The sequence below is a fragment of the Melitaea cinxia genome, chromosome 10 (genome assembly GCF_905220565.1).
Source record: "Melitaea cinxia chromosome 10, ilMelCinx1.1, whole genome shotgun sequence".
Taxonomy (NCBI): domain Eukaryota; kingdom Metazoa; phylum Arthropoda; class Insecta; order Lepidoptera; family Nymphalidae; genus Melitaea; species Melitaea cinxia.
The window spans coordinates 6,003,978-6,148,156 of NC_059403.1; the positions used below are offsets into that span (position 1 = coordinate 6,003,978).

Here is a 144,179-nt window from a genome sequence, read left to right on the forward strand (position 1 = left end):
ATTTATCATAGTTTTTATCTCTTCAGCGTCAGGGTACATTGATTCCCCACCTCCTGATTTCGCTGAGATTGATGTTGAACTTGATGCCCTTTTAGCCTTACTTAACCTTCTTTGTTTCTTCTGTTCCAAGATTAGCCATTCAGGATCTCTCATTACAGCACCACAAACACAAACATTAAGTACTGTGCCAGCTAATAATAATAAAGTTCCACGCCATCCATATTCGTCTAATAAGTAAGTCGTCAAAGGTGAATAAGCAAATGTGCCGAACCCAACTCCACATGAACCTAAACCAACAGCTAAGTTTCGCCTTTTTTCAAACCAATATGCTATAGACACGACAGCTGTTACATACAGCAGACCCATTCCTAATCCAGCAATTAGTCCATATGTAATATACAAGACCTCTACTGTATTACTGTATGATGCAGCAACAAACCCTATAGTTGATACTATTCCACCTACAATTGTCATTGTTTTACATCCATATCTATCAACAAGTGCACTCATTATGGGCCCAGCTATTAAAGGAACTGATATAAAAAGACTTCCAATTAAAGAAGTTTTAGCTTCACTTTCTTCGAAATAGTCAACAAACTTAATTTGTAATAATCCGTAAGAGAAAGCAAGTCCATCCGCTACAGTTGCTATTAAAAACGATGCAGCGACCACCACCCATCCCCATCCTCCATCTGGAATCTGAGGGCCACTTTCTGCTGGCTTACTAGAACAAATACTGTCGTCATCTCCTATTCCCAAGAATTTCACTCTTTCATTCGTTGACTTTGCGTCCTCTTCACTCTTGTCATCCTTGCGATACGCTACAGTCAGAATGTTATCTTTGATGCCATTCCCTTCCGTTTTCATTGAATTGATCATATTGAGGTCGTTTTTAGACTTGTCCATATCTCTTATATAATTTTTGTCATCATTTACTGAATCAATGTATTTGATGTCATTATTTCTGATGAGTAATGGAGACGTATTCTCCTCCTCTTCAGACGGTACTTTAGGTTCATATTTGATAGATTTATCTTTACCTGGGATACCATTTGTGAAGTGTGCGTGCGTGTCCATTAGTATCGGAAACGCTCTTAAGTACGAATCTAAGTACGTACTCAGTCACTACTTTCTCTTTCTGTAGCTTTTCTACTGAAACAGAAAGGTGCTATTTGGATTCGAAGTCCAAACGGCAATCGTCTACGGCGAGGAGACGATTAGTTCTCTGGACCAATTTCTTAATCTTGGATCTCTAGCCGAATAGCGACAGGAGATTTTGGATATACAAAGAGTGAGAGCGCAAGGATTGTAACTTGTGGAGTTCATCAAGGACCGGCTAGTCCTCGATTTCACACTTTTAAAAAATACACTTTTAAAATTATATATTTTTGGATAAGAAGTTGATGTCCCCCTTCTTGACATGTAGATTAAAGTTTTGCTTTGTACGACATTTCAAAAAATCCAGGTAATCGGTAATCTGAAACAAAATATACAGATATGTATTAATATTAATAAGTTAAAAGAATTGATTCTAGTAGAAACGCATATCATTAATTACATTACATATGGATCACTTTCATTAAATACATGAGTGTGTATATTACTTAGGCCTAGACTATTAAGAATTGGAAAAATACAAAAACAAAAATGTACTACTATACGAGGTTATGTTTGTCTGTATTTATTCAATTTTGCAAATATAAACAAGCTTGTTGAGATTTTTCAAGTTATTGTCTTAAATTTAAATTAAATTAAATTAAAAATTAGATTCATTTTATGACAAATTGATTTACTTATCTCTTTAACGGATTAAATTTAATTATTTAAAAAGAATATACGAGTGTGCTAGAAGATTTAGATTTAAAAGGATAGATAGCAATGAGTATAGATAGAGTTCAATAATTTCACAATAAACAAGTGCACCTCTTTTCTCTCTAAAACGTTAAAAAATCATGTCAAAAATAAGTATGTACCTGCTAAACGCTTATATGGATGATTCGTGAGTATTTTCGTAGACGTAGACTTCGTTTAAAACTTTTGCTATGAGAGAATTCTTATGTAATTTTTAAAATACTTTTTATATTAGAAAGCTTGTTTATCAAGGTTCATTGAACCGAAGTTTTAAATAAAAAAAATGGATTAGGAAAATCTTATACTATTAAACGAGCAATTCTTGTATATATATATATATCTATATAATCTGAATCTCGGAAACGGCTCCAACGATTTTCATGAAATTTAGTATGCAGGGAATTTCGGGGGAGATAAATAAATCTAGCTAGGATTCATTTTTAGAAAATATCGTTTTATCCCTGTTTTTAGGCAATGAAAAAATGGCTACAATATCGTTAGAATAAGAAGGTAAATTTCGCATATGTCAATAAAGTTGTAGTAGCTCAGGGGAAATCGACCGATTGCGCTCGGTCGAAAAGATCATGGTTCGAAACCTCAAGTTTTCCAGATCGATTATCGTTTTTTTTTCTTTTTTCTTCTAAAAAAATAAAATCGAAATATATTATTCATATTTTATCAATATGTAATTCGTATTTAAATATGATTTTCAAAAAACACGATTTAATAAAAATACCGAGCTAAGCTCGGTCACCCAGGTCCTATTATATTTATTTGTTATCGTGGAACTTTACAATTAAATACACACAATAGTCACGATTTAACAAATTATGAAATCGCAACGTTAATTAGCGAACATTGAGGTTTGTTGCATCGATGTGACCAATCCAACCTCAAGCAAACTCAGCGCTAAGCATTATCTGTTTTTATAAATATTTTTATTCGACCTCGTTCAGGACCACTCAAGCTCATGTACTTATAATATTGCCGTCTACATCTTTGTCTGCAATTAGATGATTATGAATGTTCCATTTTCTCCAGTTAAAATAAAGCCTATGTCACTCTGTAATAATTTGCAACTTCCGGGTAAAACAATTTTTAGAATAGGTCTAGCGGTTATCAAACAAACAATAAAATATTCCTCGTTATAATATTAATATAATTAAGAGTGTAAACAATGGGTATGATTGTTTAACCATTTGGGTCTGAGTTCAGAAAGACCAGTTCCTATAATCATAAAATGTATCGTTTATAAAAATCTCTATTTATTTCTATATGTTACCTTTATTCACTTCTTTATATTTAAAACTATCAGTATCGATAACACAAATATAATTTACTTATATAGACTTTTTTTAGGTGTCTATTGATTCAAATAACTTTACAATTAGTAAGAATGAACGCACTTATTGATGCAACCATATTTATAAATTATATATATATATAAATTAGGCTACACACCTTTTCAAAAATGAAAATTCAAACGTCAAAAAAATAATTATAAAATGGTGGTTTAATAAAATTCACATGAACGGTGACACAATTATATCGGTAACGATAACAGTGAGGTATACTATACCATATATATTTTATATGGCTTTTGTAGTGGGTACGTAACGTGACAATTATAATTTACCTATAATAAGTTCTGAAATTGATCTGACATAAAAATCCTCGTATTGTAGGCAGTTTTAACCGGCTAGAACCTAATAATGAGATAATAAAATAAATTACCTAGCATAAATGTGTATAGAATCTGGCTTCAGGTATGTGGAACAAAACGAGGTCGGTTTGAGTTGGTATTTATAAATAAGCTTGCGTTGCGAACCTTCTCGTAATACGATTACCGTTCAGTGACTACTAACTTGCTTAGGATATACTACTAACCGTACCTATACCTCGTTTGTACTCTTTTACTTTGTACTTTTTGGAACGAAGTTCCTTACGGCAGGCTTAACATTTGGCAGGGCGACCGAAATGTAAAAAATGTGATAATAAAACCGTAAGAAAATATATATAACGGGAGTGACATAATATCGACGTCTGTAAGACTAAAATATTACTAGTAAACTTTTTTAAAATTATTTATGTAATTTTATACTGTCGACAAAAATAAATAAAGACATGTTTTTTATTTCACTTAATAGTTTGAATTATTATTATTATTATTTTGTTTCATTTATTTTATTTTACGGTATTTGTTATTTTCTAAAATACTAAATTTCGGACAAAACAAATCAACAAAATTAAAAAAAAAATCAAGAACTAGAAATATATACTTACTATATTACTATGTATAAAATTCAACATTTTTTTTCAAACTTCGTTCCAAAAAAAATAGACAATATTTCTAGTTTTTGAATACTCCTTCCTCCTTCGTCCTTGTAATTTTTTTTTGTTTAAATTTGGCTAGTGTAAAATGACGACATGTGTTTTTACGATAGATACGGTATGTATTTTTCAGAATGTACCACCAGAGTAAATTGAACCGTATCTTATACATATAATTATATTGTAATTAATTTTCCCTTTTTATTTTATCCAGTGCAGTACAATTATCAGTGTCCGCTATTCATGTTAAAGCAAACGATGACGAGACGGTGTACATGCAGGATCGAGGTTATAAAAAAAAGAATTATTCTCTCTGTCTAATGGCAAGGAAAGAAAGAGACAAATGATTTAGTTCACAAGGTCGATGAACTTCATAGTCAAGGACACAAAACTAGATCGTAAATACGATCTACATTTACTTTGATTTAAAATATTTTTAAGGAAATTAAAATTATAAATAATCCTTTAACATTCACAGCATTTATCATATAATTTGAAATAATTTTACAGTCACAAGTCCTTTAAAAAAACCTTTAATTTTATATACCTACCTAACCTAAGTGAAAAAACAGTGCGAATTCGAATTTAGAATACCGGTTAGTTATTGACATCCGTCGTGGTAACTTTCCACTGTTTTTATAACATGAAGGACGATATGTGTGCATAGTGCAATGCACTTCGTGTTTTAAGCATACACCTATAAAAATGAATATAAATAGAAAAACACGAAAATAAAAAAGTTATTAATATGGTTAAGTAAGTAAACATATTTATATAGTGTGTAAAAAAATTATAATATTAAAAAAAAACATTTACTGTGTATATTAATATTCGTAAAATTATTATAACAGTTAAAATTGTCTAGGTCAAAACATCTTTATCACGAGAATTGTATAAACTTCAGTTTGTTTTAGTAGCGTTTATTCTGCAATCTATTGTTTTTTTTTATGAATTACTATCAATTAGGTAAGCTTGATCCACAAATTTATATTTTAGAACGTAAACAGTACCTAACCAAAGTAACACACAAAAATAGTATAAAAATTAAACCCTACTTCGATTCAACATTTCATTTTTTAATTTCAATCAGTGTTCATTAAATCTTGTTATCAAGATTTTTTTTATAACATTTTATTAAAAAAGTATGAGATTGCTTTTTATATCAATTTACTACGATAAAGCTCTTACGGCCACTATAAGTTCGTTTGTATAAAAAAAAAAGATATCTTTATTTCTGTATATAGTAATAACACAAAACATACAGTCAACTAATTTAGCCAATAATCGTCAATTGTAAAGTAGACAACGAGACGAAAAGGCACAATTAAAAATATTAAAACAAATTGAATGAAGAAGAATGAAAGAGACGGTAACACAGTTTCTGAGTATTCATAACGCCATTCATATTCTTGAATGAACTTTCACAATCATAATCATGTCAATTAAAAAAAGTTTTACATTGACACCAGTCAAGATGTGTTATTAGAACATATTCTTAACGGATAAGGAAAATAATATAAATATTGTATTTATATTAACTGTTCGTTGAATACTTGATTAAACATCAGTGTTTATATTCTGTACTTCTTGTTTTCATTTTATATAACCTTTAAAATTGTAAAGTCACGTCAATGCCGTTACGGTTACTTGAACTCTTGTTCCACTCAACAGACTATAAATAAAGTCAAACACACCACCACAACATAAACAAAAATCAAAATCAAAACATACATACCGTTTATACTAGCACTAAAACCTTTTCTTCTCAATAAAAAGCCACGAAAATTTTAAAACAGGTGGCAACTTATATTTCGAAAACGTTGATTTAAAAAAATAAACAAATCTTCAATCAGTACTAGTGCTTGACTAGTGCAATATGAACTGAGGTTGACAAACCGATGACGTCAGCGGTTAGCGTCATAGAGCCACACGTCCGAACGCAAACGACGCGCTTTACTATGTGAATTTTGAACGACTGAACAACTCACACAACTAAATTCGATCGAATTATCGAACGTTGCTTATATCCGATACCCAGCAAAACGAAAACGATGCATCGTTCTAAACAATATAATTCATAGTACACAATCAGAACGTTACATTCATACAGATTTTTGTTAGTTATTTATTGATTCAGTTTTCATTGATATTCGTTAAAACTAAATAATTATAGTATTATTTTATTTATTGGAACGAAGTTCTTTACGACAAGCTTGACATTTGGCTGGGCGACCGAACTGAAAAAAATGTGATACTAAAACCGTAAGAAAAATATAAAACGGAAGTGACGTAATATCAGTCACACGACTGTATAATATGTTTGTAAAACTAAAATATTACTAGTAAACTTTTTTAAAATTATTTATGTAATTTTATACTGTCGACAAAAATAAATAAAGCCATATGTTTTTTATTTCACGTAATAGTTTGAATTATTATTATTATTATTCATTTGTTTGATTCATTTTATTTTACGGTATTTGTCATTTTCTAAAATACTAAATTTCCTAAATACTTTTATGTACTTAATTAAAAACCAAACAACAAAAAATAAAAAAAAAATCAAGAACTAGAAAACATAGATAATTTTTTTTGAAATTGTGTTGCTTCTATACTATCCGAATGAACTTCGTTCCTACCTTGTCCCATGACACCACATAATTTTACATATATTTATTAACTGAGTTTATTATTTTATTAACTGAGGTACACAGCAGGTAATTTCCTGCTCAAAATATGGACCAGCCCGACTGGGGTAGTATACCTCGACTTTACAGACGATCACAGCTAAATAAAGTTGGTGAGTAGGCCTAGGGGGAATTGGAGATATGGTCGGCAACGCGTTTGTGATACTTCTGATTATGCAGACGTCTATAAACTACAGTAGGTAATCGCTTACCTTAAATAAGGCGAGCTATACGCTTGTTTGCCGACCTAGTTATATATTAAAAAAAAAACATAGATAAAAAAGAACACAAAACAACTATTTTTTTACATGTCCGAATTTATTCAATTTATTACTATGTTGTAAAAATAGCTATTAACAAAAATCAAAATAATGTACCTACAGAATTAGAGATGAATGTTACATAATGATTCGCGTTTATCGTTATCACTAATTCGTAAAAACTGAATAAGATACTTGATAAGTATGAGTAAAAAATAAACTATTATCATATAGCGATTATCTTTTTAACCGACTTCCAAATAAGGAGGAGGTTCTCAACTCGGTTGCATTTTTGGAACGAAGTCCCTTATAGAGCGTTGCGGAGGGTTACACTAGCCAGCAAAAAGCTTCCGTAAAGTTAAATAATAGCGTAAGATTCTTATGTATAGTCATGTATGATGGCTATACAGTGTCTAATGTATAGTCTAGTGATGAATGTTATTATTATTGCAGTTTGCTATTATTATTATTTCATTCGGTAATTATTATATATTTTTATAAATCATTGTAAATAAAATAAAGGCGTTAAGTTAATTTTCGACACCAACAATTTATACTACGCCAATTCGACTTTTCGATAAGTTTGTTTTTTGAATGCGAACTTGATAAAATGTGTTTTTATATGTAATAAAAAAAAATGTGAAATTGCAATGAATAAATTAACCATTAAAGATACCAAATTTCAAATAAGTTTCTTAATTAATATAAAAGGTATCACGTTTTTCCCTTTTATAAGCCTGTATTGTAAAGTTCACTTTTAAGAGTTAGCTTAGTATAAATTGCTGGTGTCGTTTTGTGAAGTAGTTTTATTTTTTATTTTTATCGATAAAAAAATCATAATAAAAATATGTATACCCGAATAATTATTTTCTTTATACCTCGAAGAGAACTTGAAATTAATATTTTATAATAAGGAACTTCGTTCCTATCTGGTGTGGTGTCCCACGACACCACATGGTTTTTTTAATGTAACTATGTTACCTACCACAGAACTTTTGACTGGGTGGACCGATTTGGATGATTTTTTTTTTTTATCGAAAGGTGGTTTTCACTGGCTGTACCGATTTTGATGATTATTGTTTTAATCGGAAGCTGACGCTTGTCATGTGGTTCCATTTGAAATCGATCGAGATCTGATGACCACTTTTTGAGTAATCTTTAAAAATACAAATATCTTATTTTTTAAAATACAAACATTGCTTAGTTAAATATATTTTATTATATTTAAATATAATATTATATCATTTACACATAATATTTATGTATATGATTATATCAAGTTTAATAAAACATTAAAAGTTTACCGTTTTAAAGTTTTCTGTTGCAATTTTTTTTTAATATCAGTCCTTTAATTTGCATTAAAACAAACGAACGTTATTTATCTTATAATACTCGAATTGATAAAGCAATTATGAAAACCTATGCAGGAAATTCAAGAAACATACACACATTTATTTTTGTACGTATTATGCAAATATATGAATGTGTATGCAGCTATGACTCTCAGAAACTAAGTTATTAGAAATGACGTTATAGGACATTGTTGGTGTGACTAATGGTCTATAATTACACAAAATCATTTTATGTAACTGAAAAAACACAGCAGACAAGACACTTATATCGTCAGTAGATAACTGCGGGTTCACATTTGAACTGCCAACAATAACATTTAAATTGCTAAACAGAATATGCGTAATTGTTTACGAATTTCAAAAGGATTAAGCAGAGATAAGAACATACAAAAGAATGTTAATATACAAAGGTGGTCTTATCACTCCGAAGCGATTTCTTCCAGACTATTCAGATTAAAGATAATATAAAAAAAAAATAAGGTATATTATGATGTGTCCAAAGGCATGTTTTGGAAGAAATTTTAGACGACCCATACAGTAACAAATATTACCGCAAAGAAGCCCATTTGCCCAGCCGGAGAACCTTTATATTACGTTACAGGTACAGTTCTACTGTACATTTACTTTGTTTTCTGCTGCTCTTGTGCAACAGAACGCCTATAATAGAGTTTCGAAACAATTTTCAACGAATTAAAATTCAAAAGAGAGTATTACGGAATCATATTAAGGGCCTGTTTAACCGGTTGTGGATAAAGTTGAACCTGCAAATAAGTCACGAATACAATTAAATTTCAACCTGCAAATAAGTCACGAATAGAAATTAATGGCAGGAGGTAGAAGAGGCCATGAGGACCTGTTTTTCCTCAATTGACAAACTACAACTATTAAATTCATATTTAGGATAGAAATATCTCATAAATGTACAGGAATTCGATAGAAAAAAGAATAATTTAACAAATACTGTTATTCGTTGGATACCGTCATCCATACAATAATGTTAACCAAAACCGGTGAAAAAGGCCCTAAATAGTAGATATTAATTGACTTAAAAATGATATATGATCTTCTGTGTTAGGAACTCATAAGATAGTTTATACGAGAAATATTTTTCTTATTCAACTAGGTCGGTAAACAAGCGTACGGGTCACCTGTTAGTGAGCGATTACCGTAGCTTATAGACGCCTGCAAAACCAGAAGTATCGCAAGTGCGTTGCTGACCCTACCCTCCAAAGCCCCTCATCAGCTTTGGTCATCTTACTCACCACAGGAGTGTTCCTGTGCACTAAATACGCTTCAGCCTGTAATAGCCCACTGCTGGACATAGACCTCTTTCCCCATGTATGAGGAGAACCGAGCTAAATCCACCACGCTGCTCTAATGCGGGTTGGCGGATATATTCCCTACTATGAGTAACGATCGCTATCAGGTGTATATAATAACAACCGGGACCGATGGCTTAACGTGCTCTCCGAGGCACGGTGGGGAGACTCACAAGGACTGCACAAACACTCAGACACGGCAAACATCTGTATAGTTAAACCAAATGCTTGTCATGTGCGGGGATCGAACCCGCAGCCGCCAGCACAACAGCCATAAACCAGTTCTGTTATCGTTGCGCCATAAAGTTGCTTACGGTACTCCTTACGAACAGACGACTGTGTATGTACTCGTACGACGTAAAACAGTATATATTTTGGCTCGAGAGAACGAAAGCAATCCATCAAACCAAAGACACATAAATGAAATATTTATTTCCAGATTTACGTACAAAAAATATGAGTGACATTGTATAGGCGAGTCTCCAAGGTGAAATAATTTAAATACATCGTAGTACCGTAGGAACTTAAGGTTTGTGTTACAGGTAACAGCCGACTGTTATAGCTATTTTTTGACGTGACAACGTCTAATAAATCGATGAACGCTTGTTGCATGCACGAAAAAGGGAGGCCTCATTGTCCCGTTACGCCCATTGTACGCTTACGCCGCATCTATCTCTCTTTCACTCGATAGGCCTATGCGTCCGAGGAGATGTTTTGTTATGACGTTGTCACGTTAAACTGTCGTCCACAAACCAACGTTAAAGACAACCAATTTTTTTTAATGATACATAGAAATAATAAATATTTAAATAATACAAAATATTACACCCAGACTCAAGCGGGAATCGAACCTGCAACCAGCGGAGCAGAAAGCCGGGCACTGGCAACGAAATGTGGCCTGAAACTATATTAGACGCATAAAAAATGTAGCAAGGTTTTTACATTAGTCGTCAAGGAACTAACCTTGATTCTATTAAAAGCCAAAACGTTAACTACTTCTAATAGATAGTTCTCTGAAGTACGCTATAGGTACATTTATCTTATACTATTAAACGAGCAATTCTTGTATATATATATATATATATATAGAATCTGGATCTCGGAAACGGCTCCAACGATTTTCTTAAAATTTAGTATATAGGAGGTTTCGGGGGAGATAAATCTATCTAGCTAGGATTCATTTTCAGAAAATGTCGTTTTATCCCTGTTTTTAGGGAGTGAAAAAAATATCGTTAGAATGCGAAGTTAAATTTCACATTTGTTAATTTAGTTGCAATAGCTCGGTGGGAAATCGGTCGGTCGGGATCAACCGAGAAGATCATGGTTCAAATCCCCATGTCCCTGATCAATTATTTTTTCTTTTTCTTTTTCTAATTGCACTCGTTATTTTTTATTTAAATAGGCTGTTCTTATTTTTTATTATTATATCGGTAAAATCGAAAAAATATTATTCATATTTTATCATTATTATTTTTTAATTATTTTTTTATTTTTGATTTTTTACTTTTATTTATATTTTTTATTATTGTCGCTAAAAAAAATATATTCATATTTATAAATATGTAATTCGTATTTAAATATGATTTTCAAAAAAAAACACGATTTGTTGGAGTGCCTATCAGTTTTGAGAAGCAATTACTCTCAATCTTGTAATTGTGTATTTTATATCAATTTTTTATTTATCGTTATTTTTTATTTTTATTTTGTGTTAATTCATTATTAGTGTTAAAATAATTTAGACTATCATTTGTACACTTTATAATCGTTTTATTATAATATAAAGAAAGAACATTTTTTACTACATGTTACATGGTTACAAGAAGAAAAGAACTACGGTCTGTCATAGATAACAAAAACATAGATTATTTAAATACATAGACTACAATATAAATGTACACATATACCAACAATTAGTAATTATGTTTGCAGGCAAACGAAAATAAATCGACTTCAATTACATCGACAAGTAATACAATGAAAAAATAGTCAAGAAATACGCATTACCAAAGATTACTCCAAAAGTTGTAATCAGATCTCGATGAAATATGACAACATGATAAATATCGGCTTTCGATTAAGTTAAAAATCATCAAAATCGGTACACCTAGCAAAAAGTTATGCGGATTTTCGAGAGTTTCCCTCGATTTCTCTGGTATCCCATCATCAGATCCCGGTTTCCTTATCATGGTACCACACCAGGGATATTTCCTTTCCAACAAAAAAAGAATTATCAAAATCTTTTCATAAACAACGAATTTATCCCGGAACATACATTTAAAAATATATATACATATATGTATATACTAGCTGTGCCCGCGGCTTCGCCCGCGTTGAAACCAGTTTGTCACAAAGTTGTCCCGGCAAACTTCCAGTGAAACTCTCATCAAAATCGGCTAAGCCGTTCCGTAAACCTTCCTCTTGAAGCTCTCCATTACTCCCTCCATTGGCGAAACCACATGAAAATCCGTTCAGTAGATTTTGAGGGAATCGATCACAAACACTGTTGGGGGACTTTGTTTTATAATACACTAACTGTCGCCCGTGACTACGTCCGCGTGGTTATGAAGATATGCATTACTATTAGGATGCTTAACGCAAATTATTTTTTTATTTCAGTCACTTGAAATGTTTATCACATTGAGTAACTTTTTAAAAGGCACAATTTGGTATAATCTAATAGTTATTTTTATAAAACCTCTCTATACACCACATTTTTAGTTTTATTTTCAGGCCGGAGTATAAATAATCTATCAGGCGAACTTATAGCTGCTGTATATGTTTCATACAAACTATCACGGTTTTTGAGATCTCATGATGAGTCAAATCAAATCAAATCAAAAACAGATTTATTCAAATAGGCTCCAAGAGCACTCTCGAATCGTCATTTCATTAATTTTTGAGTTCTCGTGATGAGTGAGTTAGTGACCTTTCCCTTTTATATTTCGAGATTCGATGCATTATTTGGGCACCTTCTCACCATCTATAGATCATACGTTTTAAATTTCAAGTCTCTTACTTCAAAAACATAAGACTTTCATACAAATTTCCATCCCCCGTTTTTTCCCCTTAGGGGTCGATTTTCGTAAAATCAGATCTTAGCGGATATCTACGCCCCATAAGGAACCTACTTGTTAAATTGCAAGTTTGTGGGTGTTATAGTTTCGGAGATTTTGTGATGAGTGAGTCAACCTACCCTCCCCCGTTTTAACCCGAAAAGGGAGTTGATTTCTAAATACATATTATTTGAAGATTTCGTGATGAGGTGATATATATATATATATATATATATACTATGACGAAAGAGCAATCAAGAAGAGCAATATATATATATATATATTGAGTTTCCTCCGGCCGGATTGAGTAACCTCCTCCTTTTTTGAAGTCGGTTAAAAAAGACTTCATCCAAACCGGCAGCGAATCATTTTAACTCTCTCTTCAACTACTAATCCTTCATGATTTACTAAAAATACCGAGCGGAGCTCGGTCACCCAGGTACTGTAAATAAAATATAACGGCACATACGGCCGATAAACGAAAATTTTTGGAATGACAGGTTTTTCTACAACAGCAAAAATAAACGTCTATATTGAAATTTTAAGAAAAAAGTCAATTTTCAATTTAAAAATACATATATTTCAACATTTATACAAAAAAAAATTCAAGTACAATTATTACTACAGGACTATTTTGAGTTGGTAGAATCTTTTACGTTTCGATATAAAATTAGTTCTGGGTGTGATTTTCTTTGTGAATAACATCAATAATATAACTGACAATATTATGACATGTTTTAGTGATCAGCGGTAATCAGCTATTATATTTACATTACATCGACCTTGGTACCTTTCCATAGTTTTGATATTTTGGTGGTCCTCCCTTTTTTTCACTAAAATCACCAAGATTATCATGGACAAATTCCATTTGTAAATCTAAAAAGTGGAGTTTCAAACTCATATTACATCCCAATTTTTGATACTTATCTAATAAGTTTGCCACAATATTATTATAGTCAGGTTGTGTGTGATTTCTTATAAATTAATGACTACATCTTTGAACGCCAGCTAAGCTTCTAATTCAGTGATATTCCTTATTATATCAAATTTTCCATCGGTGATTAAAAATCTAATTTGTGGTCCATCAAATATCCCTTCTTTTATTTTTGCATTAGATAATCTTGGAAATTTATGACACAGGTATTTAAAATAAAATGATTATCTTTTGCGATTTGTCCACTGCCTTAATTGTTCATCACAAATAATACACACTAACTGTGGAGTTACGGTTTTAATCGTATTTTAAAGCCAATTATCACTAAAAGAATTTTCACAAACTGTAATTTACAGATTAAGAATATATTTTATTTATTTTTTTCAGGTGCATACAACATCTCCTACAGTGGGCGCCGATTGAGGCAGTTTTCGGCGGACTACGTCGTAAAAATTGAAAAACATTAATAGAGCGAAAAAAAAAATTTTTTTAATGTAGATTCATCAAGACTACTTCAACGGTTTTAAACTTATTTCAACCTAAAAATGACTTCAGAAATCTCTCTTAGTTGCTTTAATAAAATTATAATTTGTTGTTTTCAATTTTTTTTTTAAATTAGTCTTGGATTTCTTAAGGATGTTTGAGATTTTTATTTATGAAATGCATTTCGGTATCTTCAAGGAATACTATTAGGAGAACTCAATTGTAGCTATTTCCTGTTTTAAGTGAAATCCAATCATAATTGTCATAATATAATATTCCAACTAATATATGAGTTGTAAGACTTGTTAATGTTAGTAGAATTGCTTGTGTAATGTAGCAATTATTTACATTTTTACTTGAAGATCTTGATGAAGATTTTGAAAAGATCCTCTGTATATATAATAACATACTTATATTAAATTCGTTGACTTGGGATTCCTCGGATATATGTAATATTTTTTTTTCATCTGTAGAGTTTCAGATTACTTGTCGATAATTTTAATATATTATTCGACTAGCGACCCACTCGGCTTCGCACAGGTGCTATCGTTACAGCCTATACAGTCCACTGCTGGACATAGGCCAAAAATAACGTGAACTCATGTGTGTTGCCCATAGTCACCACGCTGGGCAGGCGGGTTGGTGACCGCAGTACTGGCTTTGTCGCACCGAAGACGCTGCTGCCCGCCTTCGGCCTGTGTATTTAAAAGTCAGCAGTTGGATGGTTATCCCGCCACCGGTCGGCTTTTTAAATTCCAAGGTGGTAGTGGAACTGTGTTATCCTTTAGTCGCCTCTTACGACACCCACGGGAAGAGAGAGGGTGGCTATATTCTTTAGTACCGTAGCCACACAGTACTCAGGTACTATGCTGATACTAAATATAAAATAAATGAAAAATAAAGTAAATATATATATTACATCACATTAGAAACCTCTAAAACTATCAGTGTTCCTCTACTATATTATGCATGTATTATACACTTAAACACGTCTTCCTCTGAAATCACTCTATTTACTAAAGGAAGCCGCATCAAAATCAGTTGCGTAGTTTTAAAGATCTAAGTATACAGACAGCGGGAAGCGACTTTGTTTAATAATATGTAGTGACGACGCCAACAACATAACGATTCAAATTCGCTTTTAAAAGCCTTCTTAAACTCATTTCGTAAACTTTGATAGACTTCTTTATTGATTGATCGGTTGAGATGTAGGGTAAACCGTATAGCTATTGCCCACTTAAGGACTTCTAATGCATTGACATCAAAAAAATAGAAAAGTATTATAACAATCAACCATTTATTACTTTTTTCTTGTTACCTGATAAATTCTCCAACAGAATATTAAAAGTTTTGAGTTAAAACTTACATAACATAGAAAATAATGAAATAAACTTAAAATCTTCTAAAATGTACAGTAATTGCCCCTTTCCTATACTAATTGCCCACATCACAGCATAGTAATTGCCCAGAAACTCAAAATGATAAAATAAACTTTAAACGTAAATAAGTAATCAAAATAAAATATTAAACTTATACATTCAATAGGATAATCTTCAATATTTCAAAATAAATTGTGTTTGGCTCTAATAACTCTATCAAATAATTCTTTAGCTGATGTTGATGAATCAAAATCGCCAGAGACAGAGTCATCTACTTTAAAACAAAGATGGCATAAAAATAAATGTGAATCGGAGCTGTCGGGTATATTTTCTTTATGTTTTGGTGGAATGCAACGCACATGAAAGATCTTTGAACAAGAACTGCAAGTCAATTAATTTTTTATCACATTAAAATGACAAACTCCACAAGTAGGCCTTGGTACAATGTTACTAGGTTTTATTACAATATTATTTAAAACAGTGATCTTTTTTGATGTTGGGATTCCTCGCTTTTCCTTATTTACTATGTCTATTTCTTTTTTTAACTTTTTGGTATCAGTTCAAATTGTGGCTCAGAATGATCAACCAGTTGTTGGCTATTAGTCCCTAAAGTTGTATCTATTTCCTTAGAACTAATAGTCTCAATATTAGAATTCAGAGTAAAATTTTTATTTTTGTATTTTCCTCTGATTTTTTTATCAATATTCTTAGTATATTTATTTTCATTTTCAGTCTTTTTATTTTCTTTGATCAACTTCTTCTCTCCTTTTAATTTTAACAGATTTTCTTTTTCTTTTTGTTTTCTATGTAATACTGCTTTAAAATTTTGGGATCTAATGGCATAAGGCTGTCGTTTAGTTTGCCCTTTTCCTTTCCTTATTGGCGTTTCTGGCTAAGCTAAACATATAGGTGATGGCCCTAAGCTAGTTTTATGCCCTGGATTTTTAATGTGGTATCGGAGACTGAACCTAGGAACACCGTACTTTTTAGCAGTTTGTCTTGTATATAAATTGTTGGAAATGTCTTGTACAGCTTCGATCGCTTTCTGAAAATTATCTTTGCTATTTTTAACTTTTGGTCTCTTTGGCAAACTGTAAATGTAATAATAACCATTTAGATAATTATGCATAGCAATTGTGAAACAAGTTTAAGCAATGAGCAATTTAAACACTACTTCATGTGATGACAAGACACTTTGGTAAAAGAAATGCCCATAACAATAATTGCCCTGGGCAATAATTATAGACATTATCATATGGCAATAACTAAAATCATGGTGGGCAATCACTAAAAATATGCAGATTTACATGCAGTGATTACCCACCGTTAAAATAACCGTAAAGAATTAAATATTACCAGGTATTCTAATTTAAAACTGAGAAAATACATATAAGTTCATGATAACTATACGCCAATAGTTTAATATCAAATAAAATGCAAAAAAATGATCCTTTAAGCAAGTTATTCCTTATGAAAACTGTTAAGCTACTAACCTTTTTGAATAACACGTTCACCCGTCTCGATAAAATCCGTCATTACTGTTTTTTTTCTTTCAGTGTTGCCAGCAGTCAATTTTAAAAATACTATACACTAATCACAGAGCCATCTAGTAAATTCTAATCGAACTAGAATGATTCAAAGATAGAACACGAGAATATTTTTCTTAAAGTGGGCGATCACTGTCAGTGGGCAATCACTCTCTGGTTTACCCTACGATCTTTACAAATGATAATGTATTAACAGAGTTGCCAGTCACGTTGTGTTGAATACACTATTATACTTCTATATTTACCTACGTATAAAAAAATCACGCGTATAAGTTGGCAACCGTATCACAAAAGTGAAACCTCATTTAATACAAAAAAACGAGTCCGCTTTAGACCATACAACTTCAACAAAACATTACTATGGATAATGGATATGGCTTACTTCTGTTCCTTTAGCTTCAGAACTCCTGCGTGGTTCTAATAAATTGACTATTGTTGGTACTGTTCGCAGTAATAAGAAAGAGATACCATAAGAAATTAAAAACTCAAAAGATAAGCATGTTGGCACTTATATGTTTGATTTTGCTGCTGAGAAAGCTCTAGTGTCATTCAAACCGAAGTCTAACAAGATCGTATATCTTCTGTGCACTGCTGCTGCACGATCAACCTAATATTAATAGCGCGACAAATAAACCAGAAAAAATTAATTTCTATAATAGAACCAAAGGCGCCGTTCATACCATCGATCAAATGTGTTCAAGCAGTATTTTATAACATTTTTAATTTGACCATGGTCAACGTATATGTCATTTATGTGCCTAATATGATCAAGCTAGGTCAAAAGCCCTTAAAGCTTAGAGCTCTCATCCAAAAACTAGCTGATGGCCTTACTGAACCTTGCTACACGAACGCTATGGTACATTAACTTTGAGAAGGGATATTAAAGCAACCATAAAAGATATTTTGAAAATTGATAAAGCTGCGTCTAGTTCACATAAAATTTGAGGATTTTGACCAAATAAAAAACGCAGGATGACCAAATACTCGTGCTACACGTGTAAGAAAGTTTCGACCTGTAATGACTGTGAGTAGTTAAGATATATGTTTGTTTGCTAAAACTTAATATTATATAATAATGACTCATCCGTGTCATGTTGTTTTTTTTTTTCAGAAATATAATAAATAAAACAAATATTTGTAGTTTTATTTGTTAGTCTGTCAGTCGAATGTTTAGTGACATAGTAACAAAGAAATATATTTAGTGATCTAGGGTTAGAGAATCACGTTGAACATGTAAATACCCAAATGACGATATTTATAATATTATAATTCTGTTTGCTCGTAAACGAAAAAAAAAACGACTTTAATTACATCGACAAGTAATTTAACGTAAGTAGACAAAAAAAAATTAACAAACACACTAGTTGTCAATACGATTTTCGAGGATTTTCCTCGACATTTCTGGGATTCCATTATCAGATCCCGATTTCCTTATCATGGTACTACACTTAGGATATCTCCTTTCCAACAAAAAAAGAATTATAAAAATCGGTTCATAAACGACGAAGCTATCCCCGAACATACATACATAAAAAATAAAAATACACACTTCAGCCTATCGCAGTCCACTGCTGGACATAGGCCTCCCCAAGTTCGCGCCACACATCCCGGTCTTCCGCAATCCTCATCCAGCCTACACCGGCAATCTTACGTAGATCGTCGGTCCAACGGGCCGGAGGACGTCCCACACTACGTTTGCCAAGACGCGGTCTCCACTCTAGGACCCGTCTACTCCAACGGCCATCGGTCCTGCGACACAGATGACCAGCCCACTGCCACTTCAACTTGCTAATTCTGTGGGCTATGTCGGTTACTTTCGTTCTCTCGCGGATAGTCTCATTTCTAATCCTGTCTTTGAGAGAGACCCCAAGCATAGCCCGTTCCATTGCACGTTGAGCGACTTTAAACTTGTGGACCAGTCCCTTGGTCAGTGTCCACGTCTCGGCTCCGTATGTTAACACAGGCAGGACGCATTGCTCGAAAACTTTTGTCTTCAAGCATTGCGGAATCTTCGAAGTGAAGACTCGACGGAGTCTGCCAAACGCCGCCCAGCCCAACCGAATCCTCCTATCGGCCTCCTTCTCGAAGTTGTTGCGGCCTAGTTGGATAGTATGGCCTAGGTAAATATAATTCTGAACAACTTCGAGAAGGGTACCATCGACCGATACCGGTATCGGTATGACTTGGTTGTTAAACATAACTTTCGTCTTATCCAAGTTCATACAGAGACCGACACGTCGGGAGGACTCGTTTAGGCCGGCCAGCATTTGGCCTAACTCATCCAGCGTCTCCGCAAAGATGACAATATCGTCGGCGAAACGAAGGTGAGAGATGAATTCACCGTTGACGTTGATGCCCCGTTCCCCCCAATCCAAGGTCTTAAAAACATCCTCTAGTGCAGTGGTAAACAGTTTCGGTGATATTACATCCCCCTGTCTTACCCCGCGCCGGAGGGAAATAGGTCTTGTTCTTTTGTCATTGACATGAACGGTCATCGTCGCCGCGTCGTACATAGATTTTAGTACCTCGATATATCGCCAGTCGATATGACATCTCTGCAGAGAGTCCAGGACAGCCCAGGTCTCGACGGAGTCGAAGGCTTTCTCGTAGTCCACAAATGCCATACACAGTGGTTGATTATATTCTTCCGTCTTTTGGATAATCTGCCGAACAGTATGGATGTGGTCCACGGTGCTGTAGCCATTTCGAAACCCAGCCTGCTCTGGTGGTTGGAATTCGTCGAGTCTTCTGGCGAGACGATTCGTAACAACCCTCGAAAACAGCTTATAGACGTGGCTCAGAAGTGAGATCGGTCTGTAATTCTTTAACAGAGACTTATCGCCTCTCTTAAAGAACAGCACCACCACACTCCTGGACCACGCCTCCGGCGTGGTACCTCGGTGGATGACGGCGTTAAATAGTCTTGCCAAGGCTTTCAGGACAGGTCGCCCTGCGGCTTTAAGGAGTTCAGTGGTAACTCCGTCATCCCCCGGGGCCCTTCCGTTTTTAAGCTGCCCGAGCGCTGCACCAATCTCATCCTCTTCGAAGTCCGGGATACACTCCGAATAATGGCGCAACAATGGTGCCCGTGGATCTTCGGTGTCCCAAGTCGCAGGCTTGCGTGCGCTCGACGAGTACAGCTGTCTATAAAAATTCTCAACCTCTTCTCGGACCTGAGGGCGAGAGTAGACGGTTCTGCCATCTGCTGTTTTAAGCTTCGCAAGAAGGCTTCTCCCCAATGGTCTTTGGAAAACTTTGGACCCCCTATTCTGCTCAATCAGAGTAGCAATCTCTCTCGTATTTGAGCAGCGGAGGTCTCGGCTAAAAAAAAATAAAAATAAAGTATATATAATTATGTAAATCAAATTGAGTAAACTCCTCCTTTTTTGAAGTCGGTTAAAAAATAAACAAACCAAAAGATATATTTAAAAAATGCTGTGCAAAGTCACTATTCCACGCGAACGAAGTCGGGGGCACAGCTAGTATATAATTAAATTATGGCATATTGTTTATCACACTCCACTAGGTGACAATGGACAATGAATCTTTTATTTGAAAATTGATCGCAATTATCGTTTATGAATACTTCGAATACTTATTCTCGTAGTAATAACATGTTCTCGTCATTACAGTTGTATTCGAGTTTATGCACGTTCATGTTACAATAGATACTTGTTTACAAAACATAAATTAATAGTCAGCAACAATTTTTATGTATTGTTACGAACACACAAAGAAACTAGCGCCATCTAGCGGTAACCATCGAAACCACACAAAGACAGCGATAACATGAAATTCTCTACTCAATACTAGATGGCGTTAGAGGTACTATTGTGGAACTATATAGAAGTATAGTCTCGAAAACCGGGTACATGCGCGAACTTTCCAGAATGGTCTGGGCCTCGTCTCGGCCGATATAAATAGCCGTAGCGAGGCGAACGAGTGCAGTTCAGTTTGAGCGATCTTCGAGGCGACTTCAAGAGTGAAAACTAGTGATCAAGAGTGGTACCGGCGAAACCTACGACATTGGCTACGACTGAGGACATTGTGAGTGCTTAGTGTTTGAACTTAGTGCTTAGTGTTTGAACCTAGTGCTTTGTGTTGGACCTAGTGCTAGTGAATAAAGTCTTGAAAAGAGTCAGCAGGTCTTTCTCTCCAAATCCTTCGAACCCTAACACGTAACAACTGGTGTCGGAAGTGAGATTTGGAGATGCCATTGACTCCGAGAGAAGACTCCAAGGACTTCAAGGGCGTCAGGACAAGGGCACAACGAGCTGCGGAGGCCACACCTACTGGGGACCAAGCTCCGCCCACCATGGACCAAGCCCCGCCCACTGACCCCATCTACCATGCCCCGCCCACTGACCACGCCCCCCTGGCCCCGCCCACTCGGTCTCAGGCCCCGCCCACTCGGGCTCAGGCCCCGCCCACTCGGGCTCAGGCCCCGCCCACTCGGGCTCAGGCCCCGCCCACTCGGGCTCAGGCCCCGCCCACTCGGGCTCAGGCCCCGCCCACTCAGGCTCAGGCCCCGCCCACTTTGTCTCAAGCTCCGCCCACTGGATCCGCCTACCTTACCACGTCCACCAGCGACACCGTCGCCTCTACAGACTCTCAAGTGGCTCTTCAATTAGGAAATTTAATTAAATTAATGGAGCTGCAAAGGGCTGAAATTCGTGCTTTGCAAGAATCACAAGAGCAGCAAAGGGTTGAAATTCGTAGTGCTTTGCAAGAATCACAAGAGCAAACAAGTTTCAAATTGCAAGAATCACAAGAGCAGCAAAGGGTTGAAATTCGTAGTGCTTTGCAAGAATCACAAGAGCAAACAAATTTCAAATTGCAAGAATTACAAGAGCAACAAAAAGAGCTCCAAGAAAAAACGCTTTGGGCTGTAAAAGATGTTAGTGACGCGGTGACTAAGCTTCGAAAAGATGTCGACGTAGTGGAAGAACGAGTTACCGGGTTAGGATTGGATCTTGAAAATGTGAAAACCGGCCTCGCTGAACTACAGAAGAGAGTAGTACGCCTTGAAACCATGAGAATCGCGATGTCTAGTGGAACTACTGGAGTGGGGCAAGGTGCAAAAGTGAAAGTGCCTCCATACGACGGCACTACTTCGTGGAACGCTTATCGTCGACAATTCCAGACTGTTGCTACTGCCAACGGATGGACGGAAGAACAATGCCTGACCGCTCTCACTGTTGCGCTCAGGGGGCAAGCTTTGTCGGTTCTGGAAGCACTGCCACATACAGGAAACGGGTTCCAAGACTTGATGGAGGCACTTGAATCCCGATACGGGGAGCGACACCTGGAGCACGTATTCCGTGCCCAACTGCGTGATAGAGTCCAGCGCTCAGGAGAAGGACTACAACAATGGGCGTTGGAAATTGAGAAACTCGTCAGGAAGGCACACCCAGGAGCAGACACCAAGATGGTAGACACGAATATTGTTCAAGCATTTGTCGACGGAATCAAAGACCTGGAGGTCAGAGCTGCAGTGAGGCTTCGTCACCATACATCGTTAAAGGAAGCATTGGCGCATGCTTTGGAGGTCGAGGCTGTTCGCCATGACATACGGCATAAGATCCGCGAGGTTTCTGAGGAAGTCAAGGTAGTTAAGGCTCCTACGAAGAAAAGTTCTGGAGTCATGTGCTACAAGTGCGGTGACAGGGGCCATCTTCAGCTCAACTGTCCACAGAAGAAGACCCAGATAGCACGGATGAAAAGGATAGAGGAACAAATAGAGGAGCTGAAGAAGCAAAGGGCTTCGCCTCCTGCCCGGGATCAGGAGTGTGACTTTAAGGTGGAACACCGCAGCGGAAAGATGCATGGGAATGCCAATGCACTCTCACGAAGGCCGTGTCCGGAAGACTGCAAACATTGTGTTAAGCAAGAATCTAATGAAGTAACATTAAAGCTAACAAGAACAAGTCCTTTGGGTATCTGGGAGAGTGATGCTATGAAGGAAGCTCAAGAAAGAGATGACGACCTTCGGCACATCATCACATGGAAGAAACGGGGTGACGTAAAACCAATCTGGAGTGAGGTTGCACCCACTGGCGCTGTCACTAAGGCGTACTGGGCTCAATGGGACAGTCTGATACTTCAAAACGGAATACTCTACCGGAAATGGGAGAAGACTAACGGCAGAGAGTTCCACCTTCAGATAATTGTCCCAAGAACGAGAGTACCAGATGTTCTCCGTGAAATACATGATGGCGTATCAGGAGGTCATCTAGGTGTCAAGAGGACGTTAACAAAAGTGCGAGAACGATTCTACTGGTTGCATTGTCGAGATGATGTACAGGATTGGTGCCGCAAATGTACTACTTGCGCTGCTGTAAAAGGACCACAGACCAGGAGCCGTGGGAATCTGCAGTTGTATAACGTCGGTGCACCGTGGGAACGAATTGCAGTTGACGTAGCGGGGCCATTTCCTGTAACGGAATCGGGAAACAAGTATTTTATGGTCGTCATGGACTACTTCACCAAATGGCCCGAAGTGTTCGCCATACCAAACCAAGAAGCTACAACAGTCGCTTCTAAGTTAGTCGAAGAAGTGATATGTCGCTTTGGCGTGCCTCTAGAAATCCATTCTGATCAGGGCAGGAACTTCGAATCGCAAGTATTCCAGGAAGTGTGCAGAATTTTGGGCATGCATAAGACGAGGACCACCGCGTACCGTCCACAGTCTGATGGAATGGTTGAGAGATTTAACCAGACCCTTGAGAGGCATTTAGCGAAATTGGTAGACGACAAACAAAAAGATTGGGACAAGTATATACCGCTCTTCCTTCTGTCGTACCGAACCGCCGAGCATGAGAGCATAAAAGCTACCCCGGCGTATGTCAATTACGGTAGAGAATTACGAATACCAGTAGACCTATTGACTGGAGGGTCACCGGAGGAACCAAATACCGTACAAGACTATGTCAGCGATTTAAGGGAAAAAATGCGCTATATACACGCCTTGGTTCGGGAAAATGGTTTAGAGTCAAGTGAGAACATGAAAACCCGATACGACCGGAAATCGAACACGAGCGGCTTCAAGGAAGGGTCACTGGTGTGGCTGCATAACCCAACCCGCCGGAAAGGGAAATCGCCAAAGTTGCAGACCAAGTGGGAGGGTCCATACAAAGTGGTTACCCGACTGAATGATGTGACTTACAGGATTCAAAAGCAACCAAGAGGGACATTCAAAGTGGTACACATAGACCGTCTGGCGCGTTACCATGGCAGTAACAACGATGCTCGGGACGAGCATCTCTAAGAGGGGAGTAGTGTTACGAACACACAAAGAAACTAGCGCCATCTAGCGGTAACCATCGAAACCACACAAAGACAGCGATAACATGAAATTCTCTACTCAATACTAGATGGCGTTAGAGGTACTATTGTGGAACTATATAGAAGTATAGTCTCGAAAACCGGGTACATGCGCGAACTTTCCAGAATGGTCTGGGCCTCGTCTCGGCCGATATAAATAGCCGTAGCGAGGCGAACGAGTGCAGTTCAGTTTGAGCGATCTTCGAGGCGACTTCAAGAGTGAAAACTAGTGATCAAGAGTGGTACCGGCGAAACCTACGACATTGGCTACGACTGAGGACATTGTGAGTGCTTAGTGTTTGAACTTAGTGCTTAGTGTTTGAACCTAGTGCTTTGTGTTGGACCTAGTGCTAGTGAATAAAGTCTTGAAAAGAGTCAGCAGGTCTTTCTCTCCAAATCCTTCGAACCCTAACACGTAACAGTATAATAAATATGTAGAAACAACAGCTATTTCTAGGGGGTGGGTGACTAGGAAACAAAAATCCACCTCGTACACACACACACACACTTCAGCCTATCGCAGTCCACTGCTGGACATAGGCCTCCCCAAGTTCGCGCCACACATCCCGGTCTTCCGCAATCCTCATCCAGCCTACACCGGCAATCTTACGTAGATCGTCGGTCCAACGGGCCGGAGGACGTCCCACACTACGTTTGCCAAGACGCGGTCTCCACTCTAGGACCCGTCTACTCCAACGGCCATCGGTCCTGCGACACAGATGACCAGCCCACTGCCACTTCAACTTGCTAATTCTGTGGGCTATGTCGGTTACTTTCGTTCTCTCGCGGATAGTCTCATTTCTAATCCTGTCTTTGAGAGAGACCCCAAGCATAGCCCGTTCCATTGCACGTTGAGCGACTTTAAACTTGTGGACCAGTCCCTTGGTCAGTGTCCACGTCTCGGCTCCGTATGTTAACACAGGCAGGACGCATTGCTCGAAAACTTTTGTCTTCAAGCATTGCGGAATCTTCGAAGTGAAGACTCGACGGAGTCTGCCAAACGCCGCCCAGCCCAACCGAATCCTCCTATCGGCCTCCTTCTCGAAGTTGTTGCGGCCTAGTTGGATAGTATGGCCTAGGTAAATATAATTCTGAACAACTTCGAGAAGGGTACCATCGACCGATACCGGTATCGGTATGACTTGGTTGTTAAACATAACTTTCGTCTTATCCAAGTTCATACAGAGACCGACACGTCGGGAGGACTCGTTTAGGCCGGCCAGCATTTGGCCTAACTCATCCAGCGTCTCCGCAAAGATGACAATATCGTCGGCGAAACGAAGGTGAGAGATGAATTCACCGTTGACGTTGATGCCCCGTTCCCCCCAATCCAAGGTCTTAAAAACATCCTCTAGCGCAGTGGTAAACAGTTTCAGTGATATTACATCCCCCTGTCTTACCCCGCGCCGGAGGGAAATAGGTCTTGTTCTTTGGTCATTGACATGAACGGTCATCGTCGCCGCGTCGTACATAGATTTTAGTACCTCGATATATCGCCAGTCGATATGACATCTCTGCAGAGAGTCAAGGACAGCCCAGGTCTCGACGGAGTCGAAGGCTTTCTCGTAGTCCACAAATGCCATACACAGCGGTTGATTATATTCTTCCGTCTTTTGGATAATCTGCCGAACAGTATGGATGTGGTCCACGGTGCTGTAGCCATTTCGAAACCCAGCCTGCTCTGGTGGTTGGAATTCGTCGAGTCTTCTGGCGAGACGATTCGTAACAACCCTCGAAAACAGCTTATAGACGTGGCTCAGAAGTGAGATCGGTCTGTAATTCTTTAACAGAGACTTATCGCCTCTCTTAAAGAACAGCACCACCACACTCCTGGACCACGCCTCCGGCGTGGTACCTCGGTGGATGACGGCGTTAAATAGTCTTGCCAAGGCTTTCAGGACAGGTCGCCCTGCGGCTTTAAGGAGTTCAGTGGTAACTCTGTCATCCCCCGGGGCCCTTCCGTTTTTAAGCTGCCCGAGCGCTGCACCAATCTCATCCTCTTCGAAGTCCGGGATACACTCCGAATAATGGCGCAACAATGGTGCCCGTGGATCTTCGGTGTCCCAAGTCGCAGGCTTGCGTGCGCTCGACGAGTACAGCTGTCCATAAAAATTCTCAACCTCTTCTCGGACCTGAGGGCGAGAGCAGACGGTTCTGCCATCTGCTGTTTTAAGCTTCGCAAGAAGGCTTCTCCCCAATGGTCTTTGGAAAACTTTGGACCCCCTATTCTGCTCAATCAGAGTAGCAACCTCTCTCGTATTTGAGCAGCGGAGGTCTCGGCGAATAATTTTCCGTACCCTCTTGGAAAGAGCCCTCTGTTCTGGCGAAGCAGCCGGCAACTCGCGCCTCTGCCGCATCAGATCCAAGGCTTCGGGAGAAAGTTTGGACTGCTTCGTTGGCTTTGTTGGTGGAAAGTGCCTGCGACCCAGTGTACACACCGTCTTCACCACGTTGTCGGTTATCTCGTCCACGTCGCTAGTAGTTTCCAGCGAATCGAATCGGTTTTGGAGTTCCAACTGAAACTGCTCGGAGCCACATAGTATTTGGGGCAGCGTAGGTCGGAGAGTAGATTTCATCAAGCGGGCCCACTCCTTTCGGAGACATATATTCAGAGTGCCCCGTACTAGCCGGTGTTAAACCTGTTAACCACTGAGACATCTCTGAATATATGCCTTTTATCCGCTATGATGAAATCTATCTCGTTCCTCGTCACAGTATCGGGGCTTTGCCATGTCCACCTCCTTTGGGGCTTCTTCTCAAAAAATGAGTTCATCAAGAAGAGCCCCTCCGATTCGAGGAAGTTGACAAGCGTCTGCCCCCTGTGATTCCTGTGCCCCAATCCGTGTGGTCCGATGCTCGATCCGTCGCGGCCTTGTACTCCCACTTTAGCGTTGAAGTCTCCCATAACAACGCTGTAGAAGGTCGAAGTAGTGCCATGTATGGCCCTTGTGATATCTTCATACAAGGCTTCGACTTCATCGTCAGAGTGTGCCGAGGTCGGCGCATATACCTGTATCACTTTCAGGGAGTACCTGTCGGTGAGCTTAAGTACAAGGTACGCTACCCGGGTCGACACACTACTGACTTCCACAACGTTGTTAGTGAGAGTCTTGTGAACCAGAAAACCGACGCCACCTTGGGAAAGCCCATCACCTTCACGGAAGTAGAACAAGTGCCCGGAGTCCAGGATCATCGTGTCCTCTCCCTCTCTTCGGACTTCAGACAACCCCAGTATGCTCCACTTAATGTGACTAAGTTCTACCTCAAGTTCGGTGAGGTGATGGTCCAACCGTAGCGTGCGTCCATTATACGTAGCCAGGAATATTTTTCTATGGCAGCCTCCCGTACCCCGGTGATTCTTAGCACCCTCTACCCCACCGTTACCACGGCCGCTGCCGTAGCCGGGAATAGTGGGGCTGCCGGGAACTGAGGGCCTTATTTTTAGGTTCGAACTCATGGGGGTTTTTGCCCATAGTCACCACGCTGGGCAGACGGGTTGGTGACCGCAGGGCTGACTTTGTCGCACCGAAGACGCTGCTGCCCGTCCTCGGTCTGTGCATTTAAAAAGCCAGCAGTTGGATGGCTATCCCGCCATCGGTCGGCCTTTTAAGTTCCAAGGTGGTAGTGGAACTGTGCTATCCCTTAGTCGCCTCTTACGACACCCACGGGAAGAGATGGGGTGGCTAAATTCTTTAGTGCCGTAACCACACAGCACACCTCGTAAGATATGAATAAATGGTGAATAATAGAAACTATAGACTATGAATAATGAAGTACCGCAAACATGTTGCAGATCCTGCCCCACGACCCTTCCCAGGAGCTCTGGCCACCTTACAGCTTACGCACCACAGGAACATAACAGTACATGAAACCAGTATTTCGCTGTGATCGTCTGTAAGATTGAGGTACTTATCCAGACGAGCTGCTCCAGATTTTAATCAGTATATTTACTGCTGTGTCCTACCTCAATTAAATACCTATAGGATATTCTTTCATAAAAAAAAAAATTAAAAAAAATAAGATCGATAAAGCATTATCGTTTTAATCGTTTTAAAGCTGATAGAAATGATATCAATGGACTCATATTAGTCTCGGTCAGGCAAAGTCTTATCCGTGTCGCAGCGCATCGAATCGCATGTAGCCGTTGAATATCACGGTTTGTCCGTCATGTTGGAAGTTATTGCTTTTGGTTGCATATTAAATAATTAAGTAATCCAGCGTTTGTGGATATTCTGCGTTTTAAAATATTAAATTAACTCATAGAACTAAAATTACCTAAAAATGGGTGGAGTAGAGCAAAGGAACAATATTTTTCGCACAACTCTTATGAAACCTACTCGAGTGCAAGCTCTGCGAGCAATCTGGTAGATCTAACGCAGGAAATTCGAACCATAAATGTGGTATATAAGGAAGTCCTTAATTGTTGTAGTCATCATGTGTTTTGTCCATAGGCACTTGAGTTCACGCCATTTTTGGCGCGAGCTTGTGGAGGCCTATGTCCAGCAGTGGACTGAGATAGGCTGAAGTGATGATGATGAGTGATGAGTTACTTTTCCTCGCTCTAGTAATTACTAATATTAACATTTTCGTTTGTGTGTCATTTCTATTAGGTTTTATTGCTATTTTCGTTGAAAATAGCAATAACGAGCAATAGCCACGTACAGTTAATTGACATTTTCTAAACGCATAATAATAACCTACACTGCACAATCGCTTTTTATTATTCGCCAAGATTTGTTATCAACGCAAAACTTAGTTGATAACAAAACAGAATTTTCATTTGAGAAAAACAGATTCTTCGACCTTACAGTTTAAACGGCTTTTAAGTCCGTATTACCGGCTATCATGTAATGAGATGCTATTACGAAAGTATGTCAAACGCTTCGATTCATCCTGACGTTGAACTAAGATAATCTAGATAATGTTGGCACAAACCGACAAAAATTACGAACTTCCCTTTTTATAACACTTCAACGTTTCTTTCGTTTGAAGTAAACAAGAGTTATACTTAATTAAGATATTGTTCAACTCATTACATCCTCCTTTTTGTAGGTAATCGTTATATTTACTTACCCGTTTTGTTCACTAACGCGTTTCGGTGTTTATTGTTACTCTTTGCCATTAAAGATTCTATAAAAGATATAGCAGAATTTAAAAGAAAAAATATTAACACACATTGTAAAATATGAAAAAAATGACAAAACTAAACACTACAAACAAAACTTCAAAGAGAATAAAACTAAACTTTCAAAGATATGCTAAACTCGTTCGACTCTATAAAAATAATTTTAATGATGATATTAAGATATTAGGAGCCAGTTTCACCGGATGTGAATAAAGTTTACCCTGCTAATAAGTTACGTAATAGACTAGTTAGTGATAGACTTTAAAAGCAAGAGCCACTATAACCTATTTCCAATCAATTAATAAACGACAACTTTTTGATTCATATTTGCGTATAGCATTGTCTCATAAATATAGTTGCATTCACATTTACATGTGGTCACATTTACATTTCATCGAGATCTGAGATGAGATGAAAACTTTTTGAGTAATCTTTGATAACGCGTGTTTACTTGACTATTTTTTCGTCTACCTACGTTGTATTACTTGTCGATGTAATTGAAGTCTTTTTTTTTTTTCGTTTGCGAGCAAATACAATTATTAGTTTCTTATACGCTCAGAGACACAACTAATTGTCCACCCATATACCTAAAATGTGATTTTCTTTATGTTAACTTGGACTTTAAGTGCTAGGAATAACTTTATAATTAGCTTTTTTTGTAAACTTTATAAGAAGCTCTATCTGCAATAACCAAAACAAACACGCGCTTTTTTACATTTGTGGTTTTATTCAACAATAATGAATTTAGACAAAATTCGACATTCTGACTGCACGTTCTATAAAAAGAATAACTTTGTTTTAAAATATTATAATATCAATTATTCGATTAAAATATGCTGTGTGGCTACGGCCTCAAAGAATATAGCCACGCTCTCTCTTCCCGTGGGTGTCGTAAGAGGCGACTAAGGGATAGCATAGTTCCACTACCACCTTGGAACTTATAAAGCCGACCAATGGCGGGATAACCATCTAACTGCTGGCTGTACACAGGCCGAAGACGGGCAGCAGCGTCTTAGATGCGACAAAGCCAGCCCTGCGGTCACCAACCCGCCTGCCCAGCGCGGTGACTATGGGCAAAATACATGAGTTCGCGCCATATTTGGCGCGAACTTGTGGAGGCCTATGTCTAGCAATGGACTGCAATAGGCTGAAATGATGATGATGATTAAAATCAAGATGTTACACTGCCACAAAAATACCACTGGACGCAGCTGGAGCAACCAGGCCTGTGGCAGTTACGGACGCTGGGTTTAGCCAGTGTCGCATAGGCTTAATGTTTGGATATCCAAAAACTATATTCATTAGCATCCAGGTTTACAGACAGAGGAGTCCACATGAAGGTCACGAAAAGTCGCAGAAGATGTACATTAGAGGGAAATTATCGTTAGAACGTCTCAAACGCTCTTTGAAATCGGGTCGCTACTTCTGAGGCTCGTAACAACTTTTTTGACAAAATGTAAGTTTGAGCCTAAGAACCTTAAGAAGAAGGTTAGCAGAAAGGGACCTAAGATCATTTCGACCAGTTCGAGACTCAAAACTGATCATGGCACACAAAAAATGAGATTTAGGTATAATATGGAAGAATATTTATATTGGACATCGGAACAATGGAAGGCTCTCTTTTCTCTCTGAAGAATTAAGGATTGCTTTGCGAAGTCCTAATGGACGTCAGCGTGTGTACAGATGCCGCGGCGAAAGGTTTGCTGAATGTTTTGAGGTTGAAACAGAAAGCTACGTGGGACGGTCTATAATGGTCTGGTGAAGCATTTATTTCAACGCTCGTTCAGAGTTGTTCGACTTCGATACAGGCAGAATTAATACTTAGAAGTATGCAATAAACATTATAGTACCGAGTCAATCCAATTGTGCCATTTATCGGCGATAATTTTGTTTGAATGTACGACATCGCTTGTGCACACACCGCGACAGATGTTGTATAAAACTTTGATGAAGTCAATATTCAGCGATTACCACTTCCGTCTTGGAATTCTGACCTAAACCTTATCGAACAAGTATAGGGCAACCTTAAAAATGGATTCAAAGTTGTACAACAGCTCAAACAACCACAGAGAGCTAAAAACTGCCACTGTTAAAGAGTGGCAGAACATTCCACCAAGTGACGCTGAAGATATAATTGACCGACTACCATATCGGTTGCAGGGGTTAATTAAAAACAGATAAGAAAATACATATCATTAAATCAATAATTTACACCACCCTTTTTTTAAAATACTTTATGGATTTTTATTGTTTGTACGAAAACTGCACATTCTCATTTTATATATTTTTTTTATTAACTTTTTAAAAACTTCTAAATATTTTTATTTACTTTGGTAAAAGTTAACCCAATAAATATTAAATACATTAAATTCGCATAGAATTTTGAAGAAACTGAAAAAAGGTAGGTAGGTGTCCGGTATTTGTGCCGCTGAGTGTATTACAAATAGTTTATTATAAATAAAAATGCGAAGCAAATGCGATAAGAAGAAATAGAATTTATGTAACACCAATTAGTTATAATAAATAGTGTACGCATTATAGTTTAATTTAACAACAAATATTTTGAAACCAATTTAAAATAAGGCGTAAACTTCGTGAAATATAAAGTAATAATCTCTATAAAAACAAAGAAAGAGATCCTTTTCTCAAGTAAGGAACTCTGCCTCTACTTAAGCCTTTGACAATTAAAATGCCTTCAAAAAATCCGGCAAGACTATTTTCTAAGGATAGTTCCCATACAAAACTAGGTCGGGCCTCTAGTACTTTGTAATTATAGACAATTATAAACACAAATAGTACACGTTAATTTCTAGATAAGTAGGTATATACGAGTATTATACTTTATATTACTATCCAAACTGTGTAGATATCTTTTAATAGTATTTTAAATCCTAGCTTGCGTTTATTTTCAAGAAACCTTCATTTATCACATATCACAAGGTATTTGTGACCGAAATATAAAGACCGTGCTAGAGTCATTGACGTCATTTGGCAGATGTGTATCCAGATACTGGGTGGCTCATCAGAATTAGAAACGAAGATTGCTATCGTGGACAAAGAGTTATTAAGCAACATTTATTTTTATAATAGTTCATAACATGCGATATATGTTTAAGGTTTAAGTACAAAGAATGTGCCAATAATTCTTGTACTTCTAATAATATTGAATTGAAAGTAAAATCTCAAATAGTTCGTTTATTTTATTTTTTTATGAATATAAATACTATATGGTAAATATTTAAATAGACAAGTAATACAACGTAGGTAGACAAAAAATAGTCGAGTAAATACGCATTATTAGAGATAACTCTAACATGACACGGACCTTTCGATTAAAAAATATTCATAAAATTCGGTCAACATACTCAAAAATCCTGAAGTAACATAAGTACGTAAAAAAATCGAATTGAGAACATCCTACTTTATGGAAGTCAGTTAAAAATGGGTAAAACTCTGTAGGTTCATGTCCAAACAATACTTAAAAATAAAATGACTGTAAGCACATTCTTTCGAAATTCTTTTGACTTTCATTTCGGCTCTATATAATATATATATATATATATATATATATATATATATATATATATATATATATATATATATATATATATTAAATATACCTACATTACATATATAAAGTCATTCAATGACAAATTTAAAACAGTTTTTAAAACAATTTTTAAATTACAACAATTTAGCCTTCGCCCATTATCTATTCCATGTCTCTTAAAATATATAATTAATCGATTTTAATCAATTTACTTATTTATTTAATAGCAATTATTTATTTCTGTTATTAGCAATATAGAGTTCAATTTAAGATTTTTTTTTTTATAATCTTTAGGTATATAATATCTTTTTTATAATTTCCAAATATTATTAAATTACTTTGTACTGATGTCACCATTAAAATTTCAATGAACTTTATCGAATTTAGCACAAATTCTATTTTCAAATATTTTGTGGTATTCAGAATTATGAAAACGTGGCGAATCGGGACGTAACGACGTCATAAGTTGGCACTCGTCAACGTCTGGTTTTGTCTTGAGATACCGTCTGAGTTTCGTCTGATTATAAAAGCTAATGGCGATATTTGATTTGAAATAACCCGTGGAGTTTTAGCTGTTCCATATATTCCACAGTGACGACACTATGTTTTGAACTACGACGAAGTGTAATCGCGTCATCTTTCGACAACATTAAAACCACCTTCATACCATCCACGACCATAGACTAAGTGGAAATTTGTCATTTTTCTTTTTATACAGAACTTTACTTAAAATGTCATCCATATTGCTTTAATATCTATATGCTTATAAGGTCTATAAGTATAAAATCACTATAAGATTCACGATAAGAATATTCATTCAACTATGGTTCACTCACTCGTCATTTATCATCATCATCATCATTCCAGCCTATTGCAGTCCACTGCTGAACATAGGCCACACACCATCCACAAGTTCGCACCAACAATGGCGCAAACTCACGTATTTTGCCCGTAGTCACCACGCTAGGCAGTCGGGTTGGTGACCGCAGGGCTGGCTTAGTCACACCAGCAGTTGGATGGTTATCCCGCCATCGGTCAGTTTTTTAAGTTCCAGGGTGATAGTGGAACTCTGTTATCCCTTAGTCGCCTCTTACGACGCCCACGGGAAGAGCTTCCTCTTTTGGCTATATTCTTACTGTCGTAACCACACAGCTATGTTTACGTAGTGACATCTGATACAGGGCTTAATATTTAGTCTGCCACATATCTCAATCTTTTAATAAATAAACTAACGTAAAATTGGAAAACAATGTCATGAATCACCCACGCAGTGTCATGACTTACGAATTTTTATTCATTAAATATGTAGTGACAAACAGCTGTTATTTACTAAGCTAAATTCGTTAGTGGCAAGTGCCCAAAATTTGGAAACACTACTAACGTTTACTTAACTAACGTAATCCAGTGCCAAAATATAAAACAAATTTAGTCATCTTTCTTGCATTACTCAGAGTCGTAAACGTCATTTGTCATCTTCTTTCATGTTATGGCATTTAATTTATATGCAGTTATATACTTATATAAATATAACTTATACAATAAACTTTGGGTCTCATACCTGTTTAACTGATTAGAGGGATTTGTTAATTCAAGGCTAAAACTATTTAAAATCAAGACTCATTCCGACACGTCTGCTAGTATCCGAAATATTTAGGATCACATTATAGGATTAAAATCTCATCTTTAACACAATAAGAATACATTCTTATCTCCAAATTAATATGCAGTAAAGATAACAGATCGTGGGATATTTGATAAAATATGACGAATATAAATTTCAATGAACTCTGATACGTTTCAAAGTTTGCTAAGAAATAATTTTTAATTATCGTTTAATTTTGCTCCTATATTTACTTTAATAAAATTTTCGGAAGAAGATTATTTTCAAATTAATTCACTAACATCAGTTTGAGATATATACTTATTAAATTAAAACAGGACGACTAAAAATAAAAAAATAACAACAAAACATCACAAAGTCTCTCATAAGCGCCTTTAGTAAGGTCCTCCTTATTACAATCAATTTGCACTTAAATTTATGCCTAAAAGTAATGCACTATTATCATACGTGCTTCATATATGTAATCGTTTTATTAGTTTGGCGAAATAATTATAAAAGAAAACTTTGGTTTTTATAACATAAATGTGCTTAAATATCTATATGAGCTTAAACATATATGTAGTTAGATATTTAAGATATGATAAATTTACGCATCTCCTGACGAGAAGCTTATTTTACAAAGGTGGCAATCAAGCGTACGATCCATCACTTGATAGTAAACGAATACCGTAGCTTATTGACGCCATTAATACGTGGAGTTAACAAGCGCGTTGCAACCCTATCCTCACTCTCCCCAGCATCTTTGGCTACCTTTTGGTTACCTTACCTTACTCAACACAAGATCACATCACAACTTGAGAGCAATATCATTTAGCTGTTATCTCAATAGAAAGGACCTTAAAGTAGGAATGAAATCTAAAAATTTTATTTTGTTAATAAAGAAACTACGCCTTCAGGATATTTCATCAATAAATTCTTATGGAAAAAGCAACAACAATCGCAAACCAATAAACATTCATTTACTCACACATATATATTTATTGACAGATAACGTGCAATGCAATAGATCTATTATTAGATACACACTAGTGGATATCGTCTCTTCAATTAATCATATGTATTTGCGTCCATTATAATGGAACGAGGTTCAATTTCATTGCGTATAAAAAGTTCCATATACCTACTCTTCGAAACATTTTTCGGCTTTACTTTGACCGGCATACATTGCTGAAGCCAAGACGATATGCACTATTTAAATTTTAACGTTGGTATATCCATTAGCTATGAACTTATTAAGGTATCATGTATAGGTATACCTACATATAATGATTGGTAAACCGAGAATCTTTAAAAGTTTTCAAATAATTATTATTTTAGGCTCTTTTAATTAGCCGAATTTAAAGGGATTATACGTGATCTACTCGTATTAGACCGAGAGGTCTATTAATATGACCATGGTTAATCTCATTTTATTTGAAACTGTTAGTAAAAACTTGTTATAACTTTTGGCAGTGTATAAGTATTTTAACTTAAATACTATATAAATATAAAGAATAAATAGGATAAAACTAGAATAAAACTTAATGTAAAACTTTTTTAATCCTAGTTCTCGAAGTCTTCTGTGGCACTGGTAAAAATTAAAAAACAAATAAGCCTAGAGTGCGTATTTTTTTATCCGGTACTGTATATCTCGTGTTCCTATCTTAGGCTGTTCTGATTGTTTTCAAATTTTTGTTCGTAAATAATTACGACATAGTTGGTTAATAATTTACTACTTATTACTTTCCAACGGGGTGCAAAATTTGTGTGTCCAAAAGCCCCGACATGCCCTAAGAGTGCCCTAAGACAACACTGTCTTATATGTAAGTTTCAAGTAATCGAGTTTATTTATCAATTCTAACATTAGATTTTCTAACATATTTTGTATAAGGCGTGTCATCTGTTTCTCTTCGTCAACCGTATGCCGTAACCGTGTCAATTCAATTGAGTGGTCTCAAGTCTCAACTCAATCAGTTTGAATGGTAATCGATTCCAGAAGCTTCCATACACCCATACATACATAGTATCGAGACATCTATTAATGCGTCGTGAAAGCATCCAACTAATTAATGAAATATTTCCAATGGATATTTAGCTTCTTAAATTATGATACTTTCTAATTTTTATTATATTATTCCACGTGTATTTTTCTTTACTACTAATTCCTTATCACTTTTGATAAAATTGTAAAATATTTTTGTATCTCGTCTATACCGATAATGTGTCATAAGTTTATTGACCCGTGGCATTTACAATGGACGGCATACTGTAGTAATTTCTTTATGAATAATATATAATTTTTGATTTGATTGTTTAAGTTTATAAATATTTTATGCAAATAATAGATAACTATAGACGCCGGCCCTTATAAATCAATTCAAAGCAAGTCATTAACGATAGCCTTCAACGTAATTGATAATGCAATAGGGATTCAGTAAAGTATTATTACAATTTTTTTTATTTATAAATGATTCATTACAATGTATATTATTATTTTTTTATTATTATTTTACTACATACTATACATATTTACGTACTAGTAATTACAATAAGTTATTTAATAATTATTACAGTCAGTAAGTGTTCATAATATTTTGTAAGAAAAATATAAGTACATACGTCATTGTAGATTGCGTTGACCGCAAAATTCAGGTAATTCGTGTCCCAAATGGACACAATTATGTAAAATCAAAAGTAATTGCTTGATTTACAGTACACTAAGTGCAGCTAGTGCAGGATTTACAGTACACTAAGTGCAGCTAGTGCAGCGTATCCGTATCCAACGTTAGTTAGTAGGTAACTATACCTAAACTAACTTTAATAAATTGCAACTTCTTGAAACCAGCACTTAAAATTACTCTAAAAGTGTGCTACCAAAGTTGCAAATAACTCTATTAATTTTCTATCAGATCAGAAGTGTTGTTATATCATTGAGAGTACAACTAGACTACAATTACCTACAATGTACAATTTCTACATGTAGGTATAATTTCGTGGTTATCGGTCAAGAAACCGATGACTACAATTACGAAGAACAACTAAGACGGAGAACAGACAAACAAACTTGTTTTCGAATAAATAAAATCTATTTAAAATACGACTTCTAAAATATATATTACATTTATACAATTTCTTACAAATTAATATAGCTACTTAGATAAATATCGTTTAATTTTTTCCTGTGCCACGAATAATTATAGTAATAAATATGTATACGTACTATGTGTTTAAATATTATTTTTATTTTTATAATGTTGTCAATGTCATGTACGCTCGGCGACAATGAATACTAGGTATATTTCCTCAAGGAAATATAAGTGTTGTTTTTCTATATTATATACTTATATTTTGTTACCGTTTTTTTGTGTCATAAACAATCATTCTTATTTGATTTAAGCCGCATGTGCTCAGAGTTTTTAAATGGTTCAATTAATTAAATTTTGTCCGAATGATAATACAACAAGAAAAGCCGTGTATTCATACCTTTAAAGTTAATTAGTAAAGTATCTGTAGATTTTTGGTCAGCAAAACCATACAAACAAATGAAAACTTTACGTGTATAATCCGTATAATCATCCATATCAAGTCACATGCTACAGACATTGGTTTAACATAGTTGTTTTATTTAATTGTTAAACCTAGGTTAATTATTTACCTTTGCCTGTGATGCTTAAACAAAAGTCAATATAGACATTGTAAGTGCTAGATAAATAAATAAACTATTAAAGTCCAATCAATAAAAAAAGTCCTTAATAAAAAGTGCAAAAATCTGATTGATAAGCTATGTGGTATGCTAAAACTGCAAAACCTTTACTTATTTCTTAGTTATAATACGTTAAATAATATACAAAAAACTAACACCATCTTATGTTTTCAATACCATCTTTAATAAAATCGTTTAAAGTACACAAACACGTAAGAGTTTCGTTTTGACAAGTCTTCGCTTAGGGCATCAATTAAAAAAATGTAACAATTAATACCTATATAAATAAGTAAAAATACGTCATATGAACTTCAAGAACTTTTAATAAATATTTATATGTATATTATTCCCTGCTTATTAACACGACATATTGGAAGTTTATTGTTATGTATTAAGGAATTTATAATGACTTTAAAATGTTTAGAACTCACTGACTGAGATAGCAAATTTTTTACAGCCCTAATCACAGTTCGGTATTTCTTCATTACAACAAGCGAGAACATCATAAAATTCAAAAATACATGTGCATATAATAGAATTTTACCTTCTCGTAATAGGTACGTTAGGCGCTCGACGTATACTAGATAACACTATAACCTTGTTGATAAACTACAAATCAAGTTGTCAAGTCAATCAAATAGTTCTATTCAGAAATTAAAAAAAAAATCTCATAAAAAATTAAAATGTGACATATTTGTATTAATTTTGATTTTCATTGAAAATGGATAGTTTGGAAGAAATGACTAAATAGCTATAAGTCCTTCCATTATACTACATAATCAGCTGTAACTTTCTTTAAGCTTTGTATACAATATGTTTATGGTGTACAAGTTAAGTTTAAATGAATAAATAAAAAAATGAAGTATAAATAAACAAATAAAAAAGAAATAAATACACAGTAAGTAACAAAATAAATTTCAATGCATTTTAAAGAAATTTGTGTACGTATCTATATATGTGCATAATTTTTGTTAACTGTTCAATAAATCATTCAAATTTTGTTGACATACTGCTTACGAGATGTTGTCGTTCTATACACAAAGACACGGAGAATACCTACGTACGCAACGACCTCATTTTATTTTCTGTTTTGCACACGCACCATGAAATGAATGTAAAATAGATTTGTTTAGAGAATAACAAGTGACGAGTTGTGACTGACAGTAAATCAAAGAATATATAAATTTTAACATAGTTGAAGATTTAAGAAAATCACAACAACATCATTTAACATTTATATACGCAAACGTCATGATTTTGTTGTGTAACTCGATCGAAATTCAAATTCAACATAAATGCACAATTTCAATGGGATAAATTTCGTATGAAACAAAATGCAAAAGTAGGTAGTAGTATATATCGCGATATTTATTCATTTTATTTCAAATAAAATAACCTAATGCAGGCTTATATAAAACATAATATAATACTGCATGCTTCGGTCGGCAAATCCTTAAAGATGGTTGAAATAAAAAATATACAGGTACTTAAGATGCAAACGTATTTAAAATCCATGCATTCAACCACCTACAAACACGTATATTTTTTTTTTACATAAATTGATCAGATCATCATATCAATATTTTTAAACTTTTTGAAGCGAATGTATACCTACCCAATAAACAGTTTAATGTGTCTGGATTGTTCAAAAATGCCTTCACATCTCACATTTTTTTGCTTAACACAAAATGGGTACATACTTATACTCGTACTCGTATATGTGTGAGTTTGCGTTTATTTAAATTTGTTTTAGCGAGTCTAAAACAAATGTTTAATTAATTATCCAAGTAAATAAATGTATTATAATGCACAATTGTGCACACAATGACGTTAAATGATTCAAAAGGTTTGTCAAAAGACTTTATGAGGCACGTCACAGCATAAAACCATTGCTCAAAATTTGGAGTAGCCCAATTGGAAAAGTAACAGACCCTTAGAGAAGATCACAGTCAAATAATACTGTTCCCAAGTTGTGTTGGGTTCTTCTAGTGAGTAATGAAAGCGAAGCTCCTGTGTCGCCAGCGATGCGACGGTAAAGTCGGTTGCAGGTGTCCGGCAAGGCTACCCCAAATAACCGCTTCATAAAAGGAAATAAAAAATAACGATTGAGTTCCATTATAATAAACCACGACATTAAAGTAAACAAATATTCGTATTATTTTTAAATACACTCTTAATTATTTATTTACCTTAGTTAAGATTTTAGTCTTGTTCTTATCTAATTGTAGTGTATTTTGTAAGTGATAAGCGTGTTCCAGTATTTGTCGATTAAGTCAATATAAATTGTATTTCTAGCGAAAAAACAATTATAAAAAATTATTTATTCTTAACAGAGGTTATCGATGAAATATAATTTCCTATTTATAATATTTCTAAAGATATTAGTAGTAAGTAGTTTCATATATAAACGTGTATTACAGATCTGTTATTACGCATATTATGTAAATTACATTAGATAAGCAAGGAGGCCCTGGTGTATAATCAACCTGAAAAATACATTAACGAAAGTATTTTCAACTGATTTGAATTCACTAAATAGTAACGTCTAAAACCTTTTTATAGCACAGAAAAAATATTGTATAAAAAATTAGGCGTTTTGAAAATACCTTAACGACGGGATTGACCAAAAAAAGTGTATGTAACAAAAACGTCTGACCAGACAGAACCGTCTAAAGAAAAAAAAAACATAAACAGATAAACAACGTCTGGTACAGTTCGCTCTCGCTCTAACATCGAGACAGCTATTTCTAGAGCCAAACAAAAACTATGAGAAATGCCATCAAGATTATTTTTTTCTTTGAAATTTATCGATGAGGTTTAGCTGTTTTTGTATATTTCTAATTTCTGATTGTTGGACCAATTTGGAATTTGGGAATATCAGAATAAAAAGTAGCCAATGTGTTGGATTTCTACTGTCTGTCTGTTCTAGTCGTCTGGAACTATTGTTAAATGACAATTCACTAAGAATGTTTTAAAAACCCTACTTAAATAGACTTGATGACTATGTTATGGATTTTTTAATAAAACCATGGCTAAAATTATTCAAAAACGAGATATTATTATAGAGATATATGAACAAGACATTCGCGGTTACTGTCGAAATATCGAAAAAAACATGCTATCCCGTTTTTGTATAATTTTAGTAGGTAATAAAAATAGCCGTGTTAATTTAAAAAAACCATGGGTAATTTTAAGACTTTGCCTAATCCCTTGAGACACTGACGGGTGGACAGTGAAATCTTGTCGTTAGCTATATTGTCGTTAGTACATAATAAAGTTAATATTATAATTGAGTTATTTGAATTTACTTTATTTACGAGTACTGTAATTATATAGTAGTATATAGTAGTATAATTTGTAGTTTATTTTTTTTAATTTGTTAAGGAACACAAACAGTTGCACAGTACATTGTTCATTTTATCATTATTTTCTCTATGGTTAGGGGTTTTTTTTGTAAGAGAGGGCTATTAGTATGTAATAAGACCGCCTTTACACTTTTTTGAATTTAAAATTTTGTTGTTTTCCTTATGTAATTTCAAACGTGCAATAATGTATTGAAAATCGTGTTTACTGGCAAACTAAAAAACCGACTTCGATTACATCGACAAGTAGGTAATACAACATAGGTAGACGAAAAAATAGTTAAGTAAATACACATTATCAAAGATTACTCCAAAAGTTGTAATCAGACCTCCATGAAATTTAAATGTGACCACGTGATAAATATCGGCTTTCGATTAAATTAAAAATCATCAACATCGGTACACCCAGTAAAAGTTATGCGGATTTCGAGGGTTTCCCTTGTATTCTCTGGGATCCCATCATCAGATCCTGGTTTCCTTATCACTAAATATTTAAATATTTCACGCCATCCTATAAGACAACATTTTCAAAATTTAAAAATAATATGTATTCATTCATATTATTCTTCCCTTATTTTTAAAATGTACCTATAGGTAGTAACATATCTATGTTTAAAATTTCTTAACCGTGAACCTTGATTAATCGGCGAAATCAAACCGACTAATTTTAACATCGTTTTACGGTATGTTAAATGTTCGCAACTTTAGGAATTTGTTTGTTTACTGTTAAGAATAAAGAGTATCACGTATTGATGATGATAATATTACAATTAAATTAAGGGTCGTAGTTGTTTTTATTATTTTGATATTTTGTAAGTATTTTTTGGTAATTTTTTAAACGTCAACGTACTTTAATAACTGTGGGCATATTTTTATATTTTTTTACACTTTCATAATGTAATCTTACTTTTCCCGTAATTTTGTTTTCGTTTTGCATAGAAGTAGGTCATTAGAACTTCTTAACCTTTTTGTTGATAATTTTTCTTTTTAGTAAAAGTTAAATTACTGTATACTACGTCCTTTGATTATATACACGTCTATATAATCAAAGACTACGTCTTTATTTATAATTTTTCTTATAAGTATGCAAGAATAGTGTTTTTAAGATAGTTATTATTCAACCAATCCATGAAATAATATTCTTAGCCGTGGCCATGAAGTATTTTACATTATTATATATAACATTTTTAATACGAAACTTAGTATCCATCGTCTATCCCTGTCTATACGATAACAAGCCTCCTCCAACTGTCGCCATTTCTCTCTATCGTTAGCTAATCTTGTTGTCTATGTAATAGAAGTAATTTTTTGAAATTTTGATTTTTTTTTTTTTGAAAATTGATTGTATTTTAAGTGCGTTATGTCTGTATTAAAGCTTTAGAAAAATATGGATCTCTATAAAACTTGATGCCTTTTGATCAAATTATATACTGCTATACGAAATTATTGTCAATTCAATGTGTCATACATTCAATTCTATAAATAGAACGATATAAAGCGGAAATATATTATATAATTTTACTGGTCGCTCTTAATGTGTTTGCTGCGAGATCATGCATAATTTTATTAATCATTGATTTCTAGGCTTTTTATAAATCAATGTGCATAATGTGTACATATAAAAACCAAGATAAATGTTAGGAAGCAACCGGAGGGAAGCAAGGTTGTTGAATACTTAAAAAATATATAAATACAAATATATATTATCATATCATTTTCTTTGGTAATTAATTAACATACATACATTTTTTATATGCTAAATTCTTTTAATGAAAAACTCATGTTTAAAGTTCATTATTTTTATTTTTAAATTACCTACTTGAGCTGTAATTTCTCGGTTAGTCAAAATATAAATATACATATTTAGAGATCGGGTTCGTACGTGTAACGCTAAAGGACAAACTCGGTCTTTCCCTTTTAAAAAATTTGCTGAAATTTATTAAATTATTATTTTATTGAAATATATTAAATTTTATATAATTAGCATCCAAGTATATCTATAGTATCCAATGGCTTGCTCAGAATCTGGAGCAGCCCAAATGAAGCTTCCTTCCAGAAGTTCACATCCAAATAATAGTCCTTTTAAGTTGTTTTGCATTCTATTGATAAATATCCATTGCTTCTTGAGAGTGTTGGGGAAAATGTAGCCAGGCTCTTGCGATTGGTGTTTCAGTCTACGGCAACCTTTTATCATTAAGCGGTCCGTATGATCGTCTGTGACCATGGTGCTAAAAAAGTTAAATCGTACTTCAAGAGTGTATGTAGCTATAAATTGTAATTAAATTATAATAACGAGTACTTTTGAAACTGACGATTGAAAAATGATTTTGAATATTTCTTTTGATTGTTCCTAAAAACAGCTTTGAGCAAACGCGCTTAAACGAACGACCCCAGTTGAGTAGTTTTTTTTATACCTCTCGTTAACATTAACACACAAGTATTAGTGCCGCTTGATGGTAAACGGCACGTAAGCGGTAACCATAACGCGTTCCCTAAGGGTCTTACTAAGGCAACGCGCTTCTACTTTACCATCGCTACTAACACAGCTCAATATGTACTAGGAGCTCTGGCTACCTTATTGTCCACACACACACACACAACATTATGAATTTTATACATTTTAAATACTTATATGTAAATTTTCTTCTAACTTCTATGTGTCGTAAGATAAATCTAATATCATTTCGATATTGTTTATCAAATGTGCAAATGATTATACAATTGAAACAATAGTCTAATGATATCTAAACGTGATAATTGAGATATTTTAATACTTGTGAGTAGTATAATATAGATAAGGTAGTTTGATAAGAAATTTCTATTAAAATTATTAATTTATTTTTGGGTCATATTAATATAATAAGTACAATTAAGTGAAAAATGGATAAAAGGTACTCAAACTTAAAATAAAACATTTCAATTTATCAAATTGCGTTTCTTCTTGATGAAAGTGGTTTTGAAGATTTATGTGATTCAATATAATTATAATTATTTAAACAAACACAATTTGATGAGATAATATTATATTAAACCGTAAAATATTCCATTGAATCTGTTAGGTTTCATCTTGAACTCTTGTTGTGTTCACTTCATTTCAGCCTATCACAGTCCACTTCTGGACAGAGCCCTCCACAATCTTGCGCCGAAAACAGCATGAACTCGTGTGTGTTGCTCATAGATACCACGCTGGACAGGCAGGTTGGTGACCACAGGGCTTGTGGAGGCTTATGTCCAGTAGTAGACTGTAATAGGCTGAAATGATGATAATGATGAGGATGGCACAAAATACACTTAAAATCAGTATATAATATGTATACACTTTTCTTATAAAGAAAATAAGAAAACTCAATCCAAACATAGAGCATAACGGTGCAGAAATTGGCGGGTAAGGGGATATTTTGACCGGTTGAATCTTACAAAATTTCTATGAAGAGCGAATGAATGTTTGTTCCAATTGGTGTCTATTGTCTAATTTCCTACTAAATGTATTAAAATTCGACGTGAGGCGTATTTATTGGAACTAATAAAAATAACAGGTATTTGAAAGTAACAAATAACAACTGTTATTCTGAATTTGAAATAACTGTTATCTAAAATAACATTAAATAACAGATACATAACTAAATATCAAATACCTACTTAAACCAAATACTATTGTTATTTGTTAACGCAACTGTTATTAGCAGTCTGTTATTTCTTGAAATCTTATAACATTTCTTATCTCACTCTAGCTCAAAAGTATCGCGCCTTGCAAAATAGAGAAACACCTAGTATTTTATATTTACAGTTACACATGTTTACCTCTCAGTTGCACTACAATGCCTATACCATGCCAAAAAGAGAAGCACCTAGTATTTATTACCCCAATAATATAGTTGATAGATTCTAGGACCAAATCTCATTGAAAAATTAACTCCCAAATGTGGTCATTATTCGAATAAATTGTAAGAATTGTAGTGCCATATTGTATGAACCACTTGAAACTAAAATAAATAAATAAATATACTACCAACTAAATGTTTATATCGACTATATATTGTATGTTTGTTAAAATCGACTGTCCCTACGTATAATATCGAAATTGAAAAAAGGCACTTTACATTTTTTACGCTGAATGATTTGTTAAGTATCGATAATGAGTATAAACTCATGAAAAATGTTATTTTATGTGTATTTAAAATATACATAAAAAGTAGTTTTTTCATGCAATAAAAAATAGAAAATTTTCAGTTTAGATATTCGAAATATGTGTCACTCGTTTGAAATTATACTGTGTATCCAAACGTTGGCTCATCCCGGTTTGACATGATTGGTCAATAACCTTGTAAATCCAACTTTACGACATTAGAAATAAGAATGATATTCAGCTGTGATTATGATTGATAATGTTTAATTTTTGAAATTCCCTCTTTATTAAAATTTCATAATCGAACGAATTACAAAGCGTTTTGAATTTTGGAAGTGATAAGCGAAATTTTAAGATTATTGTATTTCTTATTTTTTAAATTAGTTTAATAGTTAGTTAGTGTTGTTAGTTAGTAATATTTAGTTAGTGTTTATATTCATTGTACCTATATATAGTTTAGATTTCGTATAAAAATAGTGTATAGTTAGTTTGTTTTCTTATTATTTGTTAGGGCTTAGGTTTGGGTGTAATTTTTTTAACTATTTAGGCATAAAAATGTCTTTCAATAAAAAAGTGAGTGAATCATCGAAACCGGTCTACCCAGTGAAAAGTTCTAAGGTAATACATAAAAAAAATACAATCGAATTGAGAACCACCTCCTTTTTTGAAAGTCGGTTGATGAAGAAATGGTAAACTTAAACAACAGGCTGTTATTTTATAACAGGTATTGATATCTGTTATTTTTCCATAATAGTAACAGTAATAACAGGTAACATGTTTCACCTGTTATAACCCACGTCTAATTAAAATACGCTAAAAATTAAATTAAAATACGCTAAAGCGTAAGCTATTTTAAGCTCTATTTTTGTCACATATGGTTTCAAAACGAGTTAGTCATCTGAGGTTGAATTCAAACCCGCGGTAAACTACGGAGACAACATTTTTACTAATAGACAGAGGTCTATTCTCAGAGTATACATTACAACTGTAATGGGTCTGGGTGGTCTAAGGGTCAATTAGTAAAAAAAACATGCTAATCCATTCAGTACTTTTTAACTTTTTCACGAACTCTATTTATACTCGTAGATAAGCGTCAGAGCGGGAGTTTGTTTTTAACCACCTTAAAAAAGGAACAGATAGAGGATAATTGAGAACCTTAGAAAGGTTCTCAATTCGACTATATTTTTTACATGTCATCATCATCATCATCATCATTATCACTTCAGCCTATCGCAGTCCACTGCTGGACATAGGCCTCCACAAGTTCGTGTCAAAAATGACGCGAACTCATGTGTGTGTGATATTTTTTATGTGTGTTACCTCATAACTTTTTACTGGGTGGACCGATTTTGATAATTCTTTTTAATCGAAAGGTCGTCCTTGCCATGTATGTGGTTCTATTTAAATTTAATCGAGATCGGATGAATACTTTTTGAGTTATCTCTAAGGAGGCGTATTTAATTACTGTTTTAACGACTGCTTACATCGTATTACTTATCAATCGAATTGAAGTCTGTTTTTTTTTCGTTTGCGAGCATACACAATTATATATATAATAATTATATTTTATATAATTGTTGTATATAATATTTCGTATCATTATTTAATTAAAGTATTTGCAAAGTAAATGCTGCTGAGTTATTAACACGTAATCGAGTCGCAATTGTTATTGCAGGTAAAGTCAACTTCCTGGTAATAAAAGGTTTACTCTTCTCATAACAAAAGATGGCGTCGAAGTTTTTACTATGCATTTATTTCTTTCAAACGATAAGCAATACGACCTGCAACTGCACCTATTATTATGGATCCCACTTATCATTACATAGTATAAAATAAAGTCGCTTTCCGATGTCTGTATGCTTAGATCTTTAAAACTACGCCACAGATTTTGATGCGGTTTTCTTTAGTAAATAGAGTGATTTCAGAGGAAAGTTTATATGTATAATACATGCATAATATAGTAGACGAACACTGATAGTTTTTGTTATCGTACAAAGCCGGGGCGGGTCGCTAGTATTATATATAAATGTTGAAAGTTTTGATTGATGTTTGTTACAATTTCACGTAAAAAATTAAAGACTTGATTACTATAAGAGTTGATACGTAGGTACCTGGGGACTAAGAATTGGTCACTTTGTATCAGGATATTTCGAAATAATTTCAGGAAATTTCGATGCATATGAAAATAAGACAAATATAACCGCGAGGCACAGCCTGCAAGTCACTTTGTTGTGTGAACGCAAGAACTGTCGAACGGATTATGATGGAATTTAATCGGTATCCAAAATAACATATATTCTATTCTTTAGTCAAAAATAACATTGGCTACCAAATTATTAGTTTGTTGTTTGATATGTCAAAATTATAAAATTTCCGAGATTTGTCGAGGCAAAATTACGCGAATTTACTTAGGTTATCAAACTGAAAGACACAAGCGATAGAATTTCAGATCATCTTCATTTTATCTCAGTCTTAGATGGTATCTACCTATTAATATAAACTTGAAAAGTTAAACATTGCACTCATAACATTCTTCCAAAACAGCTATATAATTTACATTACAATAGTTTGGCGTATATGTAAAGTACACTAAAATGAATTCGTTACGTACCTCAAAACGTCGCAATCGAAGTACACAAGAAACAGCTGATCACAAAACAAACACGTGCGTTTTACCGCACCATTCGATCAAGTCTGAAATACACTTTCCTACAGTACAATATTATGAGGCGAGACATAGACATAGCATGTCGCGCCTCTCGCCAGTGCACCGCATTTTTGCCAACGATTTCCTTCAGAGTGCACAAAATGTCTACACGGCTAGATATCCTTTCAACGAATGCGGTTATCAAGAAAGATAAAACTATTTACACTAATGAGTACACATAATTAGTCTATTCTAAAATGATAAAGTGGAATTTTACATTTAGAGATCGTATGTCAAATAATAAAAACATTTATTTTTAATTTGAATTCGAGAGCAAGAAAGTTTTTATCAGAGTTTTGATATTTCTAACCAACTTTCAAAAACTCAATTTGACTATATTTTTTAACCGACTTCAAAAAAAGGAGGAGGTTACTCAATTCCACCGTATATATATACACTAGCTGTGCCCGCGGCTTCGCCCGCGTTGAAATCAGTGTGTCACAAAGTTTTCCCGGCAAACTTCCAGTGAAACTATTATCAAAATCGGCTTAGCCGTTCCGTAAACCTTTCTCTTGAAGCCCTCTCTCCATTGGTGAAACCGCATGAAAATCCGTTCAGTAGATTTCTTTTGGGGACTTTGTTTTATAATACACTAACTGTTGCCCGCGACTACGTCCGCGTGGTTATGAAAATATGATTACTATTAAGATGTTTAACGCAAATAATTTTTTTATTTCAGTCACTTGAAATGCTTATCAAACCGCGTAACTTTTTAAAAGGCACAATATAGTATAATTTAATAGTTATTTTTATAAAACCTCTCTATACACCACATTTTTAGTTTTATTTTCAGGCTGTATATGTTTCATACAAACTATCAACCCCAATTAAACCCCCTTAGCGCTGGAATATCCTAAAATCCGTTCTTAGCGGACGTCTGCTAACTATAATCTACCTCCCTGCCAAATTTCATCTTTGTCCATCCTGGATAGATGGACCATCGAGCGGTTTTTGAGTTCTTGTGATGAGTGAGTCAGTGACCTTCCTCTTTTACATATATGTATATAGATTACGACGCATTATTTGGACACCTCCTCACTATCTAAAGAGCATACATTTTAAATATCAAGTCTCTTACTTCAAAAACATAGGACTTTCATAGAAACTATCAACCCCCATTTTACCCCTTAGGGGTCGAGTTTCGTAAAATACGCCTTATAAGGAACCTACCTGCCAAATTTCAAGTTTGTGGCTGTTATAGTTTCGGAGGTTTCGTGATGAGTAAGTCAACCTTCCATCCCCCGTTTTAACTCCAAAAGAGAGTTGATTTCTAAAGATACATTATTTAGACACCTTCTCATCATCTATAACGCATACATTTTAAATTTCAAGTCTCTTACTTCAAAAACATGGGACTTTCACACAAACTTCCAACCACCGTTTTACCCCCTTTAAGGGTCGAATTTCGTAAAATCCGTTCTTAGCGGATGTCTATGCTTTATAAGGAGCCTTTCTGCCTAATTTCAAGTCTGTAGGTGTTATAGTTTCGGAGATTTTGTGATGAGTGAGTCAACCTACCATCCCCCGTTTTAACCCCAAAAGGGAGTTGATTTCTAAAGATACATTATTTGGACACCTTCTCATCATCTATAGAGCATACATTTAAAATTTCAAGTCTCTTACTTCAAAAACATAGGACTTTCATACAAAGTTGCAACCCCCGTTTTACCCCCTTAGGAGTCGAGTTTCGTAAAATCCGTTCTTAGCGGATGTCTACGTCCTATAAGGAGCCTACCTGCCAAATTTAAAGTTTGTTAGTGTTATAGTTTCGGAGATTTCGTGATGAGTGAGTAACCTTTCGCTTTTATATATATATTATATATATATATATATATATATATATATATATATATATATATATATATATATATATACATACATATATGGTCGAATTGAGATATATATTATGTATGTTCAGGGATAACTTCGTCGTTTATGAACCGATTTCGATAATTCTTTTTTGTTAGAAAGGAGATATCTCTGTTGTGGTACCATGATAAGGAAACCAGGATCTGATGATGGGATCCCAGAGAAATCGAGAGAAACTCTCGACAATCCGCATAACTTTTTACCTGGTGTACCGATTTTGATGATTTTCAAGTTAATCGAAAGCTGATGTTTATCATGTGGCCACATTTAAATTTCATCGAGATCTGATTACAACTTTTCGAGTAATCTTTGATAATGCGTATTTACTTGACTATTTTTTCGTCTACCTACGTTGTATTACGTGCTGTGTGGCTACGGCACTAAAGAATTTAGCCACCCCCTCTCTTCCCGTGGGTGTCGTAAGAGGCGACTAAGGGATAACAAGGTTCCACAACCACCTTGGAACTTAAGAAGCCGACCGATGGCGGGATAACCATCCAACTGCTGGCTTTGAAATACACAGGCCGAAGACGGGCAGCAGCGTCTTCGGTGCGACAAAGCCAGTACTGCGGTCACCAACCCGCAAAACACATGAGTTCACGTTATTTTTGGCGTCAACTTGTGGAGGCCTATGTCCAGCAGTGGACTGTATAGGCTGTAATGATGATGATGACGTTGTATTACTTGTCGATATAATTGAAGTCGTTTTTTTTTATATTTACTTAACTACTACTACTTACTAACTACTACTAACTACTTACTACTTATATTTACTTTGCAATTTTTTGCCTACGCACGTTGTTGTATTACTTGAATGTTGCTGTAATACTGAATTGAGAGCATCTCCCTTTTTTAAAGTTGGTTAATAATTTTGATTGAAAATTATTAACCAACTTTAATATATATATATATATATATATATATATATATATATATAAAGCTGACTAATAGCTTGATTGTATGCACAGATTCTGATAAAATTAATTAGGGATTGAATTTGTTTAAAGGTCAATTCAAAACACACTAAAATAACACATGATAAGCATCGGCTTCCGATTTAATTAAAAAATATCAAAATCGGTACACCTAGTAAAAAGTTATGCGGATTTTCGAGAGTTTCCCTCGATTTCTCTGGGATCCCATCATCAGATCCTGGTTTCCTTATTATGGTACTAAACTAGGGATGTATCCTTTCCAACGAAACAAGAATTATCAAAATCGGTTCATAAACGACGGAGTTATCCCCGAACATACATAAAAAAAATATTTATACGGTCGAATTGAGTAACCTCCTCCTTTTTTTTAAGTCGGTTAACATATAGGCCAGTTTTTTTTTTTTATTTTTTTATTTATTTAAACTCATTTTACATTAAAGAAAATTACAGTAATACACTCCAAAAATCGCAGAGATTTGTCCGGAGTGTTAAGTTTGAATACAGTTCATTTAGGCAATTAAAAATAAGGTGGGTAGTTCTGCAAATTAAAGTAAGTAGGTATCTTTTAATTAGGTGTAAATGCGTACGCGGGGAAGGCGATCGAGACGCAAAACCGGTTTGTTACAAACAGTTACAGGATGTTCAGATAATACGACTTCAATTCATTTCTTAAATTTTTTGTAGTGATTCTCCTCCTAAATGCCACATCTAATCCATTCAACAAAAAAAAAGTTGCTTTAAAAAATGAATGAGGGCGGTAAATTTCCAGAGGGCGAAAATTTAACGCGGCGACAAAAATCCACGCTACCCCACTAGTCACGTGTTAGTTAAATGAGATAATTATGACCATTAAATCTAACGATAATAATAAGCGATAAAATTCCATTAAAATGAAACGTATTTTTCGTTCTTGTATATGTGTATATTCACCAATATCGTTGAGGTTTCTAGTCAAGGAAGTGGTATTCAAGCATTCCAATAGGAAAATGGTGCACCTCCTCAGTACAAATTCTAACGAACTATGTACTCGGAACTCCTCAAAAGTTATTATTCAAGATAATGATTTATATGTGAAATTTCCTACCCTTTCGGACCCTACCCTTTTTTTCCTATCCTTTGGGATACTTACCAATTTCTTTTCTTTTCTTTCTTCTTCTTTTTCTCTTTTCTTACCATTATACTTATTATGTTTATTATTTTAGTTTCCCAATATTCATTCATTGATTCAAAATAATAGTGACTTGAAGTTATTATTTTGAAAAATATATAAATTTACATTGAGTGTTATTACCATCTATCCGCATATACTTACTATATGTTCACATGTACATACACTACAAAGTACCTATTCTGAATCCTCCGCTTACCGCAACAAACTACAGGTACCAAGCAATCCAGAGCAGTTGTAAGTTCTATCATATAGCTTCTTCTTTTCAACCGACTTCCAAAAAAGGAGGAGGTTCTCAATTCGACTGTATTTTTTTTTATTTTATGTATGTTACATCAGAACTTTTGACCGGGTAGACCGATTTCGACAAATTTTGTTTTAATCGAAAGGTGGTGTGTGCCAATTGGTCCCATTTTAATTTATTTGAGATCTAACAACTACTTTTCGAGTTATATCTAATAATGCGTTTTTACTTGACGCTTTTTTCGTCGACCTACGTTGTATTATACCGCATAACTTTCTACTGGATGTACCGATTTTGATAATTATTTTTTTGTTGCAAAGAGAATATCCCTAGTTTGGTACCGTGATAAGGAAACCAGGATCTGATGATGGGATCCCAGAGAAATCAAGGGAAACTCTCGAAAATCCGTAATAACTTTTTACTGGGTGTACCGATTTTGATAATTTTTAATTTAATCGAAAGCTGATGTTTATCATGTGGTCACATATAAATTTTATCGAGATCTGATAAATACTTTTTGAGTAATCTTTGATAACGCGTAGTTGCTTGACTATTTTTTCGTCGATCTACGTTGTATTACTTGTCGATGTAATTGAAGTCGGTTTTTTTTTCGTTTGCGAGCAAACACAATTATTCTTTTAGATTAATTGCTTTCGACGATGCTAAAATAACATGAATAATGTCTCGTATAAAGTTTTAGGTGAATTAATGATTTATTAAAATAAGTACATTACAGAGATGTAGATATTAAATAAATGTTTTACCTTTTTATAAATAATTCTACAAACTTTGTGCGTATACATTTAATAATTCATTTAATTAATGTAATAATTGTTTATACTTTCACTAGTAACAATGTTAATTGACTTTTTTATCATACAATTTTATCAATTAGTATATATTTCTTATAAAGATTATATAAATAAATGTCTAATCAGTGCTTAAGATTTTGTCAATTATATATATTTTAATAGTTAGAGAAAACACAATGTTTATTAATACTAATAATATAATAAGATAATAGAACACAGGATTAACCTTATATATTTTTCAAACCACTATGGCAACTAACAACCGTACGGTTCGCCTGATGGTAGGTGGTTATCATAGTTTATGATATACATAGCTAATTTAAACGCTCGTAACACAAGGAGTATTACAAGCACGTTGCCAAATGTAAATTCTACTTATCTATCTTATAATAAATTCTTGTATACTATATCATAGTAGTCGCCCTTGCCGTTTTCGGCTACGGCGGCTTTTTTTTTATAAAACTAGCTCGGCAAACAAGCGTACGGCTCACCTGATGTTACCATCAGCGATTACCGTAGCTTATAGACACCTGCACCACCAGAAGCATCGCAAGCGCGTTGCCGACTCTACCCTCAATTGCCCCCAGGAGCTTTGATCACCTTACTCATCAACAGGAACACAACACTGCTTGGAAACAGTATTATTTAGCTGTATTCTTCTGTAAGGTCGAGGTACTATCCCAGGCGATCTGCTCCATATTTTGAGCAGGAAATTTGCTGTTGTGCCATACCTCAGTTAAACTTCCGTGCTTGGCTCATATTGGCTTATGTAGCCAACTTTAGCTGTGAAGATTTGACCACATTGTTGACAGGTTAAATTACTGTTTATATAGTTATAGTTAATGTTATTAAATTCATACCCCCTATTATCTTAAAATATATACTATACTATAGTAATTGATAAAACCAATTGTAATATTATTAGTAAATTTTGGTGTGCATAATTATTTCAAGGATTATAATATATTGTACACTACCTTAGTTATGACAAAAGGAAAACATTTTGCAATTAGACTTCATTGCTATAAAACAAACAGATATCGAATACTACATTACGAATGTTATACTTTGTCTATTTCAAGAGGCTGATAAACTTCAGCGTATGATTGGGCGCTTATTTAAACGTATCACACTTTTCTATACAATAGAATTACAGAGAAGCGCGTTTTCATTCAATTACAAATCAACGAATTCTTAATTCAATATATTGTTATTAATTATCTTCAGGTATATTAGCACCTTTATATATTGTTTATAAAAACAAATTCCGTATCCTGTGGTCGTTATGGTCTTCTTTCAACTTTAGGCCATACTGGATTCGCACTCTTCAGCAATCAAACGCTTCTGTTGATAATTTCTAACAGGTTGTATAAAGGCGATAAAGACTCCAGCCACGATTATCCAACCGCCAGCCAAATAGAAAGACAGTTCCCAGGAAAGAGTTAGGTCGTAAATGAGACCTACGAAAAATGTAAAAATAACCAGATGATTTGCCCAAGCATATATAAAACAGTTTATAAAATTGCAAACAGTTACTAACAAACGTGACATAAAACTGTTTTAAGTAACATGTAAGTATATTTGTACATTATAAATGATAAAAAATATAGCCAATGGAGACTATAACGCTACTTACCTGACAAAGGTGGTCCAATTAAATGACCTATCCCTTGAGCCAACAAAACTAATCCATAAGCAGATGTAAAATCATCCAAGGAGACCAATTTTACCAAGAGACTGGGTGTAAATGTAAAGGACGCTGCAAAAAGCAACCCGAATGCTGCGGAAACAGAGGCTAAAACCCAGTAACTAGAAGCGGCTGGAGGTATCGCAGCAACAGATACGCCACAGAGGACAAGACAGACAGCGTAAAGATTTCCAATAGAGACTTGTGGAAAATCACCTATCCAGCCCAGAGATACCTGAAAAATTAATAAATAGTAAATAAATAATTGACGAATATTTATAATCTAAATATGATCGTATTCGTAATTGAAATATGATTTCGATTTCAATACAATTCTTAAAAGATATAATTAATTAAAATTTATGTCAACATGAAAATATATGCAACAGTGCAGTTCTCAAAATGAATTTAGACAGGAAAATTCAAGAATTTGGCACAAATACATTTTCTCAAGTTTGTTTTGAGTACACATTTAACCAACGTATAAAGCTTTTGTCATATAGGAATTTATCGTCCGCAGACCATAAATACAGCAATAAAGTTGTAACGGCCATAATTTATTCCGTAAATTATGTTTACATTACTCAGTTTGGTCAATATCTTTTACTAACCGTTTAAAACTGTTCTGAAATGAGATCTCCTTTTGATTTTGTGGCTATTTAAACATGAATATTAACATGGACTAATCATTATTCTTAATAGTTATTAGTTTGATCTATAACTTTAACAAGTAGTAGCAGTAAGTAGCTCTTGAGTAGTAATAATAAGCCAACTTAGATGATAAAGATGTGTGGATTTAGTGACGCTGTACCTACTTCATGCAATATATAAACAAATATAAAAGTATAAAAACACAGCTTATACTGTTTTTTTTTTTTTAAATTAACTGCAAAGTTTTTTGCCTATTCATCTCTGCAGAATCTTTATTCCAAACCGGTGGTAATTTCACTTTTAAAATAATTAAAATTTTAATTTGTAAAATGACAATTCCACGGTATTTTTTAAGCCTAATTGAATAAAGATATTTTTGATTTTGATTTAAAACTCTAATTAATAAAAAAATGTGACAAAATACATCGTAGATAGTTCACGACTGCGTACTCGTAGTTGCAAATAAGTTCTATTTTAAAATGTTTACATTAATATCTTACCATTCCAATTGTGTTAGTTATTCCAATTAGACTTAACATGAAAGCTCCGTCGTCTTCTGAATAACCCTCATGTATCATATGTTCCGCAAGATAGAAGTAAGGTACGATAAACCAGACAAAAATAATAACAGTCCCAAAGCAGAGAAGATTAAACGTAATTTTTTTGAAGAGCGATATATTGAACATATCACTGCAGCAACTGACGCATTCTGTGTACCATTCCTGTAAATAAAATTTAAATGTATTAAAAAAATATTCACAATAGATAGTAAATGTAGACAGTAGATATATCAGACTTTTGTAAACATAGTGTTTAGTTAGTAAATTTTTATACGTATGTTGTTACTTCTGATACTTAAGTTCATAAATATGAACAACATATCGATGCAGCATTTCCCTTGCTTTTTCGTAACCTAATCCAACTATTTTATTTGCTGTAAGTCTTATAAACATTAAAAATTATTTACTTTAGTATTTAAATAATAAATACATATATATAATTAGATAAACTAATCTATACGCCTAGAAAAAGTAATTTTTAAAGGTCTAATTACCACTTCGTGTTCATTTACTGTTATCATTGAGTTCTTAAAGATATCAGGACATGAGGACGCCTTCAATTTATAACCTTTAATATTGAGCATAGCGTTTCTATGGCTAATGGAATTCAAGGGCACTTTGAGATCTTTTAAATAATGGTGATTTATTGATAGTTGTTTTTTTAACCACTCTCGTTTACTTTCCCTGCTATCTTGTTTTAACAAAGGCCTATTTTCTTTATTTTCAGATACATATTTTCTTATTTGACCAACTTTTGGGTGTCTTAGTTGAGAGTTTTCTACTAGATTATCATTCTGATAATCTATTTTTTCAGATCGTGCCCTTTGCATTACATCTTGTGTAAATTTAACTATTTGGTGTCTGTTATGCCCAACAATTTCATTGCTTTCATAACTTTCGAAAGATTCCATAGCCATCAGAGACATCTGAAAAAAAAAAAGATTTTAATGTACGTTCTTCTTTCCTTAATAAAATGAAATAATTATGGATATCTACTCTTCTTAAATAATGTAAATTAATGTTTTATTAACCTTTTTAGTATTCAGGTAGGTTGGTATATTGTCTAATGATACAGATTTTGATTTTTTATGCTGCGTGCTCGATAAAATCAATTTTTCATGTCGAAGTATATTTGCAACTTCATCTTTTATTACTTTTTCAGGAGAAAAACCCTTGTCGATCAACCGCTTCATACTTTTTCCGTGGGTTGAAATGTCTGTATCATAACCATTTGCAATAGAAACAGAACTTGAATTTCTTGATTTTATTTCTTCTTTACTTCTGTCGTCATCTTTACCATTTCTATGCTTTTTCTGTTCTAATATCCACCATTCTGGATCGCGCATAACGGCCCCACATACACATAAGTTCAATAATGTTCCCGAAAGAAGCAGAATTGTACCTCGCCATCCATACTCATCAATAAAATACTGCGTCATTGGAGCGTATATAAATGTACCTACACCTGTCCCACAAGCTCCTAAGCCTACGGCCAGATTTCTTTTCTTATCGAACCAATAAGCAATCGAAACTACCGCAGTGACATACACGAGTCCAAGGCCTAATCCTGCTATGACACCAAAAGTTATCATCATCATTTCTAGCGTAGTTGAAATCGAAGCCAGTACAAAACCTAGAGATGAAATAATACCTCCTAACATTGTCATACTCCGACAACCATATCGATCTACTAGAGCACTCATCACTGGTCCTGATAGTAGTGGAACAGCAATAAAAAGACTGCCTATCCAAGCGGTTGTTGATTTACTTTCTTTAAATTCATCCAAAAACTCTATGTATAAAAGCCCAAATGAAAAGCTGATTCCATCGGCAATCATTGATATTATGAACGATGAACTCACTACGATCCAGCCCCAACCACCATCGGGTATAATTACTTTTTTATCATCAGTTGTTATAAGCTTTTCATCTTTGATTTTAATTTTATCTACTTCCACTAATTCAAATGGATACTTATTCAATGAATTATCATGATAAAAACCATTTACATTTTTAATGTTTTTAACACATTTTATTCCATCAAAATCTTCTTCATTTTGCACACTTTTACACATTTTTTTGTCGTTAATTTGTGGTCCAAGTTCCTTATTACTGATTTCAATTTCTGGGCTAGAGAATGTAGTTGTACTGACACTGGTTGAATCACCGTCACCTCTGATGATTCCTGAAGTAGTATCAGTTAGTAACGATACACGAACTGCATCTTGCTCTCCAACTCTCTCGCGTAGCGCTCTATTTCTTAAAACTACAGTGGGGCTATCTTTCTCTGATTCCATTTTATTAAATTATACACTATTCGCACTGTTCAATTGGAATATATGGAATAATACTGGATATTATATATTTTTGAGTAATTAGCTTCTTAACCTTGGATCTCTGGCCAAGTATCGGCAAGATTGTCTCGCTGCACTGTTTAATTTGAGAGTGTTCGGTTTATTTTGCTCCAAAATCATTAATAAGCGTATGAAAAGCCAGGTATTATAACAAAGATAGCCCATATAAAACTATTCGTAGCAGTGACGCAACTGCGTCACAGATTCGTCCTATTTATTGTCACGTGACCCGTAGTTCTAGCATCTGAAACAAACAGAAACATTAAAGAATTTTGTACATCATCATCATTATAAGTAAGTGTTTTTGGTCGTCCTAGTATGAAAACAGTACTTATAATACAAATCAGAATGACTTAAAAAAATTTGCAATCTTTTATGTATATAAGAAAACTTATTTAGGAGTATGTACAATAGTATACGAGTATACATACTTTACTAAGCTTTAGGATTACTCAATTAAGTACAATACTACATATTTTATGCATGAATCTTAACGCTATAAAATTAATTTAATCGCTAGTTGCCTATCTTAATTCATTCCCGTCACAGAATTGTAATCCAAATCTTAATTTAACGAAGCATTTGACATAGCTTTTTTGTAAAATATTACGGGAACAGATCCAATTGTGTTTTCAACCATCCATGAACCCGTTAAAATGTAGGTACACTCGAAATTTGAAATTTGAACCATTTGGTTTGAACCGTTTAAAAGGAGCACTTAGGTGACGACACACGTACAGAAGAATTATATACAGTCGACTCTCGTTAATTCAAACCTGCGATAATTAGAACCTCTATAATTCAAAGTCATCACGAGTTCCCTACAAAATATCTTTATATTTCGAACTAAATCTATACATTTTTATATACTTGGTAATTCGAACGAAAAAACCATTGCTACGTAACAAAACGTTGCGTTAATTCGAACTCATCGGCGTCAAACACATGACAATTCAAAGTTACAGAGAGAAAAAAACAGAAAGCTTGTAAGTAGGTACATTTCGAGACAAGTTCAAATTTATAAATGCATGTATCATCGTACACGAGTCTTTTTTTATTATAATTAGTTTGACACACACTTCCGCACGAATTGGTTTGTTTAGTTAAGTTTCAGTTACTGTTACTTTTTTGTTGTATACAGATTATAAGTTTGTGTAAGTTATGAGTCCTAAAAAGTATAAATCCTAGACAATTGCTGAAAAGAAGAAGTTAATCGAAAAAGTAGAGAGAGGTGAGAAGAAATGTGACTTTTGTCATTGTTAAAGGATAGCAGTTAATTTTGTATGTAATAATTGATCAACACTTAATCATTCGAAGTTTTATTTCGACTGTCCCTACGTACAGTATCGAAACTGAAAATTTTCCATTTTTTTTGTTGCATGAAAAAAGTACTTTTTATGTATATTTTCAAATAAAAAAGAGAAGAAAATGCTATTAAATACACATAAAATCACATTTTTCATGAGCTTTATACTCAATATCAATACTTAACAAATCATTCAGCGCAAAAAATGTAAAGTACCTTTTTTCAATTTCGATATTATACCTACGTAGGGCCAGTCGATTTATTTTCTCTCAAAAATTTCGAACCATTTGATATTTCGAACACTCGATAATTCGTAATATTTTTCGAGTCCCCTGAGTTTCGGATTGACGAGCGTCGACTGTATATTAAAATAATACTATGGTAACCGAGGAAATGAACACCAAAAACTTCGACATCAAATGCAATACTTCATCTTTTTCTCATTATTTACTTACGTTACAAAAGCAACTTCTGGCAAAATCCTATCCATATTAAAGTTGTTCGTACTAATTTTTTAGTTTTCAGTTTTATGAAACGGTTTTCATTTATGTAGCTTTCATTCTAACCGCATATAAAAATGTTGATGGAACGTACGTATGAAAACGTTAGGAAAATGTCTATTTAATTAAGTAGGTATCCAGTGGGAAGCTGATTATATCTAAAACTATATTAATGTTGGCCATTCACTGGATCAAATTGATTTAATTATTTACTGATAAGAATTTATAAAGAAACGACGTATGCAATATAAATTAACTTAATTAGGTACAAAAAAAAAAATCTTTTTAGGAATCTTCTTAATCTTTTAAGAAATATATACAATACTTAATCCTTTTAACGCATAACCTTTTCAATAAATGATATTAATGCAGTGTATTAACACGCAATAATATCTATTAGTAGGTTAACATTATCTATTAACAAGCCTGTATCTTTAATTAAATAAAAATATAACACAAATTAAAAAATAACTTACTTGCAAATAACACAAGACTGAAGAATCAAATATAGCAGCAACTCTGAATCAGATCACTACGCAAAAGCGCGTCTCAAAAGGAAAGACATGAAATTCAGACTGGTTGCTATATACCTAACGGCGCCTCTTTCGATCGATATGGGGTGGTCTATGACGTAGACCCCATATCCCCCTGTTTATGAACAAATACCTCCATGGGGATATAGCTGTGAGCTTAGGTTTCGAACGTAATGCGTTTATATTATAGCACACTTATTTCGTAATGATGTTATGAAAATTGTTGACACTGTGGCTAAGTTGTTAATGACACACTTATACATAATATTATATAAATCGTGTTTTAGTTTACTATCAGATGGAAAACCTCTGTATTACATTAACTTACCATTTGCTATGTATATATAAGTGGCTAAAATGAATCACAAAAACACACACAGCAAACACAGAAGCGTTCACATTCACATGCACACAAACACAGTTAACACATTTTATCATTGTAACACATGTATCATTCATCTCTGTTTTGACCTCATTTTCTCACAGCTATTTTATTATTGGTTTATAATTTTTTTTCTTACTGTTTTTTTTTGTTTATATTTGTTTCATGTCGGCTACGACAGGTACAAACGCTTGTGAGGCGAGCGTTAATAACTGCGAGTTATATACTAACGTAGGTAGTTATTATCATTATTATTGACTCTTTTAGAACAGACACAATTTTCTTACCTAGATACTTATTTAATTTTTATACGGAATTGTTCATACATACATATAATATGTAGACCACGACTGTATAACTTTTAATTCTATAGTTACCTATTATACATGTATTAAAAGGCTTCGGTAATATAAGGTTATCGTACCTTTGAATGCAATTTATAGAATAAGAAATAAAATACTAAATTACCAACCTCTGCAACCACTTGCATATGTTCATTTATGTTCCTTTTTTCTGTTTTACTTTTGTGCATCGTAACGTTATATCATCATTTAACATTTTCAACTTTCTTCGAGAAACAGGCTTTAAAATCGGATCATTAAGTATAGATATTAGCATGTTTAATCCATCAAACATAGGTACTATATTAGTATATATTATAGTAAACAATTAAAGTGAAAGATATTTATACGATATAGGTACCTATGTCTTAAAACTAACCCAATATCCCGACCTCAATTCTTAAATAAATAATAATTTCGTAATCAAATTGTCGTCAATTATTATTTGTTTAATTTTTTTTTTTTTTTTCAATATAGGTACATTTTTAAATATTTCAACTAAAATGAATGTAACTATTAAAAATTCTTACTCTATGTACCTAATATTTAGCAGTATTAAAGATACAAATGTATATATTATACATATGTATACATTATACAATACGTCATGTTAAACACACACTAAGAAGGATTTATTATTAGAAAATACTCTTAACTGTTCTACCTTGTATGTTATTACACATTTTTCCTTGCCTAGTTAGTTTACTAGATGGTCGAACAAAATAAAAATAAAAATTACAGTTTTCACTTTGATAGTCTTCTTCTAATTTTTTTTTATTCTACAAACAATATACAAAAAAAAACAATTTGGTGCAAGAAACCCAATTGGATGCAGTCGCCCGAAAGTTATGAGCGTAAACACATCTTATACCTACCTACTTACAATATATTATATGCAACATTTTAATTAAGATAGCGAAAATGATATGATCATTTCTGGCCACGTCTACTTTAGGATATATTAAAAGTACCAAGGCCCTATTATTCTAAGCAGCCATAAATAATTATACAGATTGAGTTTAGAGGTCAAGGTTTCAATATTGAATTAACGTAAGACTTACATAATTATCTGTGCGATTTTTATGATACTTACAATTTTATATTTATAAATTTTAATGTTTTTTCTTTTCTTTTTTTTGATCGATATATTAGATAATTATAGGTCGGTATATATGATATAATATATAGTTACCTATTCAATAAGTTTTTGTTTTATCAGTGTTATATAAATTATAACGATTGTTTGATATCTACGATTTTTTATTTTTGTGTTACCCACACATTAGGAATTCTAAACATTTTTGAATATCATATCAAAAATTGACCGCTCCAGCGGGGTTCGAACCCGCGTTTCCGACTGACCGTTGTTGAGATTGTTTGATAGTTTGATTCAGCCAGTAATAGTCCCACAGCATAGGCTTTTTCTAAATATAGGTGAAGAGTCAAAGCTTAGTCCACCATGCTGCTACACAGTGGTTTAGTAAACATATTTTCTATTATGAGTAACGATCGCTATTATGGATTTATAATAATTATAATAGCAACTGGAACCGACAGCTTTACGTGCTCTCTGAGGCACGGCGACTAGAGCCACGAGGAAAAACGCCCAAACCTTCCGGTCTGGTCAAGTAGAAATATCTACTCCGAGCGGAAATTAAATCCGCAATCGCTATTGTTTAGATACCTTCACGAACTTCAACACCAGAATGCTAACCGTTCTATAGTCAAATTATTTATAGCCTTTAGCCTATGAAAACAAGTCATACCTACCTATTGGATGAAGAAATTTCTACATAAATTGCAGTAAAGTGTATTTCAATTGAATTAGAAAATTTAATCAAGAGTATACGTTAGGGGCTATGTATGGGTAAGTGATTATGGACTATGTAAAAAGTAAGATGGCTGTATGTTTAAAAACATTTAATTCTTCTCAAACATGTTGTTCTTAAACATTTTATTTTTCTCAAACATGTAGATTGGTGTTGCAAAAGTATTCTACTTTAGTTGCTTCGCTACCTGATTATACGAAAATACACTTTAAATAAGTATAAATATACAAAAATAATATTTATTTTCTTGACGCCTGTATAATTTTAGTAGCTATTATTCAAGTATCTAAAAGACGCCTGCTAAATTTATTAGCAATATATTGAATAAAGTTTTTGAAAATAAAGTAAGGCGGATCCTTTATATCTTTGTTAAATTACAATAACAAATACACACTACGATGTCATTTCTCAGTTACCTACCATAAAAATAACCCATTAGAGGTCGCCGTACTCAATATGTGTGCTATGTGGCTACGGCATTGAAGAATATAGCCACCTTCTCTCTTCCCGTGGGTGTCGTAAGAGGCACTAAGAGATAACAGTTCCACTACCACCTTGGAACCTATGAGGCCGATCGATGGCGGGATAACCATCCAACTGCTGGCTTTGAAATACACAGGCCGAAGACGGGCAGCAGCGTCTTAGTAGCGACAAAACCAGCCCTGCAGTCACCAGCAGTCAGCGTGGTGATTATGGGCAACACACATGAGTTCGCGCCATTATTGGCGCGAACTTTTGGAGGCCTATGTCCAGCAGTGGACTGCAATAGGCTGAAATGATGATGATGATGATGATGTACTCAATCTGTACAACCAAATACAAGAGAATAAATTAAAGAGCTCGAAAAATTTACGTAGGTTCTTTTATTATCTCACTTCTTCATAGTATTAAATATTATGCGGCTAGAAACTCTTTTTGATAAAAAAAATATGATTAGAAATTATGTCCCCAAAACATCGTTAAGGTGAGTAAATGATTTTAGATTTTCTAAAGTAAGTAATTATTGAATGATTTATTTTGTTTGTTCATAAATTGCATTTCGAGATAAAAGCCGGAGCGGGATGCTAGTGTTAGGTTTAAGATTTTTGTGCAGTAAATAAATAAAAAAATAAAACTTTTTTAGAACGAAGTTCCTTACGGCAGGCTTGACTTGGCTGGGCGACCGAACTGAAAAAAATGTGATACTAAAACCGTAAGATGAATATATAACGGAGGTGACGTAATATCAGTCACACGACTGTATAATATGACGTTTGTAAAACTAAAATATTACTAGTAAACTTTTTTAAATTTGTTATGTAATTTTATACTGTCGACAAAAATAAATAAAGACATACCTATGTTTTTTATTTCACTTAATAGTTTGAATTATTAATATTATTATTTTGTTTGATTTATTTTATTTTACGGTATTTGTTATTTTCTAAAATACTAAATTTCTTAAATACTTTTATGCACTTAAGCCAATCAACAAAATTTAAAAAAAATCAAAACCTAGAAAATATATATATAATTCAATATTTTCAAATTGTGTTGCTTCTATACTATCCGAAGGAACTTCGTTCCTACCTGGTGTCCCATAACGACACCACATAATTTTTTTTATATAATATTTATCTCTTTGTACACCATAACTATATATAAGCTATTTATGTATATGTATATATTATAAACTAGCTGCCCGGAGAGAATTCGTTCTGTTAAAAGTTAATAGTAAAAAATTGATATATATATATTTTTTAGTATTAAAACCTTCCGTGGGCCTTAAGGAAAACACAAAAAATAAATTAGCCGAATTGGTCGAGCCATTCTCGAGGTATGCGCATTTTTATTTATTATAGATGATTTATTGTAGTGTTGTAAATGTTCTTACGATCATAACCTTTTTACTTGATTTGTTTTGTCCTATGGGAAATCACTTATAAACTGAACTCTGACATTGACCTTTGTAGTTGAGTATGAGGAATGCAAAAAATAAACATCCTAGTAAGTTTCCAGTAAGTACCTAGGTACTTTATTTTGGTATAGTTTATTATATAAACTCAACATCAAAACAAAGTCACTTTTAAATTTTACAGACTAGGTACTTAATTAATCATTCTTTAACTATATCATCCTATATATATATATATATATGTGTGTGTGTGTGTGTGTGTGTGTGTGTGTGTGTGTGTGTGTGTGTATCAATGCTCAAGTCAAAGGATACACAGCATGTCAGAATACAAAGCTGCCATTCTCCACTAACAAAATAATGAGATTGCTGAAAGAATCTTGTGCCAAAATTGCCAAAGAAGACTGTAAAAGTGGTAGAAAAAACTCGAAAAACAATAAAGGAAGATCGTAGGAGACAGACGACAATATTGATAATGTAATTGGAGATGAAATAATTATATTATTTACAGGTGACGATAGCTCAACTGACGATTTAGGCTCATCATCCGATGAAATTGATTCGACAATTGATTTAATAACTTCGTTTTTCTTGATTTTTTTGTGAATGAGTAAATGTTGTACTGTGTGGCTACGGTACTAAAGAATATAGCCACCCCCTCTCTTCCCGTGGGTGTCGTAAGAGGCGACTAAGGGATAACACAGTTCCGCTACCACCTTGGAACTTAAAAAGCCGACCGGTGGCGGGATAACCATCCAACTGCTAGCTTTGAAATACACAGGGCGAAGACGGGCAGCAGCGTCTTCGGTGCGACAAAGCCAGCTCTGCGGTCACTAACCCGCCTGCCTAGCGTGGTGACTGACTATGGGCAAAACACATGAGTTCGCGCTATTTTTGGCGCGAACTTGTGGAGGCCTATGTCCAGCAGTGGACTGTATAGGCTGTAATGATGAATAAGTGTTATTGTAAGTAAAAAAATTAATGCAACAACTTTTGTCACGGGAGGACCATGTCCAGAATCTTATATACCGCGATAAAATCCGAAAAAGTTTTTTTATTATAATGTGTGAAATTTGCGTAACCATTAGAAAACAATGTAAATAATTGAAAGAAGACAAATATTGACCTTTCGTACTGTTGATTGGTAATCTCAGATTATACATACTCTTTTGATGTCAACTCTGATCTGTTTGGTTTTAAATGTATTATGTTTGAATTACTTTAAATTTGGAATGTTATTTTATTTGTTTAGATTGAATTGTGTCATATTTTATGATTCTGTGAAAATCGCTTTAAGAAGTAACATGTCTAGTTATCTGACATAACTTTTGTATTTTTATATAAATTTTATAATGGATACGTTTAATCAAAAATAAATTCAAAACGTTTGAGTTAAAATAAATAGTTTACTAATCAGTCTTTAAGTGTCCTTTTGGTTTGAAAGTGATCCCATTAGCCAGATCTATCATTCAAGACGTACTACTGTATCATTTCAAATTACCTACAATATTATATTATTTCAATGCACTTTGCATTATACAATCAAATCGCTCTAATACTTACACAAACTTGAATCGATTTGTCGTAAGTATCGAGTACCTACCGAGTCGTAGGGTTACTTCGGTATTTATATCACGATGACAAATGTCAAAATGGGCCTATTAAATTTTGATGATTAAAATTTTTATTTTACTTCTGGAAAATTAATAAATTAATAAATTGATGAATGTTACAAATTACAACTATCCGAAACTTCTATTTACAAATATATAGGACAATAAATGTCTATGAAAACTGCTACTACAAATAATAAAATTATTTTTGAAATGTTTTAGAAAATAGAATTTAAATTTACGTTGACTAGCCATTAACTAGCTGTTTTTGTTAGAAATAAAAATCATTTTTTACATTGGGAAAGTTAAAAATTGTTGACATTCAACTTGCATTCGACTATTAGTTTCAAGTTATTTCCTACGCATAAAGTTAATTTTAAAACACTTCTATCAAAAAATTGATAAATATTTGATTTAATACACATATTAGTACATCATAATTTTTAAATTTTACACATTTTTAACTATTTACACATTTTTAATTTTATAACATTTTTAAGACAAATCACAACTTTTTAGGTCTGTGCCATTATGGTATTACTCTGTGGTATATCAAGCAACACTGACACGTTCTTTTTCCTTGTGGAGTTGTTAGAGGCACGTGCGTACGTTGCGCCGAAATCTCTAAAATAATTCAAAAATGAGTGAAGGAACGGCGACTATTCGCACTCGCAAATTTATGACCAACAGGTAAATATTCATACATTAAACTTCTGGAAGAAACGTGTTGTGATTTGCAATATGAGACCTATATGTCTGTGACAGGTTATGTCTGATGACTTTTGTGATATTTCTAGGTTGTTGGCGCGCAAGCAGATGGTTTGCGATGTCCTCCATCCAGGCAAACCGACTGTTAGCAAAACAGAAATCCGTGAAAAGCTCGCGAAAATGTACAAGGTGACACCCGATGTCGTGTTTGTCTTCGGCTTTAAAACAAACTTCGGAGGTGGTAAATCTACCGGTTTCGCCTTAATTTATGACACCTTGGACTTGGCCAAGAAATTTGAGCCTAAACACAGACTGACTCGCCACGGACTCTATGAAAAGAAGAGGCCAACATGCAAACAGCGTAAGGAACGTAAAAACAGAATGAAGAAGGTGCGTGGTACCAAGAAATCCAAGGTGGGAGCCAGCGCCAAGAAGTAATCTGTTTATATTTGTAAGTAAATAAAGATAAAAACTTCATTTTTGTGTTTGTATTTACATACTTCCTAATTTACTTAAAAACTAAGCTCAACTGATTCAATAAGGTTATGAGATATCGACTTCAGCTGTCAATTTTTTTGAGACACGTTTTTGGTATTTTACATCACAATATTACCACTTTACCATTCACAATTTAGGAAATAATTATTTACAGATAGTTAATGTCACATTATTAATAAGTGATATTTTACACAAAATACAGCTAGTTTCCGCTATCTATTTGCTTACAATGGTGTTTTTGTTATCTTTTATAATTTATAAGACATAGTGCACAGTCGATAATCTTGATTGTATTTAACTTATAATTGTGTTTATTGTTCAATTTTAAAATTGCCAGTAAATAAACTTAGTTTTTACTAAAAATATTTTTTTAGCTTAAGCATATCATTTGGTTCAAGAATATATTTCACGAAGTACACAAATTTTATAACAGAACAAATTATTTTTGAAGAGTTTCTCTGGAGTTTATAACCAATACTTCTCTACAGAATTTACATTCCAAATCATTGGTAATTCCCTACTATGAGTAATTATAGCTATCATGTGCATATAACAACTGGGACCGATGGCTTAATGTGCTCTCCAGACCAACAAGAACTGCACAAACACCCAGACCACGGCAAACATCTGTATGGCCAATATAAATGTTTGTCATGTGCAGGGATCGAACCCGCAACACTACAAACCAGTGCTCTGACCATTGCGTCAAGTTTAATATTGACTATTATTAATTAATTAAAAGAAATAATTTTTATTTGTTGTTAACCTATGTATAAATTAAATAACAATCACCCGCATTAGGTTACACTTTTAGTAAGATACTACAACTAAATATATAATACATTCTTATGAATACTTGTGTAAAATTTAACTACTTTATGCTATTTGTGAAATTGTACATGAAGTTTGGTTAGAGCCATAATGTTTACAAAACTTACGAATAATTTACTTATTATTCATAATAAGATTATCTTATAGGTAATTATAATAATTACCTATCAGATACTTTGAACGTTTGTGTTGGGCAAGAAACAAGATAAAACCAAACTATTATTGGTTATGATTCAGCCTGTAACATCTATGCTAGGCACAGGCAACTTTCTTCATGTGGAAGTATAATCGGAGTTGGAAAGAGGTAGAGGGCGGAGGGTTGGTGTTGATATACTTCTCAAATTGAGCAACCTCCTTTTTTGAAGTCGATTATTAATTAAATAATAATAAATTGTACTAATCTTTTTACCGAAAGAAAGGAGAAATTTCTCATTCGACTGTATTTTTTTGTGTTACAACATAATTTTTTACAGGGTTCACCGATGGTAATGATTCTTTTTCTAATCATATGATGATAATTGTTTTGTTGTCTTCCTAAGTTGTTTTATTTGTCGATGTAATTGAAGTTAGTTTTTTATCGTTTGCAAGCAAACACAATGGTGTTTAAGGCTTGTATTTTGTTGATGGCGAGTCATAATTTTTACACACACAATTTTTATTCGCATTCAACAGTCATATTTTGTGGTATTGAAATCAAGGAGATTAAATTTGCTTTCTTAATATTCTCAACAACAGAACCAGTATCCCTAAAATTTTTGTTAATTTTTCTTATGTAGTTCCTATAGGAAATATTTTTCTTTGTCAGGTTTGGATCTAATTTACAATTTGTTATTTTGCAAGGGACACATTACAAATCAACTATGGTTTTTTTAAACGCTATTTTTTAATTTTGTACGTCTTAAGGTTGACTGGTAGATGTAGACTGGTAGATGTGGTTGACTGGTGTACTTTAAGCTGTGTAATCATATAAAAAGTTTTATTCAAAGAGTTTAAATTACTTTTATTTAGTTTACATATAAAATATTTACATTTCACAAACCGAAATTGTCTTTATAAAGTTTATAAGTATTAGGGCAATGTAATTTTGCTAATTTTGTATAAGGTGAGCCTTTCATCACTTTATAATCTTTGGTATCCTGTCCCCAAAGGTAGTAAGTATACGCTTTTTGGTTTACTAATTCTCCTCGTGTAAACAAATCTCGAGCTTTTTGTTTTTCTACAGGATAGAAGAACTGTGCGCCGTACACATCGAAACCTGAAAAAGTTAATTTTGATACTTATTTAGTAACAGTAGCTTCGAAATGGTTTTTCGTAAGGGAAAACAAGTTCGTGAGGCGCCCTTATAGATTTTCCCGCCGTGCCTTGGAGAGCACGTAAAGTTGTCGCGATCCCGAATGTTATTACACACATCGTTAACGATTAAGTCGGCAAACAAGCGTAAAACCCACATGGTGATAAGCGGTTACCGTAGCTCGTAGACACTTACAACACTGGAAGGATCAGAAGCGTGTTGCCGACCCTATCCCTGACTCCCCAGGAGCTCTGGCTTACTTACCAAAGAACCACAACACTACTTGAAAGCAGTATTTGTGGCTGTGATTTTCTGTATGGCACTTTTTTATGTGAAGGTACTTTCTCGTCGTACAGTCGGGTTGCTCCAGATTTTGAGCAGGTACATCCTGCTGTGCACTACCTTAATATATTGTTAAAAATGAAGACACGCATCAGACTGTATGAGTGTTACACAGTGTGGTGCATTTATCATGATATCGTATCGTAAATAGTAACGATTATTCAAAGCTGGGAATATATATCCCTACTCGCAGTAAAGGAGGTTGGGTGACGGTCGGACTCTTTCATGGAAAAAGTGTCCTATGGCTAGCAGAAGGACGTCACAAGTTGAATCAATCAACAATATAAAGTAGTAAGTAGCTACTCAGATAACTAATTTAGTAACTACTGTTATACTAATTAGGTAGGTATTTCATGTAGCGTTAATAATAATTAATGATGGTGAGATTATTAATAAGTAGATAGGTACCTACTAAATGTGTTTTTAATAACCTTGAATAAACAAAAGTACCTGGGGGACCGATCTTAGCTCGGTATTTTTAGTAAATCCTGTTTTTTGGAAATCATATTTAAATACGAATTGCATATTTATAAAATATAAATAATATTTTTCGATTTTACTGATATAATAATAAAAAATATAAACTGGTTATTTAAATAAAAAATCACGAGTACAAATAGAAAAAAAAATGTCTTCAGACGGGTTTGAACCGTGGTCTTGTCAGTCGCTTTCGACCGCCCGCTGCCCCACCTGAGCTATTACAACTTTATTGACAATTGCGAAATTTTCATACCTTCGTATTCTAACGGATATTGTAGTAATTTTTTCATTGCCTAAAATCTGGGATAAAACGACATTTTCTAAAAATCAATTCTAGCTAGATGGATTTATCGCCCCTAAAACCTAAATACTTACTAAATTTCATGAAAATCGTTGGAGCCGTTTCCGAGATTTAGATTATATATCGCTTGCTTCAGCCTGTTACTTATATCCCACTACTGGGCATAGGCCTCTTTTCCCATGTAGGAGAAGGATCAGAGCTTAATCCACCACGCTGCTCCAATGCGGGTTGGCGGATATATTCCCTACTATGAGTAGCGATTGCTATCAGGTGTACATGATAACAACCGGGACCGACGGCTTAACGTGCTCTCCGAGGCACGGTGGGGAGACCCACAAGGACTGCACAAACACCCAGACCACGGCGAACACCTGTATGGCCAATACAAATGTTTGTCATGTGCGGGGATCGAACCCGCAACCGCCGACGCAACAGGTACAATCCATGGCTGTAACTGTTGGCGCATATATATATACACAAGAATTGCTCGTTTAAAGATATTAGATATGAAAACGCCAGTGTTACTAAATATATTCGACCACGACGCCATTGTTATACCTAACCATGCTCAGCATCTTTACGTTACGGATAATATTTAATCTCTTAGGTAATAATTATGAAAATATTTTATAAAATTTGTGGTAACACTGTAAACGTTACCATTACAAATTGCAGATGACATCATGCTGACATCGTACGTAGAACACAACTTTTGTAATATTCCTTTCATTATTCTTTCGTTGTTGCAGAAATTGTAGTTTTTAAAATTTGTTTCTATAGTCCTAAAAAAAATTAAAAAATAAAGTTAATAAGTATATGGAATATACGAGTCTTATCCGCGTCCAGAAATATAAGCACAATACACACGCATATTGGACCGAACCCGCGTCTGCTAACGTACTTTCTTGTCACTGTCACCACAGCGATAGTGCACCGTGAAAGTAAAAGCAACAAATTCAAAGTTGAACTTACGGGCTCATGAAAATAATATTGTAATGTCTCTAATCTACCTGACAACAGATTCGGCGACGGACCTTCCAACCGTGTCTTTAGAAAAACCAAAAATCCTTTCAGATATTTCCTCGTAGTTTTCTCGAGTCACCCAATTCCTCGCTAACGACCCTAAAGGCCTTACTACGATCATATCCAAGTCTATATATATTCCGCTCCATTTAGCTAATATTAAATACTTTATAACGTCCACAGTTCGTTGAGCAATCCAACAGTTTTTAAAAATATCACTAGCTATTAATTTCTCTAAAGGAGTTCCTTTTGAGATTTCTTCGATGGGAGCATTCCAGAACTTTATGTTTTTGTATTTCTTAAATTGTGTTTGCTTTTCCATAGTTTTCAAAGACATGCCAGATGATATATAGTTGATCTGCCAGTTAGGGTTCGATTTGGCCGCTGATTCAATAGCACAAGATTTTCTCGAAGTAAAATTGTAAGCACACGAATCTATAAAAAATATTGACCTCGTTGGTAAAGTATCATTTACCTTTAACAATGGTAAAGAGTAATTGTTGGTGACTTGGTGACATGATGCGATAGGAGGCCGTGGCGCCAATCGTATCTTTAATAATATTAGTGTCAAAATCATTAACGCCGTAAAAATTACAATCTTATGTCGAGTTCTTTTGAATTCTCTCTTTATTTTTATAAATTTATTCATTTTAGAACGATTTATAAATAATTAAGTGTAACGAGTCATACTATTTAACTATGAAACTTTCAATGTATAACTGCGTATAAGTACGTACTACGTAGCACTATGTTTTCAAAATACTTAGAAAATCACACTTAAGAGCTATTTTCGCGTATCGAAATGATATTTTTATTGACATTTTTATGAAAAATCAGATACTGTTTAACGAAATATCGGAGCGTCGACAGTGTAACAGGTTGTGTATATCTATCATATTGAGATATTCGATTTGGTACAAAATATTAAAGCCTGCGGAAATCAACAGTTGGTTCGAATAATATTTAACTTATTATTCGTAGAATTGCATTTGAATGCATTGTAAATGTAGTTTATTTCAAAAGAAAACAATAATCCATGTAGGTAACAAAATTACAATCCTAATTGCATTTAAGATTGGAAATAATAATTCAAATGTAATATTTATGTATACCTATTTATAGGTCAAAGTGCTACATACGTAATTAAATATCTATTAATCAATGCTTAAGTATGTAATGTATATTGTAAATCTATGTAAAAATAGAACTGGTTTTTATTTTATATTGACAGTTATGTAAAAAAGTCAATAGTTGAGTGTAAGGCGTTTTATATTTTCTATGTATTTACTTCGTAATTTTAATGATTTCGGATTTTCATTTTAAACATTCTAAACTATGAAGCTCGATTATCGAACATAATTAATTAAATAACGAATTTGGTTCAATATAGGTATCGTAAATACAATATCTAATTCCGTATTGCAATAAAAATGAACACTTGAGTATTGTATAACAAGAATATCCTTATTGCTACCTTGAGAATATTTTACATTGATTGGCTAATTCCATTAGAACGCAAGATGAAAAAAAATCACAAATATCTCATCACTTGGACCAAACAAAGCAGCTAGGACGCATGCGCGGTATTAACAAGCACAGAATATTGATGTTCTATCACAAAATGTACAAAAGACTGATGCATGTTTACAATAATTATTGTATGAATGAATTTAGAATTAATGGCTTTCACCCAAATAATTATTGTATACCACTATGATTGACGCCGGTTGAGTGACGTTTCATTGAAACTGGATATATTTTAAACATAGATGTTTTACGTGTGATAAAAAAAAGAGACAGTATGCTATTGTCTTTGTTGCACATAACACCCATCTATAGTCATGCCTCTGGCGGCCATAAATCAAAAATAAAAGCGCAATCATTAAGCCGACGTACTGCCATCCACTGCTGTTGCAAGACCTGTGCAAAAGACCGTGTATGTCTACGTCTCTAATCTCACAAGTCACACTACCTTACCACAGGAATACCTTTACATACCTTTATTTAAGTACTCTTTGCACAGGAACATAACACTTATAGACATTTACACTTATTGAGACCAGTATTATCCCCCCTCAATAGCAATTGATTTTACGAGCATTTCCGAATTTAAATATTGTAATTCTCTTTAAAAAAAAGCAAATGTTTTTGATGTAAACTTTATCACAAAATATGTGTATATAACTCTGTTGAATTTATGAAAATATTTACTTCTGTTCTGGTTTCTTTGCTTCAGAAAGCAAATTTCGGACCCGTTTATTTTCAGACACTTGATCGTTACTCATCATAGGAAGTTATTCACCAACCCGCAGAGAAACTGCGTGACAGCGTAATCTATATGCCTTCTGGCTATTTTAATTCAATTTATAAAATTTGTTCGTGTATTCTAATGATAAGTACACACGAAGTACATCAAACTTATGACACGATTTTACTTAGTATTAAATAATAAAAAAAATGGTGCATAAATAAAATACTTCACATAACGTTGCATAACTTTATTTGTTGTTATTTTAAACTTATTCACAAATCACAATAAATATATAACTTAAAATTTCTTTCACTCAATCATTTGTAAGTATGCATATGGAACTAAACCATCAAACTTTTTATGCAACAAAATAATTGTTTTTATTTTATTTGTTATTTATAAAAAGAATAATTTTCTCAACAACTATGGTCACATCTGCATACTTGTTATTTACTGTTAGAAATAGGAAATAATATTAAATTACTAAATTTTTTACTTGCCGTTTTATTTCCAATATCCGTTTTTCGCGTTCGATTATTATAAATATTATTACAATATATTTTATCGTATTTATTGAAGACTATATATTTTTGTACTACATTGTTGACATATATTTATAATAATTAAATATTTTTAAATGCGTGAGATACAATTATGAACTTAAAGATAATAAACATTGTGTCGTTTACATTAATATTAACATAAGAGCAAATTTAAGTGTTTATTATGTTTCTATTTTAATTTTTGTAAATGTGTATTTAATTTTTAAAAACGTACTTAATTATTTTTATTTTTTATTTTAATAGTTCAGGCTACTGCTACAGTCCAGTAGTATTGTATAAGTATCTCTACAACTGTAACAAATATCTAATAAAATTAATCGGATAAAATCACTAAGTACCTACCATAAAACTGTCTTAAATATACATAAATATTAATGCACCATATTTTTAAACACTAATTTATTTGGAATATAGTGAACTAACCTACAAATAAATTACAGTACAAAATTTTAAACCAATTTAATAAAATACTGATTAATACTTTTTTTTGTTATTTATATTTTAATGTTGGCAGCATTCGTGTTAATGCAATAATAATTTCATATAACCTGACTGGAAATCAAATCTAAAATTATTACACATTTTTTGTAATATTTTACTTATCAATCGAATAAGAAAGGAATTATTTTTATTTTATGGTTTAAATAATTTTAACAATATTTTTCAAGAAACACAAAAGCAGAAACTTAGTAAAGTATAAAAAAAATTTACAAGACAACATTTCAATTATACCTTTTTTTACATTGCGTTAGATTTTGAACGCTTTTTTGGTTTTATTTTCGAGTGACAGACTATATCAAAAATAACCTTTATATTCGCTGTTTAAATTGACTCTTAGTCTCCATTTTTTAACTAACCGACACAACAACGAAGCTGCATAATCATTTACAGCGCTACCTACCATATGCAAAATAAAAAGTTATCCTTAACCATAATTGAATCCGTTATAGACCTCTTGGATATCGCGGCGGAGCTACGGCAACGCCATCGGTCGGTAATCGGCGGCAACTCGAGCTCGTTTTTCTCATACAAGTGAACATATGATTCGCATAAAAGCCACTGCACGCTTTAGACGATTGTTTATTTCAACACAATAAAAAAGGAGAAAAAAGTTTTTAAGGGATATTATGAACCAAACTATATAATATATAATAACTATAAGTGTGGATTTCAGAATCTTTATGCAGACTTTTTTTTTATTTTATTTTATTTTACTTTATTTTGGAAACAAACGGTATTACATAAATATACAGGAATACACAACACAATAGTATCACTTAACCAAAAATAGTTTTCGATATTAAGATTTTCGCGGAGAATCTATGTCGAAAGATAAGTAAATACACGAACCATTAAATATTCTTTTATGTAATCCATTATATGTAATTTGTACCACGTATTTATTCATTGATTGTAAGATTATCGGATTAATAATAACAGGATATTGAATTAATTAAAAATTGTGGGACACAAACTATATTATACTCATAAAATTAATTAATAGTTGAATAATAAAAAATCATCTAAACGAATATATTTTCAGCAACTTTTCAACCATACATGCAAAATAGAATTGGAAAATGTATATGTATTTTTTTATCAAGGTAAATACACGTATATATATATATATATATATATATATATATATATATATATATATATATATATATATATATATATATATATATATAATTTAAATAAAGAAAGCGTAAAAAGAGAAGCAGCTGTTATCCACTCTGCTCTTTTTTTAATTTCCCAATTCCGTCTCGGAAACGAACAAAAAGTCGATTCACGATTCCGAGATTGAGAATTTTTAGAACCCACAGCACAACAGTACCTCGTACCACCCATTTTTTTCTTTTTTCTTTTTTTGAGCACCTTTTAACGTTTTCAACTGATTGAATAACGTAAACAACCATACAGCTGCACTTGCACTCAAACGCCCGTGTGTTGCCTGAATTTGCCACAACGCCGCGCCACTAGCGTTATCCAAGAGGCCTATAATACTTTGGTCTAAATAAGACATGTTACGACGCTTATTTATACTCCGTCGAGCCGACAGTCAGGCTTAGAGCGCGTTTCTTGTATTTTTTACTACGTATTTATTTTTCTTATTTTCACAATTCTTAAAATTCTAATATCAATAATTCATATCCATATCTATAACATCCCTAAAAGTATTACATTAAAATTATATTTAGAATTCAATCAACTGGTTTATAATTTTATTAATATCTAATCATTACTAAGGCAGAACTTACGTTCAATTATATTCATTTTGTTTTACTGGACTCAGAACTAAGTTGTCTACCCTACTTTATAGAAAAGCTACGTACAACAGCTTTATAAAAAATTGTGAACATATAATACAGGTGGATACATGAAAATACAACATACTATTTGTACGCTACATACAAAAAAATCAGTCAAATGGAAGAGTCGTCAAAGTTTAGTTGTAAACAATTTTCTGTCTAACTTACTGCTTCTATTGGACTGACTATTTGTCTATACATTAAAATAGTATGTTGTAGTTGAATTTATTTTTAGTTACATAAATATAAAAGTAGTACTTTTTTACCACTAGATTAAAAAAATGACCAAAAAGTTTCGGTCCAGACGTTATTTCGCATTAAATGAACACATTACATTAACATTTTGTTGGTGTAAGTAAACACTCAAATTTTTTCACAATGTGTTGGAAGAGAATGAAACAATCATTTTTTTAACGCTTCTTACACGTCACAGACTATTCATTTTAATTAAGCTTTTGATACAAATACATTAGGAAACTATATGACTATTTTTACGTACTCTCGGAAATTACATAACTATTTTAAAAATATAACGTACTTAAAAGTATGATATTGGCATGGCGATGTGTATTAACAAGAATTATTGCAACCAAAATCTTTATAACTACGTAATAATATTCCTTAACTAATTAAGGGTTTTAAAAAATCGTATGTGTTGAGCAGCCGTTTGGTGACTGTTAGCCATTATGTATATCTGAAGGAAAACTGCAATATACTTATTTTTTTAATAGCCAATATTTTTTAAATAATGTTTTCTTGCAGTTTATTTGTGAATCACCATTTTGACATTTGATAGTCAAAGTATACGCTACTCTACTTCTCTATGATAGTACAAAAATAATTTATCTACGATAAACATATAGATTATAAGTCTTTTTAAAAGACTATTAGTTTTTTTATTTTATATTTTTAATTGTGTTGCAAATTTTAATCTACTTACCAGGATATCACTTTATATTTTATTTTTATTATCAGATATTTGACAAAAGACAATATTGCTCATTACTTTTAATTCCTTTATTTGTAAATTATCTTTCTATTGTAAATTATTTATAGTTTCGTTGTTGAAATAAACGCTTTACATTCCATTAATTCTATTTATTTTCTTATAAAATTATCGATTATCGATTTTCTTTGCGTTAGTACTAACATTATAGTTTATTCGCGTTAAGAAAATAATGACTCTGTCATTTAGCATTCTTACGACCCTTTACCAAAGAAATCGTAGTTAATTAGAACGTCTGTCTGAAGGACTTAATTCAACTATTTAATATGAATACTGCATTGTCGCTTACTTTTATCTAATTAGTCAATAAGCGTGGCTAAGCTGAGTCACTACTTTCCTAAAGCTAATACTATATTGAGTTAAGAACTAAATATAGTATTAGCTTTACCAATATGATTGTACTTTACCAACGTGATACCCATATAACATACGGCTTCGAATGAAGTAATATTGCTATTAAAACAAAAGTAAAGTAAATTGAGTAGGCTTTTACTATTTATTTATTATCAAATTTGTGTATGTTATTACGTAGCGATAAAGTTAACTAGTCGCTATGAAAGCGTGTGTGTGTGAGCGTCAACTCACGGGACGAGTGCTATTGTTCCTCGTGTCTGTTCCGAGTGGGTGAATGCGCACGCGCTGGTTCCTCATTATCTTTCTTTTGAACGAATCTGTGACCAAATGAAAATTTTATAATATAATCATAGGTAATATATGCATGACCCTTGTGAATCAAAATTTCATGGTTTTACTTATGTAGCGGAATATTCAGAGTACAATGACAACAAACAGACAAACATAATCGATATTCTCTCATAAAAACACTTTATGAGGGTGAAAGAAACGACCAGTGATCAGTGCGATCTGATAGATACAATGTTACAGAAAATAGGTAGGTTCCAAGAAAACCAGATTAGTCAAAATATTGTATACCTATTTTTATTCTAGTAGGCTTCAAAAGAACTTTTGGGTCTTCATTTTATATCGTTATTATTCAATAAATCACCTGTAAGTTCGGATATGGAGGTAGTAACAGTAGATGTCGGTGATCTGGAGCGAGACGGAGGCGGTACTGTAGACGGCGTGGTAGTCTGTAGTGAGATAGAGAAAGTACCTGTAGATGTCGTCGGTGGTCTGGAGCGTGCCGTGCGTGAGCAGCAGGCGGCGGCCGGCGGGCGGCGCGGGCGGCGCCCACCACGACACCACGCGCCCCACCACCGGCACGCGCCGCAGCAGCCCCTCCTGCCACGCCTCGCGCGCCAGCTCCTCCTGCGCCGCGCTGATGCCTGCGTACGCACACACACAGATACAGACATAAACACACATAATTATACATACACGTGCAGGAATTGGTACGCATTTACCATAACACACACATATATATGTACACACACGTATACATACAGAGTCTGTATATATACTTTATTACAGAAATGTGTAGGAGTGGCATATTATGTGTATTGTTGGCGTGTGTACCTATTCATATGTATCCACGCATGTATACATACGAATAGGTACGTGTGTATAACTACACACTCGCTTACAATATAACGCAGTTAACGATAAGTTAGTAACAGTAGATTACTAACAGTACTTGTTTACATGTATCGTTATAGTGGTTGTTAAAACACCTCAAGTGTAGTAGTGCATGTGGCATGTACTTGTCTACTAAGCCGACGTTGTCTACTAAGTTTGTGGGTTTGATTCCCGCTCAGGATGGATATTTGTATTTGTACAAATATTTGTTTCCGGTTTAGATGTATGTCCTTGTGGTTTCTTCACCATGCCTCGGAGAATACGTTAAGTTGCCGATCACTATTGTTACCATACAAACCTGATAGCGATCGTTAGTTACTCATAGTAGGGAATATATCCACTAACCCGCAGTGGAGTAGCATGGTAGATTAAGCTCCTATCCTTCTCCTACATGGAGAAAGAGGCCTATGTCCAGCAGTGGGATGTTACAGACTGAACCGTGAAAAATACAGATGAGAGAGACCATGGAATTCGTGCTTTTAGATAGACGTATTGTGCTAGATCTTTAGTTTATAAATATTAATAATTATGTTTTTATGCACAACTCTGACGTTAGAAGTCGGTTTTTTAATTTATTTTTAGGCATATTTTTTTCTGACAAGTCAGCGGTGCTGTCATAATTAGTTGTGGCGCTAATGGTCAAATATTGAATATACACTCATGACAATGTAATGTGTCGCTGTGTAAACCTTTCTTTAAAACTTCGGTCATATCGGTGAGTTGTTTCGAATTCTCCTCGACGTCTTTACCCGCGGACAACACCAAGTCTAGCAGCTCATCTACATCTGTGTCAGGTGTCACCATACCGAACCTTTAACAAAATAAATATGCTTTGATTTTACATTACATAATTCTTTATATTTTAGACTACGTTAATTACGATTATGATATTTTAAAAAACGAAGAGAATTTTCATCGAGGTATGTGCTATAGCAGACAATATTCTGCTCAAAATCTGGAGCAATTCGTCTGGGGTAGTACCTCAAACCCTACAAAAGATCATGTCTTGCAGCAAAATGATCACTTACGAACCTGACACAAACCATCCCGTCCTCCCCGTCGCCGCAGGAGAAGGCGCCGTCCGTGGCTCTCAGAGTCTCGACCAGCTGTCGGTTCAGGGAATTGAGTTCCTCGGGGGGAGCCTGGTCCCACCCGGGGGGCACGTAGCGCACGCCGCCTAGACCTGGAGAACATTCGTAATTATAAACCTTAACATTGTTTTATTTTTATACATATATTTGATTGTAATATCTAATATATAAAATTCTCGTGTCGCGGTGTTTGTAGTTAAACTCCTCCGAAACGGCTTGACCGATTCTCATGAAATTTTGTGTGCATATTGGGTAGGTCTGAGAATCAAACAACATCTATTTTTCATCCCCCTAAATGTTAAGGGTAGTCCACCCCAACTTTTTTTTTTATTTTTAGATAAATTATTTATTTTTTATTTTATTATGATTGACGTTGAAAAATACATACAACCCTAAATTTTCACCCTTCTACCACTAACCCCTATTATTAAATAGCGTTTAGCAGCAAGACAACGTTTGCCGAGTCAGCTAGTATTGTATATATATTTTTAGAGAAGGTGGTTAAATCGGCTATGGTATTCTACTACGGGTTAGCGTAAATATGTCTCAGTATTTATGTCGAAATATACAGGATTGCGAAATTTAATTTTAAACATAAATTAACAATGTGTGCCATGTACGCGTCTAAACACCAGCAGTTTGCGGGTTCAGTTCCCGCTTGGCATGGATATGGATTTGTACAAATATTAGTTTACGGTCGGATTTTCTGTACTGTAGGTTCTCCCCACCGTGCCTCAGAGATCACGTCAAGCGGACTAGGTCATTATCATAGACACCTGACAGCTATCGTCACTCATAGTATATATCCACCAATCCCCAGTGGAGCAGCGTGGTGGGTTAGGCTAAAGAGGCCAGCTGCGCGTCCAGCGCCGCGCACGTACTCACCGGCCCAGCCGGGCACGCGCACGAGGCGCAGCGACGCGTGCTGCGCCACGCGGCGGCGGAAGGGCTCACGCAGCGCCACGGTGGCGCGCAGCACGGCCAGCTGCGCGTCCAGCGCCGCGCCCCACGCGTCCACCGCGCCCTCCGGCGCGCCCTCCAGCGGGCAGAACCGCAGCACCACGCCGTGCGCCTCGGTCTCGCACACCTCTATGCTTATCTAGTATAAACAACATGCTGTTAGAAACGTTATAGAGCTGCGTAATCGTAGCTGATTAAACAAATAAAATAAATTAAATATCTTATAGCGTACACACAAGGTCGTCTGTTCTCATGGTACGTAACATACACACGTACAAAACGTAATGCTTGTGTAACAGGCGTTTGTTATAGTTTTTTTTTTTTGATAAATGTACATATAAATAATATACATAAAAATATATAAATACAAATATCACACCCAGACTTAGGCGGGAATCGAACCCGCAACCTTCGGAACAGAAAGCAAACAAAATTGTATTATAATATGAACAAGTTTTGAATAATTTAGATGTAGTTGTATTTTTATCTAATTGAGCCGACTTAACCGCACACGATATTTTTTTGTTTATAATTTTATTTACCTACTTGAAAATCCGTTAAAACTCTAAATTCCCTATTTGGAACTACTTGAAATGAACTGATTCCGTTACTATGTTCAAAAGTATTAGATTATACATACTCATTCCCTCTCACACATATTCATTTCCAGATACCAAATTTCATGTGCGAACTTCTTTACTTATAAAATACTAGCTGGTACCTGCGACTTCGTCCGCGCAGGATTAGTAAGTACTTCGAGAAGCTTATTATCTTTGTACGATTTTTATTTTTGTGTTACCCACACATTAGGAAATTCTTAACATTTTTTAATATCATATCGAAAATCGACCGTTCCAGCGGACATTGAACCTACATCTCTGACTGACCGTGTCGGTGCTCTAGCCAATTAAGCTATGGAACGCTGTACTCGCTAGATCGAAATTTTTGATATGATGATTTTATATTCGGTCTAAGCGACCGTGGCTTATTATCTTCTCCATATATATCTTTATACTAAAATTTATCAAAATTGGTTCTGCGACATAAAAATATATTTGTTACTACCAAATGTGCATTAGAAAAATATTATCAATTTTTATTGTATTTATGGTTCAATGTTTTTGTGATAATGGCTTATTCATAAAAGATAAATATATGCTGTCGCGGACTTTTTTGTAGAACTAATTAAGATAAACATTTCTCTTATACATTATATGTGTGTAAACTCTACAGTTTTTGCAGCACACGCCACAATAGCTCGCAGATGGCTGATTTTTTTCCGATTTACTTGCCAATTATATTTATATTTTGGACAATTCACACACTATCTTTAAAAATTATAACCTATTTATTATTCTAATGTTAAAGCTATATTATTGTAAGCTTTCATTAAAATCCATTCGGTAGTTTTTGCGTAAAAGAGGAACAAGCATCCATACATCCATACATCTATAAATCCATACATCTATACATCCATACATACAAACTTTAGCGTTTATAATATTAGTAGGATTGTACATTGAAAAGAACTTTTACATACATCATAGAAAAATAAAACGGAATGATAAAAATATGTAACAATAGAAACATGAAATACTAGCTGACCCGGCGAACTTCGTATCGCCTAACAGTCGATTCTTTAATTTTATTAATTTTTTTTTATTTTTTTAGAATTTTCTCTCCGTAAGAACCATCCTCGTACTTCAAGGAATATTTAAAAAAAAGAATTAGCGAAATCGGTCCAACCGTTCTCGAGTTTTGCGCTTAGCAACACATTCAGCGACTCATTTTTATATTATAGATACTGCTTCATAAAACAGCCATATTATATGAATAAGTTATGTTATAAGTGAATTATTTACTAAGGATACATAACGATTTCTACTCCATTTCAACTATAGTACTAAATGGCATGTGATTTATCTTGCCTTAAAACAGACTACATTTTATCTTAAATTTTCGCGTTACAAATAGCGTGCTTTTAGAGAAAAAAATGCATCTCACCATGTCAGCTTCCCTTTGTAAGACTTGTCCTAACCATGAATTCAGCTTATCGTAATACGGCGGCGGTTTCTCTACGTCCGGTGGAGCGAATTGAAATGCCACGCACGCAGATGCTTGACTGATGGCTTCCTGAAATTGTGATTTAAAAAAAAAAGCCGTTCTTGTACAGTTGTGCAAGACGTGTCCTTAACCCCGACAGTCTTGAGTTAGACTCAGTACATCACAAATATTTGCATTAATACAAATAATGATTTTTATTTAGAGAGCATGTAAAGCTGTTTGTCTTTGTTTATCATAGATTACCCAATAGCGATGTTTACTCATCATCATCATCATCATTACAGATACAGTTCACTGCTGGACATAGGCCTCCACAAGTTCGTGCCAAAAATGGCGCGAACTCATGTGTGTTGCCCAGTCACCACGCTGGGCAGGCGGGTTTGTGACCGCAGGGCTGGCTTTGTCGCACCGAAGACGCTGCTGCCCGTCTTCGGCCTGTGTATTTCAAAGCCAGCAGTTGGATGGTTATCCCGCCATCGGTCGGCTTTTTAAGTTCCAAGGTGGTAGTGGAACTGTGTTATCCCTTAGTTGCCTCTTACGACATCTACGCGAAGAGAGGAGGTGGCTATATTCTTTGATGCCATTGCCACACGGCACTTGGATTGGCAAATTGAATGTCTCGAATTTTTTTTAAATAGTAAGTAGGTAAAATTATCATAACTAATCTAGGTACTACTTTATACATAAAAATCTTTCGATGTCCCTTTTTCGACTGTATCAAATATTTTTTTAACTCTTGTGTTATATAATACTTACCACTAAATCTACATTGGGCGGTTCATCTCCTCCCGGTCTGTCACTCTGATAAAAAAAGATGTACATAGTTTAACAGAGGCATTTATAATATTTTCATTCATAAACATTTTACAAATATGAACTTGAGTACTTTATTGAAATAAAAATCGATTTATGTTTATTTTTTATGCTATTTAAGAAATGTAGGTCGAGTTTACTGTATTCTATAGGTGTAAAAGTTATGACTTCATCTCTATGAGATTATTGGCATCTATACTGTTTTCCAATGTTTAGGCAAATTTCACTTATTTTAATGAAACAGCTTTTTCGGATTTTATTGCGGTTTATTAAGTTTTTTAATTGCCCGTTTTGGATACTTTACAGCACCCATGGTCACCGCCTTCTATACTATTATAATATTATAAAGAGGAAAGATTCGTATTTTTGAATGTTTGTAGAACCCGAGAACTATTGGACCAGCTTTAAAATTCTTTCATCAGATGAACGATACGTTAAAACTGAGTAACATAGGAATCAGTTTAAAAAGAGAAAAACGGAACAGACAAGTCGAGTCTCGCGTGATTAATGGACGAATCTTCAGTCCCAATCGTTTAGCGCCCCAGGATCAATCATGAAAGATACTCTCACCAGACGATTACGGTCGTTTCTAACTAGAGTCAACAGTTTAGGGCTCCGAATAGCGGTAATCACGTGACAATTGGACGAATCTTCAGTCCCAATAGTTTAGCGCCCCGGGATAAAGGATCAATCATGAAAGATACTCTCACCAGCCGATTATTGTCGTTTCTAACTAGAGTCAACAATATAGGGCTCCGAATAGCGGTAAAGCATTATTCACAAGCACAATCACCAGACATTCGGGTCAGTTCTGATAAGTGGCAACAGTTTAGCGCCCCCGGATAGGTCAATTACGAAAGAGGAACTATAGTAACGCTCACACACTTCAGCCTATCGCAGTCCACTGCTGGACATAGGTCTCCCCAAGTTCGTGCCACACATCCCGGTCTTCCGCAATCCTCATCCAGCCTACACCGGCAATCTTACGTAGATCGTCGGTCCAACCGGCCGGAGGACGTCCCACACTGCGTTTGCCAAGACGCGGTCTCCATTCTAGGACCCGTCTACTCCAACGGCCATCGGTTTGCGACACAGATGACCAGCCCACTGCCACTTCAACTTGCTAATTCTATGGGCTATGTCGGTTACTTTCGTTCTCTCGCGGATAGTCTCATTTCTAATCCTGTCTTTGAGAGAGACCCAAGCATAGCCCGTTCCATTGCACGTTGAACGACTTTAAACTTGTGGACCAGTCATAGTAATCATAGTAACGCTCATCATTACAGCCTATACAGTCCACTGCTGGACATAGGCCTCCACAAGTTTACGCCAAAAATAACGTGAGCTCATGTGTTTTGCCCATAGTCACCACGCTGGGCAGGCGGGTTGGTGACCACAGTACTGGATTTGTCGCACCGAAGACGCTGCTGCCCGTCTTCGGCCTGTGTATTTCAAAGCCAGCAGTTGGATGGTTATCCCGCCATCGGTCGGCTTCTTAAGTTCCAAGGTGGTTGTGGAACCTTGTTATCCCTCAGTCGCCTCTTACGACACCCACGGGAAGAGAGGGGGTGGCTATATTCTTTAGTACCGTAGCCACACAGTAACGCTCACCAGTAGATAAAGCGTCATTCGCGAGCGCACTCACCAGCAGCTTGAGGTCGGTGCTGGCGACGAGCGCGCGCGCGGCCCTTGCGGCGCGGAAGGCGCGGTCGAGGCGGCGCGCCAGCCGCGCCACGCCCGCCGCGCGCGCGCACGTCCACAGCGGCAGCGCCGCCAGCCGCGCCGCGCCCGCCGTCAGCCCCGCCAGCGCCGCCAGCGCGCCCTCCCGGCTGCCCGTCTGCGGGCAACGGCGCTCGCATTAGAGCTTACTGGACACGACACAGGCGACTAGAGTCAGCGATCCAGGGGAACGAAGCGGGATAGGGGTCTTTGTTTTTCGATGACATGGGAGCCGAGGGACTCTACATGGTGTTTACGTTTGCAATATTATTATTTCTAAATATATTAAATATAATATATACCAATGTTTAGGTAAGCACAGGGGGAGGGGGGAGGGTAGAGCAGATTTTCGCTGACATGGAGGGGAGAGAGGTTAAAAATTACTGAAAACTTACTTAAATGATTCCTTAGAGACACTAGAGATTTATCAAATACGTATAATGTATATTATATGTATGAACAGTCAAACGCAAGAATTGTCATCATATGCCCAAAGTTTAAATAGTCGTTAACTTTTCTTGTAATTTTCCAATTTTACGCGCAATTTTCTTAAATGGCCATTTTGTAAGAACATTCTACAAAGTATAAAAAAACTTTTTTTAAAAGATGAAGGAAATCAGTAAAGTCATTCTCAAGTCATAGTGTGACCAAGAAAAATAGAGATCCATTTTTATATGAATATAATAGTATAGATTGTCTTCAACTTGAGGTGAACTGGTGAAACAAATTATTTCAATTAATTTAATTACTCCTTAAAAAACGGTATAAGGCTCGCGATATGAAAGCAATATGGGAAGTGAAATCGTGTAAAGCATAAAAACAAAAACTTCGATTAATCAAGAAATACACTAACAGTCATTAAACTTACCGCACTGACGCCTTTTGAGTGTTCGTTACTTGTAATTGGTTCTGGTATTTTGTAGAATGTCTGTAATAGGCTTTAAGAAAATCTATCTCTCGCTTACAAAGTTTATTAACTTCATTTTACTGATTTGAACTGGATACAGGCGTCATTATTATATTAAAATCCTGAGATTCTCGAATATATTAAATTGCATAAATAAAAATACTTTGAAGACACCGTTATTATAACTATCGTCAGATATCATGTGGACGAATTGGGGTAATCGAGCAAAAAAACTACATCGGAACTGCCATAATCTTCATTCTAACGATTTTTACAAATTTCTTCTCAATCCTTTGTCTTGTCAAATGGCCATCATACCCGAATTGCCCGACAGTGCTGCCAACTTCAGGTTGCCGCAACAAACTTCGTTCTTCGTCCGTATTAATGACTCTCTCCGACATAAGTATATATTATAAATTCCATTTTGTTTAATAGTTTAATTTTTTAACCAAATTTATAATTTTTTAAAGGATACAACAGTTGGTAAACCAGGAACACCGAACCAGGGTCCAGGTGTTAATGTTAGTGAATCCGCTATACTGTATGTCTGAAACGATAAACATGGAAGTTTTAGCACAATTATTTTATTGGTTATTTATTTTTGCTTGCTTATTTTGTTTTGTTACCTATATCAAAATATAGAAAAACGCCAACATATCCAATTGGATTAGTTACATACCCATAAATAAAAAATTGGAAAGTTACATACTAGCTTTATAGAATACTAGCTGTGCCCGCGGCTTCGCCCGCGTAGAAATCAGTGTGTCACAAAGTTTTCCCGGCATACTTCCAGTGAAACTATTATCGAAATCGGCTTAGCCGTTCCGTAAACCTTTCTCTCCAAGCCCTCTCTCCATTGGTGAAATCGCATGAAAATCCGTTCAGTAGATTTTGAAGGAATCTTTCACATATACTTTTAGGGACTTTGTTTTATAATACACTAACTGTCGCCTGCGACTACGTCCGCGTGGTTATGAAGATATGCATTACTATTAAGATGTTTAACGCAAATTATTTTTTTATTTCGGTCACTTGAAATGCTTATCAAACTGACTAACTTTTTAAAAGGCACAATTTAGTATAATTTAATAGTTATTTTTATAAAACCTCTCTATACACCACATTTTTAGTTTTATTTTCAGGCTGTATATGTTTCATACAAACTATCAACCCTAATTAAACCCTCTTAACGGTGGACGTCAACTAACTATAATCTACCTCCCTGCCTCATCTTTGTCCATCATGGATGGATGGACCATCCAGCGGTTATTAAGTTCTCGTGATGAGTGAGTCAGTGACCTTTCTCTTTTATATATATAGATTACGATGCATTATTTGGACGCCTTCTCATCATCTATAGAGCATTCATTTTAAATTTCAAGTCTTTTACTTCTAAAACATAGGACTTTCATACAAACTTCCAACCCCCCGTTTTACACCCTTAGGGATCGAGTTTCGTAAAATCCGTTCTTAACGGATGTCTACGCCCTATAAGGAGCTTTCTGCCAAATTTCAAGTTTGTAGGTGTTATAGTTTCAGAGATTTCGTGATCAGTGAGTCAACCTACCATCCCCCGTTTTAACCCCAAAAAGGGGTTGATTTCTAAAGATACATTATTTGGACGCCTTTTCATCATCTATAGAGCATACATTTTAAATTTCAGGTCTCTTACTTCAAAAACATAGGACTTTCATACAAACTTCCAACCCCCGTTTTACCCCCTTAGGGGTCGGTTTTCGTAAAATTCGTTCTTAGCGGATGTTTACGCCCTATAAGGAGCTTTCCTGCCAAATTTCAAGTTTGTAGGTGTTATAGTTTCGGAGATTTCGTGATCAGTGAGTCAACGTACCATCCCCCGTTTCAACCCCAAAAAGGGGTTGATTTCTAAAGATACATTATTTGGACACTTTCTCACCATCTATAGAGCATACATTTTAAGTTTCAGGTCTCTTACTTCAAAAACATAGGACTTCCATACAAACTTCCTACCCCCGTTTTACCCCCTTAGGGGTCGAGTTTTGTAAAATCCGTTCTTAGCGGATGTCTACGTCCTATAAGGAGCCTACCTGCCAAATTTCAAGTTTGTAGGTGTTATAGTTTCAGAGATTTCGTGATGAGTGAGTGACCTTTCGCTTTTATATATATTATTATAGATGACAGCTAAATAATACTGTCTGTAGGTAGTGTTATTTGCTTTAGGTGAGTGAAGTGGTCAGCGCTCCTTAGGAGTGTCAGGGGGTAGAATCGGCAACGCGCTTGCCACTGATGTTCCAGGCGTCTGTAGACTACGGTAACCGTTTAGCATCAGTGGGTCTACCATGAGTTTCCAGAGACGATACACGTTAGCGAGTGTAGTAGAAAATTTGTATGGCAAGTTGAGCAGCGCCTCTACCGGATACTATCATTACTATATTTGGTACCATAAGTTTTCTCAGGACAGTTAAGTTAACTACATTCGTAAATGTCATTCTAGAGCGCCGATATTTTCATACAAATAGCTACCATGAGTAACATATTTGACAGATGTCACCCTGTTTAACGTTACTATTATAGTTGCGTCACTCACTTGAAAAAATCGTGCGAGAAGTTTATAATTACTAAGTTACATACTATTTATTTGCGTTATGTTTAGTAGAACGTATATTGCCACGGAAATGTTAGAAGCAGCTACATTAGCAGACGAAAGACGACAGCAAAATGCCTTCCAAAGTGAAATGCATCCCCGTTCGTAAAACACGATTTACGTGAATAAAATTATGATCGCGATTTACGTGAATAAAGAAAGAGATAAAAAACCATAACACTTAAATGTACACTTGCTTTTCCATATAATCCACCATAAGTTCGAACTGGCAAGCGCTAGTTCTCATTTTTTATATTTTGTTATTTTTGGATTATTGTATAACAATTAAACAATATGATTGTTTCACAAGTGTTTGACAACAACTAAAGTTAGACATTTAAACTAACGGAATAACTTGAAAAAATTTAAAAGTTCTTGAGCTCGCATGAATTCACTGTAATATGCTGCTTTGCATTTTTGTCGGATTATTTTAAACTTCGTTTAGACCTCACTTCATTCGAATGTCATCATGTTTACTCTTTCTTTTTTCTATACGGAAGAAAGAGATAAAGATATTAGTAACTAATACCAATATAACGCATTTAAAACTATAAGTCTTATCGAGTGCTCGATAGATTGTATAGTGAAATTTAGAATAACTCATAATAGGTATGGTATAGGTAACTATTCCTGTTGCGTTTCTACGTTTACTACTGTAGCTATGTCATGTGCGCTTGTAACAAAAACTCATGGTAGATGCTCTGGTGCACGGACCGTACACTTGTTTGCCGACCTAGTCATGTATAAAGAAAAAAAAAGAATAGAGTAAATAGAACATACCTCCTCCCGTCCCAACGCTGCGGGCAACGCAAGCGCATGTCCTCTGACATGCAGGTGCATGTTTCTGCGAGCGCACAACTCGGCCAGCGCTGCGAGTGGGCAGCCGCGTCCCAACGGTGGGCCGCCCACTTCGCCCAGCACTAGCAGAGGCGTGCGACCGCCGGATTCGTCCTCCTCGCATAGACGGTCTAACGCTTCTAGGTCCATACTTTTACCTGGCATTTAGTACAGTTAATGAAATTTATTGCACGCAATATTATAGTGGTAAGCATAAGTTTAGATTTCCTAAAAACGTCGAAAACGTGTCTATTTAGTGACTCTGTATTTCATGGAAGATATTACCATTTCACATTAAAACACATCTCTTTATTAAACTAATAAAGATATTTTTGCAGAATCATGAAAATGCGTACCTACATCAAAATTTTACTCAACATAATTATGGGACTAAGTTTAAAATTCTCAAAAAAAAAAAAACAAACAAAAAGAGTCTTCTTTGCTTGTTCGATTTCATTCAAATAATTATACAATGTTCTTTAAAAAAAATATTTTAGAAAAATTTTCACACCATTAGGACTAACAGGTACAGGTCGCACACAGGCAAGCGGTAGACCAAGTTGCCTGCACAAATGTTGCACTACACCGAGTGGGCTGGCAACACAACTGTATATTGAGGGTAGTCGACTCGCAAACGCCAATGCTATAAATTGCAAATATATTATTAATTAATTAACAAATTGTAAACAATTTAGTTCTCTGTTCATTTAGGGCAAGCAAGTGGCACTTAATTAATTAGTTTTTTTTTTATGGAATACACATTAAAATTTAAATGACATACGAATCAAAACTTGAAATTAAATACAGTCCAAAATATGTTTTAATTACTAAACTGTCCTTCAGTCTTCCCTCCAAATAAAAGCTTATACATATAAAAATCATAACGTAACATAGCTAATTCGAAAAGGCCAAATGAACATAACAAAATATAACAAATCGAAAGAAATAAAATTATTTTAATGATTTTTAGTTATTATTTCTATAAATTTTCGATATCCCATACTTTAAACGTCTCTACTGATATTAATTTTTAAATTTATTAACTCATTTATGTATATTTTAATATAAAAAAAATGTAACAATTTAAATATTTCATAGACATAAATCACGATCTTTGGTTAAGATAATACAATTTTATTTATTAAAATAATACTTGCCTCCATCTTCGAGATACCGAGGGTATCTGTGATGCAGAAGCATTCTTGTGACTCGAACGAGACCTTCCATTTGTTCCTGGTGATAGTATGCATTGTAATCTGAAAGTCTTAAAAAAAAAACTTTATTAGAAAAGCAAATTTAAATGTAATTATTATATTATTAACTCCAACATGATCCAAAGAACGCGTAAATTTATTTGTACATACATAACCAATTTACAAAGATTATTTTTATGTACAGTTGCTTCAAAATTATTTTTGAAAATGGTCTAAGAGCTTTTATCAGAATCGGAATTAGAGAGGGGCGCTGCGTAGACACAACAAACACAGCAAACACTATTATCCACTAACTCAAAAAATTACATATGCTATGTCGATTATTTTCAAAATTTGGAATTAAATTATATATGCAAATATATAGAGAGAGAGCCGAGTAGAATAGCACCAACCCCTGTGATATAGGGTTTTACGTAGGATTAAACCACAAAATAAGTAACAGGACAGTCCAGTAATATAAAAGAAATACATATATAGACTTGTTAATGACAAAATATTTTTACTTTTTAAATACTCAAATTACCATGTTATACCTGTTCATGTTTGCTTCTTCTTTAAGGCATTTTTAAAGACATCTCAAGATTATGTTTTGAATTTTTATGTACACACAGTTTTATGTTTACATATTTTTGTTCACACATTGTTACATAGCTAGCTTGTTTACAAAAGTGTCGACAATTTAATAATAGCAATTGACTGTTTATAGTTAAGTAACAAAGTAGAGCAAATTCATTACCAGTCATTATGACTTTTATAACTAATTTACATCTTCTGAATATTTCGTAATACTATTAAATGAGCATACATTTAATGAATAATAGGTAACTAATTTACTTTGTAGCATTTATACAGGTGTATATATCGCACCCTTAATAAAACAAAGATGTAACTCAAAAATCGCAAATTGTGGGAATTGGCGTTTGAAGTTTAGCACTTTTTCCGCATTGTGTTTGATTAAAAATTACCAATTATTTGTAATGCTCTTAATGACTTTTACTATTGATATCAGTAGTTTAAAGTACAGAGATTAATAGAATAATAGAAAAACAACTGTGTTACAGTCTATAATAGCTGTAAAATGGAGATGAAAAAAAAAGTTCCGACTTAAATCTCTTTATGCCAAAAATTACTTAATGTTTTAGGTAGTATTTCAAAAAAATTCTCTTTAGTATTAAAACATAACAAAAAGTTTTAAAAATAAATCACAATGTTTCGTTTTATGATTATTTAATTGTAATTATGACGTTGTATGTATTAATGCATCATTTTTTTATAAAACGAAAATTCTAATTTATCACCTTTTTTTTAAATTAAACAAATTTTTATTAATCATCTCATATTTATATATCTCTCTATGGCTACAAATATTGTTTTTTAAACAAAACAAAAACTATACACTATTATAAGAATTAGGTACAATTAGTCTCTAGTAAATATCTCCTAAAATCACAAATAATTACTAACCACAAATAATCTAATATATAAAATTCTCGTGTCGCGGTGTTTGTAGTTAAACTCCTCCGAAACGGCTAGACCGATTCACATGAAATTTTGTGTGCATATCGGGTAGGTCTGAGAATCGAACAAGATCTATTTTTCATACCCCTAAGTTAAAAGGGGGGGGGCGGATTAAGGGGTTTAATAACATATATGGCAAAACAAAGTTTGCGGGGTCAGCTAGTAAATAGTATAAAAATCAGCAGTCTCTTCTTTCTTATAATGTCTATCATCTTGTTTTTGCTCCTTGTTTGAATTATCATATGATACACATAGATCACACTGACCTGTTTTTGGTTGGTGAAACCCTAAGTTAAATACCGTCGGAATCAATATTTTCTGCACATTTGAATCGTCTCGCCATAAGACTCGACGAATTCCAACCACCAGAGCAGGTTGGGTTTCGAAATGGCTACAACACCGTAGACCACATCCATACTCGACAGATTATTCAAAAGACAGAGACATATAATCAGCCGCTGTGTATGGAATTTGTGGACTGCGAGAAAGCCTTCAACTGTGTCGAGACCTGGGCTGTCCTGGACTCTCTGCAGAGATGTCATATCGACTGGCGATATATCGTGGTACTGAGATGTATGTACGACGCAACGACGATGACCGTTCATGTCCAGGACCAGAGAACAATACCTATTTCCTGGGGCGTGGGGTAAGACAGCAAGATGTAATATCACCGAAACTGTTTACCACTGCGCTGGAGGATATCTTTAAGATCTTGAACAAGGCATCAATGTCAACGGTGAATACATCTCTCACCTTCGTTTCGCCGACGATATCGTCATCTTTGCGGACACGTTAGATGAGTTAGGCCAAATGCTAGCCGGTCTAAACGAGTCCTCCCGACGTGTCGTTCTCTGTATGAACTTGGACAAAACGAAAGTTATGTCTAACAACCAAGTCATACCGAGACAGGTATCGGTCGATGGTACCCTTCTCTAAGTTGTTCAGGATTATATATTATATATTTACTTAGGCCATACTATCCAACTAGGCCGCAACAACTTTGAGAAGGAGGCCGATAGGAGGATTCGGTGGGGCTGGGCGGCATTTGGCAGGCTTCGTCGAGTCTTCACTTCGAAGATTCCGCAATGCTTGAAAACAAAAGTCTTCGAGCAATACGTCCTGCCTGTGTTAACATACCGAGCCGAGACATGGACACTGACGAAGGGACTGGTCCACAAATATAAAGTCCCTCAACGTGCAATGGAACTGGCCATGCTTGGGGTTTCCCTCAAAGATAGGATTAGAAACGAGACTACCGCGAGAGAACGAAAGTAACCGATATAGCCCACAGAATTAGCAAGTTGAAGTGGCAGTGGGCTGGTCATCTGTGGCGCAGGACCGGTGGCTGTTGGAGCAGACGCGTCCTGGAGTAGAGATCGCGTCTTGGCAAACACAGTGTGTGACTTCCTCTGGTCCGTTGGACCGACGATCTACCTAAGATTGCCGGTGTAAGCTGGATGAGGATTGCGGAAAACCGGGATGTCTAGCGCGAACTTGGGGAGGCCTATGTCCAGCAGTGCATTGCAATAGGCTGAACTGACTGACAAATATTTGGTTTATTATTGCAGTCAGAGTCAGAAGAACTTTGATTTTCAAACATAAAATTTCTTCTGTTGACAAGCTTATTAAACAACGTATTAAAATCTACAGTGCATCGTCGTCACTCAGGTCGACGTCACTTAGATCTGTGTATTATACTGGAGAAATATTGTAACTGGCCACACTATTGTAATTTCGTCGCTCTCTCAGCTGAATTTGCTCATATTTTGCTCAGTATTTTGTGGTGAATTGGTGTAAGACGTCTTTTCTTCACAATCCGTTGTAACGTTTTGTGGGGCAGGGTTTTGGGTAGGCATTGAACTATTGGAGCTTGAAAAACTGGATGAAGATGAGCTAGAAGAGCTTGACGATGATGAGCTAGATGAATCGGAACTAGATGAAGATGATCTTGAAGACGAACTAGAGGACTGTAAATGGCTAGTATTATTTAGGTGTCATTTTTCTCGTCAACTCATAAGTGACAGTAAAATATTGAGTCGGTGTCATCATTTTCGTCAGATCTGCAGTTACATTTTTGGGCTCTGGAGATATATGTATTTTGTTGATTTTCCTCTTCAACCTGCATAACTTCTTTAGTCTAAAATAACAATAATTCATAACACTGTAGTATATTTTAAGGATGAATAATAATCTTAATTATTTAACGTCAAAATAGCAGCATTGTTGAATGACAATGATCTATTCAGTCGTTTTGCCATAAAAGAGTAACAATCATCCATCCATACGTCATCCTCATAAACTTTCACATTTATTACAGTAATCAGATGAAAAAAAAATTATAACTTATTACACTATTATTATATTACTTAAAAAGCCGACCGGTGGCGGGATAACCATCCAATTGCTGGCTTTGAAATACACAGGCCGAAGACGGGCAGCAGCGTCTTCGGAGCGACAAAGCCAGCCCTGCGGTCACCAACCCGCCTGCCCAGCGTGGTGACTTGTGGAGGCCTATGTCCAGCAGTGGACTGTATAGGTTGTAATGATACACTATTATGTTTATCTTATAACTTTTACGCTCGATACGCTGTAACTCTTCATTGTGGTGTTCAGTTTCTGAATGTGGTATTAAACTTTAAAAAAAATGTGAGCTCTAAGACCATTTTCAAAACCTATACAAATAAGCACAACAGTTACAAGTTATTCTTAACTTTTACACGAAAAGGGAATTAATGTTGAAAGTTTTTACTTATCTTTCGTCATTCTAAATAATAAAAAGAAGTAAACAAAAGTGACTTTTATAAATAGCCTTATTTATTACAATAAAGTGATACTTAACCAATTACTCCAACAACTAAGGCATATATTTCAATATAAAACTGAAGTGTTAGGCGTTAACTTTGTAAAATTTGTCAATTTTTAAAACAAAACCGAAGTAAATCCAAATGTTACACATCATTATCAAATGCGTTTTCTGAGAGAATGAAGTATAACAAAAATCATCTTTTTATTTTAAATCCATTTTAATCTAATATCGAATTATTTGATGTTACTCAAAACGGCAGCACTTCAATCTCCGCTCACTGCCGGTGCATCTCTGAATCACGCCACTTTATAAGAACTGACTTGTCAGTTCCAGTTGATAGAAAAGAGAGCAACAGTCGCGTATCTCTCTGTATCTTATAGTTAAAACGCCGGAGTCGAAGTCTAACTATTCTTTACGCGACGAAGACGGGTTTTATTGTAAAATCTCCAAATCCACAAATTTTGAGTTACATCTTTGTTTTATTAAAGGTGCGATATGATACATATCCACCCTGAGGCGGATACGAACATACAATAAAACCACCTTACAAAACTTATGAGATCGTGACATATGGCACACACACATATCAGCCTATTGCAGTCCACTGCTGGATGTAGGCCTCCACAAGATCGCCCCCAAACATTCCGGCCCCAAAACAGCCGGGAATAGTGGGGCTGTCGGGAACTAAGGGCCGAAATTTTTGGCGCGTACTCATGAATTTTGCCCATAGTCACCACGCTGGGCAGGCGGGTTGGCAACCGCAGTGCTGGCTTTATCGCAACGTAGACGCTGCTGCCCGTCTTCGGTCTGTGCATTTCAATGCCAGCAGTTGGATGGTTATCCCGCCGTCTGTTGACTTCACCAGTTTCACGATGGTAATGAAACTTTATTATCTCTTAGTCGCCTCTTACGACATCCACGAGAAGAGAGGAGGTGGCTATATTCTAAGCTGCCGTAGCTACACAGAACAGTAGAAAAATAATCTTGTGTGCATTCAACCCCGCGGCAAAAAACTCGATAAATAGTATTTCTAACCTACAAATAAAATAAGTCAAATAAAAATATTAATTTTGATACGAGATAGTTTTAAAGGCAAAAATTAAACTATGACTAATTTTTTTTGTGTAAAAGTTACAGTTTACATATACCTAGTATGTGGGTGGTTCAATACAATTCCAGTAACAATTCCAAAATGTACTAATTATTTACTCAACTAATAATCACTCTAAGTACTATTTGATGTTTAAACATAATTATGTACACAGTAAAAGTTTCCTAGAAAAACTTAGCAAAATAAAGACAGGAGTTAAAAAAATATTTATCCAAAAAATAGTTCTGAGTGGGGATCCATCAACTGATTATGATGGTGATAGTAAAAAGTTCAATGACCTAGGGTGTGTTGAGCGCGAGGTAAGCGCGGGTGGAGAGGCTATTCCTCCCCATTACTTCGACTAACTTCGGTCAGGATGAGACTCACAATAATAGCTAGAAAAATTTTCATAGTTCAGTATCATTTGAATACTTATGAGTATTTATATATTGAAAAAATCTATGAAACAGTATGAAATAAGTGCTACTTGATTCAGTTATCCTTTAAAACCACTTATAGCAATACTTACTTGAGAGTTTAAACCAAGTTACAAAATGCTTATAAAGCTTGTTAGGTTTAGTAAGGCTTGCATTAATTATTTTTTCTATCCACTTACAACAAGCGTTTTTCTAATTTTAATTTTCACATTGATGTGCAAATAGAAAATAAAAAAGAAATGTTATGTTAATTACACTTACATACTAGTAAATGATAAGGTCACCGAGTTTTAAGAATAATAATAATGATCAATGTACTTTTATACACCAAAAACAATGAAACAAAATTGTTAAGACTGGCATATTATACATTGTTTCACATGTATGTACATGTTTTAACAATGAGTTATTTTATATAATGTTTAGCCAAACTAGCAGTGTTACTATAGTAAATTATATGTTTTGTCTCAAAAATTTATAATTTAAATAGATGGTTGAAATTGTGTCACTTGTGTAGCTTTTTATGATAAATTTAAGTTAACAATATTGCTTATTTTTTTACAATATATCAATATAACATTGAGAGAGACCAATGAGTTTTTAAGTATTTACAATTCTGCTTCAAAAATTTGTCCTTTGTCTGGCAGTGGAGAAAAATATCAGGAGAACTTGAGAGACTTTGAGATACGCTTATTAAAACAGCATAGATGACTTAACTCCATATTCTTCATCAAGAAAGAAAAAGACCACGGGAACGGTATCTACAAAGCATTTGCGATGTTGTAAAAGCAACTGGCTAATGCACTAGCAGCTGTAGACATCAGCAATTTCTATTCATAACAAATCTGTGGTCTGAGTGTTTGTGATTATATTGTGTGTGTTTACAAACACCTGACATGGGACTAATATCTATGCTGGGGGCCCTTGAGTGTGAAGTAACTATTTATAAAATTATGATTGTGCCAACTGCAAATAGTTGAAAGTAAATACATTAAAATTGTATTCAGCTTTACTCTGTATAAATTGTACATTTTACAGAATAGAAATGGTAATAAGTAATGGCCTTGTATTATAGAAATTTTGTCATAATATAATAATTACTATACTAATATTATATAGCTAAAGAGTTTGTTATTTCGAATGCTGAGCACGGAAGCGAAACTCTCAGGAACTACTGGTTTCATTTAAAACTCATTTTGTGATGAATAGTTCATTCACGAGGAAGGCTATATATATAGGCTGTAGAATATTTTAGATAATTCTTCTTATAAAATTAACGCAGGTTAAATATAGGCTATTTTCTCCATGTAGCAGGTTGGCTGATATATTCCTTACTATGAGTAACAATTGCTTTTAGGTGTATATGATAACAACTGAGACCGACAACTTAACATGCTCTCCAAGGCACAGGGGGAAGACCCACAAGGATAAACATCCAAACCAGAAAGAAATATTCATAAAAATAAAAATATCCACCGTAAAGGAGAAACGAAACTGCAAACCATCAGTATTTTAGGCTACACCAGAGATGTTGCTTACTATTATTATATTAGAAATATCATCATGATATGATCAAATGAGTATAATTATAGCAGTATTCATCTGTCATGGTCACTGTAATTTTATTGATTCAAAGTACATACAATGTGACCTGTGGCCAAGCACCATAGTGGCACCACTCAAAGAAGTTAACTACAAACATGGTAAATATTTTAAATTAAAAAAAAATGAGAAGCAAGCGATATCATTAATTATTGCAAGTATTATTTCTATATATCAAACATATATGTATACAGTAAAAATTGTTATCAAAACCTGTGAAAGATGTTATCAAAATAGTTATATATGTTTATAGCATGTAGTTAACTTTTGGTAAGGGTTATCAATTACCTTGAATATCAATTAAAACTGGATAAGATTAGAGATTTTATGTTTATGCTATAACAAAGTATGCTGTAAGTGATAACAAATCTGTAGTGTATACAAACTGCTTATTAAGCCCATAACAATTAATAAACCTATTACTTTTAAAATCATTAAAATACTGTGAATATTAAAGGAATGTTTAGAGCTTTAAATTGTTAAATAAATGCTTTTTATCTTTTTTTTATCACTTAGATGATATTTTAAAATATTTACTTTATTGTAGCCGTGGAAAATTTGCAGTTTAATTCATCTGGATACTTTACCATCCAAATAGTGAGACATAAAAAACAATTTTAAGTGTGTAAAACAAAACTATTTTCAGGTTTCAGGTTTCAGCTTCAAAGTAATATTAAATAATAAAATATTATTGACACTAAAGATTACCTGAACATATGCGCCATCCAACGCGTTGTTTCACTCGCTATATGAGCACCAAGTCTAGCTGCATGACTTCTTTCTAATCTAGCAAATAAAGCAGATATGCTGTGAGACAGAATAGCTGCCCGCGTCACAGCGTCCGTCGGCAATAACGGAGGCTCCATACTATCACAACTAGGATCAGTCTTCAGAACTAGGTCCTCCAAAACCTTCAAAATGTCATCCATTGGCATTTCTTCTGGTTCAAAGAATCCCGAACTAATTTTTCTCGTCTCCGGCTTCTTTTCCTCATCCTCCACATCTTGGGCATTTACACCGGCTTCTAGCCTCCCTACTACTTCAGAAACTTGGAACTGGAGCCCTCCGAACGGCTGCCGGTCCTAACAAAAACCATAAAGTTTTATCAACACATACATTAATTATTTTAGACAACTCAACCAACGGAAAATCATTTTACCACTTCGGACGGTACTTCACTCTCTGGACTGTGTTTATTTGAGTCCATATCAGAAGCCGGCGCATCTCCCATGCTGCGTGGCGAAACTTTGCAAATTTACAACACACCGACTTGACACCGACGAGAATTTGTAAACGTCACTTGAGTACAATGTTTTGCTTCTGACGTCGTGACAGATAAATAGATTAATGCAAAATCGTTGTTAATTTCGGATACTTGAGAAATAAGTAGGTACTACATTTTATATGTTAAATTCATGCAATCAAAAAAAAACGACGTTAAAATTGTTTGAAAACATGAAGTTTCCAAGTTCTCAGAAATGTAGTAATAATGTATTAGTATTACTTAATTAAATTAAGTAAGTCTTTATAAGTAAACATATTTTTTATGAGTAGGTATCCAATCCTTTGTTTTCGTGTATTGACAGCTTACCAATTGTCAAACGCTAAAATGTCATTTTGACTTTAGAATCTTTAGATCGATTGGTTTTCTAAGTCGCAGCTTTTTCTATTATAAGAAAAATGTCTTTAGTAAAAATATTTTCTTTGTCCACTCGAGGTAAATTTATGATATAGTCTTTATTACCTATTCATAATAATACATAAATCCTTTTTGTTAGTATAAAAGTTTATTGTTACGCAACTGTATTTATAACCTTTTTTTTTTAAATATAAATAAATTTAAAAACTGCCGGAAAAATGCCGGTATTAAAGTATTAAATTTATTATTATTATCGCCTTAAATATTTTATTTTGGTTTACTATATAAATGTTTATTGATAGTCAAGTTTTTTTTTAATCAACAATAATTATTCTAGCAAGAGTATCTGGTGCTAGTGGAGTGCTAGTTCGTCATGCCAGTTCTGGTCAAGACGGTAAAACTGAAAAAGTATACCCACCTAATGTTCCTGGATTTAAATATGTCAATGCTGAAGACCCGGACATGAGTTTTAGGGAAATGTCCAACAGAGCTGCACAGACACTGTTTTGGACTGAATTAGCGAGAGGTTTTGCTGTTACCTTAGCTCATATATTTAAGGTAAGGTCTGATATAAGTATGTAATAAAAAAATCAACATTACAATTTTATAATTAAGTATCTTAAACGGTCTTTTACACAGAGAAATGTGTTATTCTTTTTCAGCATAATATTAATGATATATGATGTGATAAAATTTATAATATTGGCAAACTTTTTGACCTGGTTTAGTGTTCTATTTTATTTATCATTGTTCTATAAGATTAATATTGCTTATGTACTTAAAACTCTAGTTAGATTTTTAATAAGATATAATTATAGGTTAATTCGTTTCTATTTTTGTACAAAATCTATTGAATTTGTGTAGCATCTTCATCTAAATGTCTAATATGAATTAGTTATTACGTTTTTATTTTTAGATGTGTAAGGTTCAGGTTTTATTGATTTAATTATTATTTCCCACTGAAAAAGCCATATTATGATGCAGTCTGGATCAAGATTTATCCACGTCTAAAATGTTTTTTCTCAATAGGTGGCTAAGACAATCCGGAACAATGAGTTGGACTGTTAGCTAATGGCTTGTATCTTGTTTTTCACTATTGTAATACCAAGATGTTGATGGAGCTCATTGGTTTTGATAAGCCATGGAGTGTAAGCTAGTTGTTTTAGAACGGAGTCTTCAGCTCTTTGTTGTTATTTTTATATTGGTATCACTACCAGAGATCCAACCCAAAGGTCTAATTAGTTCTGAATGCCACCGTGGAATATAAGGTGCTTGTTATCTATTAAGAGCTTTAAATTTCGAGAGAGTAGCCAGAAGTCCTTGATATTTTATGTTCAGTGCCCACCTTTTTGGTCTAATGTGTTAATCCAAGTCAGCCTTCAATACGTATCATCCAGATACATGCCCAAGTATTCAACGCATTTTATATGGGGTAATTCAGCATGGCCGAGTTTAATTGGCAGGCCGTTACCTTTTCTAAGGGTAAAAATTATATGAAGCATTTACCTAATATTTAAAAATTCTTGAAATAAGTTTACAATTATTATATTTTACTTACATGATACAATATAATCAAATATATTTGTTAAGTATACTTATAACTTACTTACCAATTACTTGTATGGATAATATACTCGTATAAATAATTTTTATTATAATATTTAAACAAAATTACAGGAGCCAGCCACAATCAATTATCCATTTGAAAAGGGACCTTTATCACCCAGATTTAGAGGAGAGCATGCCCTTCGCCGTTACCCTTCTGGTGAAGAAAGGTGCATTGCCTGCAAGCTCTGTGAAGCTATTTGCCCAGCTCAGGTAGGATTTAATATTATTGTACATTAGTTTAATTCATTTTGCTAAATAAAGAGGCCATGGATTTACTACCCATGGTCACCCATAGCCTTATTGTTAGATACAAATTTTTTGTGGGCAGTTTCTTGTGAATTTTCTTGTCAAACCATAGAAATATACTCTGATTAGTAATTGGATAATTGATAAAATTCGTTGTCTTTACACAAACTATTATATTCTTATTTCGATCGTAATTAATTACGTAAAAATTTAATCTAAAAGTGTAAAAAAAAACGTGCGAAATTAAGATTTGCAAAACGCACCATCATTGGTCAATATCCAGTGGAAATATGACGAAAAAGGCAATAATAAGATAAATTTAAAACATATTTTATAAATAATTCTTTTCAATATTTCAGGCGATTACTATCGAGGCAGAAGAGCGTAAAGACGGTTCCCGACGAACTACAAGATACGACATTGATATGACGAAATGTATATACTGTGGTTTCTGTCAGGTACAAACATTTTTTCTTATATAATAAACATAAGTGATTTTCAAAGTGTACATCGCAGCACCCAAGTGTTAAATATAAAATATTTTGAAAATAGTCTTAGTTACTTTTACACCACTTCATTGTCATACATCTGTGACAGTTTTTGTGTATTTGTGTTGTGATATTTTTTTTTATATCGAGGAGTCATAAAGTGAGAAAATTAAAAAAAAAAAACAGTTCATAAAATATTTAACAAATTGTCAAAGGTATACAATTATATTAAAAACAATAATTTAAGTTTCTAACCATATTTAAACCAAAAGAAAATATTCTGAGAAAAGCTTTTCAATAAGAAAAAAGCAAAGTGGGCTATTCCTACAAAAAACAGAACTAATAGTTACTGTCTCACCTAATTTATTTTATTGTTGTTGTGGTATAAGTATATTATTATAATGAAATCGTTGTTTAGAATAATTGAAGTCAAAATTCGTAATAATGTTTTACTAACAGTTATCAAGCAGTGTGGTGAATTATGATCATTTTCCTTTTTTAGGGTTCTGTACTCGAATGGTAAAAAAGGAACCCTATTACTAAGACTTCGCTGTCTGTCCGTCCGTCCGTCCGTCCGTCCGTCCGTTTGTTTGTTTGTCTGTTTCTCAAGAACTGCGATAGGTAGACAGTTGAAATTTTCACAAATTACGTATCTTTGTTGCCGCTATAAAAAAAAAATACTAAAAACAAAATATAATAAATGTTTACGAGGGGGCTCCCGTACAAAAAAAGCCATTTTTTGCCTATTTTAGCTCAATATCAATATATGGTAAAGGCACTTAAAATATTCACAAAAATACTTAATTGTATATTTATTCAATAAAAAATAATAAAATTGAAATAAAATTATTAGATAAAAAAAATTTTGTTTAAATATTTTACCTAGCCAATGGTTCGGAACCCTTCGTGAGCGGGTCCGACTCGCACTTGACCGGTTTTAAGATTAATATTATTTTAAATTTTAATTATGTTTAAACAGGAGGCATGTCCAGTAGACGCTATCGTTGAAGGACCCAACTTCGAGTTCTCGACGGAAACTCACGAAGAACTCCTCTACAATAAAGAGAAGTTACTCTCAAACGGTGATAAATGGGAGAGTGAAATTGCTAGCAACATCAGAGCAGATCACTTGTACCGTTAGTTCAAATATATTATTGTAAATAAGGTTCAATGCAAATGCATTTGATCCTTGGTTAGGATTCTTAAATTATGTAAAAAATAAATTATCGTTATCTCATTTGTGAGTTTTATTCGGACAGTGGTTCTTTTAAATAGTTAAACTATTGTATACTCGCGAAAATAGTGAATTATCAGTGGCAGCTGACAGGTAAAGGCGTATTAACATTCGCGTGAGTTTGGCCATGCCACAGCAAAATTGTCTTTTCAAATAATCAGTGACTTTTTAGTTTTTTCTTTATTAAATTAGAATCATCAAAATAAGTGAGGTATTAATTTTTGAAATTTCTTTTAAATATCTGGCTTACTGAAAGTGATCTATGCTAAAAAAATGATACATCTCTCAAGTACTTGCTTTTGTGTTGCTTTATAGCGTAATATGGCTAGAGATCTTGTGTCAACAATGCATTGATTCCGGTGTTGCGAACGATAATAGACCACAATCTTACTATCAGGTGGACAATATGCTTGTGAAGCAAGTGGTATTTAAATATAATATATATATATATATATATATATATATATATATATATATATATATATATATATATATATAAGCAAACCGGAAAAGTAAACAATTTTTTTTAAGCAGATAATTTTATTTTAAAATTTTCATAAAACTAAAATTAATTTAAAACGATTTCATTTTAAAATTAGTCAATCTTTAGTCACAAACCAAAATTATATAAATGATAATAACTTAAAAAATGTTTATAATTTACATAAACACAACATAATTTATTTCTATAAATACTTGCATACATCATAATTACATTTTAAAAAATACCCGTAATTACCTTTAGTTTTCTTTAAATAGCATAACATTTTTAATGATAATTCTTTCATAAATGAATTTTAATAGAAATGTTCAACTTTAAGAAGTTTTATAATTTTGCATCCAAGTTTGTATTTCTTGTATAAACAGCTGCACCGAAAACTTGGGCTTGGGAGTAACATTAAAATCTTTTATAAGTTACAGTCGTATCTCTGGGAATAAATACAATACTTTGGAAATGGTTGGTTGATGGTCATACCAAACAAAACTTTAAATAATATTAGTATAAATAGATACATTATTTTTATTTACTAGATTATTTTCCGAGACAATATAAGGAAGCTTCACATTATATATTATTCATCCAGACTTACTTTTAAATATATGTATATATGTATATTAATTAATTAATTAATTGCTGTGTCCTAATTGATAAAAAGTTATCGAGTAGTTTTATATAATGATGGTTACATTAATGTTGTACAAATTACACAAAACCTAATAATTTGGATTAATAATGAGTAAGTTATAAGCATTTTGGACTTTTCTGTTTAGGTTTATTGTTATGGCATAATTTTAACTAATTTGTAAAGTAAATTCAACTTAATTAATATTTATCTTAAAAAGTATTTTATTTTTAAATACATACTAGCAGATTCGGCAGAGTTGTCCTATCCGGAAAACAGTTACCTTTGCTTACCTACCGATACCATATAAAAACTACCCTATCTCCCAAGTTGGACCAAATTATAGTTGCTTACAAAATTTGATAAAAATTGGTTCAGTGGTTTCGGGGTTAATCGCTAACATACATCGTGACACGAAATTTTAATATATATAGATTGTGTGGCAAATCAGTTATATCTATTTTACAATAAATATTTAGTGCGTCTAGTCAGTCTACATTTTTTTCTTATAACTAATTAATAGTCAGTGGATCACTTAATAGGTATTCCTTAAAATTATAATTATTTAAGCCATTTAAATAGACTTAAAAATAGTTCTTAAGATTAAGAAGCCTTTTTAGATAAATAACAATATACTTCTAGGAAGTTTTTGTTTTTTTGACTATTTTTTAATATATAATTTAACAAATTATTTTAAATATAATAAGCACCCCTGCAAAATTATTAAGAGACAGCATTCTATTACTTTAAAAAAAAAATTACGTCGGATATTACGCATAGACAGCATAGTATTATTAAGTTTTATAGCTCTAGATTTTTAAAGACATTGTTGAGACTTTAACATTAAAATATATATTTTTTTACTAAATATAATAATTATTTTTTAACTTTCAAATTTAATCAACATTATTTACAATTTTTATTCCATTATATATTCAACCTGAATAGTTTTAAGTTATTATACTATTAACAGCATTATTTTCTATTAATCATTACTGCCGTCTACTTCGTAGGTTATGTTCTTAATTATTTTAAGGTACAGTCAAATTTTAGATATAGTAAAGTTTAGTACTTTTACATTTGAAAAAATTTAAATTTTGATTTGTACTCTAATTAGTGTGATTACCACCTAATATTTTATAACTGTATCGTTCCAAGTCTTTCAGGACACAATCGAGGCTCCTATCAGCGTCAATCGTCAGCACTTCACAGCCAACCTCAGGGGAACTGAGCCAGTTCTCGTAGGATTCGTGTACCTGAAATTGTAATTATTTTAACACAATAATTGTGTTTATTCTCAAACCAATAAAAACTTACTTTAATTTACACCAACAAGTGATAAAATGAGAACATCTATACTAATATTATAAAGAGGTAAAGTTTATAACTTTGTTTGTATGTAGGGGGTAATCTTCGCAAATACTGATCCGATCATGAAAATTCTTTCACTATCAGAAAGCTACACTATTTAGGAGTGACATAGGCTATATTTTATTGTAATTGAACAAAAAATTCAGTAAATAAGAAAAAGATTAAAATATAATATCAAAATGGTAAATAAACTAGCGTCATCTATCGCTATTAGAAAACAATTTATTAGTCTGTCGACATTATTAATTTAGTCTTATTTTAGTCTATCGACGACGTATTCTTGATTAATTGTTTAAAAAATAAAATATAAAATTTTTAAAATTTATGACATATACACTTTTTCTTTTATAATATTAATATAGATTACTAAGAAACATACTTGTTCTAAATACTCCAGTGGTATCTCAGACTCCTCAGTTCTGCCTCTTTTGATCATTCTTTCCCAAACCGTTTGTGGTGTTGTCTTTAAATAAACTGGAATATGAAAGTGAAAATTTATTAATTTTATTATTATTAATTTTAGCAGAATTTTTAATATAAATACAAATTAAATAAATATATATCCGTATTCAAGTAGCTTTTGAAATCAATTTAGAATAATCACTTTAAAGTATGTATTAATTATAGCCAAAGTGTTATAATGTACATAGAAATGTAGATTTTGCTGAGAATATATTAATTAATATATTTAATATACACGCATAATGAGAACTTTGAGTCTAAATGCAGAGAATCGAGCCCATAACTAACTAACGAACTCTGCTGAGAATAATTAGCGAGAACTTTTTAGCAGGACAGTTACTCTGTTAAACTTGTTAGTACAATTGTATGTGCTAATACAAGAAAACGGCTAGTCTTTAGATTAAGACCCCGTCGAATTAATTTTGTAACAAAATTATGCCGATAAATGGTCAAATTTTGAAGTTAGATAGGTTAAGGTTATTTTTTTTTAATCGACAGGTCTTAATAAGACTTACCCAATAAATCCAGCAGAATTAAACAGATATATTTATAATTCTTCTGAATGTGTGTTTGCGAACTCAGAACTAATTTTGTTTCATTTTTTTCCATATCTGCTAAATTACATATAAAGATTACCACTACTAACCAATGAGATCTAAACTGGTGTCTAAATACTTTTCCGTGTACTCAAACCACTTCAAAAGCACTTGATATTCAGGGTCCTTGAGGAATCCTTGCTTCTTTGCATTTTCAACAAAGCAAAATCTACTGTTCTGGATAGATCTGAAACAATATAACACAAATTTAATATTATTTTAAAAAATAAAATATAGTAGAGCTTTGAGATATTATTGGATTAATCCTACAAATAAATAATTTGATGATGCTAGATGAATTGATAGATGTTTGTTTATCTTTCATACAAATTTTGTTGTCGTATTCTTTATGTAAGTAATTGGAAGATTCAAAACACAGCCTTCTTTATTTAAAAATTCTAAGGGATAGCAAATTACTTGACTAAAGTAAAGCACACAGCTAATGTGCTATACTTTTTTATATTATGAAGGTGCCAATCGTACAGTCTTCTTGAAGGTAAGCGTTATTGTACCCTATGGTTGCCTACAATATTGTGAGGGAAGTAAGCAATAGTCATAAACAATATTATTATATAGCTCATATAGATAAATAATCAGACCTTTCAAACAATTTGACTGTTATATTTTGGTTGCAAGGCGGGCTTGTCTGTATTTTGAGACGACTGAGATGCACATAATGCTGGAAAGCGAAGGTCCATTCTTTCATGTCACTGTACAGAAGACTGAGGAGGTTGTGACCGCTGACGTTGCGCCATTCTGATATAGGCTCCTGATTAAAATTATTTAGTATACTTTTATTAAAACGTACATTACATTTTTGACTGATTCTACTTACGAGTTGTTTTACAGTAATATATACGTTAATATACCAATTAACATAAAAAAATATACGAAATAAAAAATATATGAAAAATATATATGAAAGTCGAAAATGAAAGTAATTAATAAAATAGGCAGTCAAATTGACAGGTTATGTTTTTCCCGCCAATTATTCTTACTTACCGCATGTTTTTCGACGTTTGGGTATTTATCGAAATATTTAATGCATGTAGATTTACCCGATCCTATGTTACCTTCGATTGATACTTTAAAAGGTCTTTTATTTATTACGCGGGCGGTATTTGTTATTACTTTTACATTTGACATAACGATCAAGGTTTTGAGTTGTTATGCAAAGTTTTTTTTCAATAATATATTTATTTTATTATTATAGGAAAATGGGAAATTGGATTTGTTTAAATCAGTTATGAATACAAGTTAGTTAAAACAGAAATTTAAGAACAAAAATGCAAAATGTATTTGTTTATGTATACGAATTTCAAGTACATAGCACAGATAACCATACACAGTTACATACACACAGATAAAAAACAGATAAAAAACCATTATAATAATCGTTTTTTTTTGTTATAGACGTTTTTAAAATAACTTACTGTCACTTATTAAAATAATGAGAAATCGATTTTTATATTTCTTTCTAATGTTTACGCGAATTTTACTCATTTAAATGAAACAACTTTTTCGGATTTTATCGCGGCTTATTAACTTTTTAGATTCCCGACGTTTCGGATACTTTACAGCAACCATGGTCACGGGAGGACTGAGGTGTCAGACGTTACAAAGTCATTCGAAACTAACCGACATACATCAATATTTTATTTAGTTCTATCTACGCAGAATGCGCTAATTGAGTCTTTTTTTTTGGTATCGCAGGGGAACCTATTTATGGGTGATATCCAGGATGCCCGGGTAGGCATTCCTGGACCGTATGTCGGCTTCAGCACTTGGGGGTGCACTACCGACCAAAACCCCCGCGGGAGCCTTCAGCCGCTTTAATTGGAGGGTCCCGGACAGGCTGGCCTTGGCGAAAAGACCAGACTTCTCCTCCATGGGGACTGTCCGGCTTACCTCTGAACAATCAAGTCTTTAATCTGTGGTATATTATGCTTAGTTTTTGATTTAATTATATTAATAATGGTATCCCAAGCAGGTGGTAATAGCCAGCCATCTTCTCTATTGAAATTTGGATGTTTTTTTTAATTTCAATAGCCTCACGGATCATCCTTGGCTTGAATCGGTGTTCTTTTGCGAGGATCTGTGGTTTATCGAATCTAATATAATGGCTAGCTGTGTCTAGACTGTGTTCACAGATTGCGGACTTAGTATAGCGACGATGTTTCAAGTCAGCTATCTTATACTATTAAACGAGCAATTCTTGTATATATATATATATATATATATAGAATCTGGATCTCGGAAACGGCTCCAACGATTTTCATAAAATTTAGTATATAGGGGGTTTCGGGGGAGATAAATCTATCTAGCTAGGATTCATTTTCAGAAAATGTCGTTTTATCCCTGTTTTTAGGGAGCGAAAAAAATATCGTTAGAATGCGAAAGTAAATTTCGCATTTGTCAAGTTAGTTGCAATAGCTCGGTGGGAAATCGGTCGGTCGGGACCAACCGAGAAGATCATGGTTCAAATCCCCATGTCCCTGGTCAATTATTTTTTCTTTTTCTTTTTCTAATTGCACTGGTTATTTTTTATTTAAATAGGCTGTTCCTTTTTATTTATTTATTATGTCGGTAAAATCGAAAAATATTATTCATATTTTATCATTATTATTTTTTAATTATTTTTTATTTTTGATTTTTGATTTTTTATTTTTATTTATAGTTTTTATTATTGTCGGTAAAAAAAAATATTATTCATATTTTATAAATATGTAATTCGTAAATATGATTTTCAAAAAAAAAAAACGATTTGTTGGAGCGCCTATCAGTTTTGAGAAGCAATTACTCTCAATCTTGTAATTGTGTATTTTATATCAATTTTTAATTCATCGTTATTTTTTATTTTTATTTTGTGTTAATTAATTATTAGTAATTGTGTTTGCAGGCAAACGAAAAAAAAATCGACTTCAATTACATCGACAGGTAATACAATGTAGGTATACACACACGGAAAAATAGTCGAGAAATACGCATTATCAAAGATTACTCCAAAAGTTGTAATCAGATCTCGATGAAATATGACCACATGATAAATATCGGCTTTCGATTAAGTTAAAAATCATCAAATTCAGTACACCCAGTAGTATGTTAAGTATTATGTAGTTAATGTAAAGTTATGTGGATTTTCGAGAGTTTCCCTCGATTTCTCTAGGAGCCCATCATCAGATCCTGGTTTCATTATCATGCTACCACACCAGGGATATCTTCTTTCCACCAAAAAAAGAATTATCAAAATCTTTTCATAAACGACGAAGTTATCTCTGAACATACATTAATATATATACTAGCGACCCGCTCCGGCTTCGCACGGGTATAAAATATAATTATAGCCTATGTCATTCACTGAAAAAAAACGATTAATATCGATCCAGTAGTTTTGATTTATTCATTACTGCCTGTGGTCCGCACGCGTTAACTTTAGAGTAAAAGCCGGCAGGAGCTGCCGCAAACGCTACGTACCGCAATTTTTAAATCTACAATATCTTCAAAAATATTTATTTAAATCATATACTGTAAAGGGCCATATAGATCTATATTAAATCAACAATGTATTTAAGGTATTTAATTAGATAAGGATTAATGCTGTATTGATTAAAATCGCTTTGAAAATTAGCCATTATTTGTCGTAAAAAGTAAATGACAAAAAAATTTTATTGTGGGATATTCATAAGAGATAGACATATATACCATAGCGGAGTTTTCTGTAGAACTTTTCAATGTGTATGATACTTAGTACATTATTTTGATAAATCTCGTAGGGTTCAGGCTGCGTTTGCAATGTAAGCGGTAAAATTGTAATTATTTACGACATCACAATAGAAACCTCAAAAATAACAGTATATCTCCACTATTTAATGGATGTTATTATAGATATAAACCTTCCTCTTCAATCACTCTATCTATTAAAAAAAACCTCATCAAAATTCGTTGCGAAGTTTTAAAGATTTAAGCATACATAGGGACATAGGGACAGACAAAGCGACTTTGTTTTATGCTATGTAGTGATATATATATCGCAACTTCGGTGCAACACAACAGCTTATTTCTTAATTTTACAGGAGAGGACTTTTAATTTTTTTTTTTTCGCTTTTACTTCCTCTTTTCTGGATTATTATTTATGGTAGGTTTGAAATCTTTATAAAATTAATAGTTTACTTTCTTTGCTATAGTTTAAAAATCTTATATTAAATTATCAAAAAGTCCTAATAAAAGACATAACAAAAAAAGTGTCCTGAATTGTGACTTTGTTGCACCGAAGGTGCGATATATATATATTGAGTTTCCTTCAGCCGAATTGAGAAACCTCCTCCTTTTTTTGAAGTCGGTTAAAAAAGACTTCATCCAAACTGGCAGCGAATCATTTTAACTCTTTTCTACTACTAATCCTTCACGATTTACTAAAAATACCGAGCGGAGCTCGGTCACCCAGGTACTACTTTATCATATGGTAATATTGTGATAGTATTATCTACATACCGTTTGTAGAACCTGGGTATTATGGGCGAGGTGCACAGAGCAGTTTCCTCGAAGTCCTCCATAAATATGTCGGCAACAACGGGGGATACTGGTGAGCCCATCGCTACGCCATCTACTTGCTTGTAGAATTGATTATTCCACAACATGTAGCCAGATGTAACCGTGGGTGCCAAAAGCCATGTGTATGTCAGTGGAAGCCAAAACATACGTTCGTCTATAACTTCCGAATGACTGCATAAAATTGGATTATTCTTTTTTTGTGTTCTTTATTGTCAGGACAGGGTTTGTATAGAAGAAAATTAATCAATAAAAATCGACATAATTGTGAATGGAGATACGAATTTCGTCAGGCCAGCTAGTTTTATTTTATAAAGAACGAAAAACCTAGATGTTTTGAAAACCTATTCCCATTATGAAGGCTAAGTAATACTATTGTTAAAATGCTACCGACTTGCCTTTATTTAAAAATATTTTATTCAAACGTCTTTCGCTGTCCACAAATAAATATATTTGCTGAAGCGTAAATTCGAAATATGTCAGTGTACATGAAACGTACAAAATAGCGGTTGAGTTTCTCAAAAGAGAGTAGACGCTGACCTCATACAGTAAGATTTGTACAACCATTTTTTACAATTCTGGAAATGTATTAGAAATATCGTTTGGTGGTATTTAATTTTTTTCGTTTTCAATTACTTATTCGTTGTTTATTTCCTTAACATAGGTAGGTAGTTACATATTTTTGTTAAAGACAGCGAAAGATTTAGAAGGGTATTGAACTGTACTGCAACTGCAACGTGCATAAAATTCCATTATTTTTAATTGTTTTTGTTGCATTAAATTAGCAATTGTCGTTGCTTAGGTATCTAGATTTTTTTATTTTATTTTATTTAATAAAGAAACAACTACATCAACATAAAACAAAACACGAACGATTAATCTGATCGAGTTTGCTAATAAAAGCCAATATGTGTAGTGTAATAAATTATTGTATCTAATAATAATAAAAATACTCCTAGTAATATTTTGTAATGTAACAAAACGTTCAATAAAATAATATGTATATCAATTTTGGATATTATACAAGTGGTCATCACGGCATTTTGTATCTACCTATTTTATTTTAGGTTTTAAATTCATCTCGCGTTTAGCGGTGAACAAAACACAAGTGAGTACAAAAATTACTAATCCACAGCTATTTAAGTAAAATTAGAGCTGGTGGCATGAGAGCGGTTCTATTCCCTTTTCATCATAGGAGAAATTTGCTATAGTAAAACACAAATACTGCAAATGTTTGTACAACTTTAAGCAGATTATCTATTTAGCAATTACCACCAACATCCGAAATTATGTTGAAACAGTACGGTCACGTTGATAAACATGCTATTACTGTATTTGTTAACATATAGGTACGCAAGATAAGATAAAATGCGATGCTAGTTTTTATTAATTATTAATTTTTTACCTTGTTCAATTAATTGATATGAAAAACTAGATTTCTTTTAATTAAGTTACACTCTATTTATAAATAAGGCGTTGACTAAAAAAAACCGCTTAAAAACAAAACATTTCCTGTTCAATATTTTTAGGAAGTCGTTAATTATTATTTAAGTCCTAAGACAAGGAAAAGAATTAATTTTTCCAGACCTAATGTACAAACATTCAAATAAAAACAATTATTATAAGCTGCTTTCTTTTTTACGTTTTCCTTAGTTTCTTATAATTTTGTAAAAATCGTTTACCATTTCTTAAATTGGCTGTAACATGCTGACATCATAATCTACATTTCAAGTATAATTATTAAGTATAATATTTTACTTTATAATGTAATCATTCTTTACCTAAGACACGATGATTAAAAAACAACAAATTCTAATACAAAGTAATTTTTTTGCGCCTAAGGAAAGCAATTTAGTTAAACTTTATATTATTACGCCTAAACCGCGTCAATTAATTAAGTAGCAATTTTAACTTTATTAAAATTTCACAGCGGGACATCCGCTTCATTAAGTAATGGAATAATGAATGCATTGTCTGTCTTTCAGCACGTAACAACAAACTTCCCTTATAGCGCGGTTTCTTTTGTTTCGACAATTTTCATACACGATTATGAATTTTTTCTCGGGGTCCGCGTTTTATTAAAAAAACATACAGTTATGAAAGCACTAATTAGGAACAAATAATAACTAACACGGAAAGTTTTATTTGGATAATACTCAATCATCATCGTCATCATCATCATCATCATCATCATCATCATCCTATCAGCCTATCATTTCAGCCTATTACAGTCCACTGCTGGATATAGGCCTCCACAACTTCGCACCAAAAATGGAGTGAACTCATGTGTTTTGTCCATTGTCACCACGCTGGCCAGGCGGGGGTTGGTGATCGCAGGGCTGGCTTTGTCGCACCGAAGACGCTGCTGCCCGTCTTCGGCCTGTGTATTTCAAAGCCAGCAGTTGGATGTTTATCCCGCTATCGGTCGGCTTTATAAGTTCCAAGGTGGTAGTGGAACTGTATTATTCCTTAGTCGCCTCTACGACACCCACGGGAAGACAGTGGGTGGCTATATTCTTAATGCCATAACCAGACAGCAATAATACTTACTTAATAATTTTATATAAATATCGCAAAAATGAATTACTGACTTTGTACCTGTTTAACTTCGGAAATACTGCACCACACTGGATCGTTATTACCAAGACAAGGTTTGTGAAAAAAATAATAATATATCAGTCAGTTAGTAATAACTGAGGTAGGGCACAGCAAGAAATTTCCTGTTCAAAATATGGAGCAACCCAACTGGGGAAGTACCTCAACCTTACCGAAGATCACAGTTAAATAATACTGTTTTCAAGCAGTGTTGGTGAGTAAGGTTCTTAGAGCTCCTGGGGGAAATTGGGGAGAGGGTTGGCAACGCGTTTGCGATGCTTTTGGTGTTACAGGCGTCTATAAGCTACGGTAATCGCTTACCATCAGGTGAGCCGTTTGTCGACCTAGTCACACTTTTTTTATGTCACTAGGTCGGTAAATAAGCGTACGGCTCACCTGATGGTTGCCGACCCAATCCCTATGTAATGTAATATTATACATTAAATTAAAATACCTAAATAAGAGGGCGGCACTACGCCACTGCTAACTAGTATGCAATAATATCATCTCATATCCTTTTATGCTAATTTTGTGTGTAATTTCACAATGCTTTTGCATAAAACCCGAAGAATTAATAAAAGTAAAATCTTAATTTCTACTGAAAAAAAAACTGAGTGATTTGTAACAATATAAGTACAGTGTTAACAATAATTTCGTTTAAAGCTGTTATTTTTAACATTCTGTTTATTACATAATATTATAACAATTAATTTAATCTCGTGTGTATGGAAAGTCAAAATAATATAATAAATATATAATTCCGACGACTTTTAATTTCTACAACAATAAAAAAGGATAATTATTTTGAAATACTTTATTTTGTTTCTTTAATACTAACGACACATTACGTAGGTACTCTTTTGCAAATGGAACTTTAAACATTGACTTGCTAAAATATTAATAAATTTTTAATTGCTCAAAAGAAGATTCTACTTTAGTTTTTTAACAATAGTTCTGAAGTGTTTTTAAATAAGCATGTGAGAGTAAAAGGGTCAGGGTCGGTGAAGTATTTGTAGAAACACTACGAATTAGGGTTCTCTGACATAGATTATAAAAGTTTCAATGATTGACTACATACAAAAGATTAAACACACGAAAAACCACAAGAAAATAAATATTTAAGAAGAGATATGAAACGACTGCAAAATGTACAAATTTTTAAATTAAAAATAGAATGGAATTTTAAATTTCATTAATATAAGACGTACAAATTTTAGATAATTATAATGAGCAAAATTTTGCAATCGTTTAATATTATTTAGTGAGGAAGTTTTTATAAAAACAAAACGCATATATATATTATACACTTCAGCCTATCGCAGTCCACTGCTGGACATAGGCCTCCCCAAGTTCGCGCCACACATCCCGGTCTTCCGCAATCCTCCAAAGACCATTGGGGAGAAGCCTTCTTGCGAAGCTTAAAACAGCAGATGGCAGAACCGTCTGCTCTCGCCCTCAGGTCCGAGAAGAGGTTGAGAATTTTTATGGACAGCTGTACTCGTCGAGCGCACGCAAGCCTGCGACTTGGGACACCGAAGATCCACGGGCACCATTGTTGCGCCATTATTCGGAGTGTATCCCGGACTTCGAAGAGGATGAGATTGGTGCAGCGCTCGGGCAGCTTAAAAACGGGCGGGCCCCGGGGGATGACGGAGTTACCACTGAACTCCTTAAAGCCGCAGGGCGACCTGTCCTGAAAGCCTTGGCAAGACTATTTAACGCCGTCATCCACCGAGGTACCACGCCGGAGGCGTGGTCCAGGAGTGTGGTGGTGCTGTTCTTTAAGAGAGGCGATAAGTCTCTGTTAAAGAATTACAGACCGATCTCACTTCTGAGCCACGTCTATAAGCTGTTTTCGAGGGTTGTTACGAATCGTCTCGCCAGAAGACTCGACGAATTCCAACCACCAGAGCAGGCTGGGTTTCGAAATGGCTACAGCACCGTGGACCACATCCATACTGTTCGGCAGATTATCCAAAAGACAGAAGAATATAATCAACCGCTGTGTATGGCATTTGTGGACTACGAGAAAGCCTTCGACTCCGTCGAGACCTGGGCTGTCCTGGACTCTCTGCAGAGATGTCATGTCGACTGGCGATATATCGAGGTACTAAAATCTATGTACGACGCGGCGACGATGACCGTTCATGTCAATGACCAAAGAACAAGACCTATTTCCCTCCGGCGCGGGGTAAGACAAGGGGATGTAATATCACCGAAACTGTTTACCACTGCGCTAGAGGATGTTTTTAAGACCTTGGATTGGGGAGAACGGGGCATCAACGTCAACGGTGAATTCATCTCTCACCTTCGTTTCGCCGACGATATTGTCATCTTTGCGGAGACGCTGGATGAGTTAGGCCAAATGCTGGCCGGCCTAAACGAGTCCTCCCGACGTGTCGGTCTCTGTATGAACTTGGATAAGACGAAAGTTATGTTTAACAACCAAGTCATACCGATACCGGTATCGGTCGATGGTACCCTTCTCGAAGTTGTTCAGGATTATATTTACCTAGGACATACTATCCAACTAGGCCGCAACAACTTCGAGAAGGAGGCCGATAGGAGGATTCGGTTGGGCTGGGCGGCGTTTGGCAGACTCCGTCGAGTCTTCACTTCGAAGATTCCGCAATGCTTGAAGACAAAAGTTTTCGAGCAATGCGTCCTGCCTGTGTTAACATACGGAGCCGAGACGTGGACACTGACCAAGGGACTGGTCCACAAGTTTAAAGTCGCTCAACGTGCAATGGAACGGGCTATGCTTGGGGTCTCTCTCAAAGACAGGATTAGAAATGAGACTATCCGCGAGAGAACGAAAGTAACCGACATAGCCCACAGAATTAGCAAGTTGAAGTGGCAGTGGGCTGGTCATCTGTGTCGCAGGACCGATGGCCGTTGGAGTAGACGGGTCCTAGAGTGGAGACCGCGTCTTGGCAAACGCAGTGTGGGACGTCCTCCGGCCCGTTGGACCGATGATCTACGTAAGATTGCCGGTGTAGGCTGGATGAGGATATATATATTATGTATCACTAATTTCTTATAACATAGGCATCACTTAGCAGAATGGTAGTTATTTTAGTAGAAAGGTACGCAGCACGGAACGCGGGATAGTTATTAGTTAACGGGGCGGAGACTAACATCTTAGCATTCGATGGATTCCCGTGCGGGTACTGAGTCCATTGTGTGGCAGAGGGAGTAACTCAGAGCAGTGCTTAGGACTTGCGACCTAGGTGTAGGTTTAAAGAGATCCCCTTTGAGATGTACATCAACGCCACTTTCACTGCTCGAGTTGTCCGCCCTGCCTAGCCAAATTATAGATCGTTATGTAACAATTAATTCGTTTGCACAAATTATTTATTGAAAGAGTCTAGGTTGAGCTACTAACAGGATACCACAAGTGCACCGTACCAACCAAGAGCCAAGACTGCCTTAGCCGCGGTTGCACTGATCGTTTTATACACGTCAGAATAACTCGAGTAATATAATGAGTGAGGGTAGGTGACTTTCAAACGATGTGCTAGGTTGCGTGCTCGGTGCATCTGTTGTTTATAAATTCCTTGCTAACTGCGTACGAAAGCGCAAGTGCCGACATATATTTTAATAAATCATTGTCAATAAAATAAAGGTTTTAAGATAATTTAGTAAAGTAAATTTTGATTTTTATCGATAAATAATCCTAATAAAAAATGTATACCTGAATAATTATTTTCTTTATACCTCGATTAGTTGAAATTAATATTTTATAATAAGGAAATTCGTTCTTGTTCGCTGTCCCACGACACCACACGGTTTTTCCTTCTTTTATGTTCGTTATTGTCAGGATAAGGTTTCTATAAAAGAAAACTAAAAAATAAATGTCAAAATAAAATGAAATATTCACAAAAATATGGCTTTACAAAGTTCGCTACGTCTGTTAATTTAATATAAAGTATTTTAATAAAGGTCGTTCACTAAAAACACTTTGTTATAAAAGGAATATTGTTATTAAAAACGGCAGTCATATTGAGCAATTACATTTTGACTAGCCCGGTGGCGCAGTTTGTAGTGAGCCTGCTTTCTGCTCCGAGGGTTGTGGGTTCAATTCCCACCCCGAGTCTGGGTGTAATATAAATATTTATTTATATATTTATATATGTATTACTTATATGTATATTTATCGAAAAAAAATGTAGATATACCAGTCAGCTGTTACCTATAAAATAAGCATTAAGTTGCTTACATTAGGAACAGACGACCGTGTGTGTAATTTGTAGATATTTATTATTATTTATTACATATATTTTTATTTTAATAACGTAGGTAGGTTAAAATTGCATTCGTGACTGCGTAATCTAGCTCTAGACAAATAAAATTAAAACATTACCTTATTTTTACCTTATTTAAGCGTTTCAAATTCCATTTATGTAAAAAACTTTTCATGTTATCGTCTTAACAATAAAACGAATATTAACCGTGCATGTCTGACGAGATAGACCATTAAACTCTGTACATAATATATAGGTAAATTTTATCTGTCTCATTTTTATGATATTGCTGTTCGTGAATACAAAACATCGGCCATTGCAAATTTTATTCAAAGTCTTGCTACAATTTTTTCTCTACTCAATATAACTGTGAAATAGTGAAAATTAAAAATATACTGAGAGGCAATATTTCTACTAGATACTATATGGCATCAGACATTTAACTTTCATTTGTATAGGGTACGAGATCATGTATTGTGGTGATATCAAAATGTTATATGAATAAATAAATAATCTTTATGTATTTCAGTAAATATTTACTAATTTTTTTTTAACTTAAAACATTATTTACTACAAACAGTTGTGTCAAAAATTTTGACCGATTTTTTATCAATTTATTCAGGTGATTTTTCTTTTACCAATATAAAAATTCAATCTACTCGTACCTACAGCATTTTTTTGATGCAATACTTCGAAACAAAAAACGACAATTTAAAAACAAAACCAGAAATAGACTAGTGCTATATATTTTTTTTAATTTATTAAATGTCGAAATCTCTTATATTATTTATTTTAGTCACATGTGTATATCGAGTAATTAATGGAAAAAAACAATAAAAACATACAGAACCATTTTTATAACAGTTAAATTTATCCAGTGTCTCGGCGAGTCCCAGAAATAGTATTCGTACAATGCCTACAGTTTGACTGAATAGCTGTTGACATTCCATTGTCATACAGACAATGGGCGTGAGATTATTCTGTTTGTTTCATTTCATCGTTAGTAAAACTCGTCGCGATTGTAGTCGACTTTAGTTGGTTTGTTTTATATTTTTAAGGACTTGCACTTGCTGAGCATTATACTTTTTAGTTATCTATTTGAATTACATTTTTGATTTTGTATTATTTAGTATGAATATAGATAAGTAAGTAATCCGCCAACACCCATTGGAGCAGCGTGGTGAATTAAGCTTTGATCCTTCTCCTATATGGGGAAAGAGGCCATAACATAACATACATAAAAAAATATATATATACGGTCGAATTGAGTAATCTCCTTCTTTTTTGAAGTCGGTTAAAAATGATTTCAATTCATCCGTTAATATATTTACGTTTATGATAGTTCTTATCAAAGATTCTGTTATTTCGATAATGGGCACAATGTTGTTCGGTATATTAGTATTAATTATTTGTATAACATTGTTCAGAATTAGGGTTTATGTGTGATACACGCACTATTACCGTCGCTATTACTGCTAAAATTATGCGATGATATTGTTATAGCTATTAAATATTAGATTATATTGTATGATGAGGGCATGAACTCATATAAGTGGAACGTAATTTTGAGACTCGTAATATCTTGTTCTGATGTTAACTGCTTTATGCTTAACTAACTGAGATACGCGACTTCATCTACGATACTAATTATGTGTGTGTAGGAAATAATTTCGTTATTATTTCACTATAGTTACTCACAGAGTGGAGAGAGGCTTATGGATATAAGATTAAGCCTTAATTAGATTATCTTTTTAAGCTCCTGGATCACAACTATGGAAAACACGTCCAATGAGTGGTCCAGCAGTTTTTTTGTGTTGTCGAAAAAAATAGAATGAAAATACTTCTGTGACTCGCACACACAAAATAACACATAAAACTTTGATTAACGTTTAGTTCAATGCATTTACGTACCTAATTGATAAGTGAAATAGACATTTTTTATTACAGTACTCATAAATTAATTACAATTTATTATTATAATTTTATATTGTTTTCTGTACATACTTTTTCCATAATTTTTCATCTTACTTTCAATAATTTTGCCTAGAAGAGATTATTGTAAGCGATTAAATCACTTTTACATAACTCTATCAATTTGTGTAAATTAATGCCTTAAATGGAAAAAGAGGAGTTCTCTTTGCAGTGGGGCGCTATGTGCTGAAATTACTTAAAATTGTATGTATATTAATAAGTAAATAAACAATATTCTTACACGTAAAAAGATTAAAATTATACCGAATCTGGTTACGGAGATGTACGTGTTATGTTTGTTGTTGCCATTACACACGGAGTCACAATTACCATGTCAGAAGCACGCCATGATTAAATTTGTTCTCGTCGAATTACGAAACAACAGGGCGAGGCGTAGTCGAAATAAATTTAAGTTAAATTTCCACGTACTTTGACTTTTATTCCCGCTATTATTGCTGTCTTGATTTTCTCCGAGATTCCTTGAGCGAAATTAATGAGACGTGTGGGAGACGATGTTGGAATTTAAATTTGTTTATTTGTTACCATTGAGTGTAGAAATTGTATTAACCAATACAAAAAAGAATATTTTTTTTGAGTATATTGCTTATACGATAACTTTGTTGGTCTATTTTTCTTTTCATCACAAGTGTGGCTGACAAACGTATGTTTGGTATGACGGTAAGTGGACATTTTAGCCTGTGGACGCCTACAATGCCAAATTTCAAGAGCCTTGCAGACCATACCCTGATACCCTTCCCTACCCGCCAAGAGGTCTGGATACATTACTCAACAGAGAAATACAATACTACTTGTGATCATCACAGCTAATATTTTTCCACGATTGACGAAGTTATCGATTATAGTAAAAAAACAACAAGAAAAATGTAAAATAACAAAAACAGAATATTTTTGATTTTAAGCCGCGTAGCTTTTACGTAGCAAGTGTAGACATATTTTCTCAAGACGGCGTAGCACTTACGTAACTGATTGCTAACGTAGCAGTTCTAGATAATAGCTTAGTAGAAGTAACTTGAAATATAATCATGCTTGATCCTATTATAAGACTATGCATAATTATATAACGTATAATTGTGTTTGCTCGCAAACGAACAAAAACCGACTTCAATTACATCGACAAGTAATGAATACAACATAGTTAAACGAATAAATAGTCAACAAATACGCGTTCTCAAAGATTACTCAATAAGTTGTAATCAGATCTCGATGAAATTGAAATGTAATTACGTAATAAACATTAGCTTTCGATTAAATTAAAAATCATCAAAATCGGCACAACCAGTAAAAAGTTATGCGGTATAATACAACGTAGGTCGACGAAAAAATAGTCAAGTAAAAACGTATTATTAGATATAACTCAAAGAGTAGTAGTTAGATCTCAAATAAATTTAAATGGGACCAAATGACACGCACTACCTTTCGGTTAATTTTTTTTTTATCGAAATCGGTCAACCCAGACAAAATTTCTGAAGTAACACAAATAAAAAAAGTACAGTCGAATTGAGGACCTCCTCATTTTTTGGAAGTCAGTTAATTATGACATATTGGCAGGATGGCTTTATAGGACTTTTCTTGATATGTTAAAGTTTCAAATGAAATGTGGGACGTTGTAAAGTCGATTGAATTTAGTTTTAATACTTTAAAAATTCTACGTAATATAAAATTTATTTATTATAAGCAAAATTGAAGGTAGAAGTGGGAGACAGGAGGCGTGGCTTGGTCGTCGTTCGATGTTTTGAAATACTGAAGTGGCAACAATAGCAAGGAGGGTAGCAAGCACACCGCGGAGAGCTCACTTTGGCTCCGGCTCGCGTAGCGATCACTTGTTAGGCAGAACTCTTGAATTATATTTAATTTAATTGTTATATAGTTTAGTTTGTATTAAAGTAGTTCTAATTTTGCTATCTTGTTATATTTTTCGAATGAATATTAATTTTGTTAATAATTAATAAATGATTGTTTTTGTGGTATTATATTTTTTTATTGATAATTGAAATAATCGCTAAAATTATGTATATTTTAAGTTTCTAGGTTTTTTTTTTAATACAAAAAAAAACTATATAATAAATTATTTATCGCAATCGCAATCACGACCCGTGACTCGATATAGGTCATTAAACCTTGCAAAATAATGACATTTTAGTTTCTGTTTATTAGAATTTAAATTGAATTTTACATCGAATCGATTTTGATTATAAGATTCATGATTAATAATTGAAGTTCATTTTGTGTGAGACAATTATCTAATCTAATACTATTAAATGAGCACACGGCTCACACGATTTTCATGAAATTTAGTATGCAGGGGATTTCGGGGGCAATAAATCATTATAGCTAGGATTCATTTTTAGAAAATGTCGTTTTATCTCTGTTTTTAGGCAATGAAAAAATGGCTACAATATCGTTAGAATACGAAGGTAAATTTTGCGATCGTCAATGTAGTTGTAATAGCTCAGGCGGGATTCGGCCGGGAAGACCACGGTTCAAATTCCCATGTCTGATCGATTATTTTTTTTTTTCTTCTAATTGTACTCATGATTTTTTACTTAAATAACCAGTTCATATTTTTATTATTATGTCGGTAAAATCGGAAAATATTATTCATATTTTATAAATATGTAATTCGTATTTAAATATGATTTCCAAAAAACACGTTTTACTAAAAATACCGAGAAAAGCTCGGTCACCCAGGTACTGTAACTTAAACTAATAGGTTTGAGCTCGAAAATATTTTTTTTAATAAACTAAATTGCAATATATATATATATAATAGTAACACACTAGTACTACTCATAAAAAAATCTTAATACCTCTGTCATGGTTACTAAAAACATTTTTTAATAATTAATTGTCTTTCATTATCAAAGATAAATAAAAAAATATATGTTAAGAAATAGTACATAAATTTCCTATTTTTAGTATTAATACTAAAATAGTCCGGATAAACAAATATTATTTAGATGACTAGCCCGTTGGCGCAGTTTCTGGTGACTTTGCTGTCTGCTCCAGGGGTTGTGGGTTCGATTCCCGCCCCGAGTCTGGCTGTAATATATATATTTATTTATATATTTATATATGTATTATTCATAAGTAGGATTAGAACAGACGACCGTGTGTATATTGTGTAGATATTTATTTATTTATTAACAAACTTGTATAGATTAAAGTAATTTAATTTTAATTTTGTAGTAACGAATGTACTTAATAATAGAAATAAAATATTTATCTTGTATAATGCATTTTGCATTTCCCTTATTATATTGTGTTTTTCTAAGTTTCACGAGAGCGTCTCGGCTGTAAATTTAAAAATAAAGGTGTGAAAACAGCGCTCGAAGTTTCCAAGTACAGTGCATCTTCACTATCTTTATGATTATTGTGGACCGCATTTTTCTGTTTCAACGCTTTTGTTTGAAAATATTTTTACGAGACCGACGTCTTGTTTAAATGTTGGTTTGAAGTGTGAAAAAAAGGTAAAAAAATCAATTGCTCGGGCCATTTGGGGACGTTTATTTATTTACTAGCTGATAATTCGTATCGACATGTTTATTTTCGTGAGTTTATCAATTTTTTTTCATAATTATCTTTTATACTAACCTTTTTCTGTCAATATCGAGCAAAAAGAAAAATAATTATGCATTTCGACAATTAATTTTTTACACACATTTTACATTATTACACAACTATATAGAATCTAATGCGTGAAAGGCGAATTTGAAACCATACACACTTTTCTACCAATCGATCTCAAGACTGACAAGGGGCGTTGTGGTATAAAATAAATAAATAATTTAACTGAGGTAGGGCACAGCAGGAATTTCCTGCTCAAAATATGGAGCAGCCCGACTGGGGTAGTATCTCGACCTTACAGAAGATCACAGCAAAATAATACTGTTTTCAAGCAGTATTGTGTTCCTGTTGGTGAGTAAGGTGACCAGAGCTCCTGGGGGCATTGGGGATTGGGTCGGCAACGCGCTTGCGATGCTTCTGGTGTTGCAGGCGTCTATAAGCTACGGTAATCGCTTACCATCAGGTGAGCCGTACGCTTGTTTGCCGACCTAGTGACAAAAAAAAAAAAAAAAAAAAAATAATCTTTTGTCAGTTATTATCCCGTAAAATTAATTCTTAATAATATTGTAAAACTGAAAATGGGTTTGTTTATTCCACTTTCACGGCTTAGCGGCTTGATCGATCGCAACGAAATTTGATATACATAGAGAACAATCTGGAATGTATGACATGTTTCTGTTACATGTTAATCACTCAGTACTGTTGTTTGCGTTCTAGGACAACAACCTTATTTAAGTTATCAAAAAAAAAGTTATCAGAAAAAATATGTTAAGATATTATAATTAGTAAAAAGTAAGTTTATAAATTATTCGTCTGTTTAACCGACTTCAAAAAAGTAGGAGGTTACTCGATTCGACCGTATATACTAGATCGTTCAATAAGTCCCGAGACTAACCTGGAAATGGCGCATATATTAAAAACTCTTTTGATTTTTAAAAAGTACTGGCTATCAATACAAGAATATGTGTCAAATTTTTAAAAATGGAACAATAAAATTATTGATTTTGAAACATTTAAGTGACGCTACGGTTGTAATTTCGATACAATGGAAAAAAACGAGTTTCGCGTGTTGATAAAACATTGTTTTTTAATGGGAAAAAATACCGTTGAAGCACAGCAATGGCTTATAAAATGTTATGCAGGATCAGCTCCCTCTAAAGCAACCATTTGTCGGTGGTATGCCGACTTCAAACGCGGTCGCATGGACACCAATGATGGGGAACTCTCAGGTCGTCCAAATGAAGCAGTGACTCAACAAAATATTAACCAAGTCCTCAAAATCGTATTGGAAGATCGGAAGGTAAAAGTGCGAGAGATAGCCGAGATAGTGAAAATTTCAGCTGGTAGTGTTTTCACTATTTTACATAAAAATTTGGCCATGAAAAAGCTTTTTCTAAGTGGGTGCCGCGTTTGCTTACAACTAATCAAAAGGAACAACGTATCAATGTTTCAGAGCGATGTTTGGCGCTGATGAATCATAATAAAAAAGATTTTTTACGTCGGTATGTAACAATGGATGAAACCTGGATATACCATTTCACTCCGGAATCCAATCGGCAGGCAGCGGAGTGGAGAGCGGCTGGTGAAAGCCGCCCGAAGCGTCCAAAGACTCAGAAATCGGCCGGTAAGGTTATGGCGTCTATATTTTGGGATGCGCATGGAATACTTTTCATCGACTACTTTGAAAAGGGGCAAAATATAAATAGTGACTATTACATGTGCTTATTGGAGCGATTGAAGTACGAAATTGCGGATAAACGGCCTCACATGAACAAAAAGAAAGTGGTGTTTCACCAGAACAACGCGCCTTGTCACAAGTCCGTGAGAACGATGGCCAAAATTAACGAATTTGGCTTCGAATTGCTTCCTCATCCCCCTTATTCGCCAGACTTGGCCCCCAGCAATTACTGGCTGTTTGTAGACCTCAAAAAAATGCTTCAGGGTAAGAAATTTGACTCAAATAGTGAAGTTATCGCAGCAACGGAGGCTTATTTTGAAGCCAAAGACAAATCGTTCTACACACATGGGATATAAAAGTTAGAAAAGCATTGGAGGGACTGTATCGCTCTTGGAGGAGACTATGTTGATGAATAAAAATTAATTTTATAAAAAAGACCTTTTTTTAGTACTTAGTCTCGGGACTTATTGAACCACGTGTTATTTTTTAATGTATGTTCGGGGATAACGCTTATGAACCGATTTTGATAATTATTTTTTGTAGGAAAGGAGATATTCCAAGGGTATAAGGAAACCAGGATCTGATTATGGAATCCCAGAGAAGTCGAGGGGAACCCTCGAAAATTTGTTAATTTTTTTCGTCACATTGTATTACTTGTCGAGGTAATTGAAGTCGGTTTTTCTTCGTTTACTAGCAAACATAATTATTAATGAATGTCAAGAGAATTGCACAGTGAAAAGACTATATCGCACTTTTGATATATTTCTGATTTTAATTTTTCCAAAGGTGAAAAATGAGATAAAAATACATAATATAATACTTATTTCTTTAAAAATCAAGACAAATGGTTAAAGAGTTAAAAAGGCTTTTTAAATTTTGCCTCCCTTTTAGAGACATGAATTATATTTTCATAAGAATAGAGATGTCTGACTCAGACAAATAAAGTGGAAAATGTTGTAATGCAACAAAAACACCAGGAGAGACATACTCGTATGTGTAAAGACATATACGTAAATGTAAAACGTTGGTCAGGTTCGTCGTAAAGTCGACACGCACCATTATATGTGAATGCTAGTGTCGGTCTTCTAATGTAAGTGTACTCGTTCGAATAATGTTCAGACCGGTTGTAGCTTCGCATCAAGCTGGTTAAATATATTTAAGTTTAAATATTCGTAAGTATCATTTAACAAATAATGTTATTAATTTGTTACAAGAATTATGTAACTTAATTTTTTTTTTGTTTTGGATTTTTATGTCAAGAACAATAATAAATTAATATTTCAAATGAATTTTACGATTACCTAATTTTATTTGTCAGCTTTTGAAAGTGTATAACAAATAAATGTCTAGTAAAAGGTCACGATTATGAATTCGGTTTTCAAGTGAAATTTTTGTTTAGGATTTCATTTTGTTTGAAGGACCTTAAGAAAATCAACAAGTCTAGAGTGGAATTATCAAATAATGCAATACATGCCAGGAAAGTACCTTTGTCCAACCAAGATACATATACAGAATGAAGCAGTAACAATTTATCATTGACCTTGTGGAAATGAATATTTTAATTTCGATTAAATTTGTTTTTCAAATTGATTAGGATTTCCAATTAATTATATTATTTATTTCAATAAAAACCTTTTTCGACCCAATAAAATAATATATCAAAGTAATTCCCAAAATTAATCAATATTAATACGGTTTTCATTCCGTTGTGCTGGCGATGTGTAATATCGTAAAATTTAGAGATTTGAAACTCTCATATAATTTACTCCTGAGTATATTTTAGATTGGATTTTATACTAAATCGTTGGATCGTATTAAAGAATTCTTTATTAAAAGACTATATTTTAAAATTAAAATTTTTAAAATATATTTTTAAAATTAAATATTTTATAAGATTTAAAAAGCAGCCATGAACAACAGTACAGTGACCTTCGAAGCTATATTCTATTTACACGACATTTCTTACTAACTGTTCTCGCGGCATTTCTTGCATATGATAAAGATAAAGTTAAAAATGTAGGGTGGTTGTTAATTTTACGTACTATTATTGATCTGATATATTGTTATATTAAAACACAAGCATTAAGTCATCCTAATGGAAAAGTCCTGATGATAAAATATGGTAGATATATTAAGCATTACATTTGATGAATTTAAACTAAGAGCACAATACGCAGTACATTAGAGTAACAAAACTATGTACCTATATACTTTTGTCTTAATAAACATACATAAACATTGAAGTAATTTTACGTATACTAAGAATTCTCCATGTACGTACAACGTCTTCTATTATAAGAGCTACACAAGCCATCAGTCCCCGTTGTAACAGATACACGTAATAAAACCACTAGATAGACCGCGTCCGAACTCAATCGTTCCGGAAATTGTTCTCAGACGTTTTGATTTAGAAAACGTTACGATTGCCAAGTGGAGCGGTTCTCGGAATTTGTTTTAAAATATAAATGCATATCTTCTATCTAACTCAGATATTTAGAAAGGCAAAATATTACTTATATTTTACTTGCTGTTTGAATTATTTATAATTGTATATGTATGATTACACAAATTATATTAGCATCAAATTTTTAATTAATATTATACGCGTAGTAGAATTTTTAGCTGAAACTTTTTATTGAGGTAGGATACTGCACTAAATATCTTCTGATTGTTAGTGGTGTTCCTATGATGAGTGAGATAGCCAGAGCTCCCGGGGTTTGTCAGGGAAAGTGTCGGCAACGCGCTCGTAATGTTTCTGGTAATGAAAACGTATATAGTCTGTGGTAACCGCTTACCATCAGGTAGACCGTAGCTTGTCACCTTTGTAGTATAAAAATCTACTTTATTTATATACAGTAGTACTAGCTGACCTCGCAAACGTTGTTTTACCATATATTTAATTAACCTTCTCAATCCCTTCCCCCTTATAACTTATAGGAATGAAATATAGATGTTGGCCGATTCTCAGACCTACCCGATATACACACAAAATTTCATAATATTTTATTAACCCTCTTAACCCCCTCCCCCCTATAGCTTAAGGGTTTGAAAAATACATTTTGTTCGATTCTCAGACTTACCCGATATGCACACAAAATTTCATGAGAATCGGTCAAGCCGTTTCGGAGGAGTTTAACTATAAACACCGCGACACAAGAATTTTATATATAAGATAATACATATGTTATAAAATCAATAAAATTACAATAGTAATTTACATAAGTAAAGTACATCTTAGTAACAAACAGTCGGATAGACGGACAGACAAAAGAGACAAGAGGACAAGCAAAGGCAAGTTTTAAGATTAGCAATACGAAAAAGAAATCTTTATTTTTTAATTTTGTTATATCGCAACTAGCTGTGCCCGCGATTTCGTCCGGGTAATAGTGACTGAACAGCATTTTATGGATATATTTTTTAGTTTATTTAGGACATCAGAATAGCTCTAATATTTTGTCTCTTGTCGCAATCTTATAAAACATTTACATAAACCTTACATGTTTTCATACAAACTTTCATCCTCTATTCCCTGTTGTTATTTTTCACTCTTGAGGGTAAACTTTTACAAACTTTGAATTTCATGTTTATTTATATCGAATCAACAGCTTAAAAAATAAGTTTAGCTTCAAATATAAGTTAATTTAAGTTTCAAGCTTTTAGCTCTAAAAATGACGACACTCCCATACAACTTTTCATCCCCACCTTTCAACCCATTATACCCAATTTTTCCCATTAAAAAGAAGCCTATGTCCTTTCTCAGGCTCAAGACTATCTGTGTACAAATTTCATTTAAATCGGTTCAGTAGTTTTGGCGTGAAAGCGTGAAAGACAGACAGAGTTACTTTCGCATTTACAATATTATTAGTAAGGATTATTATTAACAAAATAATTGCAGCGCAATCTGTATTTCTATAAAGTTTTGAATCGTTATATTATTATAAAATAAAAAAGTAAATATTTCATTACACAATGTAGTAAAACCCATATGAAATATCAGCGAATATTTTCATTTCAATTCAAGCATTGGTATATTGACGGTATAAGCTATAAAGTACGGCGTATTGTGGGGGTTTTCAATAATCTCACGTACGGGTCAATCAGCCGAGTGCCTCACGGGCAATTGGGAATGATCGTTTTATATCATTCACTCGTTATTTCGCTTTGACTGCAAAGTGAGTGAGGACACAAAGCGTTGCCGTACGCATTACGTGAATGAGTTTTTTCTTTCAAAATTGCTGTTGCTTCTTGTGGTCATGATTGGGACAGTGAATTGTGACAAGGGAGCCCGTGGGATGGCTTTGAATTGACGTCTGAATTATTGACGTTTTGGGGACGAAACTCGTACTAGAATAAATGGGTAGGCTTAAGCCTATTACACTGGGGAATTTATAATGTTTGACGGAATTGCTTTCAGTAAATGTATAATTATTAAAAAAGGAGAGATAAATTATTATTAATCATAATTAAAAAATATTAGAAAAATTGAACTGCTACTAATGATTGATAATAAAATCATTATATTTAAGATAAAGAAAATTCTAACAAAGAATGTTTTAAAATTACTCCAACATATTATCATATTAAGGGAGTAATGAAAGTGAAGACGAAGCGAAAGAAGTATGTAAGGATCGTAGCAAGTGAAAAGAAGTGGTCTCTTCCTACCCCTACGGGAAAGAGGCGTGATTATATATGTATGTATATGTATGTATGTATATTTTGTAACATTATTTATCTTTTATTTCATATGAAAGTGTGATTGAAGAAAAAAAAAAGAACGGAAACAGAAAATAAATTATATTTTATGGCTTTATTCCGAAAATAGTTTTCTAAAAGGTTGGGCCTTTTTAATTCCATTTGTCCACGTTCCTCCGCACCTCGCGGCGCCCATATTTTTCGTTTGAAAACCGATTTATGTCGTCGTTCCCGGCCGTTTATTTGTTCGGAAATCGGCGCAAGTGATTAAGTTGTAAAAAACCGGTAGATAGTGATCTTTCGGACATTTTGGTGCTAAATTTCAGATTCCAGGCCATTTCGACACTGAAATTTATTTTATTGTACATTTTTTGGTATTTCGTAGTATCTTGTGCGTGATATTACATTTTTGTACAACGTTGTGGTTGGATACGTCATGATAAATGTTATTTATTTACAATTTTTCTTTATTTTTGATGTTGAACTTCCATTGAAGTGGTAATTTTTTTTTTAAAATGTGCATAAAAGTAAATTACCGTATTTTAAATATTTTTATATGGATCTACAATTTTAATTATTTGGTTAACCTTTATGTTTGAGTAGACCAATAAATTCATATAGCGAAGAAATATTTAAACAAAAACTAGAATTAACACATTTATTATCAAAAATCTTATCTTACACAAACCGTTGAGGCTTACAGTAGGATAAAATTTTGTCTTAGATGGCGAATGCTAGCGCGACCCCATCTTGCCCCACCCAGGCGGATGACTGCTAACACGTGGTGGTTTTTAGTCAGTAGGAGTCTGACATAACCCTCTGGCGCCCCCGCGCTGGAGGGTATCCATGATAGATTTTCCCCACGTAAAAAAAAGGATAAAATTTTGTCTACGCGTCTGCGTCAAATTCAGTCGTCATTCAGTGTCATTCGTCAGCTTTGAGAACTTTTGTCCCAAGTGGAAATTAAATTAACCTCCTCCGTCAGATCCCATCACCAAAGGCAGTACCGCAATAAACAGAGGGACAGATTACTCTCAGGGCGGACGAGCTGTCTAGCCCTATCACGTAATAGAAGGAGGAGAGCCTGAGCTTAATTTTCGCCCATCTAGTTCAGTGAAGCTAAAATCGCCTCACAATCGCTGGCGCAACCCCAAACACGTTTCGCGCCCCCTAAGAAGCCTAAGTGAGTGTCCCTTCCTGTCCCTTCCTAGAACCGAGTAGGGGGATAAATTTTCCCCTCACTTCTCAACGCCTTCTCAGAACTGCGACCTTAGTGGCACCAACCTCCCAATGAGCTATCATGCCCCCTTAAAGGAGCGGGCGAGTGCGATTCCCACCCGTTCCTATCTCTGACTGGGGGAAAAATCTCTCACTCTCTATTCCGTGCCCTTTTGGCGCCTACGTCAATGTGCTTTCATTACTCACTCGAATGGAGAGAAAGAGCCTGAGTTTAATTCCCCTCCTAGCACCCCAGTGCTCCAAGCGGCGCTTGGACACACCATCCCCGGTCGGAGCCCTTACCATGCAGTCCGAATCGCCAGGGTAGCTATCGAAAGCAAGCGTTGACCATGACTTAGATAGCCATAGCCCACAACAGCGGACTACAGTCCCGGCACACCCTTGCACATTTGCGCCACTCAGTCGTTCATCAGCTGCAATCAACAATAAAGCGACTAAGGTTATCAGTGATGACGTTGCCGAGAGTGCATCACGAGAATTTCACAGAGATTGTACCTACAAGGATATCACAGAGATTTTACCTCAGATTTTGTGACCACTTTTGCAGCACGTTGTTAATCGTATACGAAAATTTGATATGAAATGTTGGTATTGAAAACATTTCAGATTTAATTATAATTTCTAGTAGGAGAGGAACATAGCTCATCCTCAGATCGGTTCTGAAATTCTAACTTTCTAATTTTCTACCTTATACTTAGCAGCGACCTCTAGTTGTAGATAGTAAACAAGCTTTTTTTAGGGGCTAATGATTGATCATACAACGATGATAAGTTCAATTAGTTGATTTGGTTCTTACGGATAATCACAGATGGCTCTAATTAATTCACATCACATGATATTTTATTATGGTAGAAACTAAAAATATTTATTGTAAAAAATCGAAGAATCTTTCAGCCTTCATATTTAATAGGCTTCTTAGTTATAAGGCCGTGTAGTGTCGGCTGAGTAGAATAACACCACCCCTTTCTTCCCGTGGGGGTCGTAAAAGGCGACCGAGGGATAAACCTGGCTAAAAAAAATCAGAGTCCTGAAGAAGACAAACTTCATTTGAAACATAGCAATAAAATGCGAAAGACTCCTGCAGCCGAACTGGCTCCACACGTATCGCCAGTTAGGTCGAGAGGGAGGCGCAGAGCTTAGGCAACTCTGCGTGTTTCTGAAGAGTGTCCTAGGCGAGAATGTCTGTCTATGGAGAGGAAACCTTCCTAAATCGTCTGCAATAGACGGACTAAGGCCAATGATGATGATGGTTAGTTAATAATTTCCTGATATAATAAAAAAACAGCATATTTCGTCGAGTGGTTCTCGCATTTTTTTTATCATCCGTACATCCAAAATATTAACGTTCAACATAATATTTATTTAATTGATTCTTTGTACTTAACAGTATTCAAAAAATAATTAACATAACATAACAAACATATAAGTCAAATTTTGCCCAGAAATGGGATACAACTAATCTGTTTCAGTTCGGTTCCGCTGTATATCTCCAATGTATATCTGGTTACAATGTATATCTTAGATCATTTAAATGTGTGTATATGTTTGCTTTTACTAAATGATATCATAAACATAATCGAATCATCCTTGGATAAACTATAGCATTGTATTTTAAAAGAAACACGGTGTCTATATCAATACGAGGTTACCTTTTTACCCACATAATAAACTCCATCGTATGAAACCTTCAGCCATCTGTTCAATAATAGAGACGGTTTACGGCAGACGCGGTCAAGGACCATTGTATTTTATATCTTATATCGTTTATAATAAAGACCATATTCAATAATTACTTCCAACAAATGTCATCATGGACGCGTGTAGATTTTACGTATTACAGAATAAAGATCAAAATGCAGTGTCCTGATGTAATGGCATACTATTCTGAAAGGACGCAAACGATATTACTGCTCGTATGTTAACACGCTCTCAAATTTGATTATCACGGCTTTGTCATTTTTTATTTTTAATCCAGAGGGTGTCTGGCGTATATGGTACAGTCCATTTAATATATTTATCGAGCGCTTTTTCATTTTTAGTGGTTGTTAGCGCAAAATATTTCTAAAATTAGTAACAACAATTTTACATAAAAAGTTTGAACTCGATGTTACTGATTTCACAAATTTGAGGCAGTGACGAAATGATCTTGTACCCGAAAATTTTTTTTTCACCTTTCAATAATTGTTAAAAACATTAATACAACCAATCAAATAGAATCAATATCTAATGGTAGGTGTATAAGATACGAACAACTATGCTACAAAAGAAAGGAAAAATCGGAGATTTTGATAAATATAAATAAATAAAGCCTTCACACTCAACGGCCCCCAGTAGGATTTTCTCGTCTGAAACACATACAATACACAAGCACAACGCCCAGACCGCGACAAACATCTATATGACCGATATAAATGTCTGTCGTGAGCGGGAATCAAACCCGCGACCGCCAGCGCAACAGCCAGTTCCTATGACCGCTGCGCCAACGCGTCGTCAATTAAGAAGCTTTTGAGTGTTCCATTTTCCAACGAAACCCTGTTACAAAAAAATATTTTGTCTGTATCAATACATATGTATTATATGTTGGGTATATCAACAAAAAATAAATAAAATTTAAAGAGAAAAGAACACCGTACAAGAAAAGTGTTTTGTTCGTATTTTTAATGTTAATATTGTTACGGTTTCTTATGATGTTAAACAATACAAACTTTAATTACAATTAAAAACATACATTATTATTACGGCGAAAATAAAGCTAAGAGATCAGAATGTAGTTTATTCCTTCACATGAGAAAAATACTTGTAGTATAATATAAAATAATATTGTTTTGTCTCGATAGCTAAGACTCATTCTTTATTATTTTAGATAGAAAATAGGTCTTTTACAATTTAAAAACGAATTTTATATTTCTTTTAGTACATTAGCATTCATTAATTTGTTCTATAAAGAATTAAAAGTTTGTAATAACATTTACTTATACTCATACCTAACTCCTTTAGTTCCAGAAACTGAAAACACAAAAGGAAATTAGGATGTTTAAATGGTATTATGTTGGAGTTTAAATAAAACAAATTGCCTCCTCTCTGTTAATCTGTTGTGCCCTATAATCAAAGGTCTTCTGGTAGAATTCACTTCTAGTGATAAAACAAGCTTCGATCTTATTTTGGTTAATCTTTATTTCATAATTAATATTTGTGTATGGCAATAATAAAATTATTCAAAAAAAAAATGAAGGTTTCATTTTCTTAATTGCTAAGAAGATAACTAATTCATTGCTTACAATTAATTCCTACCCCTAAGGGTAATTTTAACAAAGTGTAGTGTATAAATCCGCCAATCCGCAGTGGAGCAGCGTGATGGATTAAGCTCCAATCCTTCTCCTACGTATATGCAGAAAGAGGCCTATGCCCAACAGTGGGATGTTACAGGCTGATTGCGAAGGGTCATTTTGGTAGTTAATAATACATATAGTATATCTGTACTAATACTATTAAACGAGCAATTCTTGTATAATAATAATAGCTTTATTTAAAAATAAACATTTGTGTTATATGGAAATCGTCTTTAAATACGAATTACATATTTATAAAATATGAATAATATTTTTTCTTCCGACAATAATAAAAAAATATAAATAAACATAAAAAATTAAAAATAAAAAATAATTAAAAAATAATAATGATAAAATATGAATAATATTTTTCGATTTTCCGACATAATAATAAAAAATATGAACTGGCTATTTAAATAAAAAATAACGAGTGCAATTAGAAAAAAAAAGAAAAAATAATAGTTGATCTAGAAATATGAGGATTTGAACCGTGTTCTTTCAACCGAATGCGACCGTCCGATTTCCCACCTGAGCCATTACAACTTCATTGACACGTGATATTTACCTTCGTATTCTAACGATATTGCGATAAAACGACGTTTTCTAAAAATGTATCCAAGCTAGATCGACTTATCTACCCCAAACTCTCCTGCGCACCAAATTTCACGTGTTATTGTTTACATCTGTATTTTTCCACATTCTTAAGGTTGTTGTTGTTCGTTTTATTTTGTCTGTGACTAGGTGAGTTTCAGCTGGTGTAAACCTACGCTAATTATGTAGAGCATATTAGCATTATTATGTTATATAAAACATTGCCACATAAAATAATAGTGGTAAAGGAACACGGTTTAATTATGCAACTATGTATATTTATGTGTGAGTCGGGTCTAGTATCAACTTTGTTACACCCAAGAGGCCGATACATTAGCGGGCTCAAATACCAACTTTCATGCATTTGTTGACAACGATAATTAACACCTGCATTATACGTGCTTATTTTATTTTCCAAACATTGTAAAGACAAGCTTTGCTGATGGCAGGATGCCATGGATTAGGAACGGTTTAATTTTTAACAAATTAAATGTAATATAATAAATTCTCGTATCAGTGTTTATAGCCGTATTCCCTACAGCTCGACCAATTATTATTAAATTATTTGACGAGTATGAGATCAAATCATAAAGTGTATTTCATAGCGTTAGGTTTCTCTAATAATAGTTAATAAACTTCAAATCAAAGTTATTAGTTTATAGGCTTATTAAGTCGATAAGTTTCTGTTACACAATTAAATCACATTACAATCTCACTCTGAGCCATGTCTATAAGCTGTTTGTGAGGGTTGTTACGAATCGTCTCGCCAATAGGCTCGACGAATTCCAACGACCGGAGTAGGCTGCGTTTTGAAATGGCTACAGCATCGTAGACTACATCCATACTGTTCGGCAGATTATACAAAAGACAGAAGAATATAATCAGCCGCTGTGTATGACATTTTTGGACTACGAGAAAGCTTTCTACTCTGTCGAGACCTGGGCTGTCTTGGAATCTCTGCAGAGATGTCATATCGACTGGTATATCGAGGTACTGAGGTGTATGTATGACGTGGCGATAATGACCGTTCATACTCAAGACATATAATAAGACCCATTTTTCTCCAGCGTGGGGTAAGACAGGGAGATATAATATCACCGAAACCGAAATATCACTGTTTTGTTAACAAACCATAACATTCGTTGTTGGTTGCTACAAGTCATACTGAGAACGGGTATCGATTGATATTAACCTTCTCGAAATCATTCAGGATTATGTTTATCTAGGCCATACAACCCACTAGTCCGCAAAAACTTCGAGAAGGAGGTCGAATGGAGGATTCGGTTGGGCTGAGACTATCTGCGACAGAACGAAAGTTACCGACATAGCCCACAGAATTAGTAAGTTGAAGTGGCAGTGGGCTGGTCACCTGTGTTGCAGGACCGATGGCCGTTGGAGCAGACGTGTCGTGGAGTGGAGACCGCGTGTTGGCAAACGCAGTGTAGGACGTCCTCCGGCCCGTTGGGCTGACGACCTATGCAAGATTGCCGGTGTAGGCTGGATGAGGATTGCGGAAAACCGGGTTATCTGGCGCGAACTTGGGGAGGCCTATATCCAGCAATGGACTGCAGTACGCTGAACTGACTGACTATCTGACTGACGGGCTTATTATTGGTTGAGCGTGAAGTGTTTATTTATTTATAACTAGCTGTACCCTTGACTTCGTCCGTGTGGAATTTAACAAAATAGTTATTGCTTGGTTCGCAGAGTTATAAAAAAAATCCTTTAAAGTTGCTTAAGTTACTCCTATTACATCAGCTATCTGCCAATGAAAGACCCGTCAAAATCGGTCTAGCCGTTTCAGAGATTAGCCGGAACCAACAGACAGACAGACAGACAACAAAAATTATTAAAAATATTATTTTAGCATATGTACGGTACATATGTATGAATTATATGAATTTCGTAAAAAGCAGTTATATTGATATTACAAACAGACACTCCAATTTTATTTATTTGTATAGATGTATAGATAAGATTGACAATAACGTAGGAAATCGCGGGTACATCTAATAAAAACAATACAAAAAATGATTAATCAACTAAGCTGTAGGATAAATCAAAATGATGTTCACAAATTTAATTGCTTTTAATAAATTTGTCAAAGATTATTTATTATTGCTTGAAATACATTCAGTTTCATGAAATAGGCTTGAATAATTTAGTTCTCAAATTTAACTTAGATGTCAATACGGACCGTCTGCCCTTGTACCACTTGTAGATCAATTTAAACTCCTTCAAAAGAGATTAATTAAGACTTATTATTGTTTTGTGTCAACTGGCGTAAATACTCTTATAAATGAATGTTTGTCTGTATGTCCTTTATAGAGTCGTAAACTATGCATTTGATCATGTCATGATCTTCAACAAAGTGTTGTGCATGAGCCCACAAAGATTTCTGAGTTGGTTCGACCAAAAAAAAATAGGTAAAAAAACTTTTTAAGTTAAACGGTTTTATGTTAAACATACATTGCAATGTTTAAGATAAATGTACTAAAAACCAAAAAATAATAAAATAGATACAGTCGTGGGAATTATAAACATATGCATAGACTAGACTAAAATAAAACCGTGGGGCACGTCAATTGTCTACAATCGTTGATTAAAATGTTTGTTTTGTAATGTTACACTATAATTAGGCAGTTGTTCAACCGACAACGATGGACGTGTGATAAGTAGGGCTAGAATGTGGAAACAAGCTAGCAAGCTCGATTATAAGCGAGTTTTAGGGTTTCATAGTGGTGAGCGAGTAGTACTTTTATCATATGTTTTGTCGATTAAAGACAAACTACGAGCAGTGAAACAATTCCTCGCCAGCCAGCAGTGTGAATGTCCAACGATAAACTAGTTGAAACATCTCTTTTATTTACATGGAGTGTATAACTATTGGAATTTCCATGAGCAAGAAAATAGTAAGTAATTTCCTCACCGTCTGCGGGCCAACTGCCTATTTTAACGACGAATTAAACGATTCTTCTATCGCACATTAAGTCGATAATTTGTAGACAATTGACGTGCCCCACGGTTTTATTTTAGTCTAGTCTATGCATATGTTTATAATTCCCACGACTGTATCTATTTTATTATTTTTTGGTTTTTAGTACATTTATCTTAAACATTGCAATGTATGTTTAACATAAAACCGTTTAACTTAAAAAGTTTTTTTACCTATTTTTATTTTCTAGTTTTTAGTTTTTATTTCGCATTCTGTTTAATTCATTTAGTGCTTCATTATTGCAAGGCCCATCTTAAATATTGAGGATGTATAGTGCACTGTATTCTTCTTGTCAAGCCCTTTTATTTGATACCCATATTGGTGGGATTGATAAAAAATTGTTATCAGACATTTGGTAGCGGCGGCCAGCTTAATTTCAATTTTGCATAGTAAATTGTATTCTACTTGTTGAGACCTTTCATTTGATACCCATGTTGATGGGATTGATAAAACCTAAGTTATCCGCCATTTTGTAGAGGCCGCCATCTTGGATTTTAATTTTATATAGTACATTGATTATACTGGTTGAGCACTTTCATTTGATACCCATATTGATGGGATCGATAAAACCTACGTTATCCGCCATTTTGTAGCGGCCGCCATCTTGTATTTCAATTTTTTATAGTATATTGTATTCTGCTTGTTGAGCCCTTTCATTTGATACCCATATTGATGGGATTGATAAAATCTACGTTATCCGCCATTTTGTAGCGGCCGCCATCTTGGATTTCAATTTTTTATAGTATATTGTATTCTGCTTGTTGAGCCCTTTCATTTGATACCCATATTGATGGGATTAATAAAACATAAATTATCCGCCATTTTGTAGCGGCGGCCATCTTGAATTTATAATGATAATGAATAAACATAATTGTATTGTCACCAAAATCCAAAGTGTATACAAAATTTCAGATTAATCGGTTGACAGGAAGAGGGTAAAATTTGAATTAATAAATTTGACCCAAGAAAGAATAAATAATAAAAAATAAAACAAACGGGGTGAGCTAAATAAAACCGTTTAAAAAGCGTAGCAACGCGCGCAGCGTACAGATAGTTGCAAATAATTATGTTTTGTGTGCTTACTATAATCAATACCTATAATTTGTTAGAAGTTTAGACGATTTTTACGACATATGTCCATATCAAATACTTATGTGTACGAATAGGGTTTTAGCAATCAAAATCTTCATTAATTTTGGTTACGTTATTCTCGAAGTTACTTCACAATTATGGCTTCTGTCTTAATATCATAAGACGGAATATGATGTCTGTTAAAGTATCTTTATTATGAATCATCATCATCAACATCATCATCGTTATGGTGTAGAAACCACAAAATCGTCTCAAAGTTTATTGATAACACACACCAAAAAAGCTTTTTTCTTTATGATAAGAGTATAATTGAGTATTGATTTCACCTGTGGATCAAAGTATATTATCGATAATTAATACACGGTATTTGCTATGAATACCTGACAGTAATCGTTACTTTGGGTACAAAATTAACTTAAATTATTTTTGTATTTGTCGTATATGTATATTACCTGTAAAAGAATCCATTTTACTGTGGCATATTAAACTTCTATTCAGCAAATGCATGTAATAGTAATATTAAGCTTACATTCAATACAATATTCATATCTGCAGTAAAATTACTCGCCGTGTCAATTTCACGGGCGGGCGGTTAGCGCGGCATATGGCGTTATCTGAACTGAAAGTGGTTCAGACCATGCATAATATACAAAAACATATCTAGGCAATAGCTGCTGTACTTTTGTCGAATTTTAGATTTTTCATGTCATGGAAAACCTATAAAAGGATAAATGGAAACTTTTTCTATCCTAAAAATATTGCCAGCTATTGGGTACAGTAGAATTTTAAGGGTTACTAATTTATAATAATAATAATTGATAAACGCTTCACACTTAAAGGATCCCGCAGTAGGATTTTCTCCTGTGTTGGGGGTCCGGAAAAACACACAATACACAAACACAACGCCCAGACCACGACAAACATCTATATGGCTGATACAAATGTCTGTTGTGAGCTGGAATCGAACTCGCGACCGCCAGCGTAACAGCCAGGGCTATGACCGCTACGCCAATTTGAAAAATGATTATGTGGTATATGTTAATATTATGAAATAAAATTAGGTTTGACTTTTTTCAATCGTATTAAATAATATTAATATAAGTATTAGAGATAATAATTAATATACTATAATTATTTTACTACCAATCTATTGAATTTCAGTAGAGATTCAATAGGAAACAATTACAATAAACAAAACAAAATAGGTACCAGGAAGGCATAAATAAAAGAAATAATCAATTTGTAAAGACGAAGTGGAAAAAAAAAGAAATAGCAATTGTTTATTTTTGTCGTATATCTAGAACAATCAGAACGGAAGCTACCAGCACAGAACTAAAAAGGGATGACACGACGGTCTGTCAAGTCATACGTTTAATTCGGTCGGACTCGGCTGTGATTGAGTACTCGTCCGTATTCGTGTTGATTTGAAATGAAAAATAATCGAATGATTGAGTAAAATCGTGCTGTCCAATACACTTTTTTTAATCCTAGTATGGATATGACGTTTACAAACACCACTTTTGTTTTTATGCTATGAAATCAAACGTCCCACTTTTGTTTTTATGCAACGAAATCAACCAAACTTCTTAGTTAGTGCGTGGCAACTATTCTCGTGATTGTGGCGTGTGGGCATTTGTATATGTGCACGTATGTTTCCTGTTTCGATATTTGTTCTTTTGGGCCTCCCTACCGTGCCTTGGAGAGCACGTAAAGCTGTCGGTCCCGGTTGTTATCATCAAAACTTCAAACCATCCGTTATCCGTATAGGGAATATTTCGGCCAACCCGCAGTAGAGCAGAGTGATGGATTAACCTCCAATCCTTTTCCTAGATGAAGAAAAAGACTCGCTTAGCAGTGGGATGGTGCAGGCTGAATTAATCAATCAATTCAATGTTAAAATATGTCTAATACGATATTAGTAATGATAACCAGTTATTATTAGTAATTTATTAATTTTTAATAGCGTCAGTATGCAATCCGTCTATTGTATCAAAATTATTAACTGTTAAAACAGTTTGTAAAATTGATGTATACAATTATATACATATATTCTATTTAAATTAACGTCTTTTACCAAACATCATGCGTTTACGCTTATCCTACAGTCTATTTGTTAGATAGAAGACATTCGTATGACTGTCAATTAAAACTAGGGCGTGGTCCGACACTTATGTTATTCTGTTAAAATGTCTTGATGTTTTTTCTGTTTACAAAAGACGAATTATAAATAATCTGTTTTGCAAAATTAATACAATATATACATCCAGAGTCCATAAAAAAAAAAACTTTAAATAAGCATAAAAATGTCATTGTAAATAAAATGGGTTGCCATAAATATTTCATGTTTTCCTAATAATTAAATTATAAAATAAGATAAAATTTTCAAAATTTAATCCACCAGCGTGAAATATTTCCAATCTAATTGAATTATAAAGCTCAAGTGCCTCAACAATTAACCTCAACGAATAGTTCTACGGAGTATAATTTACCCAAAACAATAAATCAATATAAACTTACATAAATGGGACGGGACTGGGAGTGAAAGTAATGTTTTCTGTATAATAGACACATTAATGTATATTAAGTAATTTGAAACAGCAAAGTGTTTTTGATCGCAAATGAAAATGGCTTTTGTTATTTGAAACAAACCCGGTTTTGTTTT

General features: G+C 34.0%; 6 protein-coding genes and 2 long non-coding RNA genes across 8 annotated transcripts in view; 3 read left to right on the forward strand and 5 right to left on the reverse strand.

Annotated features, from left to right (window-relative positions):
- LOC123657408 (monocarboxylate transporter 9-like) overlaps positions 1-1,108 on the reverse strand; it is an 8,811-nt gene extending 7,703 nt beyond the window's left edge. Inside the window, exon 1 of the mRNA XM_045592956.1 lies at positions 1-1,108. This exon is cut by the window's left edge and continues 159 nt beyond it. Coding sequence (XP_045448912.1) covers positions 1-1,077 — 1,077 coding nt within the window. The 5' untranslated portion in view covers positions 1,078-1,108.
- A 7,358-nt stretch (positions 1,109-8,466) lies between these two features.
- LOC123657410 lies at positions 8,467-18,779 on the reverse strand. Its single transcript, XR_006743712.1, has 3 exons — positions 18,744-18,779; positions 12,212-12,215; positions 8,467-8,763 (listed from the first exon to the last, which is right to left on the reverse strand). It is a non-coding gene; the product is annotated as an uncharacterized LOC123657410 (long non-coding RNA).
- A 36,137-nt stretch (positions 18,780-54,916) lies between these two features.
- LOC123657307 (monocarboxylate transporter 14-like) lies at positions 54,917-59,108 on the reverse strand. Its single transcript, XM_045592878.1, has 6 exons — positions 58,648-59,108; positions 57,650-58,548; positions 57,113-57,544; positions 56,559-56,780; positions 55,357-55,642; positions 54,917-55,180 (listed from the first exon to the last, which is right to left on the reverse strand). Exons 1-6 carry the CDS (start codon positions 58,913-58,915, stop codon positions 55,023-55,025), a joined length of 2,265 nt encoding a protein of 754 aa, XP_045448834.1. The 5' UTR covers positions 58,916-59,108; the 3' UTR covers positions 54,917-55,022.
- An 8,802-nt stretch (positions 59,109-67,910) lies between these two features.
- Positions 67,911-68,552, forward strand: LOC123657332 (40S ribosomal protein S24). The gene is made up of 2 exons (XM_045592899.1): positions 67,911-68,057; positions 68,165-68,552. Exons 1-2 carry the CDS (start codon positions 68,008-68,010, stop codon positions 68,511-68,513), a joined length of 399 nt encoding a protein of 132 aa, XP_045448855.1. The 5' UTR covers positions 67,911-68,007; the 3' UTR covers positions 68,514-68,552.
- A 1,831-nt stretch (positions 68,553-70,383) lies between these two features.
- On the reverse strand, positions 70,384-101,448 carry LOC123657208 (pyridoxal-dependent decarboxylase domain-containing protein 1-like). Its single transcript, XM_045592785.1, has 18 exons — positions 101,350-101,448; positions 100,899-101,272; positions 92,681-92,787; positions 92,035-92,166; positions 91,467-91,681; positions 88,539-88,610; positions 88,025-88,084; positions 87,083-87,274; positions 85,381-85,425; positions 84,565-84,693; positions 82,486-82,699; positions 81,542-81,692; positions 81,199-81,320; positions 80,047-80,259; positions 79,559-79,644; positions 72,829-73,391; positions 72,479-72,600; positions 70,384-70,659 (listed from the first exon to the last, which is right to left on the reverse strand). Exons 1-18 carry the CDS (start codon positions 101,419-101,421, stop codon positions 70,436-70,438), a joined length of 3,093 nt encoding a protein of 1,030 aa, XP_045448741.1. The 5' UTR covers positions 101,422-101,448; the 3' UTR covers positions 70,384-70,435.
- Positions 101,449-101,780: 332 nt separating this feature from the next.
- Positions 101,781-105,408, forward strand: LOC123657412 (NADH-ubiquinone oxidoreductase subunit 8-like). Its single transcript, XM_045592958.1, has 5 exons — positions 101,781-101,907; positions 102,167-102,387; positions 103,507-103,647; positions 104,043-104,141; positions 105,151-105,408. The coding sequence occupies exons 1-5, from the start codon at positions 101,871-101,873 to the stop codon at positions 105,310-105,312; spliced, it is 660 nt and encodes a 219-aa protein (XP_045448914.1). The 5' UTR covers positions 101,781-101,870; the 3' UTR covers positions 105,313-105,408.
- Positions 105,409-107,638: 2,230 nt separating this feature from the next.
- Positions 107,639-110,104, reverse strand: LOC123657209 (deoxynucleoside kinase-like). Its single transcript, XM_045592787.1, has 5 exons — positions 109,961-110,104; positions 109,558-109,727; positions 109,009-109,145; positions 108,280-108,374; positions 107,639-107,785 (listed from the first exon to the last, which is right to left on the reverse strand). Exons 1-5 carry the CDS (start codon positions 110,102-110,104, stop codon positions 107,639-107,641), a joined length of 693 nt encoding a protein of 230 aa, XP_045448743.1.
- Positions 110,105-128,608: 18,504 nt separating this feature from the next.
- LOC123657303 lies at positions 128,609-129,152 on the forward strand. The gene is made up of 2 exons (XR_006743683.1): positions 128,609-128,751; positions 128,979-129,152. It is a non-coding gene; the product is annotated as an uncharacterized LOC123657303 (long non-coding RNA).
- Positions 129,153-144,179: the final 15,027 nt, after the last annotated feature.

What these genes read in the sequence shown, in the direction of transcription:
- LOC123657307 (XM_045592878.1), bottom strand. Translation starts at nt 58,915, where the DNA reads ATGGAATCAGAGAAAGATAGCCCCACTGTAGTTTTAAGAAATAGAGCG. An exon ending in CAGTAAATGAACACGAAGTG is followed by an intron (nt 56,781 to 57,112) that starts GTAATTAGACCT and finishes TTTTATTTACAG; the next exon opens with GAATGGTACACAGAATGCGT. An exon ending in AATTGGACCACCTTTGTCAG is followed by an intron (nt 55,181 to 55,356) that starts GTAAGTAGCGTT and finishes CATTTTTCGTAG; the next exon opens with GTCTCATTTACGACCTAACT.
- LOC123657332 (XM_045592899.1), top strand. Translation starts at nt 68,008, where the DNA reads ATGAGTGAAGGAACGGCGACTATTCGCACTCGCAAATTTATGACCAAC. An exon ending in CGCAAATTTATGACCAACAG is followed by an intron (nt 68,058 to 68,164) that starts GTAAATATTCAT and finishes TGATATTTCTAG; the next exon opens with GTTGTTGGCGCGCAAGCAGA.
- LOC123657208 (XM_045592785.1), bottom strand. Translation starts at nt 101,421, where the DNA reads ATGGGAGATGCGCCGGCTTCTGATATGGACTCAAATAAACACAGTCCA. An exon ending in GACCGAAGTTTTAAAGAAAG is followed by an intron (nt 80,260 to 81,198) that starts GTTTACACAGCG and finishes GTGCGTACGCAG; the next exon opens with GCATCAGCGCGGCGCAGGAG. An exon ending in GTCATCTGCAATTTGTAATG is followed by an intron (nt 70,660 to 72,478) that starts GTAACGTTTACA and finishes TAACTTTTTCAG; the next exon opens with GTTTCGATGTGTACGGCGCA.
- LOC123657412 (XM_045592958.1), top strand. Translation starts at nt 101,871, where the DNA reads ATGTCTTTAGTAAAAATATTTTCTTTGTCCACTCGAG. An exon ending in AAGCTATTTGCCCAGCTCAG is followed by an intron (nt 103,648 to 104,042) that starts GTAGGATTTAAT and finishes TCAATATTTCAG; the next exon opens with GCGATTACTATCGAGGCAGA. An exon ending in TATACTGTGGTTTCTGTCAG is followed by an intron (nt 104,142 to 105,150) that starts GTACAAACATTT and finishes ATGTTTAAACAG; the next exon opens with GAGGCATGTCCAGTAGACGC.
- LOC123657209 (XM_045592787.1), bottom strand. Translation starts at nt 110,104, where the DNA reads ATGTCAAATGTAAAAGTAATAACAAATACCGCCCGCGTAATAAATAAA. An exon ending in CAAACGTCGAAAAACATGCG is followed by an intron (nt 109,728 to 109,960) that starts GTAAGTAAGAAT and finishes AATTTTAATCAG; the next exon opens with GAGCCTATATCAGAATGGCG. An exon ending in CACTGGAGTATTTAGAACAA is followed by an intron (nt 107,786 to 108,279) that starts GTATGTTTCTTA and finishes TTACAATTTCAG; the next exon opens with GTACACGAATCCTACGAGAA.